General features: G+C 50.1%; 1 long non-coding RNA gene across 2 annotated transcripts; it reads left to right on the forward strand.

The window, feature by feature from the left end:
• The first annotated feature begins 5,249 nt into the window (after positions 1-5,249).
• LOC123110923 (uncharacterized) lies at positions 5,250-7,989 on the forward strand. 2 transcript variants are annotated; one of them, XR_006453832.1, is made up of 3 exons: positions 5,250-6,621; positions 7,036-7,218; positions 7,362-7,989. It is a non-coding gene; the product is annotated as an uncharacterized lncRNA (long non-coding RNA). The 2 variants fall into 2 exon arrangements; XR_006453831.1 differs by having other exon boundaries at positions 5,255-6,621; positions 7,382-7,989.
• The last annotated feature ends 136,190 nt before the right edge of the window (positions 7,990-144,179 follow it).

A 144,179-nucleotide genomic window follows, 5' to 3' on the forward strand; every position in this document is an offset into this window, starting at 1 on the left:
GCTTCAATGAGACAACCCACCATGTACTCCTACATGGCCTCTCACCGATACCTTTACCAAATCGTATTCACACACTTAGCTCACACACAGTAGGACATGTTCACCACCTCTGATTCATTCCCGATGAATCAGACCTGACTCAACTCTAAGTAGTAGCAGGCATGACAAACAAGCATGAATGAGTGGGCACAACAGGGCTCAAACAACTCCTACTCGTGCTAGTGGGTTTCATCTATTTACTGTGGAAATGACAGGTCATGCAGAGGATAAAGGGGTTCAGCTACCGCAGCAAGTAACAGTTGAATCGTTGTTGTCCTAATGCAGTAAAAGAGAGCAGGGCGAGAGAGTAGGATTGTATCGGAATGAACAAGGGGGTTTTGCTTGCCTGGCACTTCTGAAGATAACATTGAGTCTTTATCAGTGTCAACGATCACAACGTCGGAACATCGTCTACCGAGAGGGGACAAACATCGACAAACAAAGAAGAAACATAATCAATGCAATGCACAATATGATGCATGATCATGACATGGCAATATGAATGTGTTTTGAGCTAATGCAACTAGCAACAGATTAAATGAAGTTGGTTTGAATACAAGATTCAAATTCAAACTCCATATGTGATTATTCAAATGCCATTTAATTGATTTGACCTGATTAGCAGGTATAAGTTGTTCTAACATGCATGAAAACGGTACAGATGGTAGATTGGATTTTTCTGATCATTTTTCATATATAATTTATCTCATTTGGAGTTACGGTTGAATTACTATGAATTTTTGAAGTTTTGGGTATTCTCTGAAATTTATAAATCATTTCTGATTTATTTTAATTCCAGAAAATAAATACTGCGTTAGCATTGAGTAAGCATGACGTCAGCAGGGTCAAAGGGCTGGTCCAGGTCAAACCTGGCCAGTGGGGTCCACTGGTCAGTGTCACGGTGCTCGTTAGGGTCGCTGACGTGCGGGCCCAGTCAACGGCCACATCAGCACGGTCAAAACTGACGCGTGGGGCCACTGCAATTAGATTAAACTTAATCTATTTTAGTTAGCCGGTTAGTTAGGCGGTGGGGCCCGGCTGTCTGTGACACGGTGCGGTGGTTAGTGGCTAATTAAGCCAGCCACGTCAGCTTGGTCAAACCCGGGTCAACTCGCCGGAGTTGACCCGCGGCTCGTCGCCGGTGACGCCAGCAACGGCGGAGGGCGTCGGAAACGCTCCTCCGGCGACCAAATCGGCGACAGCGATCATCTACGCGTAGCTGGCGCTCAGCCGCATCCATCTAGGCAAGCGGGAGGGGCTGAGGTGGTCTACAGCACCGACGGCGTCGAGCTTTAGGACGGCCGGAGTTCGGCGGGGAGGGGAGAAGGAGCTATGGTGCACTAGAGGAGAAACCGGAGGGTGCTATGTGCTCCTGGGGGTTCGCTGAGCACGCTGACGTGCTCGTTTTCGAGCTTACGCATCTGTGGCCATGATGGCGACATGGCCGGCGGAGCCGAGCTCTCGGCCGTGATGGCCAACGGGGTTTGGGGGCAGCTCGAGCAACGTGACTAGGGGGAGAAGGAAGAGGAGCTCACGGGGAGTTGGCCGGTGCAGACGACGGGGCCGGGGAAGCGTCGGAGCGAGCGGGACGGCGAGGCGGATCTCCGGCGGCCGAGGAGGGGGAAAACGTCGGGGGCGGCGCTCCGGGGCTCTTCTGGTCGCGTGAGACGACGAGGAGGATGAGGGAGGACCGGCGGAGCTCGAGGGCGTGTCGGAGAGGCTTCGGGATGGCTGCGGCCGCGCGAGCGCTGGTCGGCGGCGACGGGCTCCGTTCGGTGGCGGGAGGTAGAGAGAGCAGAGGGCGATAGGGACGGAGGGAGAGACACGGGAGAGTGAGAGAGGGTCGAGGGGGCCGTGTGGCGTCTCCAGGGAGTAGCGGAGGCAAGCAGGGAGGAAGGAGGTGGCCGAGCGCGTGCCGGCGTGCGTCGGCCACGCGCGCTGCCTACTGGCGGAGGAAGACGACAGGGGGGAGTGGAGATGGGCTGGGCCGGCTTCTGCAGTAGGCCGCACAGGTAGGCACCAGGTAGGTCTTCTGCTCTTTTTTTTATATTTCTATTCTGTTTTTCTTTTATTTAATCTTTTGCCACTGTTTAAAAATCAAAACAGATTCAAAAACAGTACAAAATATCCTCTGGAGATTTTTTTTATGTTGTTGAATGGGCTGATCCAAATGCACATAAAATGTTCCAGGGTATTTGAAAGTATATTCTATACATATTATGAATATAATTCCAAATGCAACTAGAATAATGATTTAAATTCAGTGCTCAAAATATTCCTCAAAAAATGTTCATTATTTTTGGTTTGGTGCAAAACCCTTGCCAAAATATAACCAACATTATTTAAGGCCATTTTGGAAACATTGAATGCATTTTCCAGGGTTCTTTGCCCCTCTTTTATTTAAGTTTTTGAGGCTTCCAAAATTCCTCAGTTCAAGTTTAAAAAATTTAAACATGATGCAAGCAAGATGCAAACACTAGACAGCACCAGAAGCTAGGGATGTGACAGTGGTATCTTGTCATCATCTCGAAAATAGCGATACAAGCAAGTCTCAAATACTTGCAACTACAACGTCATCCATCTAAACAAAGGTATATGCGAGAAGAGCTATCACTACGAGTGAGAGCGGAACTATGCAGTACATGAAGCGGCGGTTACGGGTCCTCTCTCGCGCTAGCGTGAACCTCAAGTTACTAGCTTCTCCTTCTTGTCTGCTTTTGAAGCCTTTATGGCTGGCGCCCGAGAACCCATTCACTTGCGCCTGACACTCAGGCCACTCGTTGTACACCCCCGGAACCTTCCCTTTGTACACGGCATAGCACTGCCATCTTGCCATCAAGAAGCTAGGTACCTGTTAGAGATGCATCTTCATCAAGAGGATGTACAATCATATGCAACAAAATATACTAGAGCAACACGAAAAAGAAAGGGTTAGCAACTAGATGCAACATATAGTACGCAAACTAATTAACTAGAGGTACGCAGGTCATCGTACCCAAACTAACAAAGTAGCATTATGCAAGTTCGGCACGGACCATGGACATCAGAAAGTTTCATCGTTACAGAAAGTATACAAGTTCAACCGACACATATCATCATCATCGGCATCGTAAATCACTAGAAGTTCCATCCTTCCATATCATCGAGGATGGACCCTAGCATCTTGAACGGCATGAGGTCATGACGTTGCATGCCTATGCGAGTTCAGACGTCAGCTCGCGATATAGGGCCGTGATGGAACATTCCTTCTCATCGACGTCTTCTTTCATGATGATTGTCGTAATGTCCCTTTGGATGCGAAAGAAGTCATCTCTTCTGAGTATATAATCCGCTTGTCCATGAAATTCTACCCACTTGTGGATATGATCATCATTTCTGCCTATCATGCGAAGCTTTTGGTGATCCGTGCTGAACTCAATCATGAGATGGAGGATGTAGAATCCATCTTTCTTGCTTGGTTTTGGGATTTGGATGCAGCAGAAGTTAGTTTTATGCGCGAAACCCATCTTCTTGTTCCTTTGTTTCCTGATCTGCATGTGGCCACCTCTAATGTTGAAGCCTTGGAGAGCATCATCTAGAATATTCATTATGTGGGTGTAGTACTTCTTCTCGTAGTCTCTGGAAGGATCGAAATACACGGTGTGGGAGACTTGCAAGTAAAGAATGATAAGGACGGCGCACCCATTGCTGCGGGGAAAAGACACCTCAAATTATTCTCCATATGAGCGAGAAGGAATAATTGAAATGTACGAAAGGGTTGTACGGAATTGACTTACTTTGGATGATAAGGCAGGAGGACAATTTCCTGGTCCTTATTCTATACCATGAAGTTTTGGAGGTAGTCCCTAGCAGTTTCACGCTCAAAGTTGCCGAGACTCAAGAAAGACTCGTGCATGTAGTACAGATCCGCCACACAGATTTGTGAGACTTCTTCTCTGTTCATGACGGAGCTCATATGTAGCGCAAAAAGACGGACGATTGTATAATCGAGCCACCTTGTCAGAAACATCTCAAAGATATGGTCAAACCATAGGAAGAACACCTCCTCGGGCCGTGTGTCAATGTAGCACTTCCCCTCAGGCACATGAGCCACGTATGTCGGATATCCTGGATCCTTCGAGGCTAGTAGGCTTTTCTCAGTCGACAGCACATGGTCGTGCAGTCTCCTGAGATCCCCTGATAGTGCCTCCAGCGGTTTTGGCGGTAGCATCGGCTCGCCCGTGAGATGGAACATGGTCGTACCTTTCACGGGCACACGCTCTTCAGAATCCATCGTCTGGCTGTTATGTGCTCTGGCTTGTTTAGAGGCAGTTATCTTCCCCGATCTCTTCCTCTCCTTTTTCTTGGGCACACCTTCCAGATCCTTCCTTAACCCCTGCCCCGGTGTTCCCGGGCTAAGCACTTTATGAACCCCGGCTAGTTGAGCCTGTGTTGAGACGGCATCTTCAGGCGTGTCCTGTGAGGATCTCATGAAGAGAGACTTCTTGCAATCCCTGCTACAATCTTCCTGCCCGGGCAGATCATCCATATCCACATTAGCATGCTGATAGCCCGATTCGTCATATGGTTGACTCATCATATCTATGTCACAATCATACGCGTTTGTATTGAGGAAAGCCATTGGGTCGACCTCCGTCTCATCATCCATTCTCTGTTCCGCAGGACCAATTACATAAGCCAGTACTATTGCATCCCCTTCATCACGTCATCCCTCGCTCTCACCCGGCACTACAGGAGCTGGTAATTGCATAGGCGGGGTGGTGGTCTCCACACATGCTTGTTGATATGTGGTTATTTGTGTGCTCTCAGCCGGCTCTAGACGAATAAGATTCTTCGGCCATAGCAGCACCCAACCCTTGCAGCTTCCAATCCGCGGCGGGGTCTAGTTGTCCTCTCCCACATGCTGTACCGGAGGAGGCAAATCCTCGTGCCCCGATTTCACACTGGACAAGTTAACCCTGAAGTGCCCAGTGGGGATCGGTTGGTTGTGGAACGTGGGTTGCAAGGGGTTCATTATCACCCCCTTTCCCACATCCACCTTCTGGCCTTTGATCTAGTAGAGTATGGTGCACGGGGTTTCTTCGGCCTGCAAACACATGTCTGTCGCGTAAAACATCCGAAAGGCAACGGAAATGAAATATTCTATAGGGTGGGACTATTTAGGAACCCCTGTAGAGTTCCTAAATAAGGTTATTTAGTAACCCCTATTATGAAACTACAAATCAAAATCCCTGTCGGATCTCGATCCGCCCCCGCCCAAGACATACCTACCACCGGTGGCTACATCCTACAGGTAGTGAGCGACGGAGATGGCAACATTCCCCGGTTAACCTGTAGCTTCAAGGCCGCCTCGCGTGTGTGAGAGACGGCGGCAGCCGGAGCGAGGGCATGTGCGGCGACAGCAGCAACGATTACCCGCTTCTCTGTAGCTTTGGGGCCGCCTCGCGCGAGTGAGCGATGGCGATAACCGGAGCGAGGGAGTGCACGGCGGCAGCGGCGACGATTCCCCCCAGTTGTCCTGTTTCTTCTGAGGCCTCCTCGCGCTAGCTAGCTGCGGATTTCGAGCGACGAAGTCGAGCGACAAGACTACAGTAGCTCCTGGGCCCATGACGGGGATGAAGCCAGTGACGTCAACAGCAGACTTGGGTACGATTCCCTTAACATCGCGGCTTGGGGACGAACTCCGCCGCACCTACATCAGTCCTCGCCGGCGTCAAGCTGCCACGCAGACGCGGAGTGGAGGACCGCGAACCCAGATGGCCGCGACGTGGTCCTTCGGCCCTGCCTCACTGGGGCGTGGTCTTTCAGCGTCGAGCAACCTCAGCTGGGAGGCATTGAGGGGCGCGTGGCTCTGGTGCTGCGCACTGGCGGCGGTAGTCGGCATCGGCAGTAAGCTCGTGGTCTTCATCCCCTCCCTGTCTTCCCCTTTGACTCTCTCATACTCTGAACCGTCCGCCACATGGAAAGCAACGCACAGGCAGCAGTGCATCGAGGAAGCATGAGTTATAGACGGCCATTCGAGTTCCTCTACAAGCAGCAGTTGGACGACAGTTAATTGGTGCTCTCCCCATCCCCCATTGTTGCAGTTCTTCCGCAACAGCTAGTTGTCGTTCGTGTGGCAGTTAGTATTTTGTCATGGGGCAGTTAGAGAATAATAGTTAGCTGTGTTAAATTAAAGTGTTAACTGATGTATTGACCTTGTTAACTGCAGAATTTGGCCCCTGTTCTCTCTTCAGTCAAATTTATTTTAGTGATTTCTATTAGCTTGCTGATTTTCATCCGTTGGTGCGTTGAAAACAAAAGAAGTTAACTTTTTTTGCTTCTGTAATAGTTAACTATGGAATTTGCATAAGTTATTAAAAACAGGAAAAGTTAACACATCGGTCTGCTGTTGTGTTGTCACCACGGTGTCGGTGCCGCACAATCTGATGCTCTTGCTGTTAAAAATAAATGTAGCTAACTTCAGTTAATCTGATGCTCTTGCATAAGCGCCGGCAAGGACGTCTCATCATCGATGATGCTGTCTATCGCCAGAGTCAACCGGGTTTGTCGAATGCAGGCTCGTGCAAAAGCTTCTATCCGGTAAGTACGCACCACCACCAAGGCTAAGGTCGCCTCTCTTTTCCCTGGTAATTAAGAATTCAAATGCTAAGTACACCAGACACGATTCATATGTACTGCTGTGTTATACATGTATGTAATGGAGGTGTACTCCAAAAAACACTACTATGAGATTAGTTAAATTCAGTTGAAAATGAATAACCTGAAAGCCCCCTCTATTACCTAACTAAATTAAGTTGAGACGTGGAACCATTTTACTTGCTGCTCATCAAAAAAAGGCTACTACTACTACTGAATAAAGGAAACTTGTTCTCATATCCCTCTTGTGCTCAACTCCTACAGAAATTGTGGCAGTTACCAGTAGGTCACTTGCAGTTAGCTAGCAGCATGGCTCCCGGTTAATTGGATGTTCACAAGCAGTTCTTTTATATGCAGCGGGTAGCAACTAGCAAGCAGTTAATTGGAGTTTAACAAGCAGCAGTTATCCAACGGTTTCATTTGGAGCTTAACAGGCAGCATTCAGCAAGCAGTTTTTTTTCCTGATGCAGTTATCTACAGAAACAAAAATGATGCGGCTCGTTAGTAAATTTGATCTAAATCACTAAATGAGCTGAATAGGTAAGGTTCTGTTTATTCTGTGAAAAGAATGCGAGCGTACAGTGTGTTTTGGATCCTCCCAGGGGCTCTAATCCATGTTTTATGTATTAGAAATAGATATGTGTGCCTTATGTTATTTAGGCAGTATCTAAAATAGAAGTTAGATTTTGTGCTTCTATTGCAGATAACCAGGCCATCAGGGGCATTCCACACAACCCAAACTGCTCGCTCTGCTCGACAACGCCGAAAACGGCTGCTCACCTGCTGGCAGCCTACCCCTTCTCGGCAGAGGTTTGGAACTGCATCAACAACAAGCTGGGACACCCGTTCTCCATGCTACGGATGGCGACACTAGCAACCACCAGGGGCCGATCCCTCAAAGCATCATGGACATGATAGCTCTAGGCACTGCCGGCTCTGGTGCACAGGAAGACGACCATTTGCGTTGGTGCATAGATGTTGTGGAAGGAACGCAATGCCCGCATCTTCAACAACACTCGGTGCACGCCCAATCAGTCGTATCATGGGTGAAGCAAGGTGTTGGTTGGCGGCCGGGATTCACCAGCTGGACGGGATATTCGAGCCACCATCATTTCTATTACATGTTTGGTCTTGTACTGTAGGACGCTGCCCCAAATGAAATTCGGGCAGATTGTAATCTCGCTTTAATTGCCACTTCCCTTACTTTGTACTTTTTTCCCTCTCTGATCAATCAATGAAATGAGGCCCTAGGGCCATATTTTTGTCAAAAAAATCCTCATTCAGTTAATTGATCATGTTTCATGAAGTTAACAGTTCATTGTCAGGCAATTGTGCTACTGTGATTCCCTATGATATACTCCCTCCGTTCCAAATTACTCGTCGTGGTTTTAGTTCAAATGGGAACTAAAACCACGACGAGTAATTTGGAACGGAGGGAGTAACTATTACCGTAGAAATTAATTTCAGTTAACTTTGGCGCAGTTAATTTGATAGTTCCATTCAGTTAACTGTACCAGTTAAATTCGTGTTACTATGGTAGTTTGCTATTATATAGAAAAACGAAAAAATGGCAGTTAACACTGGTGAACAAATGGCAATTATACTTTGCAATCTGTGGCGGTTAGCGTGACTCAGCGGAAAAACAAAGGAAAATAATTAGTATCTACAGTTAACTTGCTCGTCTCCAGATAGTTAGCTATTTCACTCCCGACAGTTAGCATGACCCAAGCGAAAAAATCCAGTCGAAGTTAACCTCGGCAATCATCACAGTTAAGTTGATGTTAACTGATGCAGGCCCGACAGTGAGCTATTCCAGTCCAGACAATTAGCATCACCCATGAAAAAAAATTAGTCTCTTCAATCCGACAGTTAACTTGGTGCTAACTACCGCAGTCCCGTCAGTTAGTAGAATCAGTCCCAAGAGTTAGTGTGACCCAGGAAAAAGAATGAAAAAGAAAAAAAGTATTTTCAGTCCTGGCAGTTAAGTTGGTGCTAACTGCCGTGATTTCTAGCAGTTAGCTACTTCACTCCCGGCGGTTAACTTAACCCGACGATAAAAGTATAGAAGGAAAAAACAATTTCTTTAGTCTAGTAGTTAACTTGATCAGCATACACCAGTTAGCTATTCCTCTCAAGCAGTTAGCGTGTACTGTAGTTGTTCGGGCAAAAAATGTCGAAAATGATGTTAGTTTTTTGAAAACTGCTCTTAAACCGTAGCAAATCTGAAAATGCGTTATATATGCCAAAATTCAGGCTAATCAGTAGCTTTCTAATGGTATATAATACGCATCATTCCGACCAAAAGTTTGAAAATTCCTTTCACAAAAACATTGAAAACTCGTTTGATGAATTTTTAGTTTTTTGAATTTTGTTTACAAACCAAATCGATTTTGGGAAAAAGATCAACATGAGTTTTTTCCTCCTTCTCAATAGCTATCCAACGGTACATCATTTGCATCATTCCGATAAACGGTTCAAAAATTATGATAAAAAAATAGTGCGAAAAAAGGTGCCAGAAAAAGTCCGCCCCGACAATTAACTAGTATAGTTCGCACAGTTAGCTGTCTGTTGTCGTGCAGTTAGGAACGGTTCCTGAATAGCTTATTCAGTAATGGGTTGCAGAATAGCTGGAATATATATATATATATATATATATATATATATATATATATATATATATATATATATATATATATATATATATATTGGTGCAACATGTAATTACCGTGAGGGCGTCGAGCTCAGCCAAAGATGAAGGCCCACCTAGCGCGCTAGAGACTGAGGATGGGCTGCTATGAGCGGGAGTGAGTGCGAGAGGAGGCCCGGTTGCGTGAGCAAGTGATGGTGCGGTGGTGTTGATGTTCACGGAGTTGCTCCCAACAAAACTGGGCAACATGAAATCATGTACCATCTTGTCTGGATTTTCCTTCGCCCAGTTGATGATAGCTGGAACCAAGTTAGTAGCAAAATCATTTCTGGAGGCAGTTACAACTGCATTGACTGCCTGCTGTAGCAACTCATTTTTCTCCTCGGTTGTTTTTTTTGCGTCCTCAGCTGCTTTCTTCTCGACCGCAAGCTTCACCTTCTCGTTGATGTTCGCCTGACTAAACTTATTTTTCTGCTTCCTGGCCTCCGGGCCATCGTTGTAAAACACCTTCCACGTGGCGCCGTCTCCAGCGCCGTGCACACGACCATATTGCGGCTGCTGGCCCAAAGGGAGTCCCTTAAGTTCGTTCAAGGCCCGGTTGAGAGGGGTGTCCCACTTGGGCCTCATCAGAGAAGTAGGGCTTTTAGCTACAAGCTGGTGTTGCTTCTCCTGCAGAAGGAGCGTGAACCAGATAGGGATGTGTAGTCGACTAGATCTGGAGCTAAATGTAAGGTGGTAAAAGAATAATTACCAGTAAGCTGATCAATTTCCTTGTGATTTGGTCTGTGTAAAAAACCTTCTTTTCCTTGTCCCACTTGTAGCGGGCCCTGATGAAGTCACGCTCCAAGGGGTTGGTGAACTTCGTGAAGGGGTCTGGGAGAACCGCGGCTTCACGTTCCGCGTCCTCCTTATGCCATATGGGCCTTTTACCGAGGTAGCCACGGCTTTTGAGGTGATGCTTCCCCGTGTTCCTTTGCTGAAGGCTCTTGAATTTCGCAGCCTTGGCCTTGGCTGCCTCGGTAGCGCAAGTGTCCTTGAACTTTTCGAACTCCTCTTCCTTAAGTGTCGGATTTTCCTCCAGAATCTTGGACAGGGGTTTCTCAGCCTCAATAGCTCGTTTCACCCTCCATTTCCAGGAGGCCAAATCATTGCTGAACATGCCCATGGCATGATTGTTAATCTTTTTCATCTTCGAATCATCCCACGGTTGTTCTATGTTATCATCACGGTCGGGGAACTTGAATCTCTTGTGCAACTTCGTCAGGAGCAACTGCGTCAAATGTTCTTTACTCCTTAAGTCATTGTCGTTGATGCTCGCGCATTCCCGTAGGATGTATCCTACTTGGTTCCCATAGCACTTACGAGGTTCTTCCGGCTCTAATGGCTCAAACTTGCCAGGTGCCATTTTTGTGATCACCAATCGTCCAATCCCTAGTTTGTTAGGTTTTCATATCCTCTACTTCTTCTGCTTCTTCTTTTCGGTAGCGGCATCAGCGCCGACACCTTCCCTGCCGGTCTCGGCGCCGCCATCGGTGCCGGCGTCGTCGGTGTCGATGTTGGCGTCAGTACCATCATCGGGGCCGACCTGCAAACCTTTACTTTGCAATTGCTTATCAGTCAAATAGTCGAGGTACTCTTGTTCACACTCATAATCCATCTCGTCTGCATCTTGGTCAGAAGGCCCAGTTTCTTCGTTGTTCAACATGTTTCCTATGATTAAGTCTCCTCGTTTTGTTGGGAACGTAGCAGAAATTCAAAATTTTCCTACGTGTCACCAAGATCTATCTATGGAGAAACCAGCAACGAGGGGAAGGAGAGTGCATCTACATACCCTTGTAGATCGCTAAGCGGAAGCGTTCAAGAGAACGGGGTTGAAGGAGTCGTACTCGTCGTGATCCAAATCACCGAAGATCCTAGTGCCGAACGGACGGCACCTCCGCGTTCAACACACGTACAGCCCGGTGACGTCTCCCACGCCTTGATCCAACAAGGAGAGAGGGAGAGGTTGAGGAAGACTCCATCCAGCAGCAGCACAATGGCATGGTGGTGATGGAGGAGCGTGGCAATCCTGCAGGGCTTCGCCAAGCACCTGTGGGAGAGGAGGAGGTGTCACGGGAGGGAGGGAGGCGCCAGGGCTTCAGGTATGGATGCCCTCCCTCCCCTCCACTATATATAGGGGCAAGGGAGAGGGGGGAGGCGCAGCCTTGCCCCTTCCTCCAAGGAAGGGGTGCGGCCAAAGGGGGGAGGAGTGCCTCCCAAGTCAAGTGGAGGCCCTCCCCCTTAGGGTTTCCCCCTCCCATGCGCATGGGCCTTGGGGGGGCTGGTGCCCTTGGCCCATTAAGGCTAGGGAGCCCCCCTACAGCCCATGCTACTATATTGGACGTGGTGGAACAATTTCCGGACCTCCGGACCCCTCCGGAATCCTCCGGAACCTTCTGGAAGCTTCCCGGTACAATACCGAGAAAACCCGAACTTTTTCCGGAACCCGAACAACAACTTTCCATATATAAATCTTTACCTCCGGACCATTCCGGAACTCCTCGTGACGTCCGGGATCTCATCCGGGACTCCGAACAACATTCGGTAACCACATACAAACTTCCTTTATAACCCTAGCGTCATCGAACCTTAAGTGTGTAGACCCTACGGGTTCGGGAACCATGCAGACATGACCGAGACAACTCTCCGGCCAATAACCAACAGCGGGATCTGGATACCCATGTTGGCTCCCACATGTTCCACGATGATCTCATCGGATGAACCACGATGTCAAGGACTCAATGAATCCCGTATACAATTCCCTTTGTCTAGCGGTATTTTACTTGCCCGAGATTCGATCGTCGATATACCGATATCATGTTCAATCTCGTTACCGGCAAGTCTCTTTACTCGTTCCGTAACACATCATCCCGTGATCAACCCCTTGGTCACATTGTGCACATTATGATGATGTCCTACCGAGTGGGCCCAGAGATACCTCTCCGTTTACACGGAGTGACAAATCCCAGTCTCGATTCGTGCCAACCCAACAGACACTTTCGGAGATACCTGTAATGCACCTTTATAGCCACCCAGTTACGTTGTGACGTTTGGTACACCCAAAGCATTCCTACGGTATCCGGGAGTTGCACAATCTCATGGTCTAAGGAAAAGATACTTGACATTAGAAAAGCTTTAGCATACGAACTACACGATCTTTGTGCTAGGCTTAGGATTGGGTCTTGTCCATCACATCATTCTCCTAATGATGTGATCCCGTTATCAACGACATCCAATGTCCATAGCCAGGAAACCATGACTATCTGTTGATCACAACGAGCTAGTCAACTAGAGGCTCACTAGGGATATATTGTAGTCTATGTATTCACACGTGTATTACGATTTCCGGATAATACAGTTATAGCATGAATAAAAGACCATTATCATGAACAAAGAAATATAATAATAACACTTTTATTATTGCCTCTAGGGCATATTTCCAACAGTCTCCCACTTGCACTAGAGTCAATAATCTAGTTCACATCACCATGTGATTAACACTGACAGGTCACATCACCATGTGATCAACATCCAAAGAGTTTACTAGTGTCACTAAACTAGTTCACATCTTCATGTGATTAAGACTCAATGAGATCTGGGGTTTGATCATGTTCTGCTTGTGAGAGAGGTTTTAGTCAACGGATCTGTAATATTCAGATCCGTATGTACTTCGCAAATCTCTAGGTCATATTGTAAATGCTGCTTCCACGCTCCACTTGGAGCTATTCCAAATGGTTGCTCCACTATACGTATCCGGTTTGCTACTCAGAGTCATTCGGATAGGTGTTAAAGCTTGCATCGACGTAACCCTTTACGTCGAACTCTTTATCACCTCCATAATCAAGAAACAAATCCTTATTCCTCTAAGGATAACTTTGACCTCTATCTGGTGATCCACTCCTTGATCACCTTTGTACTCTCTTGCCAGACATGTGGCAAGGCACACATCAGGTGCGGTACTTAGCATAGCATACTGTAGAGCCTACGTCTAAAGCATAGGGGACGACCTTCGTCCTTTCTCTCTTTTATGCCGAGGTCGAGCTTTAAGTCTTAACTTCGTACCTTACAACTCAGGCAAGAACTCCTTCTTTAACTGATCCATCTTGAACACCTTCAAGATCATGTCAAGGTATGTGCTCATTTGAAAGTATTATTAAGCATTTTGATCTATCCTCATAGGTCTTGATGCTCAATGTTCAAGTAGCTTAATCCAGGTTTTCTATTGAAAAACACCTTTCAAATAACCCTATATGCTTTCTAGAAATTCTACATCATTTCTGATCAACAATATGTCAAGAACATATACTCATCAGAAATTCTATAGTGCTCCCACTCACTTCTTTGGAAATACAAGTTTCTCATAAACTTTGTACAAACCCAAAATCTTTGATCATCTCATCAAAGTGTACATTCCAACTCCGAGATGCTTACTCCAGTCCTTAGAAGGATCGCTGGAGCTAGCATACCTTTTAGCATCCTTAGGATCGACAAAACCTTTCTGATTGTATCGCATACAACCTTTCCATACGAAGACTGGTAAGGAAACTCGTTTTGTCATCCATCTGTCAGATTTCATAAATGCAGCTAATGCTAACACGAATCAGATGGACTTAAGCATCGCTACGGATGAGAAAATTTCATCGTAGTCAACTCCTTGAACTTGTGAAAAACTCTTCGCCACAAGTCGAGCTTCATAGATGGTGACATTACCATCCACGTCCGTCTTCTTCTTAAAGATCCATTTATCTCAATGGCTTGCCGATCATCGGGCAAGTCCACCAAAGTCCATGCTTTGTTCTGATACATGGATCCTATCTCGGATTTCATGGCTTCTAACCATTTGTCGGAATTTGGGCCCACCATTGCTTCTCCATAGCTCGTAGGTTCATTGTTGTCTAGCAACATGACCTTCAAGACAGGATTACTGTACCACTCTGAAGTAGTACATATCCTTGTCACCCTACGAGGTACGGTAGTGACTTGGTCCGAAACTTCATGATCACTATCATAAGCTTCTACTTCAATTGGTGTAGGTGCCACAGGAACAACTTCCTGTGCCCTGCTACACACTTGTTGAAGTGACGGTTCAATAACCTCATCAAGTCTCCACCATCCTCCCTCTCAATTCTTTCGAGAGAAACCTTTTTCTCGAGAAAGGACCCGATTTGAGAAACAATCCCTATTGCTTTCGGATCTGAATTAGGAGGTATACCCAACCGTTTTGGGTGTCCTATGAAGATGCATTTTATCCGCTTTGGGTTCGAGCTTATCAACCTGAAACCTTTTCACATAAGCGTCGCAGCCCCAGACCTTTAAGAAATGACAACTTAGATTTCTCCAAACCATAATTCAAATGTTGTCTTCTCAACGGAATTATGTGGTACCCTATTAAAGTGAGTGCGGTTGTCTCTAATGCCTAACCCATGAATAATAGTGGTAATTTCGATAAGAGACATCATGGTACGCACCATATCCAATAGGGTGCAACTATGATGTTCGGACACACCATCACACTATGGTGTTCCAGGCGGTATTAATTGTGAAACAATTTCCACAATGTCTTAATTGTGTGCCAAAGCTCGTAACTCAGATACTCGTCTCTATGATCATATCATAGATATTTTATCCTCTTGTCACGATGATCTTCAACTTCACTCTGAAATTACTTGAACCATTCAATAATTCAGACTTGTGTCTCATCAAGTAAATATACTCAGTATCTACTCAAATCATCTGTGAAGTAAGAACATAACGATATTCACTGCATGCCTCAGCACTCATTGGACTGCACACATCAAAATGTGTTGCTTCCAACAAGTTGCTATCTTGTTCCATTTTACTGAAAACGAGGCTTTCAGTCATCTTGCCCATGTGGTATAATTTGCATATCTCAAGTGATACAAAATCAAGTGAGTCCAAACGATCCATCTGCATGGAGTTTCTTCATGCGTATACACCAATAGACATGGTTCGCATGTCTCAAACTTTTCAAAAACGAGTGAGTCCAAAGATCCATCAACATGGAGCTTCTTCATGCGTTTTTATACCAATATGACTTACATGGAAGTGCCACAAGTAAGTGGTACTATCATTACTATCTTATATCTTTTGGCATGAAAATGTGTATCACTATGATCGAGATTCAATAAACCATTCCTTTAGGTGCAAGACCACCGAAGGTATTATTCAAATAAACAGAGTAACCATTATTCTCCTTAAATGAATAATCGTATTGCGATAGACATAATCCAATCATGTCTATGCTCAACGCAAACACCAAATGACAATTATTCAGGTTTAATACTAATCTTGATGGTAGAGGGAGCGTGCGATGTTTGATCACATCAAACTTGGAAACACTTCCAACACGTATCGTCAGCTCACCTTTAGCTAGTCTCCGTTTATTCCGTAGCTCTTTTATTTCGAGTTACTAACACTTAGCAACCAAACCGGTATCTTAATACCCTGGTGCTACTAGGAGTACTAGTAAAGTACACATTAACATAATGTATATCCAATATACTTCTATCGACTTTGCCAGCCTTCTCATCTACCAAGTATCTAGGGTAATTCTGCTCCAGTGGTTTTTCCCCTTATTACAGAAGCACTTAGTCTCGGGTTTGGGTTCAACCTTGGGTTTCTTCACTAGAGCAGCAGCTGATTTGCCGTTTCATGAAGTATTCCTTCTTGCCCTTGCCCTTCTTGAAACTAGTGGTTTCACCAACCATCAACAATTGATGCTCCTTCTTGATTTCTACTTTTGCGATGTCAAACAACGCGAATACCTCAAGGATCATCATATCTATCCCTGATATGTTATAGTTCATCACAAAGCTCTAGCAGGTTGGTGGCAATGACTTTGGAGAAACATCACTATCTCATATGGAAGATCAACTCCCACCCGATTCAAGTGATTGTTGCACTCAGACAATCTGAGCACAAGCTCAACGATTGAGCTTTTCTCCCTTAGTTTGCAGGTTAAGAAAATCGTTGGAGGTCTTATACCTCTTGACGTGGGCACGAGCCTGAAATCCCAATTTCAGCCCTTGAAACATCTCATATGTGCCGCGACGTTTTGAAAACGTCTTTGGTGCCTCTACTTAAACCATTTAACTGAACTATCACGTAGTTATCAAAACGTGTATGTCTGATGTTCGCAACATCCACAAATGACGTTTGGGGTTTAGCACACTGAGTGGTGCATTAAGGACATAAGCTTTCTACTGTCCGCATAATCGCTACTTTCAACTTTCAACTATATTTTCTCTAGGAACATATCTAAACAGTGGAACTAAAGCGCGAGCTTACGACATAATTTGCAAAAATCTTTTGACTATGTTCAGGATAATTAAGTTCATCTTATGAACTCCCACTCAAATAGACATCCCTCTGGTCATCTAAGTGATTACATGATCCGAGTCAACTAGGCCGTGTCCAATCATCACGTGAGACGGACTAGTCATCATCGGTGAACATCTTCATGTTGATCGTATCTACTATACGACTCATGCTCGACCTTTCGGTCTCCGTGTTCCGAGGCCATGTCTGTACATGCTAGGCTCGTCAAGTTAACCCTAAGTGTTTTCGCTGTGTAAAACTGTCTTACACCCGTTGTATGTGAACGTAAGAATCCATCACACCCGATCATCACGTGGTGCTTAGAAGCGACGAACTGTAGCAACAGTGCACAGTTAGGGGAGAACACTTCTTGAAATTTTGTAAGGGATCATCTTATTTACTACCGTCGTCCTAAGTAAACAAGATGCATAAACATGATAAACATCACATGCAATCAAATAGTGACATGATATGGCCAATATCATTTTGCTCCTTTTGATCTCCATCTTCGGGGCTCCATGATCATCATCGTCACCGGCATGACACCATGATCTCCATCATCGTGTCTTCATGAAGTTGTCTCGTCAACTATTACTTCTACTACTATGGCTACCGGTTAGCAATAAAGTAAAGTAATTACATGGCGTTGTTCAATGACACGCAGGTCATACAATAAATAAAGACAACTCCTATGGCTCCTGCCGGTTGTCATACTCATCGACATGCAAGTCGTGAATCCTATTACAAGAACATGATCAATCTCATACATCACATATCATTCATCACATTCTTCTTGGCCATATCACATCACAAAGCATACCCTGCAAAAACAAGTTAGACGTCCTCTAATTGTTGTTTGCATGTTTTACGTGGCTGCTATGGGTTTCTAGCAAGAACGTTTCTTACCTACGCAAAAACCACAACGTGATATGCCAATTGCTATTTACGCTTCATAAGGACCATTTTCATCGAATCCGTTCCGACTAAAGTGGGAGAGACTGGCACCCGCTAGCCACCTTATGCACCAAGTGCATGTCAATCGGTGGAACCTGTCTCACGTAAGAGTACGTGTAAGGTCGGTCTGGGCCGCTTCATCCCACAATACTGTCGAAACAAGATTGGACTAGTAACGGTAAGCATATTGAACAACATCAACGCCCACAACTACTTTGTGTTCTACTCGTGCAAAGAATCTACGCAATAGACCTAGCTCATGATGCCACTGTTGGGAACGTAGCAGAAATTCAAAATTTTCCTACGTGTTGCCAAGATCTATCTATGGAGAAACCAGCAACGAGGGGAAGGAGAGTGCATCTACATACCCTTGTAGATCGCTAAGCAGAAGTGTTCAAGAGAATAGGGTTGAAGGAGTCGTACTCGTCGTGATCCAAATCACCGGAGATCCTAGTGCCGAACGGACGGCACCTCCGCGTTCAACACACGTACAGCCCGGTGACGTCTCCCACGCCTTGATCCAGCAAGGAGAGAGGGAGAGGTTGAGGAAGACTCCATCCAGCAGCAGCACAACGGCATGGTGGTGATGGAGGAGCGTGGCAATCCTGCAGGGCTTCGCCAAGCACCTGTGGGAGAGGAGGAGGTGTCACGGGAGGGAGGGAGGCGCCAGGGCTTCAGGTATGGATGCCCTCCCTCCCCTCCACTATATATAGGGGAAAGGGAGAGGGGGGAGGCGCAGCGTTGCCCCTTCCTCCAAGGAAGGGGTGCGGCCAAAGGGGGAAGGAGTGCCTCCCAAGTCAAGTGGAGGCCCTCCCCCTTAGGGTTTCCCCCTCCCATGCGCATGGGACTTGGGGGGGCTGGTGCCCTTGTCCTATTAAGGCTAGGGAGCCCCCCTACAGCCCATGCTACTCTATTGGACGTGGTGGAACAATTTCCGGACCTCCGGACCCCTCCGGAATCCTCCGGAACCTTCTGGAAGCTTCCCGGTACAATACCGAGAAAACCCGAACTTTTTCCGGAACCCGAACAACAACTTTCCATATATAAATCTTTACCTCCGGACCATTCCGGAACTCCTCGTGACGTCCGGGATCTCATCCGGGACTCCGAACAACATTCGGTAACCACATACAAACTTCCTTTATAACCCTAGCGTCATCGAACCTTAAGTGTGTAGACCCTACGGGTTCGGGAACCATGCAGACATGACCGAGACAACTCTCCGGCCAATAACCAACAGCGGGATCTGGATACCCATGTTGGCTCCCACATGTTCCACGATGATCTCATCAGATGAACCACGATGTCAAGGACTCAATGAATCCCGTATACAATTCCCTTTGTCTAGCGGTATTTTACTTGCCCGAGATTCGATCGTCGATATACCGATACCTTGTTCAATCTCGTTACCGGCAAGTCTCTTTACTCGTTCCGTAACACATCATCCCGTGATCAACCCCTTGGTCACATTGTGCACATTATGATGATGTCCTACCGAGTGGGCCCAGAGATACCTCTCCGTTTACACGGAGTGACAAATCCCAGTCTCGATTCGTGCCAACCCAACAGACACTTTCGGAGATACCTGTAATGCACCTTTATAGCCACCCAGTTACGTTGTGACGTTTGGTACACCCAAAGCATTCCTACGGTATCCGGGAGTTGCACAATCTCATGGTCTAAGGAAAAGATACTTGACATTAGAAAAGCTTTAGCATACGAACTACGCGATCTTTGTGCTAGGCTTAGGATTGGGTCTTGTCCATCACATCATTCTCCTAATGATGTGATCCCGTTATCAACGACATCCAATGTCCATAGCCAGGAAACCATGACTATCTGTTGATCACAACGAGCTAGTCAACTAGAGGCTCACTAGGGATATATTGTCGTCTACGTATTCACACGTGTATTACGATTTCCAGATAATACAGTTATAGCATGAATAAAAGACTATTATCATGAACAAAGAAATATAATAATAACACTTTTATTATTGCCTCTAGGGCATATTTCCAACACGTTTAATTCTAAAACTATGAAAAAAGAGAAATGACATAAACAATAAATCTATATTTACCGGAATGTCATTTCCCCGCAACTCCCAGCACTCGATGTGCCTACTATCTAGCACAAATCATGCCAAAATTCACGGAAAATTTCGGCATGACCTTTGCACATATCGAGCGCCTGAAATTCACCGGAACGAAAACGAATCAACATTCCGGCGTAACATAGGCCACTCAGATCATTTACCCTACACGTAATCATCATGTCCAAATGACATGTCCAAATTCCAAATATGACATGTCCACATATCACATGTCCACTTCAAATTTGCATATAAAAGGAAGAAAAATATATAACTTGAAGAAAAAACCTAGCTAAATTCATAACTAAATATATAACCTAATTAACCATCTGCCCTAACTAAAACCTAAGTAAATTAACCAAAGAACCCTAGCTACCAGGGAGAGGAGGTGCGGTGGGGGGCTTACAAAGGGTGCAGGCTCGACGACGGCCGAGGTTGGGAGGGGTCGGGGTCGAGCACCGGGGCCGGAGCCGGGGTCGGGGTCGGGGTCGGTGCCGGGGCCGTGGGCGAGCGCCGGGGCCGGAGCCGGGGTTAGGGTTGGGGCTGGAGCCGGCGCCGGGGTCGGGGTCGGAGTTGGGGGCGAGCGCAGGGGCGCGGCGAGGGCAGCGGTGCGGCTAGGGTAGGGCTCCGGCGGAGCGACAGGGGAAGAGAGTGTGGGGATTTGTGGGAAAAGAGGCGGGATGAAGAGAGGAGTGGGGATTTGGGGGGTTAAGTGGGAATAGCAGTAGCGCGTTTAAGAGAAACACGCTACTGCTATCTTGACTAGCTGTAGCTCTTTTCTCACAAAAGCACTACTGCTATAACCAGTACCTATATAGCAGTTTTCCTGTTTGTTTCCTTCTATTTTCTTTTCCTTTATTTTCTGTCACTTTTCTTTTTCCTTTTTTCCGAGAGCAGTGGACAAAGGGAAGGCGATATATATTGCATCATTTGACGTTTAAGTATGTATACAAAATAGGAACATATATATTACATCATTGGACCCATACATAATAATGGCTAAGTAGATATACAAAATAGGAACATATATATTACATCGTTTGACCGATAACATACGGTTCCTCAGTGTTGACGTTTTTGTTTTTGAGTCAGCTTCTTTCCCTTCTTGTTCGTTGAAGAATAACTGAGCCCCTCATTGTGACTTTGCCTTTTCCATGGACTACGATTTTTCTTAGGTGATGTAGTATTGATTCTTCTTTTGACGTATACTTCAGCATCATCATCATCTTCCCTCATTGGGTTGCCGTACTGATCGTAGTCTTCCTTGTTAGCGACTCCATCCATTCCAATGATGTTCCTTTTGCCTCTCCTCACGACAACACGGCTGGGATTGCGCGGGTCAGTTATGAAGAAGCATTGCGTCATGTGCTTAGCGTGTACCCATGGCTCGTTTTTTGCGATAGCATTCACGGTAGCACTCTTGGCGTATGGTATAGTCATGGTAGTGAAATTCCGGTTTTCTCTTTCGACATTCTTAGCCCATCCGACACGGAACCTCGTCGTGTTGTGCATTCCAGAGTAGTCAAGCTCCTAGATCTCCTCGACCCTTCCATAAAATCTTCCAGTTGCACCGTTGTCGCTGCTGGTCATGCATTCCATCGTCACCCCTGAGTTCTGATCATCACTGTCCATATCTTTGGCCTCTGTGTGGAACGTGTATCCATTGATATCGTATGCCTGATAGGTTACGAGGTTGGGCGAGGGGCCATGTGCTAGGGCGTATATGAGCAATCCGTCATTAGAGCCCTCCTCCTGGGGATATGCTCTTTGAACCAATGCAGGAAAGTGGAGTTGTGCTCTCTAGTAACTTCGGTGTCCGTCCTGCATACCCCCCGGTCAGGATACTTCTTTGCGATAATTTCTTTGTGAAGTGCCACGAAAGGATCTACCTCGTCTAGGTGTTGTAGCATTACCAAGTTTGCTCTGTCAAAGTCGCTGCGTCGATCTGAGTATGCCACATGTAGTTCCCTGCGACCGTTGGAGTGACCTTCTCCTTTGAGCCTCCCATCGTGCTTGTTAACGGGCAAACCAACAATAACACCAGGCGGCTGGTCTGCGCCATATAGAAAATTCTCGCAGAAAGAGATGCACTCTTGTGTCAGATAGCCCTGGACGATGCTTCCATCCGGACGGGACATGTTACGAACGAATCCTTTGATGATCCCATTCATCCTCTCAAACGGCATCATGCTCTGCAGGAATGGTGGCCCTAGGTCTATTATGTCGTCCACAATATGGACACACAAATGCACTAATGTCTACTACACAATCTTCTTCTTGTAGGGCCTCCAAGTGCAGAGGTTTTTAGGACAGTAGCAAATTTCCTCAAATGGATGACCTAAGGTTTATCAATCCGTGGGAGGCGTAGGATGAAGATGGTCTCTCTCAAATAACCCTACAACCAAAGAACAAAGAGTCTCTTGTGTCCCCAACACACCCAATACAATGGTAAATTGTATAGGTGCACTAGTTCGGCAAAGAGATGGTGATACAAGTGCAATATGGATGGTAGATATAGGTTTTTGTAATCTGAAAATATAATAACAACAAGGTAACTAATGATAAAAGTGAGCACAAACGGTATTGCAATGCTAAGAAACAAGGCATAGGGTTCATACTTTCACTAGTACAAGTTCTCTCAACAATAATAACATAATTGGATCATATAATAATCCCTCAACATGCAACAAAGAGTCACTCCAAAGTCACTAATAGCGGAGAGCAAACGAAGAGATTATTGTAGGGTACGAAACCACCTCAAAGTTATCCTTTCTGATCGATCTATTCAAAAGTCCGTAGTAAAATAACATGAAGCTATTATTTTCGTTCGATCTATCATAGACTTCGTACTAGAATAGCACCTTAAGACACAAGTCAACCAAAACCCTAATGTCACCTAGATACTCCAATGTCACCTCAAGTATCCGTGGGTATGATTATACGATATGCATCACACAATCTTAGATTCATCTATTCAAACCAACACAAAGTACTTCAAAGAGTGCCCCAAAGTTTCTACCGGAGAGTCAAGACGAAAACGTGTGCCAACCCGTATGCATAAGTTCATTGATCCCGCAAGTTGATCACCCAAACGTACATCAAGTAGATCACGTGAATATCCCATTGTCACCACAGATAAGCACATCAAGACATACATCAAGTTTCCTCAAATCCTTAAAGACTCAATCCGACAAGACAACTTCCAGGGGAAAACTCAATTCATCACAAGAGAGTAGAGGGGGAGAAACGTCATAAGATCCAACTATAATATAAAAGCTCGCGATACATCAAGATCGTATCACCTCAAGAACATGAGAGAGAGAGAGAGAGATCAAACACATAGCTACTGGTACATACCCTCATCCCCGAGGGTGAACTACTCCCTCCTCGTCACGGAGAGCACCGGGATGATGAAGATGGCCACCGGTGATGGATTCCCCCTCCGGCAGGGTGCCGGAATGGGCTCCCGATTGGTGTTTGGTGGCTACAGAGGCTTGCGGCGGTGGAACTCTCGATCTATTGTGTTCCTCGATGTTTTTAGGGTATATGGACATGTATAGGCAAAAGAAGTCGGTCGGGGGAGTCACAAGGGGCCCACGAGGGTGGGGGTGTGCCCAGGGGGTAGGGCGCTTCCCTGCCTCGTTGCTTCCTCGTTGCTTCCCTGATGTACACTCCAAGTCTCCTGGATTGCTTTTGTTCCAAAAATAACTCTCCCGAAGGTTTCATTCCATTTGGACTCCGTTTGATATTCCTTTTCTTCGAAACACTGGAATAGGCAAGAAAACAACAATTTGGGCTGGGCCTCCGGTTAATAGGTTAGTCCCAAAAATGATATAAAAGTGTAAAGTAAAGCCCATAAACATCCAAAACAGGTAATATAATAGCATGGAGCAATCAAAAATTATAGATACGTTGGAGACGTATCAAGCATCCCCAAGCTTAATTCGTGCTCGTCCTCGAGTAGGTAAATGATAAAAATAGAATTTTTGATGTGGAATGCTACCTAGCATAATTCTCAATGTAATTTTCTTTATTGTGGCATGAATGTTCAGATCCAAATGATTCAAGATAAAAGTTCATATTGACATAAGAATAGTAATACTTCAAGCATACTAACAAAGCAATCATGTCTTCTCAAAATAATATGGCTAAAGAAAGTTATACCTACAAAATCATATAGTCTGGCTATGCTCTATCTTCATCACACAAAGTATTTAATCATGCACAACCCCGATGACAAGCTAAGCAATTGTTTCATACTTTAGTATTCTCAAACTTTTTCAACTTCCACGCAATACATGAGCGTGAGCCATGTACATAGCACTATATGTGGAATAGAATGGTGGTTGTGGAGAAGACAAAAAGGGAGAAGATAGTCTCACATCAACTAGGCGTATCAAGGGCTATGGAGATGCCCATTAATAGATATTAATGTGAGCGAGTAGGGATTGCCATGCAACAGATGCACTAGACCTATAAGTGTATGAAATCTCAACAAATGAAACTAAGTGGGTGTGCATCCAACTTGCTTGCTCACGAAAACCTAGGGCATTTTGAGGAAGCCCATCATTGGAATATATAAGACAAGTTCTATAATGAAAAATTCCCACTAGTATATGAAAGTGACAACATAGGAGACTCTCTATCATGAAGATCATGGTGCTACTTTGAAGCACAAGTGTGGTAAAAGGATAGTAGCATTGTCCCTTCTCTCTTTTTCTCTCATTTTTTTTGGGCCTTTCTCTTTTTTATGGCCTTTCTCTTTTTTTTTGGCCTATCTTTTTTGATGGCCTTTCTCTTTTTTTCATTTTTTTCATAAAGTCCGGAGTCTCACCCCGACTTGTGGGGGAATCATAGTCTCCATCATCCTTTCCTCACTTGGGACAATGCTCTAATAATGAAGATCATCACACTTTTATTTACTTACAACTCAATACTTAAAACAAAATATGACTCTATGTGGATGCCTCCGGCGGTGTACGGGGATATGCAATGAATCAAGAGTGACATGTATGAAAGAACTATCAAGGTGGCTTTGACACAAATACAATGTCAACTACATGATCATGCAAAAGCAACATGACAATGATGGAGCGTGTCATAATAAACAGAACGGTGGAAAGTTGCATGGCAATATATCTCGGAATGGCTATGGAAATGCCATAATAGGTAGGTATGGTGGCTGTTTTGAGGAAGGTATATGGTGGGTGTATGGTACCAGCGAAAGTTGCGCGGCACAAGAGAGAGTGCGTATAATCCATGGACTCAACATTAGTCATAAAGAACTCATATACTTATTGCAAAAATCTACAAGTCATTGAAACAAAGTACTACGCGCATGCTCCTAGGGGGATAGATTGGTAGGAAAAGACCATCGCTCGTCCCTGACCGCCACTCATAAGGAAGACAATCAATAAATAAATCGTGCTCCAACTTCATCACAAAGCGGTTCACCATACGTGCATGCTACGGGAATCACAAACTTCAACACAAGTATTCCTCAAATTCATAATTAATCCACTAGCATGACTCTAATATCACCATCCTCATATCTCAAAACAATTATCAATCATCAAATTGATCATAGCATCCAATTCACTTCTATGATAGTTTTTATTATACCCAACTTGGATGCCCATTATTATAGGACCAATTTTATAACCATAGCAAATACCATGCTGTTCTAAAAGACTCTCAAAATAATATAAGTGAAGCATGAGAGATCATATATTTCTTCAAAATAAAACCACCGCCATGCTCTAAAAAGATATAAGTGAAGTACTAGAGCAAATGACAAACTACTCAGAAAGATATAATTGAAGATCAATGAGTAGTCGAATAATTATGCAACTGTGTGAAGACTCTCTAACATTTAAGAATTTCAGATCTTGGTATTTTATTCAAACAGAAAGCAAAACAAAACAAAAGAAAATGATGCTCCAAGCAAAATACATATCATGTGGTGAATAAAAATATAGCTCCAAGTAAAGTTACCGATGAACGAAGACGAAGGAGGGGATGCCTTCCGGGGCATCCCCAAGCTTAGGCTTTTGGTTGTCCTTGAAGATTACCTTGGGGTGCCTTGGGTATGGGGTGCCTTGGGCATACCCAAGCTTAGGCTCTTGCCACTCCTTATTCCATAGTCCATCGAATCTTTACCCAAAACTTGAAAACTTCACAACACAAAACTCAACAGAAAACTCGTAAGCTCCGTTAGTTTAAGAAAATAAATCACCACTTAGATACCGTTATGAACTCATTCTAAATTCGTATTTGTGTAATATCTACTGTATTCCAACTTCTCTATGGTTCATACCTTCCGGTACTACTCATAGGTTCATCAAAATAAGCAAACAACACATAGAAAACAGAATCTGTCAAAAACAGAACAGTCTGTAGTAATCTATATCAATAGTATACTTCTGGATCACCAAAAATCCTACTGAATTAGGAAAACCTGAGAAATTTGTGTGCAAATCCAAAGAAAAAAGAATCAGATCAAAATCACGTTTCTGTGAATCACCAAAACTAATTTACTGGGTGCAAAAGTTTCAGATTTTCAGCAGGATCAACACAACTATCACCGTAATCTATCCTAAAGGTCTTACTTGGCACTTTATTGAAAGAAAAGCTATAAAACATGATTAGTACAGTAGCATAATCATGTGAACACACAAAAACATTAAGGGTAAATATTGGGTTGTCTCCCAACAAGCGCTTTTTAATGCCTTTCTAGCTGGGCATGATGATGACAATGATGCTCACATAAAAGATAAGAATTGAAACATAACGGGAGCATCATGAAGCATATGACTAGCACATTTAAGCCTAACACACTTCCTATGCATAGGGATTTTGTGAGCAAACAACCTATGGGAACAATAATCAACTAGCATAGAAAGGCAAAACAAGCATAGCTTCAAGATTTTCAACACATAGAGAGGAAACTTGATATTATTGCAATTCCTACAAGCATATATTCCTCCCTCATAATAATTTTCAGTAGCATCATGAGTGAATTCAACAATATAACCAACACCTAAAGCATTTTTTTCATGATCTACTCGAATAGAAATTTTCTACTCTCCATATAAGCAAAATTCTTCTTATTCGGAATAGTGGGAGTACTCATAAGAGACTCGAATACTAAAAATTGTTTCCACATTAAAAGAGTAATGTTCAAAAAAGGATAATCATAATCATGACAATTTTTATAAATATAATCATCACTACTTTTTATAGCATAAGTTTCATCACAATAATCATCATAAGTAGCAACTTTGTTCTCATCATAACCAATTAAAACCTCTTCCAAATTAGTGGATTCATCACTAAATAAAGTCATGATATCTCCAAATCCAATTTCATAAATATTATAAGATTCAACACCCTCAAAAATAGTGGGATCATTACTTCCTAAAGTTGACACTCTTCCAAACCCACTTTCATCAATATAATCATCATAAGTAGGAGGCATGCTATCATCATAACAAATTTGCATATCAAAACTTGGGAGGCTAAAAATATCATCTGCATTAAACATAGCATCCCCAAGCTTGGGACAAACATTAATTGCAGCAAATATATTCTCAAATATGTCATTCTCATCAAACATAGCTTCCCCAAGCTTGGGCCTTTTCATATCATAAGCATAATCACTCTCATCATTAATAGCATGGATAGCACCAATAGTATAGCAATTATCATCATCAGAATGAGTAATAGGAGAAACATCATTTGGGAGGGATACCTTTCTACCTTTGCTTCTCCGTCTTTTATTTTTCTTCTTCACATCGTGTGTGGGTTTAACCCTCTTCTTTGAGCTCCTTATTAATGAGATTGGTTGAATAGAATGCTCCTCCTCGTTACCTGATTCATCATAAGAAATAATAGGAGGATATTGGGAAGTTTCTTCCCTTTCTTTAGTATTCTCTTCATATTCTATGTGCTTTCTTTTCTTTATGCAATTGTCAATATAAGGATTTTCAATGCAATTCGCCGCACAATACATATAAATTTCCTCTAGATTAATATCAAGAAATTTCCCAAGGGCAAATTCTGGAAGATTCTTAGTTAAACGTTTCATTTCTTCATAACCCAAAAGCAAACTAAGTTCATTATGATGCCCAAGGGAAATCAAGTCATCACAATTTTTGGACACGATTCGAACATGAATCAATTTGCATTGGAGATGTAAATGACCACGTTCATTACAAAGTTCACAAGTACGGCAAAGAAATTTGAAATTTTCAGCACTCACATCTAGCCTTTCTTGCAACCATTTAGTTTCTAAATACTTATGCCTCTTGCAAAATCTATCTTCTCTATTTGTATGTACTTGCAAACTCTATGCACTCCACAAAAATTGACATGGTTATAAGAGACATTTTCATCATGACTAGTGCAATCATCATTAGTACTATGAATATTCAAGGAGTTCATACTAACAACATTGCAATCATGCTCATCATTCAAAGATTTAGTACCAAACATTTTATAGACTTCTTCTTCTAGCATTTGAGCACAATTTTCCTTTTCATCATACTTACGAAAGATATTAAAAAGATGAAGCGTATCAGGCAAACTCAATTCCATTTTTTGTAGTTTTCTTTTATAGACTAAACTAGTGATAAAACAAGAAACAAAAAGATTCGATTGCAAGATCTAAAGATATACCTTCAAGCACTCACCTCCCCGGCAACGACACCAGAAAAGAGCTTGACGCCTACTACACAACCTTCTTGTAGACGTTGTTGGGCCTCCAAGTGCAGAGGTTTGTAGGACAGTAGCAAATTTCCCTCAAATGATGACCTAAGGTTTATCAATCTGTGGGAGGCGTAGGATGAAGATGGTCTCTCTCAAACAACCCTGTAACCAAATAACAAAGAGTCTCTTATGTCCCCAACACACCTAATACAATGGTAAATTTTGTAGGTGCACTAGTTCGGCGAATAGATGGTGATACAAGTGCAATATGGATGGTAGATATAGGTTTTTGTAATCTGAAAATATAAAAACAGGGAGGTAACTAATGATAAAAGTGAGCACAAACGGTATTGCAATGCTAAGAAACAAGGCATAGGGTTCATACTTCACTAGTGCAAGTTCTCTCAACAATAATAACATAATTGGATCATATAATAATCCCCCAACATGCAACAAAGAGTCACTCCAAAGTCACTAATAGCGGAGAACAAACGAAGAGATTATTGTAGGGTATGAAACCACCTCAAAGTTATCCTTTCTGATTGATCTGTTCAAGAGTCCGTAGTAAAATAACATGAAGCTATTCTTTCCGTTCGATCTATCATAGAGTTCGTACTAGAATAACACCTTAAAACACAAATCAACCAAAACCCTAATGTCACCTAGATACTCCGATGTCACCTCAAGTATCCGTGGGTATGATTATACGATATGCATCACACAATCTCAGATTCATCTATTCAAACCAACACAAAGTACTTCAAAGAGTGCCCCAAAGTGTCTACCGGAGAGTCAAGACGAAAACGTGTGCCAACCCCTATGCATAAGTTCATTGAACCTGCAAGTTGATCACCAAAACATACATCAAGTAGATCACGTGAATATCCCATTGTCGCCACAGTTAAGCACGGCAAGACATACATCAAGTGTTCTCAAATCCTTAAAGACTCAATCTGACAAGACAACTTCAAGGGGAAAACTCAATTCATCACAAGAGAGTGGAGGGGGAGAAACATCATAAGATCCATCTGTAATAGCAAAGCTCGCAATACATCAAGATCGTATCACCTCAAGAACACGAGAGAGAGAGAGAGAGAGATCAAACACATAGCTACTGGTATATACCCTCAGCCCCGAGGGTGAACTACTCCCTCGTCATCATTGAGAGCACCGGGATGAATAAGATGGCCACTGGTGAGGGATTCCCCCTCTGGCAGGGTGCTGGAACGGGCTCTCGATTGGTCTTTGGTGGCTACAGAGGCTTGCGGCGGCGGAACTCCCGATCTATTGTGTTCCTCGATGTTTTTAGGGTATATGGATATATATAGGCGAAAGAAGTCGGTCGGGGGAGCCACGAGGGGCCCAGGAGGGTGGGGGCGCGCCCAGGGGGGGTAGGGCGCGCCTCCCTACCTCGTGGCTTCCTTGTTGCTTCCCTGACGTACACTCCAAGTCTCCTGGATTGCTTCTGTTCCAAAAATAACTCGCCTGAAGGTTTCATTCCATTTGGACTCCGTTTGATATTCCTTTTCTTCTAAACACTGAAATAGGCAAGAAAACATCAACTTGGGCTAGGCCTCCGGTTAATAGGTTAGTCCCAAAAATGATATAAAAGTGTAAAGTAAAGCCCATAAACATCCAAAACAGGTAATATAATAGCATGGAACAATAAAAAATCATAGATACATTGGAGACGTATCATGCACCATCACGTCAAAGAACGCGGGTGGGAAGTACATCTGAAGCTCATTCAGAATCACAACGATGTCTTCCTGTAGCCTTCGGAGCTGCTTCACACTGATCGACTTTTGAGAGATGGCGTCGAAAAAGTTGCAAAGACCAATAAGCATGTCACAGACATGCTTGTCCATTATCCCTCTAAGGGCAATAGGTAGTATCTACGTCATCATCACACGACAGTCATGGGACTTCATCCCGCTGAACCTTTTCTTGTTCGTGTCTAGATATCTGCTTATCTTGCCACAGTAACCGGAACTAACTTTGACTCCGGTAAGGCACTTAAAGAATAGATCGATCTCAACTTGACTTAAGGTGAAGCAAGAAGGGGGCAATAATCCTCTTTCTTTACTTTCTTGCCCTTCTTCTCCCGTGCCTCTGTCTCCGTCTCTGTCTCATCTGACTTTTTACGGGGCGGCATGTGCAGATCTTCCCTGATATTCAAATCTTGCAAGTCTTTTCTTGCCGTCGGCCCATCCTTGGTCTTATGCGGCATGTTCATCAGTGTCGCGAGCAAGCTCTCAAGGACATTCTTACAGATATGCATTTGATCAAGGCAATGAGTTGGATCGAGTTTGTGCCAGTAGTCCAAGTCATAGAACACAGACCTCGCCTTCCATACCTCCAGCAGCGGTTCCGACACCTTTTTCATTGTCTTTCTCGGCGCGGGGCACTCCTTCCAGTTTTTCAACAGCTCATCGATTTTGGCGCCACTCTGCTTATGTGGAGGTCCTCGATGCTCAGCGTGACCATTGAATATATCTCCACGGTTTGTCCACGGGTTGTCCTGTTCGAGCCATCTTCGATGCCCCATGTACACGATTTTCCCAGACCCGCCATCTTTCCTTGACTTTAGCCGCTGAGACGTCGTATCATCCATGCATCGCGTGTATCCGCAATATCCATGGCACACCTGGCCTACGACATATCCGTAACCGAGATAGTCGTGCACCATCGTGATCAGCGCGGCTCTCATGTAGAAATACTCGCCTTTGCTGGCGTGCCATGTCTTGGCCGGTGTTTTCCATAACGTGTCTAACTCCTCTTGAAGTAGCCCCAGATACGAATTAATATTATTTCCTAGTTGTTTTGGCCCTTGAATCAATATTCTCATGTGAATGTACTTCGACTTCATGCACAACTAGGGGGGAGGTTGTACATCCATACAAACACGAGCCATGTGCTATGGTTGGTGTTCTGGTTGCCAAACGGATTCATGCCATCGGTACACGTGCCGAGCACGATGTTCCTTGCATCACATTTGAAATACCGATAGAAGCTATTCAATGCTCTCCACTGGCTTCCATCCTTGACGTACCTCAGCTTCGGATCATGTCCATCGTCGGGCTTCTTCCTCTCCGAGTGCTAGCGCATTAGCTTTGCTTCCCTGGGATCTACAAAATACCTCTAGAGACGGGGAGTGATCGGTAAGTACCATACAACTTTCTGGGGACATTTCTTCCCAGCCTTCTTGTATCGAGAAGCATTGCACACCAGACAACTTGTTTTTTCCGCGTGCTCCTTTCGATAAATTATGCAATCGTTGATGCATGCATGGTATCTAACGTGTGCCAGATAAAGAGGGCACATGATCTTCTTGGCCTTATCAACACTAGTAGGACATAGATTCCCCGCGGGAAGAACATCCTTTAGGTACTTGAGATGCTCATCGAGGCTAGTGTCGGTCCATTTGTTTTTAGCCTTCATCTTTAGGAGTTGGAGCGTGATACTCAAGCGGGTCACCTCAGGATTGCAACCATCATACAATGGAGTGTTCGAGTCTACCACCAGTTGCTCCAACTTAGCCTCCTCTCTAGAAGCAGCTCTCTCAGTACTCATCTCCTTGTGAAGCAGTGCTTGAACATGAGGGTCCCGCACGATTGAACTTAGTACCGACAAACTCTGCTACGTGGAGTCCACGTTCTCTTTGCCGCCATGCCCGGCCCCTTCTCCTTTGCCATGTCCAGCCCCTTCTCCGCCGCCATGTCTGGCCTCTTCCCCGCCACCATTATCGATCATCTCTTCATCTTGCCCCGTGTTGTCATTGCCTGCCCCGTCGGCGTCCTCAACATTGTCATCCTCATCTTCAATTATCCACCGAGTATAGCCATCCATGAAACCAGTCATGAGCAAGTGCGCTTCGACACGACCATCATCATAGGGGTCAAGCCAAACTATTCCTTTGCATTTTCGACACAGACATAAAACCTCTATCCGGTTATTTTCTTTCATGTCCTGCACCGCCGACCGCAACCACCTATCCACCATCGTTCCACTGACCATCGTGAACGTCTGCATAGTAATAATAAACAAATTGATTATAAAAATGCATGCATGCATCAAAGTCATACAAAAATTCGGCATGACCTTCCCTAAAAATAGGACATATAGATCTAGAGTTTGCCTGGAATTCACCTAAACGGAAATAAATCGACATTTTGGCAAAAGATTGGCAACTCAAAAGCACAATTTGGTGTCAACTCATGCCACACACACAATTTCCATCATATCGCCCAATTATCATATCACACACACATAAACATATTTCCATTTTGCAAAAGCATGAAATTTTAATCACCTCTATCTCGAGATCGAGCACACGGTGGAGATGATGATGTAGGGAGATCAAAAGTGCACAAAGCTCTTCTTGACAAAGATAGATCTAGTTAGGGGGCAAATAGGTCACTTAACTAAATGCTACATCTACCTAGCTAGCAAATTTGGGACGAGACAACTTCAACTAGTGGAGGGGGAAGGAAAAAGAGAAAGGGGATGCATTAATGGAGGTGGTGTAGTTAGCTAGGAGTAATGAAGAGAGAGGAAGGTAGGTAGAAGAGGGAGAGTAATGGGGGGAGAAGTATTGAGGAAGAAGAAGAGTGAGAGAGGGAGGATGTGGGAGGTAGGGGAAAGGGAAGAGAGGAGTTGGGGGAGGGAAGGACGGGTGGGGAAAGGTGGTGGTGTGTTGCGTCTTAGCAGTAGCGCGGGAGGGAAAACATGCTACTGATAAGAGCGTAGCATCAATGCGCTTTCCCCATAGGCGCTGCTGCTAAGCAGGGCCAACCGTGTGCCCAATTTCAAAATTAGTAGCAGTGACCTGAGTAAAAAGCGCGCTACTACTATTGCATTAGCAGTAGCGCGTGTCGTGACACCGCGCTGCTACTAAACTTAGGTTGGTGGGTACTGTCGGTAGATATTTGTAGCGGCGTGGTTTATCCAGCAGGCGCTACTGCTAAATTTGTATCAGTAGCGAGTTTTGCTTACCCGCGCTACTGCTAATTAGCAGTAGCACTTCTTTTTGTGCCGCGCTGCTGCTAAGTTTCTGTGTATAAGGTTTTCCCTAGTAGTGTTGGGCTCATTTCCAGCATTCGGTTACTTACGGCCCGTTACTGTCATTATCTGCTTGTGGGCCAAATTCAGCCCATTGTACCAGTCGGCCCGTTTGTGGCCCGTTAATACGTTCGGCCGTTTTCATAGCGTCATCAAATATGGCCTATTAATGACGGCCCGTTATGGTCGGCCCATGAACAAACGATTCCAACTCTAGCCCGTTTATGGCCATAATGCGGTTTGTTGTTGGCCCACGTTTGGCCAATCGATCATATGACCCATATAAGGCCCATTGATGATACGGCCCGTAGAAGGCCCATTGTGTCTATGACCCGTAGAAGGCCCATTGTTTCTACGGCCCGTAGAAGGCCCATTGTTTCTACGGCCGGTAGGAGGCCCAGTGTCACTACAGTAAATATGTAGCCCATGGTTATTGTGGCCTAGTTTTAAAAAATAGGTTATTGCGGCCACTAGCAAACCGCGGAAAAAGAACTACACTGACTACAAGCAAACAAATAAACAAGATAACAAGAAAATAAATAAGAAAGCAACTTACGCTAGGCTATCACGGCTATTGAACATATTACATCCACTGGGCATTAAAGTTCGCCACCAGTGCAAATATAGGGAACAAAGCAACATATAAATGCCGCAACAAAACAAGTCCAGAACTGAAACCACTTTAGAAGAGCTCAAGAAACAATATCCTGGGTACCCATAATTGTCAGCGTTCTGGATATGGGGGTATCTAGCCCTGCCTGCGTGCGGCCCACCACGTGGCTCCATCGACGACCTAGTACGACCCAGCTTCAACATCAATAGCTCAAGACCCTCGCGAGGGGCCAAGCCTCGCGAGGCGGAGGATGCCAAGACCCCTGAGTGGATCGGCCTCCTCAGGCTGGCTCCCAAGGGGCGGAGAATTCTATGCAAGGTATATCTCATGAGGCTCAGCTGACGTGAGCCATGACGACCAAGGCCAGGCGGGCGCAGAGCACAGGCTTCCTCTTCGGTGCAAGGGAGGCAAGCCATAGGTGCGGAGTCCCGAGGAATCAGCCAAAGGTTTCCATTCTGGTGCAACAAGACCAAGACCGCCAAGACGGCAGGATGGAGGTCATCGCCGAGCCCACTGCAGCGTCACGACCAGAGGCTTTTCACAGGTGAAGACTACTTTTGTCATGATAAGCTGTACTACTTGGCCCCTTTCAAATCCGGCCGTTGTGGGATCCCTTCCCGCCAACATTTGGGAAGAGGACCAAGGCCACTATAAATAGTACTTAGCCACCACCGGAGAGGGGCATCTGATCTGGTTCACATCCCCTCAGCTCAATCGAGCTCAAGAACACCTCACCTCCTGAGGCCAGTTCATCCACTGTACTAGTTCATCATTAGTCCTCCGAGGCAATCCACCAAAACCCTGGAGTAGGGTATTACACCGCAAGGTGGCCCGAACCAGGATAAACTGCTATATCTCTTTGTCTCTTCGAGCTCGTCACGCTAGGCTTAGGAGGATCGCGAGTAGGCAGGCTGGGTAGGCTAAGATCTCCGCACGCACCCCAGAGTTCGAACCCTTCAAGGGTTTGCGGAACCTATGATCCAACATTTGGCGTGCCAGGTAGGGGTGCATCAGAAATCTTCCGCCCCAACCGCCAGATCGCGCCGCCAGCGCCGATGGTAGGTGCTCCTCCATCGACCCAGCCGACACGCGCTTCCGAAGAATCATCGGGGCTACGCTGTTTCACCCTCTCCCTGCGGTAGGTGCGTTGGCCTCCTAAGTTCTGACCGGAGATGCCGCCACGCTATGATGGCATGGCGGATCCGGCCGGCTTCCTCCATGCATACGAGGAGGCAGTCTGGGCGGCCGGCGGAGACAACAAGGTAAAGACCAACTGGCTCCCCATGGCCCTCATAGGCGCGCCGCGAACCTAGTTACTCAATCTGCCGACGTCCTCTATGGCCTCCTAGGAGGAGCTACGCGACCTCTTCCTCGCCAGCTACGCGGCACCGGCGCCCCCCGTCGTCGCAGCTCTCCTAGGTGGCTCATAGGCACCGCCCTTCGACCGCCACATCAAGTAGTTCTACCGACAAGTAAGCACCACCCACGCGGGCTCGGGGACTCCCCTGGGCTGGGCAGCGCCCAAGGCCGACCACACCTTCGGCCTCGATGATCATCCGGCCGCCACGACAGGAGCAGGCACGCTCCCGATGCTTTGCACCCCCACCATTTGCAACATGGCGGTCACCAGGACCCTCATCGACGGCGGAGCCGGCCTCAACATGCTCTCCACGGAGGCATTCGGCCTGCTGCACGTGCCACCCAGCCGGCTCCGCCCCTCCAAACCTTTCTCCATGGTCGGTGGTGGCTCCACCAGCCCCCTAGGGCAGATTCGCCTCCCTGTCACCTTTGGGACCCACGACAACTACAGCACCGAGCATGTCGACTTCGACATCGCCCAGATCGACCTGCCATACAACGCCATCTTGGGGTACCCGGTCTTGGCCCAGTTTATGGCAGCGACTCACCCTGCATACAACCTCATGAAGGTGCCTGGCAGCAACGGTGTCCTCACGGTGGCGGGTGACACCAAAGACGCACTGCAGGCCCTCAAGCTCGCCTTCAGGTCAGCGGCATCCACTACTAGGGAAAAGCCTATACACAGGATCTTACCAGCAGCGAGTTTTAAAATAAGGCGCTGCTACAATTTATCAGTAGTGCGCTCCACCAGAACTCGCTGCTGAAAGAAAAGTAGCAGTAGCGCGCCACCTCTAAGCCATGCTACTGCTATAATTCCCATGACCCCGCTGCGGAGCTAGTTATAGTCACAATGCGTTAACTAGAAGGGCGCTACTGCTAGGTAGTTTAGCAGTAGCGCCTTTTCGTACACCTGGCTACTGCTAAAACTAGCTGTCTCACCACCCACACGCTCTCCTCTCTCTATCTGATCCACACTCACACTCACACTCACACTCACTCGATCACCCCCTCAACCCCCCCCCCCCGTGTCAGTCCTCCCCCGCCTACCGCTGTCGCCTACCCCTCCTCCCTCTACGCCGCCATCATCTCCTCCTCCTTGCTGGACTCGGTACCGCCCTACTCCTCTGTCCTCCCTCGACTCGCCGTCGGCCGGCCCCTCCTTGCTTCGCCCTTCCTCCTCCGTCCTACTCTCTCCTTCCTCCTCCAGTCGCCCCTCCTTCTCCCTCCTCCCTCCTCCATCCACAACCCCTCCTCCCTACTATATTTTGATTTAGTAGGCTAGTTCATATGCAACATTTTGATTTAGTTCATATGATTTATTAGGCTAGTTGATTTAGAACATTTTGATTTTGTTGATTTAGTAGGCAAGTTGATCTAGTAGGCTAGTTGATTTAGTTGATTTATAGAACATTTTGATTTAGTTGATTTAGTAGGCAAGTTGATTTAATAGGCTAGTTTATTTAGTTGATTTATAGAACATTTTGATTTAGTTAATTTAGTATGATATTTGATAGCTCTGAAGATTTGGCACCACCTAGCTAGATCTTAGGATTATAATTGTCCATCAAATTGCTTCTCGCGGAAGAAGAATCAAATTGCTTCTCGTGGAAGATTTGGCATTTGGCTGTTGGTTCTATTCCAGAAGGTGTTAGTAAGCTATGAAAATATAAGTGAAGACGAAACAAAAAAATCACATGCTACTATTTTTCTTTCGTGTGAAGTGGATCGTTAATACTTTTCTCATATTGCTTTAAGAAAATGGCGCCACCACCACTACCACCATGTCGATTGTGCAAGTCAAGGTGCGCCAGCAGCCTTGCAACTGGCAAGCTATTCGGTATCTACTTCCAGCCGAGTTTTCGTCATGCGGTGGTAAGAAATTATATGAAATGTAACAACTATTTTATTTTTAGTGTTGGCATTACTGCATTGTGTCATTTTGCTTTTTTTACACAGATCGTCCCATGCAATGTGAGGTTGAAATTCAACAAGCTGACAAGAGACACTGTGACATTTGAGGCTCCTGGGGGGGCCGTACACTATGGAGGTCGAGAAAGGACGCAATATTTCGTAGATTGGAGGAGATGGATGGGACCGTTTCCTCGCTCGCATGCATCTTACTGGTGTTGAGTTAATCGGCTTCTCCTTTAGAGCAGAAAACCCAAGCTGACTTTCATTTATATCAACCTGGTGGAAGATGATGAATATGACGAAGATGATGAAGATGACGAAGATGATGAAGATAATGAGGACCCACTCGATGAAGATGATTAGGACCCACTTCATGAAGCCATCGTAGCTCAAAGAATGAGGCTGAGCGAGGAGGAGGTGTGCAACCTATGGGACATAATTCCGCCACGTGCTGACTTTGTCGGGGTGCCATTGGTGACCTGCCTGACAAGTACCATGGTAGATCGACATGATATGGTATGTTATACTTACAAATGCAAATTATCCAATGATATGCTTAGTGTAGAGTCCAATGATATGTTGTGTGGAATCTAGTCGATGATATGCTTTAGTGTAGAGTTTGTCACATGCTTATTAGTGTAGAATCTAAGGAACTGCTAATAGTGTAGATAATCCATATATACTTATTTGCAAGCAGCTCCCTAAAGGCCGGAAAGGAAAGCGACATTGCCCGAGCGAGGATGCGAAGGTCTTGGGATGGAGTCGTTAGGTTCATGCTGATATGCATGAGTGACTTATCTTAGTGAGCATGCGGTGATTCCCTTGCATGGTGTCCAGTCATGCCTTAGTGGTGGCGCCTCTAGGTAGGGCCTGTGATGGCCATCCCCTTTTCTTGCTCTTCTAGATGCTCTATGTCCTTGGGGTCCCAGCCCTCGAGCGAGGCTCAGCCGCCGCTGGTATGCCCGGTCGCGATGCCGTGGTCAAGGCCAGGGGGTGAGGGCTGGAGAGCCAGCAGGGGCTCCTGAGGTGTGATGCTCAGAAGCCCACCTTTAACATGTGAGCGACTTGCGTGAGTAGGGGACTGCCGTCGGGCCTGCCCGTAGTTAAGCTCCGGAGATTCCTGCCAGTTAGCCCGTGGAGGAGAATATGACCCTGAACCGTGCTTACTGCCTGTCCGTTGATCTTTCCGCAAGAAGATGAAGGCACTAAGAACCTGGTGAGGTGACGTGCGCGGGGCAAGCCGCGAGCCAGAGATCACAGAGCTTGATCTCTCTGATTTGTCAGCGTTGCAGGGACGGACCTGAGCACAAGCGTTGTGCCAGCATGCGTAGCCCCCATTGCAGGATGAGCAAGAGGCAGGCCAGCAACGCGGGGAGGCCGCGAGGGGTAATAAACTTGAAGCAAGCAGTTGATAATCATAAAGCAGCTCATAGAAGAAGGTAAAGCCAGTTCTGATGAATGGAAGAAGGATACATGCCGCAGGGACAGACCCACGTGACTTGGGGATAATGCAGCCCGAGGGCACCTCCAACTGGATGAACTAAATATGTTATCTGGTACCATTGCTGAATAGGTGTTGGAGAAGCTGAAGACGTGTACTGCAGAAGTCGCTGCTCAATAGTCGCCCTGGCCTTGAACCTCGGGAGGCTCTGGAGGTCCGAAGGGCTCGGGTGGATCCATCGCCATCTCCGCCTAGATCGCTTGGCTCCTGGCCTCCTGAGCCTCCACGACGCCTCGCATGTGGCGCTGGGATGCGACAGCAGCGTTCAGCAAACCGAAGGGCGTGCGAACTTAGCTGTGAGAGGGACCCTCACATCGGCCAACACAGGATGGCCAGAAGAGCTCCTGAGACGCAGCCCTGTTGAGACCTAGGATGTCGAGCAGACATGCAGCTCCCCGTCCTCGCCTGGGCAGGGAGCCGCGGCTGGTGGTGGGAGGCAATCGCCCCGCATAGCTCTCGCCTCCTGAATCTCCTTGGCTGCCTTGGTGATGAACCCCTGAGCGCCTGGTGCCTCGCACCATGCACTTTCTTCGCAGAAGCGTGCACTGAAGCACGCCTCAACATGGTACACGAGCGCCTCCCTCGTGACGTTGGCCAGGTCAGAGGCCCTCCAGAGGAGAGCCCCCGAGGCCAGCCTGAGAGGGGCACCGATCGTGCCTTCATATGCGAGAGGGGAAGGTGCCCCGTCCACGGATACAAGGCTTGAGGCGGCACCGCCGGATGCCCCACCCTCCTGAGATACTTGGTGGATCAGTTGCTTCTTCTTGGCAACGGCCTCTGGTGGTAGGGATCATCCTCGTCACCTGGTTTCTCGACCGCTGCAGCCTGGTAGGCGCGCTCAAGAGAGCACACTGCATCCTTTTCTTCGCACACGACCGTGATGATGCCATAGTTTCCTGGCATCTTGAGGATGTTGTAGTCGTGGTGTGTTGCCTCCATGAGCTTGGCGAGAGATGGGTACCTGAGGATGGCATTACACGGCAGGCGAATGTCGGTGACATTGAAGTCGATGAGCTTGGTGTGGTAGTTGTCACGCTTGCCGAAGGTGACGGGGAGGCGGACCTTCCCGATCGGATGTGTGGAGCCGTCAGTCATTCCTGAGAAGGGCTTGGTGGGCTAAAGCTGGTGATACATCACATGGAGCCTGTTGAACGTCTGGACAGAGAGAACATTGAGCCCTGCACCACCATCGATGAGTGTCTTGGTGACTAGTATGTTACTCATGATGGGCCGCACACTTGAGCTGGTCGTAGGAGTTGAAGGTGATGGTGTACTTGGACCACCTAAGCGGGCGCGTTGCCTCGAGCTTGGGTAGGGTTGTGTTCACCTCACACATGAACTGCTTGAAGATGCAATGAGAGGCTGGGGCCTGGGAGCCGCCCAGGATGCAGGCGATGGCACAAGGCTCCTGTAAGCCCCCAGCCCCCTCATCCCGATGGTGGTCTTCGTTCCTTCTTGGTAGTGACAACAGCGGGGGAAGGCCCGCATTGCCCTGAGGACGGTCCTCACGAGGCTGATCCCTCCAGGCACCCTCATGAGGCTAGCCCTGCCAGCGGTCCTCCCGAGGCTGGTTTCACCACTCCTACTAATGCTCACGGCCATCCCAGCGTCCTCCATCTCGGCCTCCTCCATGGTCGTAGCCTCGACCGTTGCGCTCGGGGCGACGACCGAGGCGCCCGTCATGGTTGTCCATGAGCTCCTGGCAGTCGTTGGTGTTGTGGATGTGCATATTGTGGAAGACGCAGAATGGGCGGCTTCCCTTGGATGACTCTGGGTGATCACAGTCGCGATTCGTCTCTGGCTCAGCTGTGAGTATGGCCGGTCCCTTGCGCTTCACGTCCTTGGCCTTGGCCTTCTTGTCTTCTGGGTCTGCGTCAGGGAGCTCGAGGAGGGAGAGGCATCCCTCCTCAGCTGTCATGCACTATGTTGAACATCTCCAGGGCCATGCACAGGTCTTCGTGTATGGTGAGCTCCTCCTTCATCTTGACGTCATGGACGCCATCAGTCAATGCAGAGATGATGGCTTTGTCCAACACCTTGGGGATCTTGAGGCGGATGTTATTGAAGTGCTGGATGTACTTCTACAGGGTCTATCCTGGTTGCTGCTTGATGCATCGCAGGTCACCCGAGGCGGGCCGGCGGTCACGAGTGCCATGGAAGTTGGTGATAAAGCGCTCCTGCATCTCATCCCGGGAAGAAATCGATCCCGCGGGGAGGTTCAGGAGCCAGGAGCGCGCGCCATCCTTGAGGGCCATGGGGAAGCAGTTCGCCATAACCTTCTCTTCACCGCTGGCCACCTCGATGCTCAGCTCGTAGAGTGGCAGGAACTTAGCAGGGTCGGCGGTGCCGTCGTAGCGTGGAGGTAGGTCGGGCTTGAACTTCTCCGGCCAGACAACACTGTGCAACTCAAGAGTGAACGCCCGGCACCCTGCTGTGGTCATGGGAGCCCACCGTGGAGGTGGAGCCTGGTCTTGGTGTTCGCGTGCTGCCATTACAGGTGGCGCGCGGTCTTGTTGGGATGGCGCCGGGAGCGCACGTGCATCTTCTTGTGGCGCTGCACCAACTGGCAGCTTGCTTCATCGTGCGCGGGCGCCTGACGCTGCGGATCACGCCGAGGTGCCACCCACCTTGGCTCGATGATGGCGTCCTACCTCGAAGGTGGAGGAGGCGCCCCGTGAGCTACATCTCCTGGAGGAGGCTATGGTTGAGGCAGCGAGCAAGACGGTGTAGCAGAATGTTCGGAAGCGCTGACGAGCTCGGCGATGCGGTCGAGCCAGTCCTCATAGAGGTCGTCGACCGGGCCATGAGCGGAGTGACCTGTGCGTTCGCCGGGCCACGACGAGCATGGGAGGACGAAGCAGCCGGAGTCAGCGACTGTCAGGACCCCGACTCAATGTCACATCGATCTAGCCTGTAACACCTCATATCACTTTGCGGCCTCACACACGGTATTCCCACAGGTGTCGCCTTACCTTTGCCCGGGTCCGTTTGCGCCTTTTGGCTCACGTATATGATAGTGTCGCTAGCATCCATATGATAAGGAGCCCGGGCTGACATGACTAGTCGTAAACCCAAAGTGGCATAGACTTACTGGGACAGGCATCCATGACCCAGCATCGAACGTGTCGGTCATCAGCAAGTGGGTCCGGGCTGTAGCACTGGGTTAGCAGGACTCCGGTAAACCGGGCTGTAGCGGGCTAACAGGACTCCGGTACTCAATGCGTGACATTTCCCCGAAGGGACAGACACATGAACGAAGAAGGACACATGCCGGCCAGCCTAAGTGTTCCGGAGCAGTAGCAAGCTACCATGGCTCAGTGGTAACACTAGGAGACATTTCCCGGTAAGAGAGGCTACTAAAGATAAACAACTAGATAGTCAGATCCCACACATACCAAGCATTTCAATCATACACACAATATGCTCGATATGTGCAAATACAACAAGGCATCACAACATGACTCTACGACACAAGTACTTTATTTAGAGGCTCAGAGAGCCATACATAGCATTCACACAAGCACGGGTCACACGGCCCACATTCAAGTCATACAAGCATACAAGACGACAGTGGAAGGTAACTTGTCTGAGTATAGACAACTAGTAAAATAAAAGAGGCTTGGGTAAGCCTAGCTATACTACATGGTCCTTCACGTGCTCAGGATCACCACCTGGGCCTTAGCCTACTCATCGATGTCAACATCTATGAAGAACCCGTCGGAAGGGGTTGTAGCATCTTCTGAAAATATAAATTAAGGCAACATGAGTACAAAGGTACTCAGCAAGACTTACATCAGACCCTACATACATGCTCATTATCAAGAAGGGTTCGTGGAGTTATTGCAGCAAGCCAGCTTTGACTCTTGGCTAAGCTATCCTACGAGACTCCAACTTGAAATGGTTTTGCGCACATGAGTCCACTACTCACCACTCAATACACTACCAAGGATCCACCTCCGTCTTCCTACGGAAGAGCCATCCTCGGCACTCACGCTTATCTTGAAGCTTTTAGTAGTTTCCAGTTTACTTGTCTATGAACTGTATAGGCAACCAAGTAGTCCTTTACCGCGGACGCGGCTATTCGAATAGATTATGTTAACCCTGCAGGGGTGTACTTCTTCATACATGCTCTCACCACTTATCGCCGTTTACACGTCATGTACTTGGCAACCTTCAAGCGGAAGCCCAACGTGGGTGTCGGCCACGACCTACCTAATCACCTAAGTCTCTAGTCCAGGTTTATCGCCTATCCGGGTTCCATCCATGAGGAGATCCGGCCGGGGTCTCGCTCACAGCTCCAAACGATGTGAACAGGGTTCCCGAGATGCCTAACGGGCAACCGGTACACCGTGCCACGTACCTACCGCATCACAGCCCACCCCTACGGTCAGCGCTGTCCACGGCCTCCAGTAGGCTACAAACACCAGAAACTACTTGCAACTCCTGGACAGAGGGCTAGGGTGAATAAGAAGTCGAGAGGGTCCATTGGTTTCGGGCCCAATGCATGGTAGTAGCTGATTCTTAAATCACACATACAGATCTCAGTGCTTAAGGACGGCTTCAATGAAACAACCCACCATGTACTCCTACATGGCCTCTCATCGATACCTTTACCAAATTGTGTTCAACACATCACTCTCATACTGACACGATCATTTCACTCTAGCCCATCACCCAGATGAACCAGACCTGACACTACTCTAAGCATAGCAGGCATAGCAAGGTAGGAACAACACACATGCTTGGCTCAATCAACTCCTACACATGCTAGTGGGTTTCATCTAGTTACTGTTTCAATGACATGTCATGCAGAGGAAATGGGTTCAACTACCGCAGCACACAGCAGTTTGAATCACGTTGTCTTAATGCAGTAAAAGAGAGCAGAAGCAAGAACATGGGATTGTATCGATATGATCAAATGGTTGGTTGCTTGCCTGATGGGTCGGTGCACTGATATTGCTCTTCGTTAGGGTAATCACGGTACTCCTCAGGGGCAGAACCTGCCACAGAGAACACCGATACACAACATCACCAAACAATATGCAACAATATGATGCATGCATGAGACATGGCATATATGAGTGTGTTGGGCTAATGCAACTAAGACCAGATGGGTTTGAACCATTTTGAACCAAAGATTCAATTTCCAAACTCATATATGATCATTTAGGGTGCTTTAACTTGTTCTGCCATAAATAGTAGGTTAGCTTGTTTAAACATGCATGAAACCAGTACAGATGGATAGGTTGGGTTTTTCTGATCATTTTTCATATATAACTTGTTTGATTTGGAGCTACGGTTGAATTTATATGAATTTTTGAAGTTTGCAACAATTTCTGGAATTTCCTGAATAAAATAAATCCAGAAATAATTACTGCGTCAGCATTGCGTCACGCTGACCTCAGCAGGTCAACAGACCCGGTCCAGGTCAAACCTGACGTGTGGGTCCAGGGTTTCAGTGTGATTAGTTTAGTTAGAATTTAATTAAAACTAAACCGGGTTAATTAACAGGGCCAGGCCCCACCTGCCAGTGACTCAACGGAGTCAACCTGGGCCCACCCGTGGTCAAAGTCAAAGTCAGCGGTGCCGGCGTTTAGCCGCCGGCGAGCCCGACGCGGCGGCGGAAGTGGTTTTGGCCGTTCCGGCCACCAAATGGGTCGCGGAGGGCATCGGGGTGGAGCTGAGGACGAGCCGCGGCTCTTGGTGGAGTCCGTTGGGGTCGGGGTGGCCGGAGTTGGCGCCAGCGGCGACCTTGGAGGCCACCGGAGTTAGGTTGGAGACGAACTCGGGCTAGGGGGTGCAGTGAGGTGCGGGGAGTGCACGGTTGGACCCAACGCAGCGTGGTGAGTGCGTTGGACACCATGAGTTGGCCGGAGGATGGCCGGAAGCACGTCGGCGACGAGATCCGCGGAAGTGCGTGCGGGTGATCTTCGTGCGGTGTCTACACGGCTCAGGAGTGAGAGAGGAAGGGTAGGAGGGGTAGCTAGGCTCACTGGGCACTTGTAGAGGCCACCAGCGGGGTCGGGGACGAGCTGATGCGGCGACGGCGTTGAAGGGGATCTTCGGCGATGGCGGACTCGGGCGAGGTCGGTGCGGTGGACTCGGGCCTCGCGAGCACACGGGGCTCAGTTAGCTCGACGAAGTGGACGGCGGCGGATCTCCTGGACACGACGAGGCGGAGCACGGGTGGCGGGGAGCACGGTTACGACGATGGAGCGGCGGCGGTGGCGTCGGCCATGGCTGGGGAGCGCGAGGGGGAGGAGCTGGAGAGGAGAGGGGGTGTCTGGGGTGTTCGGGGGAGAGAGGGGGAGTGATCCCTGACGTGGCGTGAAGAGGGGAGCGGCGAGGCGGCGAGCAGGATGCGTGGCACCCATGCAGTGCTCGCCGCCGAGCACCTTGCCTGCCTGCCTGCCGAGCCAAGCAGCTCGCTGGCGCGGCAGCTGGGCTGGGCCGGCAGGTGGGCCGGTTAGGTGGCGACAGGTAAGTCTTTCTGTTATTTTCCTTTTTCTATTTTTCTGCAACTTTGTTGATTTTTTAAAATACCTACAACGTTCCAAAATTCATCAAACTGCTCCTGGTCCAATGTTGGAATATTTCCAACATGAAACATTTCAGTTTAGGAATATTTGAGCATTTGAAATATTTTATATAATTTTAAATGCCCAAATTCAAATACTTATCATTTAATTCAAAGACCCTAAGATGACCTAGGAAATTGTGCATCACTTTTGGCAGAGGTTCTGAACCAAGACAAAAAGGATGGACATTTTAGAAGGGCATTTCAGGTTCATTGAAAAAGTTTTTAGTAAACCCTAGTTGGTTTCAGAGGGGGCTGGGGGTTCTGTCATCCCCATTTCAAGTTTTTGTTGAAGAAATAAACATGATGCAACACTCTAATGCATGAACTAGCTAGGGTGTGACAACTCACCCCCACTCAAAAGAATCTCGTCCCGAGATTTGGGTTCCTCCGGGAAGAAGGCGGGATACTCGAGTCGAAGACGATCCTCCCTTTCCCAAGTTGCTTCATCCTCAGAATGGTGCGACCATTGAACTTTGAGAAACTTGATATTATGACATCGAGTGGTACGCTCGGTCTGATCGAGGATACGAACGGGGTACTCTCGATACGTGAGATTATCTTGGAGATCAAGCATTTCATGGTCCACTCCACGGATAGGATCCGAGAAGCAACGCCTGAGTTGAGAAACGTGGAAGACATCGTGAACTCTGGAAAGATGTGGAGGTAGTTCCAATTGGTAGGCAACTTCTCCTCGTTTAGCGAGAATGCGAAAAGGTCCAATGTAACGAGGAGCCAATTTTCCTTTGATACTGAAACGATGGGTTCCCTTCAGAGGAGTAACCCAAAGGTAAGCCTTCTCGTCAACCTCAAAAGTTATAGCCTTATGTTTTCGGTCATATTGACTCTTTTGACGAGATTGGGCTGTTTTCAACTTTTCACGAATGATGCGAACTTGCTCTTCTGCTTCCTGGATCATATCCGGGCCAAAGAATTGTCTTTCCCCGGTTTCTGACCAATTAAGGGGTGCTCGACACCGTCGTCCATAGAGAACTTCAAAAGGGGCTTTACCCAAGCTAGATTGATAGCTGTTGTTATAAGCGAATTTAGCAAATGGAAGGCATTTCTCCCAATCCAATCCGAATGAGATAACAGAAGCTCGAAGCATGTCTTCTAGAATCTGGTTGACGCGTTCTACTTGACCACTTGATTGAGGGTGAAAAGCGGTGCTAAAGGAAAGGCGGGTTCCCATAGCATTTTGGAAACTTTCCCAAAATCGAGAGGTGAAAAGACTTCCTTGAGCCGAGTTAATTTCCAAAGGAACACCATGGAGAGACACTATTCGGGAGATGTACAAATCTGCTAACTGACTAGCAGTTATACTCTCACGAATAGGTAGGAAATGGGCCACTTTGGAAAGACGATCAATAACGACGAAGATAGCATTATTCCCTCTCTTGGTCCTGGGAAAACCGGTGATGAAGTCCATACCAATTTTAACCCATTTCCATTCAGGAATAGCTAGGGGTTGAAGGGTGCCAGCAGGCCGTTGATGCTCTGCTTTTACACGACGGCAGACGTCGCAATTAGCAATATACTGAGCAATTTCTCTCTTCATCCTAGTCCACCAGAACCTCTGGCGTAGGTCCTGATACATCTTAGTGCTACCGGGATGAATAGTGAGAGGAGATTCACGAGCTTCCTTAAGGATCAATCGCCTCAGGTTTCGCACCTTGGGAACCACTAGACGATTCCCGAAGTATACGACTCCTTGATCATCAATGGAGAAACAATTCGCAACTCCTTTCTTGAGGTTTCTCCTAATGCGGGAAATTCCCGGATCTACCTTCTGTGCTTTGATGATTTGATCCGTAAGGGTAGGTTTCGCCACCAAGGTGGAAAGGAATCCTTGAGGAACAATGTGGAGATTAAGTTTCCGAAATTCCTCATGGAGAAGTGGTTGACTTTGTTGCAACATCAGATTATTGCAATAAGATTTACGACTTAGCGCATCAGCCATGACATTGGCTTTCCCTGGGGTATAAGTTATTCCTAAGTCGAAATCTGTGATCAACTTGACCCAACGTCTTTGCCTGAGATTTAAGTCCGGTTGGGTGAATATGTACTTCAGACTTTGGTGATCAGTGTAGATTTCGCAATGATTACCAAGGAGGTAATGTCGCCATGTTTTGAGTGCATGGACTACAGCTGCAAGCTCTAGATCATGAGTGGGGTAGTTTTCCTCATGTGGGTGTAATTGCCGTGAAGCATAAGCAATTACGTGTCGATCTTGCATGAGAATACAGCCTAGTCCTTGTTTCGGCTACTTAGGGACGATTACTTCTTCATCAACCACCACCACCACCACTTCCACATAACCTTCCCACCATACACTTCCGATAACCCAACTTAACCCAATTGTTGTTTGAGCTTTTTCGAGTTGTGGCTTGTGTCTCCTAAGGTGTTTCGGCTACTTAGGGACGGCAACTTCAACTCCGACTCGTGTATAGCCCATCATTCCACTTCCGCATTGCCTAGTGCAAACCCACCACTGCTTTCCGCTACCATCATTTTGACATTTGACATGTGAGATTTTGAGTTCGCGGTTTTTCCGTTTCCTAAGGTGTTTCGGCTACTTAGGGACGAGACTCCATCATCTTGGTATCTACATCAAGAACACTGCTACTCATCATCGCCGGAAGGTAACCTCCATATCATCTTGGTATCGTGGTATCCCTCCATTGTATATTCCCTCGCTATTGCATTGTTAACCCCTAGCCTTACTTTTGCGTTACTTGCCTATCGAGACTAGCCATTTGAGTATTGTCGGCAACGTTACTTGTGCACATTAGTGATCATACTTCCCATAGAATACATACCATATCATCGTGGTGCATATATTGCTATCATATCTTGTGTCACAAGTTTGTTCCCGCGTATACACAATTGCTATCTTGGTTTGTGCATTGTGCAAAAGTGGCCATAGAAAAAAAGAGAAATAAAGCTTTTAAGCAAAAGAGAAAGAGAGCAAAGAAGCTTGTAAGCAAGTGCCATAGCATCATATCACATTGCACATAAGATTGTCATAACCGATCATCTTGGATCATCTTGAGAGAAACACCGGGAACCATACATAATAGCATACTTGGGATAGAAGTTTATCCATTTTGCATCTTATAGGTTGTGCACAAGTGTCGTATCCGCCTATTAAGCAATCATGCTAGCGTCTCTCTTGAGTTGTGCAACACGAGCGTTTTCCGTGGATTCCACATTTTGTGCTCATTCCTTGGTTGCACGACCCCATTTATCTATCCATGTGTGCGTTTCCATGTGCCTTCCATATTGCTATTGGTCTACTTGTTTCGCTTGCGAATTTGTGAATCTCTTTCAACATTATTGACTCTTGCTAACATTTTGCATTAAATTTTTGTGCCACTATCCTCACCGAGCTCCATTATAAGCTTTACTTGTGTAGGTGTGAGAACCGACAAGGATTGGTACCAATAGTGCTATTTCATTGTCCGCATTTGAGTGAACTTGATTCATTGTCAACATCGGTCAAGGTACATTGGTATAAGTTCTTCTATCTTTCTCCCACTCATATTTGCTCGAGTCTTGTGATGGATAGGCAAGGCATTTCCTCTCCGGTCCTCGACAACAACGATGGCGTGAACAACTATATCACCAAAGCATCTATCTTCGATCTACAACGACAAGTGCAAGGCGCACAATCAAGATTGTGAGAGCGCATCGAGAACATCTCCATCGACATTCGTCACTCCGAAGAAAGTAGAAGGGACTACATCGACAACAAGCTTGCCGCACATAAAGAGGAGCAAGATGCGAGGATGGAAGAGATTCGGGCCTTGATCAAGTCTTCCTCCACTTCATCATCCATATGACAAAGAACCTCGGCTGACATGGCTAGTCGTAAACCCAAAGTGGCACTAACTTACAGGGACAGGCATACATGACCCAGCAACAAACGTGTTGGTCATCAGCGAGTGAATCCGGGATGTAGCAACTGGGCTAGCAGGACTCCGGAGAATCCAGGCTGTAGCAGGCTAACAGGACTCCGGTAGACACCACGTGACATTTCCTTGAAGGGACAGACACAGGAACGAAGAAGGACACATGCCGGCTAGCCTAAGTGTTCCGGAGCAGTAGCAAGCTACCAAGGCTCAGTGGAAGCACTAGGAGACATTTCCCGGTAAGAGAGGCTACCAAGGATAAACAACTAGATAGTCAGATCCCACACATACCAAGCATTTCAGTAACATACACACAATATGCTCGATATGCGCAAATACAACATGACATCACAACATGACTCTACAACTCAAGTATTTTATTCAATATGCTCCGAGGAGCGAGATATTACAGACATGGGTCTCTCGACCCAGCATTCAGAGCATAAAAGTCAAAGCACAAGTGGAAGCTTAACATGTCTGAGTACAGACATCTACAACTGAAAAAGGCTAAGAAGCCTAACTATCTAATCGATCCTGCCGAGGGCACAAGATCGTAACTGAGGTAACAAGCTAAACGTCAAAGTCCACACGGAACTACTAGCGAGACTGAAGTCTCTCTACAAAACATAAAATAGGCAAACGTGAGTACAAATGTACCCAGCAAGACTTACATCAGAACTATCTACATATGCATCATTATCAACAAAGGGATGGTGGGGTTTAACTACAGCAAGCCAGCTTTGACTCAGTGGCTTTCCTGAACTATGACTGCAAGTAACTCCTTGAGGTGGCGCACACGAGTCCACATATTCACCATATCAATACATCACTATGGATCCGCTCCCGTCTCCCTACGTGAACGCCATCCATAGCACTCACGCTTATCTTGCGTATTTCAGAGTATCCACTTTCACTTGTCTATGAACTGTATAGGCAACCCAGAAGTCCTTTACCGCGGACACGGCTATTCGAATAGATGATGTTAACCCTGTAGGGGTGTACTTCTTCACACATGCTCTCACCACTTACCGCCGTTTACACGACATGTACTCGGCAACCTTCAAGCAGAAGCCCAACGAGGGTGTCGGCCACGACCTACCTAAACACTCAAGTCTCTAGTCCAGGTTTATCGCCTATTCAGGTTCCATCTGCAGGGAGTCCGGCCGAGGTTTCCACATACGGCCCCGAACGATGTGTGCAGGGTTCCCGAGACACCAAACGGGCGCCCGGTACACCGAGCCACGTGCCTACCGTATAATAGTCCACCCCTCGGGTCAGCGCTGCGCATGGCCTCCAGCATACTACAAACACCAGAAACTACTTGCAACTCTTGGACAAAGGACAAGGGTGATTAAGAAGCCGAGAGGGTCCATTGGTTTCGGGCCCAATGCGTGGTAGTAATTGTTTCACAAACACAGAACTCAGTTCCTGAGGACGGCTTAAATGAGACAACCCACCATGTACTCCTACATGGCCTCTCACCGCTACCTTTACCAAATCGTATTCACACACTTAGCTCACACACAGTAGGACATGTTCAACACCATTCCAATTCATCCCTGATGAATCAGACCTGACTCAACTCTAAGCAGTAGCAGGCATGACAAACAAGCATGAATGAGTAGGCACATCAGGGCTCAAACAACTCCTACTCATGCTAGTGGGTTTCATCTATTTACTGTGGCAATGACAGGTCATGCAAAGGATAAGGGGTTCAGCTACCGCAGCAAATAGCAGATGAATCGTTGTTGTCCTAATGTAGTAAAAGAGAGCAGAAGCGAGAGAGTGGGATTGTATCAGAATGAACAAGGGGGTTTTGCTTGCCTGACAGAGTGGTAGTGGGATACTGCCCTTTAGTTGGATACTCATGAATATCCTCGGAGACAGAACCTACCACGAAGAACACATCGACACACAATCATACATGGCAATATGCAACATTATGATGCATGCAAATGACATGGCAAATGAGTGTGTTTGGCTAATGCAACTTAGAAGAGATTGGTTTGAGTTCATTTGAATCAAGGATTCAAATGCAAACCCAAAATAAGAGGTCATATTAGTGCATTAACTCTTTTCACCTAAACAGCAAGTTTAGGTTGCTCTAACATGCATGAAACTAGTACAAATGAACAGGTTGGATTTTTCTGATCATTTTTCATATATAACTTATTTCATTTGGAGTTATGGTTGAATTACTATGAATTTTTGAAGTTTTGGATATTTTTTGAAAAAAATAAATCATTTCTGATTTATTTAAAATCCCAGAAAAGCTATTATGACGTCAGCCTTAGGTCAGCACCGCATCAGCAGTCAACGAAGTCAAATCTGACTTTTGGGTCCTACATGTCAGCGTTACAGTAGCTAAGCGGGTTTTAAACCCCGCGTTGACTAGGATTTGACCAGCCGCAGGGGCCCGCTATCAGTGAATGCGGTGTGTAATTAGCAGTGTGGTTAGGCCCTAATGGCGTGGTTAGCCGGCGGCTTAACGAAGGCGACCACACAGTGCGGCAGCGGCTCGCCGGAGTGGCGCTAGGGGTGGCGGCTGAGCGCACTGAGACTACCAGGGTGTAGCCCGTGCTCGCCCGCATCCAGGGGAGCAGATGGGAAGCCACGGGGTGACCGGAGCCAACGCCAACGATGACCGCAGCGGCGGCCGGAGCTCGGGCGAGCTCCTAGTCGAGGCTACGGTGTGCCAACGTACGAAACAAAGATCGAGAGAGGCTCTACGTGGTGTGGTGAAGCGTTTGGACGCACTCGCACAACCAAAAGGTCACCGGAGCTACGCCAGCGACAAGCTCGGGCGGCGGTGGTTCTCGGTCTTGATGAAAGCGACGGCTAGAGATCGAATTAGAGAACGGGAATAGGGGAAACGAATCGGGGGCTCACAGCGATCTCGAGGGTGTCGTTAGTGAGCTCGGGGGAGGTTTGGTGCGGCCAGAACGACGACGGCGATCTCGGGCGGGCGACGATGAAGACGACGACGAGGATGACGATACGGGGCTTCCAGGGTCGCATGGCTCGACGAGGAGAAGTAGGGCGGCAGGCCGGTTGTTCTGGACACGACGGAGAGACGGGACAATGGCTCTGGCCACGGCAAACGGCGTCGGCGGCGTCGACTGCGCTCGGTGGTGCTGCGGGGAGGGACTAATGAGGAGGAGAGAGGCCAGGGAGCGAGGGAGAGGAGAGAGGGGTCACGGGGCGTCCCCGTGGCATCGCTAGAAGGGTCGAGGAGGGGGGAAGCAGGCAGGGAGGAGGCCACGGCGACAACAGCGCTCGCCACCGAGCAGCTTTGGGGCGAGGGGGAGGAAGACGACAGGAGGGGGTGGCTTGGTGGCCTGGGCTGTCGGCTGGGCCAGCCAGCTGCAGTGCTGGGCCGAACAGGTAAGTTAGCCAGGTAATTCTCTCTCTCTCTCTTTTATTTCCTATTTTGTATTTTTTATTTTGTTCTGGGCTTTATTAAAAATGCCAGGGTGTTTAGAATATATCCAACAGTAAACATTTTAGTTTATGATTATTTGAGCATTTAAAATATTTACTATTATTTAAATGCCCAAATTCAAATATCATATAATTTAATCCAGTGACCTTAGGATGTCCTAGAAATTTGTGCACCATTTTTGTCAGAGGTTTAAGACCAAAGCAAAGATGATGAACATTTTAGAAGGGCATTTCAGGTTCATTGGAAATGATTTTAGTAAACCCTAGTTGGTTTAAAAGGGTGCTGGGGGTTCTGTCTTCCCCATTTCAAGTTTCTGCGAAAATTTAAATATGATGCAACAACAGATACTAGCTCTAGAGAGACCAGAGCTAGGGATGTGACAACTCACCCCCACTAAACAAGAATCTCATCCCGAGATTCAAGACGTGAGGTAAGAAGACAAAGGGGACACTAAGTATCACAAACTTCATGATCCAACTGTCTTCTCTAGGGTGTTGCTCTGTTGACTCAAATCGATCTTGATGTCTTTGCTTGCTAGGTCTTCATCCAACACGATGACGACAGAAGGAGACTCTACAGAAACGATCTCCTCGAAGATCGAGTATTCAAGATCAACTCATGGAGTGAGTGGTAAGAACATCTCTCGAGCTGAGATACGAAGCATTCATCCAAAGGGATGGAGTGGAACAGATGTCGAAGGTTCACTAGGTAGACAACAATTCCACACTTAAGAAGGTGGTAATCAGTTGTCAACGCAGCGAGGAGTTGAGTTGCCATGATACCACAACGAGACACCTTAGGGATGGTGACTCATAGATATATCCCCTTAAGTGGCAAAAAGAATTACCTTTGATTCAGAGATCAATGAAACTCTTTATACTAGCCTAGGGCAAATCACAATCGATCATTTGAAGGAGTCCGAAAGAATGACATTCTCGGGCCAGAATGGATGATGTGGACTACCTTGTTGAAGACAACACAAGGAATGATTTTTCTTATCATCGGAAATGGATGGGACCCAAGGTAGGATGGCACAATGACGGTGAAAGCTGGGAACCAAAACACAAATGCTGGGAATGATTCTAGTAACTCAGAAGAAACTCAACAGCAGAGAGTGATTCCACTATTGGAATGGTTATAGCATAATCGGGGAAGCTGGGAGCAATCCCGGTTAGTAACTATGATAGCACCTAGTGCTTGTGCGTGCTTTCAAGAACTTGAGCATTTCCATAATCATCAAGGTTTTACCAACATCCGTGTCAAGGGTGCTGACAACACTACATACTACCATGATGAATATCGATGGACGATGCAGATGCAAAGGAAGATAACACTTTCTCAAATTCACCTTAGCGAGACGAAGGGGACAAAATCTGGATGATCGACCGAGAGACATTTAGCACTCCTCTTCTAATGTTCTCTTTGATGTGCTAGCATAATCCATTCACAGATATGGTTTGTTATCTAGAACATCAAGTAAAAGGTCATACTTCAGGAACACAAAAAATCATAAGGCACAACTAGGGAGTAAATCCTACGAAGTCCTTATGGGGAGGTGGCCAACTTCTTCAATCAAGATATTACAATAACAAGTCTTCCGGCTGGGTGTGTTGTCCATGACATCCACTTTATCGGGTTACAGAGAGGCCAATATTATAGTTCTTGGGAAACGTTCCAACCATCATATCTGCCTGAGATTCAGATCTGGTTGGTGTCAGAATAATCCAGACTCATCAAGTCTAGAAAGAAAAATGAAAGTTTGCAACACAAATCGACGAGATAACGTTGTGAGATTCTTGGGAAATGGACTACGGTAGTAAGCTCCAAAACATGAGCTGGTTCTGCTACAAACATGTGAACACGTTGTCCCAGACAAGCATGGCCACGTAGTAGTCTTATAGTTAAACACTACCAAGTTCAGGTGGGGAACCATCATCGAGGATATCAATGTCCTTGATTAAGCCCAGGTTAGCTCTTATAAGGAACTCCTTCTCCTGGAACAAATCAGCCAGTGGCTTGGTGTGCTAGGGAATACATATGGAGTGGAGGTAATTAATCTATCAAACCATAGAATAAATTCACACATGCATAACTGACTTGGGATGGTACCGGAGAAAACAAAACAATCTTTCTCGAACTCACGGCGGCAACTTGCACCAAATGCACGTGAATCAGAGGAAGTCACTTCTTTCATCCAACACATGCTTCATGAACAGAGCATGAAGATAATGCTTATAGAAGTTTCCAACACTAGCTGGATGCTCAACATGGATCATGGAGGAGACAAAATGCTACTGATGGGCTCAACAACAAGTCATCGAAATTTCCAAATAGATGGAATTCAACAATTATGTGAACATGTAATAGCATTAGTCAGATCAAAGGATATAATGATGTATGCTCGAGGAATCAACCATGAGTTAGACAACATTAAGAGCATCATTGGGTCTGATTTGATTTGATGATATCCCACACTCAAATCAACGATTGGATGAGATGATAGGTTCAATAACTGATCACAAGGGTCAATCGATGAAAATACCATCTTTCTTCAACACACATACAAGATATCCCTTAAAATGAACTAAACTAGGCAAGCTTTTATCTTCCAACTCTCCAAGTTGTTGTTTAGCTTAACCAACTAGCTCAGGGGTATCCAACACAGGTTCTTGGAGAATGGATGGTTAATAATAAAACCAACTTGATCACGAGCTCAACATAACAGTCAGGGGACAACTTGGTAATACTTCCGAGAAGATATTCGGGAAAACACGAACCACCGATATGCTACTAAGCTCTAGAACAATCTTGCTTTTCAGGCAAGATGATACGATCCAATGAGCGAGGGTTGACAAAATCCTAACTCATTGATCGAAGAGTGCACCGGAAATAAGGACTAGGTAGCACAATCAATCTTAGAATGGTGATGATTCAATAATCAACATGGTAAGAATGAGGTTATCGTCCATTTAACTACCAAGCAACGGAGTTGCTAGGTGTATAGATTTCACACATCACGATTCACTTGTCAGCATTCCGGTTGCGATAACACGAAACCGAGGAATGATTAATGATGGAGAGAAGTATCACTATGTCAAGAGTTCATACGATGGTGTGCAATTCCCATGACATTCTTGATATAAAGATGGTAATACTCCAAGGTAGAGCAGAACAAGAGCTAGATTAGCATTTTGATCTGCGGAACACAACGGCTTTGACCCAATCCTGGATAAGGATGAGGTACTGGAGATTGTTTCTCCTAGTCATTCTGGAATAGAATGGCTTGACGGACCACAAGAATAATAGGCATCGATGAACACGGGTGCACGACTGACTATCAATTGATAGACGGGGGTCAGGATACAGCTAAATAGGGATAACCCAAAACAACATACAATTTTTTGAGCTATGGATGCACAGATTAGTATGTCGAGCAAGGCTCAACATTTTTCTTCCGGATAACCCATGCGGAGAAGGTAGGACTGGCAGAGTCACGATATAGAATGGGGAACTCTTCGAGAGCACTCTTGTTGTGATGTCTTGGTTCACAAGAACTTCTGCCAAGAATGGTTCATGGTATTTGGGAGAAGGAAATACCACGAACCTCGAGGACTAATGCAAAGGTTACTAATAACCTAAGGGAACTAGCAAACACTATAAACATGAAGTAAGTAGGGTGAATCTCGTGTTCAAAACCCAAGGAGTGGAATACCTACTAACTAAATGGCATCACGGGATGCTTTCGAGAATAATGGCCAGAATCATCACACTGGGAATGCAAAACATGGTTCGATTACTAGGTGGCACTCTAAGACACCTAGGGTCATAATAATAACTCTGACATATATGTCAAGGCAACATAGTACCTCAACTCACCAATTAGTGTGGTTAATCTGGCCCAAACGGCCATCGGAACGGGAGTAAGGGATTTTGCAAATGCTTCAGACTATTTAGAAACCTGGGATGACTCGGACATCATAACGGCTGTAAATGCTCAAAATAATTTGAGACATGCTACAAAAATGGTGGCATAACCACTCAGAAGTACAATATCAAGGTTTCGAGATCAACAGTTAACATACGGAGGTAGAAACTGAACTGAGGCTTAAATCCAACAATCTTATGAGTCTACTGATTAGTAACACGTGATCCTGATAGAAAGAAGAGAAAGCCTAGTTCCTTAACCCCGTAGGAAAGATAAGATGACTCAGATCAGAAGGGCATAAGGTATAAGGAGTAAAAAGAGCCCTACGTTCCATACAATCAATTCCCCTACATATAACTAAAGCATTTCTAGACTCAACTTCGACCAGTTTGGCTTGGTAATCCTACAGGCAGTCAGGCTCTGATACCGAAGCTGTCAGGACCCTGATCCTATGCCACACCGATCTAGCATGTAACACCTCATATCACTTTGCGGCCTCACACACGGTATTCCCACGGGTGTCACCTTACCAGTCCCGGGACCGTTTGCGCCTTTTGGCTCACGTATATGATAGTGTCGCTAGCATCCATATGACAAAGAACCCAGGATGACATGGCTAGTCGTAAACCTAAAGTGGCATTAACTTACAGGGATAGGCATACATGACCAGCAACAAACGTGTCGGTCATCAGCGAGTGAATCCAGGCTGTAGCAACTGGGCTAGCAGGACTCTGGAGAATCTGGGCTATAGCAGGCTAACAGGACTCCGGTAGACACCGCGTGACATTTCCTTGAAGGGACAGACACAGGAACGAAGAAGGACACATGCCGGCTAGCCTAAGTGTTCCAGAGCAGTAGCAAGCTACCAAGGCTCAGTGGAAGCACTAGGAGACATTTCCCGGTAAGAGAGGCTACCAAGGATAAACAACTAGATAGTCAGATCCCACACATACCAAGCATTTCAATAACATACACACAATATGCTCGATATGTGCAAATACAAAATGGCATCACAACATGACTCTATAAATCAAGTATTTTATTCAATATGCTCCGAGGAGCGAGATATGACAGACATGGGTCTCTCGACCCAGCATTCAGAGCATAAAAGTCAAAGCACAAGCGGAAGCTTAACATGTCTGAGTACAGACATCTACAACTGAAAAAGGCTAAGAAGCCTAACTATCTAATCGATCCTGCCGAGGGCACAAGATCGTAGCTGAGGTAACAAGCTAAACATCGAAGTCCACGCGGAACTACTAGCGAGACCGAAGTCTCTCTGCAAAACATAAAATAGGCAAACATGAGTACAAATGTACCCTGCAAGACTTACATCAAAACTATCTACATATGCATCATTATCAACAAAGGGATGGTGGGGTTTAACTGCAGCAAGCCAACTTTGGCTCAGTGTCTATCCTAAACTATAACTGCAGGTAACTCTTTGAGGTGGCTCACACGAGTCCACATATTCACCATATCAATACACCACTATGGATCCGCTCCCGTCTCCCTACGTGAACGCCATCCATAGCACTCACACTTATCTTGCGTATTTTAGAGTATCCACTTTCACTTGTCTATGAACTCTATAGGCAACCCAGAAGTCCTTTACCACGGACACGGCTATTCAAATAGATGATGTTAACCCTGCAGGGGTGTACTTCTTCACACACGCTCTCACCACTTACCGCCGTTTACATGACATGTACTCCGCAACCTTCAAGCAGAAGCCCAACGAGGGTGTCGGCCACGACCTACCTAAACAGTCAAGTCTCTAGTTCAAGTTTATCGCCTATTCAGGTTCCATCCGTAGGGAGTCCGGCCGAGGTTTCCACATACGGCCCCGAACAATGTGTGCAGGGTTCCCGAGACACCAAACGGGCGCTCGGTACACCGTGCCACGTGCCTACCGCATAACAGCCCACCCCTCGGGTCAGCGCTGCGCACGGCCTCCAGCATACTACAAACACCAGAAACTACTTGCAACTCCTGGACAGAGGACAAGGGTGATTAAGAAGCCGGGAGGTTCCATTGGTTTCGGGCCCAATGCATGGTAGTAAATGTTTCACAAACATAGAACTCAGTTCCTGAGGATGGCTTCAATGAGACAACCCACCATGTACTCCTACATGGCCTCTCACCGCTACCTTTACCAAATCGTATTCACACACTTAGCTCACACACAATAGGACATGTTCAACACCATTCCAATTCATCCCCGATGAATCAGACCTGACTCAACTCTAAGCAGTAGCAGGCATGACAAACAAGCATGAATGAGTAGGCACATCAGGGCTCAAACAACTCCTACTCATGCTAGTGGGTTTCATCTATTTACTATGGCAATGACAGGTCATGCAGAGGATAAGGGGTTGAGCTACCGCAACAAATAGCAGATTAATCGTTGTTGTCCTAATGTAGTAAAAGAGAGCAGAAGCGAGAGAGTGGGATTGTATCGGAATGAACAAGGGGGTTTTGCTTGCCTGACAGAGTGGTAGTGGGATACTGCCCTTCAGTTGGATACTCGTGAATATCCTCAGAGACAGAACCTACCACGAAGAACACATCGACACACAATCATACATGGCAATATGCAACATTATGATGCATGCAAATGACATGGCAAAATGAGTGTGTATGGATAATGCAACTTAGAACAGATTGGTTTGAGTTCATTTGAATCAAGGATTCAAACGCAAACCCAAAATAAGAGGTCATATTAGTGCATTAACTTGTTTCACCTAAACAGCAAGGTTAGGTTGCTCTAACATGCATGCAACTATTAGAGATGAATAGATTGGATTTTTCTAATCATTTTTCATATATAACTTATTTCATTTGGAGTTACGGTTGAATTACTATGAATTTTAGAAGTTTTGGATATTTTCTAAAATAAATAAATCATTTCTGATTTATTTAAAATCCCAGAAAAGCTATTATGACGTCAGCCTTAGGTTAGCACTGCGTCAGTAGTCAATGAAGTCAAATCTGACTTTTGGTTCCCACATGTCAGCGTTACAATAGCTAAGCGGGTTTTAAACCCCACGTTGACTAGGATTTGACCAGCTGTAGGGGCCCGGTGTCAGTGAATGCGGTTTGTAATTAGCAGTGTGGTTTGGCCCTAATGGCATGGTTAGCCCGCGGCTTAACGATGGCGACCACGCAGTGCAGTGGCGGCCCGCCGGAGTGGCGCTAGGGGCGGCGGCTGGGCGCGCTGAGACTACAGGGGTGTAGCCTGTGCTCGCCCGTGTCCAGGGGAGCAGATGGGAGGCCACGAGGTGACCGGAGCCAACGCCAGCAACAACCGCAGCAGCGGCCGGAGCTCGGGTGAGCTCGTGGTTGAGGCTACGGTGTGCCAACGGACGAAACGAAGATCGAGAGAGCCTCTACGTGGTGTGGTGAAGCGTTTGGACGCACTCGCACGACCAAAAGGTCACCGGAGCTACGCCGACGACAAGCTCGGGCGGCGGCGGTTCTCGGTCTTGATGAAAGCGATGGCTAGAGATCAAATTAGAGCATGGGAGTAGGGGGAAACGAATCAGGGGCTCAGTGTGATCTCGAGGGCGTCGTCAAAGAGCTCGGGGGAGGTCAGGTGCGGCCGGAACAACGACGGCGATCTTGGGCGGTCGACGATGAAGACGACATCGAGGACGACGATACGGGGCTTCCAGGGTCACATGGCTCGACGAGGAGAAGTAGGGTGGTGAGGCGGTTGTTCTAGACACGACGGAGAGACGGGGGTGGCTCTGGCCGCGGAAAACGGCATTGGCGGTGTCGGCTGCACTCGGTGGTGCTACGGGGAGGGACTAGAGAGGAGGCGAGAGGCTAGGGAGCGAGGGAGAGGAGAGAGGGGTCACGGGACATGCCCGTGGCATCGCTAGAAGGGTCAGGGAGGGGGGAAGAAGGCAGGGAGGAGGCCACGGCGACGACAGTGCTCGCCACCGAGCTGCTTTGGGGCGAGGGGAGGAAGACGACAGGAGGGGGTGGCTTGGTGGGCTGGGCCGTCGGCTGGGCCAGCCATCTGCAGTGCTGGGGCCGAACAGGTAAGTTAGCGAGGTAATTCTCTCTCTCTCTTTTATTTCCTGTTTTCTATTTTTTTATTTTGTTCTGGGCTTTATTAACAATGCCACGGCATTTCCAAAAATCAGAAACTAATCATGGCTACTTCTTAGAATATATCCAACAGTAAACATTTCAGTTTATGATTATTTGAGCATTTAAAATATTTACTATTATTTAAATGCCCAAATTCAAATATCATATAATTTAATCCAGTGACCTTAGGATGTCCTAGAAATTTGTGCACCATTTTTATCAGAGGTTTAAGACCAAAGCAAAGATGATGAACATTTTAGAAGGGCATTTCAGGTTCATTGGAAATGATTTTAGTAAACCCTAGTTGGTTTAAAGGGGTGCTGGGGTTCTGTCTTCCCCATTTCAAGTTTTTGAGAAAATTTAAACATGACGCAACAACAGATGCTAGCTCTAGAGAGACCAGAGCTAGGGATGTGACAACAGCGAACTGCCGCTGCGCGGTGCTCTACTGCTCTCTGGTACCCTATCGACATCACAATGCTGGAGGACATCGAGCTGGACGACGGTGGGGCGGCGCCGCCCCCGTCGCCTCCCCCATCCCCGCCTATGAGTGACGACGGTCATAGCTTTCGTCCTGCTAGCAGGGGAAGCCGGGGAGGCCACGACCACTGCACTGACGGTGCTGGTGGAGGCTCGGCGAGCACGACAGAATCTTCAATGGAGGCGGCACCGCAGGCGGGCACGCGCGCGTGATTTCAATCTAGGTGCGCACCGAGAAGTCATGTGGTCAGCAACAGCTTCGTGGCCAATGTTAGTGGATTCCCTACGGACCCCATGGATCAGCTGCTCAGTGGTGATTGGCTGGGTGGCGCTTGCGGTTCCCGTACGCTGGCCCAGGATGTTACCAAGGTGACTGTCGATTCCCCTCCATCGGTGCACCTGGCAAGATGGCGACAGGTGGAAGATTCAGGACCAGTAGTTTGCGGGTGGAGGGACCCCGCTGTCAGATTTCGGGTTCCAGCAGACCCTTAAGGTTCGAACTCTGGGGTGCATGCGGATATCACACCTCCTGCCTACCCGCGTTTCGTCGCCTCGCAAGGATCTAAACTACACGAAGAATAGCACAAGGGACATGAGGTTTATACTGGTTCGGGCCACCATTGTGGTGTAATACCCTACTCCAGTGTGGTGTGGTGGATTGCCTCAGGGGGCTGATGATGAATGATACAGGGGAAGAACAGCCTCGCAAGGGTCTGTTCTTGGCTAGTGCGATGAACTGCTAGGGTGAGTTCGGTCGCTTCTCTCTCTCTCTCTCTCTCTCTCTCTCTCTCTCTCTCTCTCTCTCTTCCTGATCGGTCACTTCTCGATGCCTCTCCCGATCTCTCAATGCCCTACCCCATGGGTGTCTAGTCCTATTTATAGATGGAGGCCCTGGGCCTCTTCCCAAATATTGAGCGGGAAGGGCGCCAACAATTGGCCATTTTGAAGGGGAACATCTAGTACACTTATCCTGACTAAAGTTGGTCCTCGCCTGCCAAAGACCCTGACGGTGACGCCGGCTTGGGCTCCACGATGACCTCAATCCTGCCGTCCTGCTGGTCTTGGTCTTGTTGCACCGAAATGGTTGCCTTTGCTTGATACACTTGCCTGCGCTTGCCCCCTTTGCACCAAAGAGGAAACAAGGACTCTGCACAAGCCGGCGCCCGCCTGGCCTCGGTCGTCATGGCTTGCGTCATGGGCACCCCGTGATGTACACCGCCTTGATCTCTCCGCCTCCTCGCGAGCCAGCCTGATGAGGCTGTGCCCGAGGAAGCCTCCTGTCGTCCGCCCTGCGAGGCTTGGCCCTTCGTGAGGGTCTTGAGCATGTGTTGATGAAGATGGGCCGCACTGGGCCACTCCCTGAGCCACGCCTTAGGCCGCAGGCAGGCAAGTCTGGGTACCCCCGTTCCCAGAACACCGACAGTAGCCCCCAGGCCCAAGGCGCGCCTGGACTTGGCTTAGCAGAGAAGCAAAGGGGCATGTGCGAAGCACTATGGGCCCCATCAGCCTGCGGCCTTGGGCGTCGCGTGGCGGTTGATTGGACGTGGGCGTCCTGGCCCCCCCACGACGCCTCGACAATTGCATGAATTGACAAGTCCCTACATGCAAAATTAGTCATGATTACCTGTGATCATGGAGGCTGGTGGTTGGCCTCCCCCGGCTATATGTACGGAACGACGCGGGCCTTTCTAGTCCATCTCTTCCTGCTACTCTCCGTCTTCTTCTTTTTCCTCGCTCCTCCCTAAGCCAATGGCACCGATCCGTCGGTTTTCTGCCGAAGAGAAGGGGAAGGCCCCCCGAGAGGGTCCTGTCCCGCTTCCTCCGAAGAAACGGCTCGCCTCTTGCCGCGGAGAAGGGGGTGCTTGGCAGGAGGTGTCGAGGCCATGGTTTGAGCGACCGCCGCCTGGATTCCCATTGCCCTTGTACGCCCGGATCGAGGGTCCTGAAGGCGCAGGCACCGAGCGGCGCCGCCAGAGGCGTTGTCACCGCCGACGGATCACGGCGGTATGCGTCGTTCCTCCTCGAGTTCACGCTGAGGGCTCCTCTCACGAGCTCGTGCTTCACGCCACCATGCCTCCTCGGTCTTGGATTCGCCTCCCTCCTTCCTTCGCCTTCGAGATCCCGCCGAGGGGGCCTATCAAGATTTGGCTGCAGCATGCTGACTGCAGTACCCCTGCGACTGGAGCGGAGGTCGAGGTCGTCGCTCCGAACAAGGTCTACATGACCCATGGCTGGGGCGAGATCGCCCGGGTCTGCAGGACGGGTGGTGCCCTCGTAATCCACCTCGAGTACGATGGCGCCTCCCTGATGTTCTTCAAGGTCTTCGACACGGAGGGACGTCGGCTGGAATGCTGCCCTGAGAAAGGCGGCCGGGACCCGACCATGGCGAGGAGTAGGCTCGCCAATCGCTCCCCCATCAGCTCCTCAGGCGGCGAAGGCGCTGGAGGATCCAGCGACTCCGCCGAGCTCTTCGGGACCCCGTAGACAAGCGACGACAGCTACGAGCCCCCGAGCTTGCGTTGCTCTCGGAGCAGGGCGGGCTTGTCAGGCCGCCGTCGCCACTGACCTGTATGGGGTTGGCGCCAGTGCCTGACGGCCCACTGTTAATGATGGCGTCTCTTGCGGAGGCACGTGTAGTTAGCGCTCTTTAGGATTTGCTCCTTTTGTTCCCTGCGAGGAAACGAAGAACACACCCCATGGGGGGTTGTAAGGTGCCTGCGGTTCCATTTGTTAATATGATCCTTATCGTGAAGCGGTGTGAGATGCTTGTCCCGTCTTAGCTTAGTTTCTCCTTTCGAACCTCGCGAGGACTTCACGCTCTACGCTGACAGGTCCCGGTCCCAAGGCAAGCTTCAGCCGTCACTGGTATGCCAGGTCACGATGCCGTGGTCAAGGCAAGGAGGTGAGCGGCCCAGGGTCCAGTAAGAGCCCCTGAGTCGCGATGCTCAGGAGGTCTCCTTTAGCGCTCAAGCAGCCATCGTTCGGTGAGAAAGGAGGGCGACGTTGCCAAAACGGGACTGCATTAGGTGCGAGGTCGGTGCTGCGATAGCTAGTATTTCCGGAGGATGACTTATCTCGGGGGTCAGAAGCCACTCCTTGGCGCGGCACCAGGCCCGCGCTTCGGCAGCTGAGGAGTTACCTCGCGAGGTCCCCACGTGCCTCTTCCCTCTCGCTGGTATGCCAGGTCGCGATGCCGTGGACAAGGACAGGAGGTGAGGGCTGGAGAGCCAGTAAGAGTCCATGAGTCGCGATGCTCAGGTACCCCCCCTTTAACGTGCAAGCGGTTCGTGCGGATGAGAACAAAGGAGATGCTGTGAAGGTCTCGCCCGACGCTGCTCCTTAAAGTGATCCTGCGAGTTCATCACGAGAAAAGCGAGAGTTTGTCGTTACAATTGCCGGCCAGCTGCTGGTTGCTCTTGGAGGGTGACGAGGCACTGAAGGCTTGGTGAGGGGGCGCCCTGTGGGGTTGCCGCAGCTAGAGCTCAGCCATTCAGGTTTGTCGACGTTGCAGGGACGGACCCATGCGCAAGCATCATGCCGTTAGGGAGCAGCTCCATCAGTTGGTGTCAATCGAGCGGGCGATTAAGTCAAGCACGTTAACCATGGAGGAGCAAATCTATTTAGATAGGCCCAGAAAAGGCGAACACCACTGGGTCGGGCCCGAGCGACTTTGGGGATGATGCAGCCCGAGAGGCGCCCCCGATAAAGTAAACCAACAACATGAACCAAAGGGATACATGTCGCAGGGACAGACCCACGCGGCTTGGGAATGATGCAGCCCTGGGGGGCGCTCCCAACTGAAAATGAAACTTGAAGGATGTCACTTGATGATGTTGAAGATGAAGGGATGCTGAAGTAGCTGACGGTGTGCGCTACAGAAGCTGATCTTCACGAGCCCCCAGGCCCGGGAGCCACGGGAGGCTCTGGAGGCGCTGGCGGCTCCTCGCAGACCATCTCCATCTCCGCCAGGACAGTGGAATGCCTGGCCGCTTGAGCCTCCAAGATGCTCCTCATGAGGCGCTGACGCACAACAGCCACGTTCGGAAGGCCGTAAGGCATGCGAACATAGCTGTGGGGTGGACCTTCGCAGCGTCCCACGCGTGAGAGCCAGAGGCGCTCTTGAGAGGCGGCTCGGTTGAGTCCTGGTATGTCGATGCAGACCCACAGCCCACCATCCTCGCCTGGATGGGGAGCTACAGCGGGTAAGCGGCGGCTGCCACTCATGACTCTTGACTCCTGCAGCTCCTGAATGATCTCGCTGACGAACTCCTGAGGGTCTGGCCCCCCTTGCCTTGCTCCTTCCTAAGGGAAACGTGCTCTGAAGCACGCCTCCAAGTGGTGCCTGAGTGCCTCCCTCGTGATCCTAGCAAAGTCGATGGACCTCCGGGAGAGAGCCCCCAGCCTTGCTCGAGGAGGGCACCGGGCGCGCCTTCCTATGCGATAGAAGGAGGCGCCCCCTGAACAGGCGCGGACCCTGAGGGGCCTGCCTCCCGAGGGGCCAGACCAGGCGATGTCTTCTTCTTCTTAGGGGCAGCCTCGGGAAGCCTCCCGCCCCTGTGATCTGGGTCTTCAATTAACGCGGCTTGGAAAGCACGTTCCAGAGAACGCACAGCGTCTCTCTCTTCACAAGGCACCGTGATGACTCCACCTCTTCCTGGCATCTTGAGGACATTGTAGCCGTGATGAGTCACGACCATGAATTTGGCCAGGGCTGGGTACCCGAGGATGGAATTGTACGGCAGGCAAATGTGAGCGACGTTGAAGTCAATGAGCTCAGTGCGGTAGTTGTCGCGCTTCCCGAAGGAGATAGGAAGGCGGACCTGCCCTACCGGAACCGTGGAACCATCAATGACTCCTGAGAAAGGCTTGGTTGGCTGAAGCTGATTGTACGGCACTTGGAGATTGTTGAACGTCTCGACAGATAGGACATTGAGCCCTACTCCGCCATTGATGAGGGTCCTGGTGACTTGCACATTGCTGATGATTGGGGAACAAAGCATCGGGAGGACTCCGGCTGTGGCCGCGCACTTGAGCTGATCCGCTGAGCTGAACGTGATGGCACACGCTGACCACCTAAGAGGGCGTGTGGCCTCAAGCTTGGGGAGGACTGCATTCACTTCATGAGCAAACTTCTTGAAGATGCGCTGAGAGGCCGGGGCTTGAGCGCCGCCCAAGATGCAAGCGATTGCGCGCGGCTCCTGGAAGCCTCCAGCCCCCTCGTCCTGATGATGGTCTTCATTCCTCCTCGGCTATGGTGGCAGAGGAGGAAGGCCCGCGTTGCCTTTTGGGCGATCCTCGCGAGGCTGATCCCTCCAACCTCCCTCGCGAGGCGGGTCCCTCCAACCTCCCTCACGAGGCTGGTCCTGCCAGCGGTCCTCGCGAGGTCGGTCATGCCACCCTTGGTGAGGGCCACGGTCTTCCCATCGTCCTCCACCTCTTCCTCCTCCTCGGCCATAGCCCCGGTCGCTACGCTCGGGGCGTCGGCCGGCACGCACGTCCCGCACGGCCCTGAGCTCTTGTCAGTCGTTGGTGTTGTGGGTGTGGAGGTCCTGGTACACGCAGTACCCGCTGCCCTTGGACGACTCAGGCTGATCCCTGCCTCGCTTGGTGTTCGGCTCTGCTGCAAGCACGGTAGCCCCCTTGCACTTCACGTCCTTGACCTTGGGCTTCTTTTCTTCTGGGTCAGCAGCTGGCAGCTCAAGGACGGAAAGGCGCCCTTCCTCAGCCCTAGCGCACTTGGTTGCCAAATTGAACAGCTCCAGGGAGGTGCACAGGTCCTCATGGATCGTGAGCTCCTCCTTCATCTTGACATCACGCACGCCGTCAGAGAAGGCTGAGATGATGGCCTCCTCAGACACCCTGGGGATCTTAAGGCGAGCGCTGTTGAAACGCTGGATGAACTTCTGCAAGGTCTCTCCCGACTGCTGCTTGATGCGGCGCAAGTCGCTCATGGCCGGGGGCCGGTCGCGGGTGCCTTGGAAGTTGGCGATGAATCGGGTGCGCATCTCGTCCCAGGAGGAGATGGTGCCAGGAGCCAGGTTCAGGAGCCAGGTGCGGGCATCGTCCTTGAGCGCCATGGGGAACTAGTTCGCCATGACCTTCTCGTCCCTGTTGGCGGCTTCAATGTCCAGCTCATAGAGCTACAGGAACTCAGCAGGGTTAGCCGTGCCATCGTAGCGCGGGGGCAGATCTGGCTTGAACTTGCCCGGCCAGGCCACGCTGCGCAGCTCGGCGGAGAAGGCACGGCAGCCTGCAGTGGCCGCGGGAGGCCTTTGGTGACGGTGAGCTTGATGTTGGAAGTCTCCGTGCGCTGCCGCTAGGAGCAGCGCGGGGTGTTGACGCGCTGGAGCAGGAGCACGTTCGTGCTGGGCCGGTGCGGGGATCACACGGGCAGCTTCTTGGGGGCGAGGGATCTCTTGGCAGCTCTTCTCTTGCTGTGTTGGCACCGAACGGAGTGGGTTCCGCCCAGGGGCGACGCACTTTGTTGCCAAGGCACCTTCTTGAGGGGAAGGCGGCTGAGGTGCCCCCGGAGCTTCGTCGCCCGCGCAGGGCGGGGCGCGGTGCAGCGAGAGGGATGGCGCAGGGGAGCCCCCAGCGGCGCTGACGAGCTCGGTGATGTGGGCGAGCCACTCGTCGTAGAGGTCGTCGATGGGACGGTAGTGCAGGATCTCCCGCCCCAGAAGCAGCGCGACGTGTGCGTCTGCAGGAGCGCAACGGGCGTGGGATGAGGAACCGACTGGAGTTAGCGACAGGGTGGTGGTGCGGCCTTCTCGCCGCATCGAAGGATGCAGGGATGACGCCTGCTGCTCGTTCCCCGCTGGGCCGGTGGCGGCGTTGACGGCAGGCGACGGGGAACGGCGGGGGCGCCCGCCGATGGGGGCCGTCTGGGCGACGCGAGTGGCGAGAGCGGCCCGGCGCTCAGCGCGGGCTCGACGAGCGTCTGACATGGATGCGACGGGCGGCAGAACGCGAGACGATGGAAGGCGGATTCCGGCGCACCCCTACCTGGTGCACTAAATATCGGATTTCGGGTTGCGACAGACCCTTAAGGTTCAAACTCTGGGGTGCACGCGGAGATCACACCTCCTGCCTACCTGCGTTTCGTCGCCTCACAAGGATCTAAACTACACGAAGAACAACACAAGGGACACGAGTTTTATACTGGTTCGGGCCACCATTGTGGTGTAATACCCTACTCCAGTGTGGTGTGGTGGATTGCCTCAGGGGGCTGATGATGAATGATACAGGGGAAGAACAGCCTCGCGAGGGTCTATTCTTGGCTAGTGCGATGAACTGCTAGGGTGAGTTCGGTCGCTTCTCTCTCTCTCTCTCTCTCTTCCTGATCACCAAATCTCTTGATGCCTCTCCCGATCTCTCAATGCCCTACCCCATGGGTGGATAGTCCTATTTATAGATGGAGGCCCTAAGCCTCTTCCCAAATATTGAGCGGGAAGGGCGCCAACAATTGGCCATTTTGAAGGGGAACATCTAGGACACTTATCCTGACTAAAGTTGGTCCTCGCCTGCCAAAGACCCTGACGGTGACGCCGGCTTGGGCTCCACGATGACCTCCATCCTGCCGTCCTGCTGGTCTTGGTCTTGTTGCACCAAAATGGTTGCCTTTGCTTGATACTCTTGCCTGCGCTTGCCCCCCTTGCACCAAAGAGGAAACAAGGACTCTGCACAGGCCGGCGCCCGCCTGGCCTCGGTCGTCATGGCTTGCGTGATGGCCACCTCATGAGGTGCCCCGCCTTGATCTCTCCGCCTCCTCGTGAGCCAGCCTGACGAGGCTGTGCCCGAGGAAGCCTCTTGTCGTCCGCCCCGCGAGGCTTAGCCCCTCGCGAGGGTCTTGAGCATGTGTTGATGAAGATGGGCCGCACTGGGCCACTCCCTGAGCCACGCCGCAGGCCGCAGGCAGGCAAGTCTGGGTACCCCCGTTCCCAGAACGTCGACACCCGCGCTTTGGAGCTGGTTCCATGCGATGAACAGAGGCGGGGTGATTCGGTTCAAATTTGCTCCATGCATATCCCTCTGTTGGACCTGCCCAAGGTGGATTTGGCCAGCACTAGGATTGGCGCAGAGATGGAACTGTTGTCGCCATCCGACGGTGGGATCGTGGGGAACACAGAAGTGGAGGCCTGGGATACCTTCCAGGTTAGTCTATCTGGTGGGGACTGCAGCCCGCCGCCAACTCCAAGGGCGGGCGCGCCTTTGCTGGGTATGGTTTCGACCTCACTGGAGGAGGAGGCCGACCGGGCACCTGATCCCATGACATGCACGCCTATTCATGGGGTGCAGGTGGCCCCGCTGGTCATCGATGGTGCAGACCAAGAGCGGGATCCGAGGCCATGCACGCCCGTGCAGGCTGGGGACGCGGGCGAGTTTCACGTGGAGGTGGTGGCTTTTTGCGCGGATCCGCGTAGGCCCCTTTCCTCTATCTTGCCGAGACCTGCTGCCCGTGTTGTTGCCAACCCAAGTAGGCAGACAAGAAAGAAGCCAAGGCTGGATACCACGCCAAGGCGTAGTGCTAGGATCGCCAAGCATGCAGCATCCAAGCCACAGCAAGTGCTCATAAGAAAATTGTGTTTAGCACACGAGGGCGAGGCAATCTCGGATGAAGCGCTAAGGATGTATGTGAACTTGTTCTCCCGCCCCCTCTCGGATGCTCACATCACATCGGTGTTGGCCCTGTTCGGTTGGGATCGCCTCCGGTGCCACTGGTGTATGGACCTTGTGTGGTCTAGCTACTTGGACAGCTTGGTGGTTGTGTGGACTATCTCAAATGAATATGCAACCATTGAAAGTATTAGTGTGGAACATTCATGGTCTCAATGCTCGGGCAAGGAGGAACGCACTTTTCCAGGTAGTGGTGGTGGCCAATCCGGCGATCATTTGTCTCCAAGAAACTAAGCTACAAGATGTATTGGTGAACATCGTTCGACAATGCCTCGGAAATAAATATGATAATTTCTTTTACTTGCCGGTCGCGGGTACTCGTGGTGGGATTTTGGTAGCTTGGGATGAGTCCGTCACCCATCTATCTAACCCACATTACACTAATCACACGCTGACCGCACTTGTTAAGTGCCCAGAGGACGAGCAGGCATGGTGGTTTACATGTGTTTATGGCCCACAAGATGAAGCGGACAAGATAGAGTTCATGTAGGACTTGGTGGATGTCCGGGACCTGCATGCAGGGCCTTGGTTGGTAGCTGGAGACTTCAACCTCTTGGCTAGGCAGGAGGACAAGAGCAATGCATTGATCAACCGGAGGATGTTGGGAAGATTTATAACAAAGTTAAATTTGCTGGAGCTCAAAACCTCAATGGGAGGCAATATACGTGGTCCAATGAGAGGCAAAATGCTATGTTGGAGAGAACTAATCATGTTCTCGTCTCAAACGAGTGGGATGAAGCATTCCCATCCTGTTTTCTCTCCTCTCTTGGGACAGAAATTTCTGATCACTGCCCGCTCATGTTGGACATGAACATTGAGATTAGCATGCAGAAGAGATTCAAGTTTGAAACATTTTGGACCAAAGCGGAGGGCTTCATGGACACGGTGCAGTTGGCTTGCGAATCGACACCTGAGGCGTCTAATGATTACCTCACGCTCCATAACAAGCTACGAGCCACGGCGGTTAGTCTTCAGCGGTGGAGTGCTCGATGGATTGGGAATGTGAAACTTCAATTTGCAATTGCCATGGAAGTGATAAAGCAGCTGGACGTTGCTATGGAAACTAGAACCCTATCGGATGGGGAGAGGGATTTGAGGAGTTGTTTGAAGAAGAAGCTACTAGGGCTGTGTTCTCTCAAGAGAATCATCACGAGGCAACGGTCTCGTATGCTACAGCCGCGGGAGGGTGACGAAAGTACAAGGCTGTTTCATTAGCAAGCAAGCCATAGATTAAGAAAAAAAATTACTCTGATCGATGAAGTATAATGGAGCCATTTACATCAGACAGGAGGAGGTGGCGTCAGCGGTGGATGCCTACTATGGTGCGGCTTTCGGCACAGCGGAATCAAGGAACTACACTCTTAATCTACATGATCTGGACTTGCCGCATCTTGATCTATTACAGCTAGAAGAGCCCTTCTCCTTTGAGGTGGAAAAAGTTATCAAGGATATGCCCCGGATAAGGCACCGGGGCCGGATGGGTTTATAAGCCGGTTCTATGCAACATGCTGGAACATCATTAAGGGAGATTTTATGAAGGCCATGAACTATTTCAACAAAGGGGATGTCCGAGGTTTGGCTGCGATCAACAAATCCCATGTAACACTTTTGCCCAAGAAGGACGGAGCCTTGGAGGTGGCTGACTTTAGGCTGATTAACCTCGTCCATGGGGCAATAATTGTTTTCAGAAGGTGCTCGCTTGTAGGTTGGTGATACAACTTCCGAAACAGGTGGGGAGTCACCAAAGTGCTTTCGTGAAGGGTAGATCTATGCATGATAAATTCATGTTGGTCCAAAGCACGACTCTAAGACTAAATGCCCTACGAATGCCTGCGGTGCTACCCAAGCGAGATATTTCAGAGGAATTCAACCCTGTACAATGGCCCTTCTTCACTGAGGTGTTGCAACAGCTTGGCTTCGGTCCTAGGTGGAGATCATGGATATGTGGAATCCTTGCAACATCCACCACCAAGATCATGGTGAATGGGGACCCCGGGGACACCATTTACAAGTGCAAGGGGTTGAGGAAAGGTGACCCGATTTCGCCAATGCTCTTTAGTATTACGATGGAGCCCTTGCGAAGGTTGTTTTGAACAGGCCACGAGCAGAGGTATCTTGGAGCCCTTGTCTTGTAGGGTGGAACCCTATGGGGAGATCTTTCATGAATTGGAGGGGGAATCCCCAAGAACAAGATGAACATAAGAGGGAAAACAAGAGGAACACTCAAGAACAAGTCCAACCACACATCCACTAGACAATCAAACACACAAGATCCACAAGGTACATGAACAACAAAAGGAAATATACAAGGTAAAGTTCATCCCAAATCCAAAGGAGGTGGGGGCTTGAATCCTAGAAGGATCTTCCCACGAAGGGGGCTTGAATCCCTCGGGATCTTCTCTCATGGAGGTCTTGAACTCCGTGGGAGTGGTCTTTCTCTCTCAAGAGGAGGAGGTAGGAGCAAAGCTCAGCTAAGAATGAGCTATCATTTTGCTTCGTCTAAATGGAGGAGGAAGGGGAGTATATATAGTTCCAAGGGATGAAGGGGTAAGTAGGGACGAGATGGGGATACAAGGGCCAAGCCCAACAGCCACGCACAGGTGGCCCCGTGTGCACGGGGTAAGTGGAGCCCGTGTGCATGGGGTATATCCACAGACCTAACGCATGAGCCCATGCGTACAGGGTTCGTGAGGCCCGTGGACACGGGGGTCCGTGGGCACGATACGCGCCCATGCGCACGGCGTCTTCAGGACCGCCAGCCTAGGAGGCCCGTGGGCACGGGGTCGGAGGGGCCCGTGCGCACGGGGTCGCATGGGAGATGCTGCCTTCTTCTTGGCGCTTCCTTCTCCGCTTCCAGGCTTCCCTCTTGGATGGTGTAGATGTTCTCTTCTTCTTGGACTCCTCCTCGATGAATGTGTAGCTCCGCTCACACCTATGTATGCACACCTGAGAGGGGTCAAGTAGTATACCATCCTCGAAAGGTACAAGTGAACACGTGTAAAGGAGATGATTCACCTTTGTATGCATGAAGTAGATGTGGCACGTGTCACTTGCCAAATGGACTCTTGACATGGTGATGACCATAGGATGCTCCGCATCATCCCCTCCCCCTTGGGAAAGATCCGACCGCAGACCAAAATCCAAATCACCATGGGAAAGAGATGATGTCGTCGTGTAGAAGTGGACGATCACCAAGCATTCATCATCTTGTAGTTCCAAATGGGCACTCTCTTATGTCGCACCGTCTTGTAATTCCTTCAAAAGGAGCAAAGATAACAAGCACTTGGAAAAACAAATGTGGTCGGCGTAAGACCAAAACCAAGCATTCAAGAGGTGATTCACCCAACAAGTGTTGTCATCAAGCATAGCATATGGTTTGACAAAGAAGTGTGGCATGGCATTTAAGCATATAAATTGAGCACAATCACGTACATCATGGGAACAAGCATGCAAATGGTAGGTAGAGATGCGAATATGTTTGAGAGGTGAACAAGCATCTACCTCAATGTCATAGCAAGAATGCACAAAGTGCTCAACAAAAGGTCTATGGTATGCATAAGTATCATCCACAACACCAAATATAATGATATGTCTAAACACATGGGGCAAGTTCAAGACAATCCAAGCATAATGTGCATAGGGTGTAGTGAAGATATCGTGGCACTCAACATAGTGGAAAGAGCAATTGTTCAACATGTGTGAGGCAATCAAGTCAAGCATGTGATAAGCAAAGGGACATGGCATATTTTGAGAACTAGATGCAACACACAAGTCATACATGTCATGGCGCATGGCAATGTGGTAATGATAAGTCGAAGCAAGATCGCTAGCATGTGTGCAAAGTGTCATGGAGCAAGCAACAGATGAAGTATGATCCACAATATGCATGCTCATGGTTTGTGTGTTCTCGAGATAGAATGATATCACCTCGAAAGAATGTCCTTGTGTGTTCTTCACAATGTCGAAGTGGTAGGAAATGTGGTGTAGAAGCGAGTCATGGTCGAATGTATGGGGCTTGCTCTCAAGAGCTCGAATGGTCAACTCACGTGAAGTGGAAGTCGACACGAAGTCCAAGTATCCTACACATGCACACAACAAAACAAAGAGCGTATGCGCATGGTAGATAAACACATCAACCATCATGATGATTCTCTTCTCTTGCACATAACCATTAGAAGTACAAGTGCATGAATAATATGATGCAACAATGGAGATATTCATGGCACTAGGTATATGGTGCAAAGAGGTAACACAAGCATGCTTCACAAGGAATATGTCAAAAATCTCCAAACATATGTGAGAATGCTATGGGGGCAATCTCATGAGCAAGACTATAAGCATTGTTGCACTCAATACATGGCAAGTCATCTAGCATGAGAGAGGCAACATATGGAGATATGTGACAAGAAGCAATAACAATCATGTGCAAAGCATGTAGATGGTTGTCATCAACCGCATGAAATGAGCAAGTATGAGTCATTGGTGATGCAACATAAGCAAGCATATCAATCAAGTCATGCAAACTAGTGGAGCGAAGATGCAACACACTAGAGTAAATCATGGCAATCATGTCATGTAAGCAAATAGTGGATATAGGCAATGCACATGACATATCGCAAGCATGAACACAAAGCAAGATCATAGTATCATCATAGGAATGGGTCATAGATGGAATATGGCAATAACAAGCAATATCTCCACCAAGCTTGCAAATACACATACAAGTATGAGAATCAATCATCATGTGTAATGCAAAGCATGGGTCACAAATGCATGGCAAAGGCATAGGTATAAGCATATCATGCAAATTGAACATGGCAAGATGGGCATATAATATGTAATGGACAACAACCCATAGCCAAGTGAGGGCCATGTAGAAGAAATGCTCTTAGTCTTTGCACGAAGAGAGCGGTGGGAAGACAATCCATGGGATCCCAAATCATCGTTGCTCTCTAGAGCTCGTTTTATCAACTCATGGGATTGCGAGGTTGACAAGTATTCATCGGTACCTACACAAAATAGACACGAACCAAAGAAAGTGTGTGCATGGTAAATGTACACATCATCCATCATGATGTGTATGTGCACGTGTGAGTTAGCACAAGATAAGCAATGCTCAAAGAAATTTGAGGCATGGTATATGAACATGTCATCCATCATGAAAGAATAGTTGTTATCTATGACACGATGGGGACACAAATTGAGCAAACAAGTATATGACACATCAATAGCATGTTTATTCATGGGGAGCATATGGTGCACACAATCATGGAAATCATGCAAATCATAGGACGCATCAAAATCTTCTGATAGGTATGAGGAAACTATGGGTGTCTCCTCATGAGCAATATTGGAAGCATAATATGGAGAAAATGGACAACATGGCAAACAATGCATGTTCGAAGCTAGGTGGTCATGGCATGGCATATTAGTTGAATGATGCAAAGGGAGCATATCAATATCATCACAAGAAAAACAAATGCCAATCACCATGGGTTTGTCATCTATGCCATATGTGCAAATTGGGTTTATTTTAATGGCATATGCATAGTCACTACGATGAGATTGCAAATAAGACATATGATTGATCTCATGCATAGCATATGACAAGTCAAGCGGATTATCAAACATGATGTGACCAAGAGAATTGTCACAAGAAATCCTATGTAACATGGCATCACTACTAATAGACTCCACATGAGAATCATCATACTCATCATAATTGGGCAAATTATCGCATGGGAAAATCATACTAGCATGAAGCATGGTAATAGGTGGATCAACATCATGCAAGCAATCAAAATCAAGAATGTCCACTAGTGAGACAAGAGCATCACCTTCACCTATGTTACCTTTGTCGTTTCACTCAAGTGGTGTAGGTGAGGTGGGAAATACCAAATCGAGGTCATCTTCATCGTGATGGAACCATGTGGGGGTGCATCATATTCCACCGTGGCCATCGTCTTGTCCAAAGGGAGGACGAAGTCGTCGAGGATCAGCGCGTCATCATATATGTGACCTAGCACCAAATGAGAAGACACAATAGAGGTAGAGGTTAAGTTGTTAGAAATCGAAATGGCCTCATATGCCTCATCAATTATCTCACTCTCTCTTTGTGGCGGTGGCTCACTCACTTCCTTAAGGTAGGTGCACTTAATGTCGCACATGGTGGAGTCACTCAAATCACTCAAGTGGTTGTGGTGGTGGCTCTCCTCACATGGGAATTGGGGAAACTCATCATATATGGGGCTAGTGGTGAAGTCACTCTCACGCTCAATATGGTGGCTAAAGTCACTCAAGTCATCGGACGTCGCCGTGGTCGTAGGGAAAATCCCATGCTCAACCATCTCGTAATCATCGCCGTGGATGAAGGCTGAAGATGGCACATCACCACTATCGCCGTGGATGAAGGCCAAAGATGGCACATCATCGCTCTCGCCTCCAAAGATGGAACATCATCCTTGCTCGCCACCTTGTCGCTCGCCTCCAAAGCTTGGTCCTTGAGGGTCTCCGTAGTCGTACTCGTCGCCGCACCGTCTTGAAAAAGAGTCGAAGTAGACTCGGCATCATCAATGCCACAAAGAGGGATGGCGGTGAAGTCGAACTTGGGAGCATCGTCTTGGAGCTCGTCGGGTTTGGACATCGTGGTGGTACTAGACTCATGCCTGTCGTAGAGCTTGGTCGCCGTGAAGTGTGCTTGGGGTGGAGAAGCCTTGGCCTTCATGAGTTCTTGTTCCGCCTTGAGAGCACCAATGTAGTAGTCGTTGAGGGACTTGTAGTTCTCGTGGAAGATCGTCTTGGAGATGTCATTGTTCAAACCCATCATTAAGTGGAACTTCATCGAACTGGGGTCGCCCATGCTGGCTCGTCGCAAGGCAATCTTCATCTCCTTGAAGTACTTGTCGATGGACTTGGATCCTTGGATGGTGTTCTCCAATTGGCGTCGAAGTTGTTCCGTGTAGGTTGGAGGCACGAACTCTCACTGCAAAGCTTCTTCGTCTTGGGCCAACTCATGTCGAAGCTCCTCGAAGGTGAGTGAAGCCACCAAATCAACGCGTAGTCGTGGAAGGTACTTGTGGCGCACTTCACTTGAACTTTGGAGGGTACTTGATGTAGCTTGAGGTAGTTGGTCCATCTTGCACTCCCACTCGAGGTATTTGTCGGGGTAATTAGTCCCAAAGAATGGAAGCTCATCGGCGATGTCGAAGTCGTCGTAGCTCGAGGGAGTAGTGGAATTGAGCTCGTGGAGTAGGCGAAGATGCCGTACGTCCAAAGGCAAAGATGCCTTGAAGTCACTTGGTGAAGATGCCAAAGGTGTTGAAGAAGCCATAGCCTTGTAGTTGATGTCGCGGTTCTATAGAGCCGGTGTGCATGGGGGTGCAGGAATCCATGTGCACAAGGTCTTGTGTGCATGGGGGTAAAGGGCCCGTGGGCACGGGGTTGGTAGAGAAGCCAACTCTCGTCCAGAAGGTCGCTCTTCATGGTCCTGTCGATGTCGATGCTTGTGTGTACTTGCCGAAGATGGTAGCTCGGGAGTCTTTGCACTTGAGCGTCTTCTCGAAGATGAGGAAGACCGCTTGCGGTTCTTGATGAGGGCCTTGAGCTTCTCCATGCGCTTGTCCATCTTGGCGTCCATGAAGTTCTTCATAGCATCGAACTCGTCGTCGTTGTTGTAGACCAGAGATGATGTGCTTTGCCTATCCATCACAAGACTTGAGCAAAGGTGAGGCGGAAATGAGATAAACAATACCAAGCTACCGTTTCCCAAAGTTGAGGATGTATCTTATATCACTCAATGTGAAATGAAAGAATAGTGGAATTGGTACTGGACTTGTTCACTCACACCTACAAAGTAAAGCTTATCGAGTGGCTTGGTTAGGACAAGTGGCACAAATTTCATGCAAATTGAAGTCCAAGATATTGTAAATGTTGAAATAAATCCAAAGGACTCAAAATGCAAAGCAAGTGATCACAAATATAGAGGAGGGCAATAAAGAAACACACACGGTGGGATAATGGGGCTTGTGCAACTATAGGGATGAGCAATACAAAATTGCCTAACAGAGACTAAGCTCGTGTTGCACAAACACTAGGAGAGCACTAGCTTGATTGCACACTTGGGCACGATTCACTACTTGGCACCAACCTATATGTATGCAACAAGAATGTTTCCTATTCCATGTATCCTCATGCACAAGTATCTCTTTTCATGCTCAACTCTTTGCTGATAAGCTTATGATCATTCTCTTTCTTGCTTAAAAGCTTTTTTTTGCTCTTGTCTTCCTTTCCACTATGCTTAATGAGCCTCAACCACAAATATGGGACAAGTATCACAAGATATGCACGGGAGTAAACAATGGCACAATATGATATATCTAATGATGCAACAATATGATATCGTATCACTATGGTGCACAAGTTTTCGCGAAGCCTGACTCGGATAGCTAGTCTCAATAGGTATGAAGGTATGCGCAAAGATGGTGGGGCTATCAAGATGTAATGGCAAGGAAGGAAAAGTTCATCACACTTAACCTTTCACGAAGTCGGGGGTAACCGGCCTTGCTTCCAGTTGAAGATTGTCTCGAAGGATGGATGGTCATCGTCGATGTGGAAGCTCGTGGTGGATGTAGTTGATGGACCGATACAAGTCACTGGTGGTGGATGAAGATGCAACCATCCCTAAGTAGCCGAAACAACTTAGGAGACTCAAATCACAACTCAAACAACCATCAATACCAAAGGAACCAAAATGGGTTAGTTTGTGGAAGTTTTATGTGGTGGTGCGAAAGTTATGGCGGAGGGCCGATGCAAAAGATGCAAAATGGAAAAAATTTGATGGAGTCAAATGGTGGTAAAACCAAGATGAGCAGATCGGGCACGTCGCTAGCTTTTCAACGAGCCAAAGAACACCTAAATCGGAGTTCGGATGCGAAAGTTACGGCCAAAACGGTGAAGTCCGGATGGCTGCTATAGGGGTCCTGTGCACACGATACACGTACCGAGGACACGGGGTCACCAGAGACTTCGCGGGGGGCCGTGGGCACGGGGTGGGGATCCCGTGGGCACGGGGTAGGCAGAAATTTCGCGATTTTCTTGTCAAATTCGATGGGGGAAAGAAAAATTGGGGTATGGGGATGCAAGAGGGGGTAGATATACTTGCTATACATCAGATCCATGGATCAAAATCAACAAAAACTCACAAAAACTTCAAATCACAAAATTTTTGGTATGTCTCTTTTTGTGGGGAATTTTCGAAATTGGGCAAGAACAAGCAAAATTAGGCTAGCAAACAAAGAGGGGGGCTCCAATTTCGTGAGAAACCATGGCTCATGATACAAAGATATTGTAGGGTGGAACCCTATGGGGAGGTCTTTCACGAATTGGAGGGGGAATGCCCAAGAACAAGATGAACATAAGAGGGAAAACAAGAGGAACACTCAAGAACAAGTCCAATCACACATCCACTAGACAATCAAACACACAAGATCCACAAGGTACATGAACAACAAAAGGAAAGATACAAGGTAAAGTTCATCCCAAATCCAAAGGAGGTGGGGGCTTGAATCCTAGAAGGATCTTCCCACGAAGGGGGGGCTTGAATCCCTCGGGATCTTCTCACATGGAGGTCTTGAACTCCATGGGAGTGGTCTCTCTCTCTCAAGAGGAGGAGGTAGGAGCAAAGCTCACCTAAGAATGAGCTATCACTTTGCTTCGTCTAAATGGAGGAGGAAGGGGAGTATATATAGGTCCATGGGATGAAGGGGTAAGTAGGGACGAGATGGGGATACAAGGGCCAAGCACAACAGCCACGCACAGGTGGCCCCGTGTGCACGGGGTAAGTGGAGCCCGTTCCCATGGGGTATCGAGAGACCTGACGCATGAGCCCGTGCGCATGGGGTTCGTGAGGCCCGTGGACACGGGGGTCCTGTGGGCACGGTATGTGCCCGTGCACACGGGGTCTTCAGGACCGCCAGCCTGGGAGGCCCGTGGGCACGGGGTCGGAGGGGCCCGTGCACACATTGTCGCCTGGGAGATGCTGCCTTCTTCTTGGCGCTTCCTTCTTTGGTTCCAGGCTTCCCTCTTGGATGGTGTAGATGTTCTCTTCTTCTTGGATGCCTCCTCGATGAATTGTAGCTCCACTCACACCTATGTATGCACACAAGAGAGGGGTCAAGTAGTATACCATCCTTGAAAGGTACAAGTGAACACGTGTAAAGGAGATGATTCACCTTTGTATGCATGAAGTAGATGTGGCACGTGTCACTTGCCAAATGGACTCTTGACATGGTGATGACCATAGGATGCTCCGCATCACCTTGGACCGGAGAGGATTGACGCAACGTTTGTCCATCTTTGAGGATGATGTGGTGGTGTTCATCAAACCTACACCGGTGAAGCTTGAGGCTAGCAAGCATATCTTCGACATGTTTGGGGAGGCGTCAGGCTTGCGGATAAATATAACAAAATCAATTGCCCTCCAAATTAGATGCAATGATCAGCAAATCAATATGGCAAGTCAGGAGTTGGGTTGCCCAAGAGGGTCTTTCCCAATCAAGTACTTGGGATTACCTCTGGCTTTGAGAAAGCAAACACCAGCGTAGTTGCAGTACCTGGTTGATCAGATGGCTAACTGCTTACTGAAGTGGAAGGCGGCCCTAATGCCGAAGAGTGGACGGCTTACCTTGGTACAGTCAGTGCTATGCGCCATGCCGATACATGCAATGATGGCCTTGGACCTACCGATGAAGACAATTGCAGCAATGAACAAGGTGTGCAGGGGTTTCCTTTGGTGTAGGAGGGCCACTGCGAATGGAGGTAATTGTGCAGTCGCATGGAATCGGCATGTACACCAAAATGGGCTGGTGGATTGGGGCTGCTGAACCTCAGATGGCTTAATGTGGCCATGCAGGCTAGATGGCCTTGGCTTCAAAGGGTGGACTCGAGCAGACCATGGAGCGACTTCAAGATTACGGTTCCACCATAAGCAAAACTTTTGTTCCAGGCAGGGACTAGGAATAAGGCGAATTGTGGGCTCACTATGCTCTTTTGGGAGGACCGTTGGATAGACGGCATGAGGGTGCAAGACCTTGCGCCAACTTTATATGGCAGGATACCGCATCGCGCAAGATCGACGAGGCTTGTTGCCCCGACAATGGAGGATGGATCCTGGGCTTTAGACGTCGTCCTGGAGATGGGGGAGGATGTACTGATGGAATTCCTTTCGTTATGGCTAAGAGTAAGCACGTGGGAGCCGGTGGTGGATGTGCCGGATAAGATCTCTTGTGCCTGGGAGATAGACTTGTGAGGAGAGGGCTACCGCATCAGGACGCATGCCCCCTATGTGACCAGGAGGATGAATCATTTAACCATGTGCTTCTATCTTGCGTGTTTGCTAGATCTACATGGGCTGTGGTATGTGAGGCTCTGGGAAAGCCAGAGTGGACACCGGCGGCACAAGACTCCCTACACGCATGGCTTCGGGATAAGCAAGGGCCCAACAACCTACGACGGAAGGATCTTTATACCATCTTTATTCTTACACTTTGGGAGTTGTGGAAGCATCGAAATGCCATTGTGTTCGACGGAGCACCCCCTTCGATGGAGGTGTTTCTAGGTAGAGTGTGGACCGAAAGCATGATTTGGTCGGTAGCTGGGAAGTTTAAAGGAAATGTAGACCCCTTCTTCCGTAGTTTGCATAGGTGGGCGAGTAGGGAGGAGTAAGTGTAACAAACTTGTGTAAACATTGGTGGAGGATTTTCTTTTGCCTTTCCTCTTTAATATATGCATATTCGAGAAAAAAAGAAAATAAATATAACATGGATAATACAATGAAAAAGTCTGAACATCGACAACTGGAATGAAATGTGTGAACATGAATGTAATGTCGGTGGAAATACGTACTCCCCCAAGCTTAGGCTTTTGGCCTAACTTGGTAATCACTTGTCGTAGAAGTCATGGGGTCTATGTTTAAGTGCCGAGGAGCGGGCACCTGAGGGTCCCACTGCTGAGGATCCTTGTTGGTGTCAAAACCGGCGGATCTCGGGTAGGGGGTCCCGAACTGTGCGCCTAGGCGGATGGTAACAGGAGACAAGGGACATGATGTTTTTACCCAGGTTCGGCCCTCTCTATGGAGGTAAAACTCTACTCCTGCTTGATTGATATTGATGATATGGGTAGTACAAGAGTAGATCTACCACGAGATCAGAGAGGCTAAACCCTAGAAGCTAGCCTATGGTATGATTGTTGTTCGTCCTACGGACTAATAACCCTCCGGTTTATATAGGCACCAAAGAGGGTTAGGGTTACACAGAGTCGGTTACAATGGTAGGAGATCTACATATCCATGTCGCCAAGCTTGCCTTCCACGCTAAGGAAAGTCCCATCCGGACACGGGATGGAGGCTTCAATCTTGTATCTTCATAGTCCAGGAGTCCGGCCGAAGATGATAGTTCGGCTATCTGGACACCCCCTAGTCCGGGATTCCCTCAGTAGCCCCCGAACCAGGCTTCAATGGCGATGAGTCCGGCGCGTAGATTGTCTTCGGCATTGCAAGCCGGGTTCTTCTCCAAATCCTGTGTACCTGCTGAATAGTGTCCGGCTTCTTGTAAATATTGCACTCCTTGGCTTCCACGCCCAATAATGGCCATCTTCCACGTGTTGAGCGAATGCGAATATCCAGGGTATTTTTACATTTACCCCCCTAGCTGCGTAGATGAGCTGCCTATAAAAGAGGCGAGGATCTAGATCCGAATCACACCATCCTCCCTCCGTGAGCATTCGCCAAAGCGCATCTGACCAAAATCCATTCCATCATGGACAGTCGTCTCGGCTCCTCCTCTCACCCTCCAAGCCCCCAGCCTGGAGATTTGGGAGAGATGCTCCGTCCCGCACAGTGTGCTAGTGGCGCTCCAAACCAAGGGATTTCTTCCCTCGGCCTTCATGGTCCAGGTTCGAGCCGGACTCGCGACCTATAAGGGCGGAAAGCAAGCGGAGAGCGTCCCCAGCCCCTCCAAAGGAGAGCGGGTATGCCTTGTCTCTTATTTGATAAGAGGGCTCGGCTTTCCAATTCATCCATTTCTTTGGGGGCTCCTGGAGTTCTATGGCCTCCAATTGCACAACCTTACGCCTACCTCCATTTTGCATATCGCGGGCTTCGTGGCCCTTTGCGAGCTGTTTTTGGGCATCGAGCCTCATTGTGCGTTGTGTAAGAAGTTGTTCTGTCTTGTGCCCCGCTCTCAAGAGGGGTCGATATATCAAGTGGGCGGAGCCGAAATATGGCGCATCGCCGGGACCGGATATCTATCCGGAACCCCGAAGAAGGCGTCCGAAGACTGGCCTTCGGCGTGGTTTTATATAGAAGATGTCCCCCTGCTGGACCCTGTTTGGGTCGGCCTCCCTGAGTTTAATAACGCTCCTTTGAGGAAACGCCTAAGCTGGCGTCCACGGAGCCCTCAGAGGGAAAACGATAGGGACGTTATTTACCTGATGAGCCGGATAAGGTTGTTAGGTCATTCTGGACTGACCATGATCGGAGTCATGGCCATATGCATTATGCGGGGGGTGCAGCCGCTCCAGTATAGAGGCCACCCCATGTGGGACTTCAACGGGGAGGATGATGCCACCCGTTGCGGCCATAAGGGGCCGGGATTGGTCGCCGATCTGACGAAGATCTTGTCCGCATTGTACAAGGGAGAAGAGGAGGAATTCCTCCGCATCAATCCACAGGGCGGATTTTCTATGAACAATCCTCCAAGCTGGGTAAGTGGACATTCATTCTTGCCTATCCGATCCGTACTCCCATAGTCAAGTATCTCATTTTGTGATTTTGGCGCAGGAACTGCGCCGGGCCGTAAAGGATATAAACAGCCCGCCTCCACAACCCGAGGATCCGGAACGGTTCCTCGATCCAACCTCCCAAGAGGATCCGGACATATCGGTGGAGCTGATCGACGGGGTTTTCCATCAACTGAGCATCGATAATGCCTTGGTCGCCATTACGGCCGATTACCCCGGAATACTTCCCGCCTCGCAGGTAATTGAGACCGAAGTCCCGATACTTTGAAAATGACCTATCCATGCGTGTTTTTGATCACTGTATACCGATGGTGTTTTGCAGGGGGCGCCCTTGAGGCAGAAGGTCGAGCCCGCGGCGGCTGGCCCACAAGGGGCAGCACGGCCTAGCAGGCTAAAAAGAAGTGCGGTCTGGATCGAAACTCTGGTGCAATGGTATGGCGCATCACCTTACTCCCTGGCTTTATTCCCGGGAGGCATACTAACGCTCGTGCCTTTTCAGGAAGAAGAGCGCTCGCCGGACTACATCCGGAGGGGTTGCCAATCAGTCCTCCGCTCGCCAGGCAAAAAAGCCAGGTCCAGAAGCGGAGGCAAACACGGGGCGTGCGTCGGATGTTCCTCCAATAGAGGATGCTGACAGGTTATCTGCCACCAATTCTGAGGTGGAGAGTGCCATGAATCACAGGCTCCGCCGGACAGCTCTTCGTGATGCGTGTTTCTCCCCAGAGGCATTGGATGCCTTTAATTCAGGAGATGCGCACCTCCGTGCCGCTCAAAATGGTCTAGCCAGAGCCACGGAGCGGTATGTAAAAGACATACGGGTGAGAAGATTTGACAGTTATATATGCCAGTAGCCCCCGAGAATTGAAATAGTTAGAATAACTGATTTAAGGATCATTTGTTGTGCAGGATCTTACCGAAAAGAATACCCAACTGTCCCAGGAGCTGGAGGAGTGCAAAGCCCAACTTGAGGCCGCACTAGCCGCAGCGGGGGAAGCCAAAGAGACCCCCTCTGGTAATATATGCTTCAAAATAAAGTAATTTGTGAAGTGCGGCGTGTGTATAAGTCTGACAATAATATTGCAGATGGCGCCGGGATAGATCCGGACAAGCAACAGCTCATGCGCCGGTTAAAGGCCGGCGAGAATGTGCTTACAAGGGTGAGGCAGGAGAAAAATAATCTCCAAGATGCCAACACCCAGCTGGGTGAGGAACTAAAGGATGTTCGTGCCCAGCTATCTGACTCCGTTAAGGAGAATCAGCGGCTTCGACGCGGCATTTTTAGTAAGTGCTTGAACGAACTTTGAAAAAGAGTTCGGCGAGGAAGTCGACTAACAGAGTTATGTCTGTAGGTATGCTCACAGGCCGTCCTGCAGAGGAAATGCCCGGTTCTACGGGTGACCTTCTTCCCGAGCTCTTGCAACTGCACGAACGAGTTCGGCAGGTGATGAAAGGCGTCGCCCAGGCCTTGTGGCCATCTGTCTCCCTGCCCGAAGGCCTTGGAGAGCTTGCAGAGAGGCTTCAGGGAGCGCGGCAGCGCTTCCGCTTATGGAAGATATCGGCCTGCCGTCAAGGCGCCAGGGAGGCCTGGGCCATGGTGAAGACGCGGTACACGAAGGCTGACCCAAACCACATGGCCGAGGTCGGACCTGCGGGGCCCGATGGGAAGGAGATCCCTGTGAGCTTAGTGTACGGCCAAGTAGAATTGGCCGCAAAGTATTCCCAACAGGACTGTAAACTAGACAGCCTGCTGGATGGCATTGAAGAGGAATATGCCCAGTCAAGTTGACTATGTAATTTAAGATGACATGTAAAATGCCTTCTAGCCGGATTGTAGATCGTTTGTCATAGCGGACCTTTTCGCTTCAACCTCGGGACCCAATAGTCCGGAGTGTGTCCGAATACCCTCGCGGTTATATAAGAACCGGGGCATGCGTGGAGACCAGGCGTAGGGGTCATTAGTGCTTTATCAGACAAGTGCCCAACTAGTTATGTTATATTACATGGTTAGTAAGAAACATCTTCCAGGGAGAATAGTTCCGTTAGGGGTTCCTTTCCCTGGGAGGCATGCCCTAAAGTGCATGTCCGGACTGCGAAAAAAGCAGAAAAACATCTGGGGGCAGATAAATAAATAGGTAAGAAATCGTCTTTTAGTTCACCGACCGAATATTCCCTTAAGAACGCTAGCTTTCGGCTTCACCCAGTCTGAGGTACACATCCGGCTGACCCGGCAGTAACAATCGCAGAGGTGCTCCCTTTACCGCCTAGCCGAACAATCGGGAACGTAGGGGTAAGCACAGGAGCCAGGCAACCCAGCTTGGCCAAAACTTAAGTCATATCGATGCATATAATGGTGAATAAAAGGTACATGCGGAAGTGTGACACATGTGTTGGGCATGAAGCCCGTATAAATAAGCTTCTGTTAAAGAAGCCCCCAGGTATAATGAGCGCGGATAGCGCGTCAAGTGTGTGCGAACAATGCGCAAACAAGCTTTCAAAGGCTGTAATAGAAAGGGGGAGAAGGAGAGAAACAGAAGACAGCTAATATGTAAAATATAGACGGAGGAAGGAGACGAACTCAGAATCCGGCGCTAGGCGTAGAATCTTCGGAGACGGGCTGCGTTCCATGGGTTCGGCTCGAGTCGGTTATCCGATGCATCTCGCAGACGGTACGCTCCACCGGTCAGGACTTGGTCGATGATAAAGGGACCTTCCCATTTGGGCTTGAGTTTGTCCTTTTTCTTGTCCGGCAAGCGTAGAACTAACTCGCCAACGTTGTAAGTTTTGGCCCGTACTTCTCTGCTTTGATATCTTCGAGCTTGCTGTTGATAGAATGCGGAACGGGCTTTTGCCACGTCACGCTCCTCCTCCAATGCGTCCAAACTGTCCTGCCGATCGAGCTCGGCTTCTCTTTCTTCGTACATGCGCACGCGAGGTGAGTCATGAATTATGTCACAGGGCAGAACTGCCTCTGCGCCGTATACCATAAAGAATGGTGTAAATCCGGTGGTGCGATTCGGAGTGGTCCGCAGCCCCCAGAGTACGGAGTCGAGCTCCTCTACCCAGTGCGTGTTAGATTCCTTGAGGGACCGCACTAATCTGGGTTTGATGCCGCTCATGATTAGACCATTTGCTCGCTCGACTTGACCGTTAGTTTGAGGGTGATAGACTGAAGCATAGTCGAGCTTGATGCCCATGTTTTTGCACCAGAGTTTAACCTCGTCGGCCGTAAAGTTCGTGCCGTTATCAGTGATGATGCTATGGGGGACGCCGTAACGGTGTACGACCCCTGATATGAAGTCTATCACCGGTCCGGATTCGGCCGTCTTAACAGGTTTGGCCTCTATCCATTTGGTGAATTTATCCACCATGACCAGTAGGTATTTTTGCTTGTGGGTTCCTCCTTTAAGGGGTCCAACCATGTCAAGCCCCCAGACCGCGAAGGGCCAGGTTATGGGTATAGTTTTGAGGGCGGTGGGTGGCATGTGGCTTTGATTAGCAAAGAGCTGGCAACCGACGCATCGTTGGACTAAGTCCTGAGCATCTGCCCGGGCCGTCGGCCAATAAAATCCTGTACGGAAGGCCTTGCCTACAAGGGCCCGGGCTGCGGCGTGGTGCCCGCCGAGTCCGGCATGAATTTCAGCCAGAAGATTCCGCCCTTCCTCTTCGGAGATACACCTTTGAAGGACTCCGGTTGTGCTTTTCTTGTAAAGCTCTCCCTCATGGACCTTATAGGCTTTAGATCGCCGCACTATGCAGCGGGCCTCGTTTTGGTCCTCGGGAAGTTCCTGCCTGGTTAGGTAGGCTAGGAATGGTTCCGTCCACGGGGCAATGACTGCCATTATTACGTGGGCTGAGGATGTTACTTCGTTGGCAGAACCGCCAATTGTGTCAGAATGTTCGGTGTCGGGCAGTGCGGTTGGGTCCGGGTTGTTATTTCCGGATTCCCCCTCCCATAGTACGGATGGCTTGAACAGCCTCTCTAGGAAGATGTTGGGAGGGACGGCATCGCGCTTTGCGCCAATGCGTGCCAATACGTCTGCTGCCTGGTTGTTATCCCGGGCTATATGGTGAAATTCGAGCCCCTCAAACCGAGCTGACATTTTTAGGACGGCGTTGCGATAAGCTGCCATTTTCGGATCCTTGGCATCGAAGTCTCCATTTATTTGGGATATCGCGAGGTTCGAATCCCCGCGCACCTCTAGGCGTTGAATGCCCATGGAGACTGCCATCCGGAGGCCATGTAGAAGGGCCTCGTATTCGGCTGCGTTGTTGGAGTCCGTATACATTATCTGGAGTACGTATTGAACCGTATCTCCTGTTGAGGACGTCAGAACGACGCCAGCCCCCAGACCAGCCAACATTTTGGAGCCGTCGAAGTGCATGATCCAGTTGGAATATGCGCCGTACTCTTTAGGGAGTTCGGCTTCAGTCCATTCGGCGACGAAGTCGGCCAAAACTTGCGACTTAATAGCTTGCCATGGCTTATAGGTTATGTCGAACGGGAGGAGCTCAATGGCCCATTTGGCAATCCGGCCCGTCGCGTCGCGGTTGTTTATAATGTCATTAAGAGGTACTTCGGAGGCTACTGTTATCGAACACTCTTGAAAGTAGTGTCGCAGCTTCCGGGATGCCATGAACACCGCGTACGCTATCTTCTGATAATGCGGGTACCGTGACTTGCATGGAGTTAGGACAGTAGACACGTAGTAAACTGGTTTTTGAAGGGGGAACTTGTGTCCGTCCGTTTCTCGTTCGACAACGAGCACCGCGCTCACCACTTGATGAGTTGCCGCGATATATAATAGCATTGGTTCGCCTATGTTGGGCGCGGCCAGGACCGGGTTTGTTGCCAATATGGCTTTTATTTCTTCGAGTCCGGCCGTGGCGGCATCCGTCCACTCGAAGTGTTCGGTGCGTCGGAGGAGGCGATAAAGGGGTAATGCCTTTTCTCCTAAACGGGAGATAAAGCGGCTTAAAGCCTCCACGCATCCCGTCAATTTTTGTATTTGTTTGAGGTCCTTTGGGATATCCAATTGTGACAGAGCTCGGATCTTGGCTGGGTTTGCTTCAATTCCTCTACCGGATACAATGAAGCCCAAGAGCTTTCCGGCTGGTACGCCGAAAACACATTTTTCCGGGTTAAGCTTAATGTCATATGTTCGGAGATTATCGAACGTGAGCCTCAAATCGTCTACTAGAGTTTCGACGTGCTTGGTTTTGACGACCACATCGTCTACGTATGCCTCCACTGTTTTGCCGATCTGGTTTGCCAGACATGTCTGAATCATGCGCTGATATGTTGCGCCGGCGTTTTTGAGCCCAAAGGGCATTGTGTTGAAGCAGAATGGGCCGTATGGGGTGATGAATGCCGTTGCGGCCTGGTCGGGCTCTGCCATCTTAATTTGGTGGTAGCCGGAGTATGCGTCGAGGAAACACAATGAATCGTGTCCTGCGGTAGCGTCGATAATTTGATCGATGCGGGGGAGGGGGAAGGGATCCTTTGGGCAAGCCTTGTTGAGGTCCTTAAAATCGACGCATAGGCGCCAGGATTTGTCCTTCTTTGGTACCATCACCAGGTTTGCTAGCCAGTCCGGATGTTTTATATCTCTGATGAATCCGGCCTCCAATAATTTGGCTAGCTCCTCTCCCATGGCCTGTCTCTTGGGTTCGGAGAAACGCCGAAGAGCCTGTTTGACTGGCTTGAATCCTTTTAGGATGTTTAGGCTGTGCTCGGCCAGCCGGCGTGGGATTCCTGGCATGTCTGAAGGGTGCCAGGCAAAAATGTCCCAATTTTCGCGTAGGAATTCTCGTAGTGCGGCGTCTACATCAGGGTTTAATTGTGCCCCAATGGAGGCCGTTTTTGTAGGGTCCGTTGGATGGACTTGGAATTTGACTATTTCGTCCGCTGGTTTAAAGGAGGTGGACTTGGATCTCTTATCGAGTATCACATCGTCCCTATTCACCGTGGAGCGCAGCGCAGTGAGTTCCTCGGCCGCTAGGGCTTCGGATAGTGCCTCAAGGGCCAGTGCGGCTGTCTTATTTTCGGCGCGGAGTGCTATGTCCGGGTCACTAGCAAGAGTGATGATTCCGTTGGGCCCGGGCATTTTGAGCTTCATGTACCCGTAATGGGGTATAGCTTGAAAAATTGTGAATGCCTCTCGCCCTAATAGAGCGTGATATCCGCTGCTGAACGGGGCCACTTGGAACGTGACCTCCTCGGACCTGTAATTATCCGGCGTGCCGAACACCACATCCAGTGTGATTTTTCCTGTACAGCATGCTTCCCGACTGGGGATTATTCCTCTAAAGGTTGTGCTGCTTCGCTCAATGCGGCTCCAGTCTATTTCCATTTTTCGGAGGGTTTCCTCGTAAATGAGGTTCAATCCGCTGCCACCGTCCATGAGTACCTTGGTAAGGCGAAAGCCGTCCACTATTGGACTGAGGACCAATGCGGCTGGTGCTCGGGCTGTTCGGAATTTAGGTTCGTCACTGGCATTAAAGGTAATAGCCGTGTCACTCCATGGGTTTATTGTTGCTACTTGGTAGACTTCGGCAAGGCTGCGGAGTGTTCGTTTCCGCATATTATTTGATGCGAAAGTCTCGAAGACTGTTAATACCGTACTGGTATCCTTGGGCTGGTGCTCTGGAGTTAGAAGCTCTTCGCCACTTTTGGCCACCTGCCGTAGTATCCAACATGCTCTAAGGCTATGAGTTGGAGTGGCGCCCTCTGTACTATGAATTTTGCAGGGTCCATTGAGCCATCCTTCCAATACGGTTCCATGCCCTATAGAGGGTTTTTGCTTTTTGGTATTTAACCCAGGTGCCTGGCGATGATGCACCCTTTTATTTCGGACTGGGGTTGTATTCAGGGCCGGATTGTCCCAAAAATTGATTTCGGTTTTCCAGGCGCTTTCCATCGCACAGTACTTTCGTACTATGGACGCCAAGTCAGCGAAGCGTGTAATTTCACGACGACTTACGATGTTGAGGATTCCCTTGTCCGTGCAATTATTGCAGAAGAATGAAATTGCGTCCTCCTCACGGCAATCCTTTATCCTGTTTATGACCAGGAGGAATCTGGCCCAGTAATGGTGTACTGTTTCTGCCGGCTCTTGCCGGATTTGGGATAGATCGCTTGTGTTTGGGTGGGCGGGTGGAATTAAATTCGGAACCCCGTCCAATCTAAAACTCAGGGGCCAAGAAGTTTCTGAACTTGGAAGCTTGGGTTCTTGGATGTTGTCCAATGAATCTAGCCCACTGCATGACTTTCGGTTCAGGGCTTGAGTGACGTCCTCCCCTCCGCGGGAATCCGGCATGGAGGGATCAGGAATCCGGACATAGCTAGTCCTTAAGATAGAAGAAGGGTCGCCGCATTGTTCCTCTACCACAGCAACGTGGTGGGTAACCTGGGGAGAGTTAATCTCTCTCAGATCGGGTTTAAGCCCAATCTGATCGTAGTCTGTAGCGACTCCCAGGGCGGCGATGCAATCCAAGAGCTCATTTAAGGAAGAGAGCTCCATCGGATCTAACTGCTCGGCGAGTTCCGAGTTAACGTGAAGATTGCTTTCGATGACCCGAGAAGTCATCGTCGGCGCGGCGGCCGAACAGGCGGTCATAAGGAAACCGCCTAGCCGGAGAGTTTGGCCGATAGCCAAAGCTCCTTTAGCCACAGTGCCGTCTTTAAAGACGGGATGAGGCATCCTTCCTGATGGCGACGGCACAGAGGAACTCTCAATGAAAGCACCAATGTCGGTGTCAAAACCGGCGGATCTCGGGTAGGGGGTCCCGAACTGTGCGTCTAGGCGGATGGTAACAGGAGACAAGGGACACGATGTTTTTACCCAGGTTCGGGCCCTCTCGATGGAGGTAAAACCCTACTCCTGCTTGATTAATATTGATGATATGGGTAGTACAAGAGTAGATCTACCACGAGATCAGAGAGGCTAAACCCTAGAAGCTAGCCTATGGTATGATTGTTGTTCGTCCTACGGACTAAAAACCCTCCGGTTTATATAGGCACCGAAGAGGGTTAGGGTTACACAGAGTCAGTTACAATGGTAGGAGATCTACATATCCGTATCGCCAAGCTTGCCTTCCACGCCAAGGAAAGTCCCTTCCGGACACGGGACAGAGTCTTCAATCTTGTATCTTCATAGTCCAGGAGTCCGGCCGAAGATGATAGTTCGGCTATCTGGACACTCCCTAGTCCGGGACTCCCTCAATCCTCCTGTGCCACAGCCAGGTTGTTCCGGTAGGTAACAATATCCTCAAGCATAATCCTATATCCGTGCTTGGCAATAGGTTCAAACAAAGCAGGTGCAGGCAATGGAATAATATCACGAGTGTTATCATTGAAAACTCAGTTATAAGGGATAGGAATATCAGTAATCGGTAGCAATAAACTGGTGGTGTTCCATAGCCACACGATCTAGGTAAACCATGGGCAAAGGATAATCATGCTGGCGTATCTGAACGTCAAAGTGATTCGCTAAGCGAGTAGCATAAATACCACCATGTATTTTACCCTTGGATTTGTTAAGGTGGAGGCAACGTGCCACAATAGCTCCCATGCTATAAGTGTTGTCGCCATAAAGTGCACGACGTAAAATAGCAAATTCTGGAGTGCTAAGTGCACCTACCTTCTCTCTAGCAAGTAAACACTTTGCAATGAATGGAGCAAAATAATGTACAGCAGGAAAATGTAAGCTAGTAGCGGTGACACCTGATACACCTCTCTCATCCCCCACTGTCAAAGTGCGGTAAAAACCATCAAACTCTGCAGGCCTAGGCTCAGCTAAAGTACCATCAGAAGGAAGCATGCATATGTCACAAAAGTTAGTAAGCAGTATCTAATGGGTTTCAGCATATAAATTAAATTGCACCTCAGGGGGATTATTCCTAGAATGGAAATGAAAATTTTGCACAAAGGAATTTGTGAGGAGATGATACTGTTCGCATTCAGCCTCGATGAAGTCGGTGAGGCCGGCATTAGAAGTCTATTGTGCAAACTCCTGAAGGATTCCGGCCCCTTCCATGAACGGGTTATGCGGCCATTCGCACGGCCGTAACTGTGCCAATACCCGGGTATGGAGATTTGTCAGATGACTCCCCAATAACTCCCCTGGAGTTCTTCTTGGAAGCAAACTTCCTAAAGATACTCATCTTTTTCCTATGAACAAAATTCTGAAAATTTTTAGTCCACAAATTTTTTTTCTCAAGAAAACTTCACAATATTGTAAGCAACTACTCATAGGGATGTATAGAGGCCATAGCAAGCATTGAAACTACTTATAACTCGAAGAATTCAACAAGCAAGTGCAGGCGTTCTGGGAATGGGGTACCCACACTTGCCTGCTTGCGGTCCATGGCGTGGCTCCATCAACGGCCTAGTATGGCCCAGCTTCGACATCGACAACTCAAGACCCTCATGAGGGGCCAAGCCTCGCGAGGCAGTCGACACCAAGACCGCCAAAAGGAGCAGCCTCCTCAGGCTGGCTCCTGAGAGCGGAGATTTCCATGCAAGCCTCACCTCGCGAGGTTCGGGTGACATGAGCCATGACGACCAAGGCCAGGCAGGTGCCATCAGGCGCAGTGTACCAGTTTCCTCTTTGGTGCCAAGGAGGCAAGCGTAGGCACGGAGTCCCGAGGAATCAGCCAAAGGTTTCCATTCCCATGCAACAAGACCAAGACCGCTAGGACGGCAGGATAGAGGTCATCACCGTGCCCTATGCAGCGTCACGGCCAGAGGCCTTTGCAGGTGAAGACTACATTCGAATTTGGCCGTTGTGGGATCCCTTCCCGCCTTCATCTGGGAAGAGTACCAAGGCCACTATAAATAGGACCTAGCCACCACCATAGGATGGGATGGGATCGGATCAGATCCATTCCACCCTCACCAGCTCACCAGATCACTTGAGGTCAACAACACACCTCCTGAGGTGGTTCTCCACTATACTAGTTTATCCTCAGCCACTCGAGGCCAATCCACCAGAAAGCAGGAGTATGGTTTTACACCGCAAGGTGGCCCCAACCTAGGTAAAATGATGTGTCCCCTTTCCCTTGAGTTCGATGAGCTAGGCTATGAGATTGGCGAGTAGGAAGACTGGGGAGGTTGAGTTCTTTGCACGCACACCAGATTTTGAACCTCTCAAGGGTTTGTGGAACCCGAAATCTGACATTTGGCGTGCCTGGTAGGGGTGTGTCGGAGCCTCTCTTCGCCGGTCGATTCGCCACCGCTCCACCGCTTCCATGGTTGATGCACATCGAGCCCGTGCTGAGCGTAGGGCCGCTCTCGCTGCCCGCGTCGCTCAGACAACACTGGTGGGCGACGGCTACCCTCGCCGTCCCCTGTCGCCAGTGGTGAATGCTGCCACGGACCCCGCGGGCCACGAGAAACAGGCCTCATTGCTGCATCCTTTCATGCGCCGTGATGGATGCACCGCCACCTCGTTGCTGAATCCGGCTGCTTCGTCCTCCTATGCTCATCGTGGCCCGGCGAACGCGCAAGCCGCGCTGCTCATGGCACGTGAGCTCCTGCGCTACCGCCCGGTCGACGACTTCTACGAGGACTCGCTCAACCGCATCACCGAGCTCGTCAGTGCCGCCGGAGATTCTAGTGCGTCGTCTTGCTCACTGCGTCTACCGCTGCCTGATACGGGAGACGTAGCTCACGGAGCGCGTCCTCCACCTCCCAGGCAGGAAGCCATCATCGAGCCAAGGCGGGAGGCTCCTTGGCGTGATCCGCAGCGTCGGGTGCCCGCGTGTGATGAGGCAAGCTGCCAGGTGGTGCAGAGGCCACAAGAAGATGTGTGTGCGCTCGCGGCACCGCCACGCCAAGACCGCGTGTCGCTTGTGGTGGTGGCGCGCGAGTGCCAAGACCAGGCTCCACCTCCATGGCGGGCTCCCATGACCACAGCAGGGTGTTGCGCGTTCACTCCGGAGCTATGCAGCATCGTCTGGCCGGGGAAGTTCAAGCCTGACCTGCCTCCATGCTACGACGACACCCCCAACCCTGTTGAGTTCCTGTAGCTCTACGAGCTGAGCATTGAGCCGTCCAACGGCGACGAGAAGGTCATGGCGAACTGGTTCCCCATGGCCCTCAAGGACGGCGTGCGCTCGTGGCTCCTGAACCTCCCCGTGGGATCCATCTCCTCCTGGGACGAGATGCGAGAGCGTTTCATCGCCAACTTCCAGGGCACTCGCGACCGCCCGCCGGCCATGGTGATCTACGACGCATGAAGCAGCTGCCAGGAGAGACCCTGCAGAAGTACATCCAGCGCTTCAACAACGTTCGCCTCAAGATCCCCAAGGTGTCGGACGAAGCCATCATCTCGGCATTCACTGATGGGGTCCATGACGTCAAGATGAAGGAGGAGCTCGCCATGCACGGGGACCTGTGCACGGCCCTAGATATGTTGGACATGGCAACCAAGTGTGCGAGAGCTGAGGAGGGATGCCTCTCCCTCCTCGAGCTCCCTGACGCGGACCTAGAAAACAAGAAGACCAAGGCCAAGGACGTGAAGCGCAAGGGACCAGCTGTACTCGCGGCCGAGCCAGAGATAAAGCGATCACCCAGAGTCATCCAAGGCAACTGCCCGTTCTGCGTCTTCCACAACATGCACAGTCACAACATCAACGACTGTCGGGAGCTCAGGGCTATCCGCGACAGGCGCCTTGGTCATCGCCCCGAGCGCAACGATCGAGGCTACGGTCGCGGAGGAGGCCGAGGTGGAGGACACTGGGACGGCCATGACCATCGTCAGGAGTGGCGCATCCAGCCTCGGGAGGACCGCTGGCAGATCCAGCCTCGTAGGGGCGCCTGGAGGGATCAGCCTCGCGGGGACCATCCTCAGGGCAACGCTGGCCTTCCCCCGCTGTCGTCGCCACCATGAAGGAATAAAGACCACCACTTGGACGAGGGGGATGGGGGATTCCAGGAGCGTCGTGCCATCGCTTGCATCCTAGGCGGCTCCCAAGCCACAGCCTCCCATCACATCCTCAAGCAGTTCGCGCGTGAGGTGAACGCAGCCCTCCCCAAGCTTGAGGCAACACGCACGCTCAGGTGGTCCAAATACGCCATCACCTTCGACTCCTCTGACCAGCTCAAGCATGCGGCCACAGCCGGCACCCTCCCAATGCTCTGCTCACCCATCATCAGCAACGTACTCGTCACCAAGACACTGATCGATGGCGGTGCGGGGCTCAATGTTCTATCCATCCAGACGTTCAACAGACCCTACGTGCCATACCACCAGCTTTAGCCTAACAAGCCCTTCTCAGGAGTGACCGACGGCTCCACCACCCCATTAGGGCAGATCCGCCTCCCTGTCACCTTCGGCAAGCATGACAACTACACAGAGCTCATCGACTTTGACATCGCCAACATACGTCTCCCATACAACGCAATCCTCGGGTACCCGGCCCCAGCCAAGTTCATGGCGGTCACGAACCATGGCTATAACATCCTCAAGATGCCAGGAAGTTGCGGCATCATCATGGTCGCTTGTGAGGAGAAGGACGCGGTGTGCTCTCTCGAGCGCACCTACCACGTTGCGGTGGTCGAGAACCCAGACGACGAGGGCGCTGCCTACCCTCCTGAGGCCATCCCCAAGATGAAGAAGCAGCTGCTCCACCAAGGATCTCAGGGGCGTGGGGTGCCTGGCGGTGCTGCCTCAAGCCCTGTGCCCACAGACGAGGCGTCTTCCCCGCTCGGATAGGAAGGCGTGCCCGGCGCCGCTCTCATGCTAAGCAGGGGGGATCTCCTATGGAGGGCCTCTAACCTGGCCAACGCATTGAGGGAGGCACTCGGGCACCATGTGTAGGCGTGCTTCAATGCGCGCTTCCATGAAGAAATCACAGGGCGCGAGGCACCAGGCGCTCAGGAGTTCTTCACCAAGGAAATCAAGGAGATTCAGAGCTATGCAGGGTGATCCCCGCCCACCACCAGGCGCATCTCCCTGCCCCGGCAAGGACAGGGAGCTGCGCATCTGCATCGACATTCCTGGGCTCAACAGGGCCACGTCTCAAGAGCTCTTCTGGCCGTCCCGTGTTGGCCGATGCGAGGGCCCCCCTCACAGCTACGTTCGGACACCCTTCGGTTTGCTGGGCATGGCTGCCAGATTCCAGCACCACATGCGGGGCGCGCTGGCAGCTCAGGAGGCCAGGCGCCGGGCGATCCAGGCGGAGATGGCGATTGATCCTCACAAGCCCCCCGAACCTCCAGAGCCTCCCGAGGTTGAGGACCAGGGTGGCTCATGAGGAGTGACCTCTGCAGCGCGCGTCTTCAACTACTCCAACATCTCTTCAGTAACATTACCAGGTGACATCTTTTAGTTCGTTCAGTTGGGGGCGCCCCTCGGGCTGCATTATCCCCAAGCCACATGGGTCTGTCCCTGCAACATGTATCCTTATTGCATCCATCTGAACTGGCTTTACCTTCTTCCATGAGTTGCTTTATGATTATCATCTCTTTTTTTGGTGCTTTGTCGCCGTGAACGTCACACGCCATTACAAGCCCACCCACGACCGCCTCATGATTAAGGACTCGCATGGCATGCTCGGGTCCGTCCTGCAGCATCGCTAAACCCAAGAGGGTGAGCTCTAGCTCGCGGGCTAGCTCCCATGCACGTCACCTCCCATGGCCCTTGGTGCCTTGTTCTCGCATGAGCTAATCGCGGGCAGATGAGTGAGGGCGTGCGACCCGGTGCCTCGTTACCACGGGAGCAGCGCGCCGGTTGTGTTTCTTGAGGACCTTCGCATGAGAAGACTAGGCACGGTGTATGTGCTTGGGGCCGTCCCTGCAGCGTCGATAAACCCAACGACTGAGCTTTGTCTGGCGGGCTGGTCCCGTTCACGTCACCTCCTGGGGTCGTTGGTATTTGGTCTTCTCATGCGATGACCACAGGAGATTCACTCAGCGCAGGTTGCTTAACCATCTCACAGGACTATCACAAGTGTTCCCAATCAAGTTCAGGTGCAACCCGCCTTGAGGTAGGGCCTCGTGAGTCCCACACTGGCTCATGAGTGCCTAGACACACCTCCTCTAGCCCTGCCGTGCAAGCCACATGTTAGGGCGGGGCTGTACACGCCCCGAGATCTCTCCTCAGAGGGAGCCCCCACCCATGTACCAGTGGAAGCACCATGCTCCGTGCTGGCAGTCGACACGGTCGAGGAGCGGCTATGCCCGTGCAAGAGCGGAAGCACCATGCTTCGCGCTGGTGATAAACAACTAATGGTAGCTTCACAACTGCAGCAATCTCGGTGAGCCACTAGGCTCAATCCTTAGCCTCACCACACTTCTTACCCTCGGGAGAGTAGCGCGAGGGGGCTGGGCATGGGGGGCTATGCTCAAGTCACGCCTGGCGTATGCCACCTCGCGAGGTCCCACAAACCTGGTCTTCGCGCACCCCTCCCGAGCAAGACACCGGCAAGGAAAGGTATGATGGTCTGTTCGTACGTCAAGGGGGACTCCTGAGCATCGCGACTCAGGAGCCTAACTGGTCACGTAGCCCCTCACCCCTTGGTCTCATCCTGGCAATCTAGACGACCCAACGGCAACTGAGGTATGCGCGGTGCCGGGCCCTGCTGACGTAGAACGCCAAGACCTGCTCCCGTATCTCCCTTCCGAGGGCTGTTTGTACATCAAGGGGGACTCCTGAGCATCGTGACTCAGGAGCCTAACTGGTCACGTAGCCCCTCACCCCTTGGTCTCGCCCTGGCGATCTGGACGCGCTAACGACGGCTGAGGTATGCACGGGGCCGGGCCCTGTCGATGCAGAACGCCAAGACCTGCTCCTGTATCTCCTTTCCGAGGGCTATTTGTACGTCAAGCGGGACTCCTGAGCATCGCGGTTCAGGAGCCTAACTAGTCACGTAGCCCCTCACTCCCTAGCCTCGTCTTGGTGATCCAGATGATCCAATGGCGGCTGAGGTATGCGTGGGGCCGGGCCCTGCCGATGCAAAACACTAAAGCAAACAGAAGGGAGATCACGGAGCCCTAGAAAATTATTACAAAGCATATTGTCTCTTAAAGGTACAAAGCACAAGTTTTTATGCCTCCCCGAGGCATGATACATGTTGCAGGGCTGAAACAGGGGGAAGCACCGCCATCAAGCCTCTTCTGCAGCCTTGGGCGCCGCCGTCACTCGCCTGGGGAGCCCCATCATCGATGATGTTGCCGTTGTCCTTGCCATCAGCCTTAGCCACGGGGTCGACGGCGAGGAACTTCTCGAGCAGGGCCTCCACCTGATCTTTCATGGCCTCAGTAGTGGCGGTACAAGACTTGGGATCCACAGGCTCGAGCAAAGCACCAAAGTCGAAGCTAGTGTCCCGTAGATAGAGGTGGCTAAAGACGCACGTCATGGCCGAGGAAGAAAGGGTGCGGGCCTCTCCCTCCACCATGGGGCCTACTCTGATGACGATGCCCTCGAGTGTCGCGATGAGCTTAGGGAGCAGCATGACGGGATCCTACTCTGGAGTCGCCATCGGCTCCTTGTGCTCACCCCTGAAGAGATCCTACAACGCCTTGCGGGATCTCATCTCGAGGGAGACAAAGTCATCGTGCCCCACGGGGGCCGCCTCCTCGACCCTAGCAAGGAGCTTCTCCCTAGCCTCCAGCTGAGCCTTCTCGTCGGAGACAAGCTCGGCATGGGACAGCTGGGCCGCCTCCACCTCCTCCCTCAACTTCTCAAGGCGGCCACATTCCATGTCCTGCTCCCGGGTTGCCTGTGCCAGCTCGGCATCACGATTGGCAACCGCAGCTTCCCGGGCCTTCAGCTCCTCCTCCTGCACCTCGAGCTGACGGACCTGGGTGGTATGCTTATCGCAGAGGGTCTTCAGTTTGGCCTCCGCCGCACGGCAGCGCTCCTCGGCGACCTTGGCTTCCTTCAGCGCCACGTCGTGGGCGGCTGCAGCTAGGCCGGTCACCTTCCGACCCTCCTCTGTGGATGTCGCGGCTTGGCCCCAGGCCTCCCTGACAGACACATCGGCTACCCCGAGACCAGCTATGGCGCCCCGACGCCCTGCGCTAGTCCAGATCCTAAAGATCGTCCCGGAGCCGGTCCAACGTGAAGACGGCCTTCTCCAGAGCATCGGGCGCGGCAGAAGAACCACGGCCCGTCGGCGTGATGGACGGAGAGGAGACGGCGCCAGCGTCAAGACTGGTGAAGCAGCAGTAGTAAAGAGGGCCGAGGGCTCCGGAGCCATCCGGCCCCCAGCAGGCGAGCTAAGGGAGAGCGCTTCCGAAGTCAGCTCGGCCACAGGGATTGTGTCCTCCTAAGGCTGGGCCCCAGAGCCTCGGTGTTGTAGGGTGGAACCCTAGATGGAGATCTTTGACGAATTGAAGGGGAAATCCCCAAGAACAAGAAGAACACAAAGGGGGGAAACAAGAGGAACACTCAAATTGACTTGATCCAGTCAGACATGTGCTAGATCCAATCACACAAAGAGAGATACAAAGGTCCAAATCCAACACAAGATGATACAAGAGGTAACTAGTTCTCCCAATCCTATGAGGAAAGAGGTCTTGATGATTCTATGATGGGGATCCTTCTCCAAGAGGAGGCCTTGATATCCACAAGAGGATCTTCTCCCTTAGGAGGTCATGTTCTCCAAGAGGACGAAGATGCCCAAAGCCCTATCAATATCTCACATATACATTGCTATCCTCTCAAATGAGCTAGGGGAATAGGTTATATAGACTAGAGATGAAACTGGGGAAGAAGAGGGGTACAAGGGTCCACAACACAAAGTACACACAGGCACTCTCAGAGGGGTCCGGCACCCGGGGTAAAGGGACCGGGCACCCGAAGTCGTCGGGGAGTAGAAGACCGGGCACCTGGGGCTGAGGGCCAGGCACTTGTGGTGGCGCCTGTCGGCGTTCTAGATATGGGGGTATCCAGCCCTGCCTGCCTGCGGCCCACCGCGTGGCTCCATCGACGGCCTGGTACGGCCCAGCTTTAGCATCAACAACTCAAGACCCTCATGAGGGGCCAAGCCTCGCAAGGCGGACGATGCCATGACCCCCGAGGGGATCAGCCTCTTAAGGCTGGCTCCCGAGGGGCGCAGAGTTCCATGCAAGGTTTACCTCGCAAGGCTGACGTGAGCCATGATGACCAAGGCCAGGCGGGCGCCAGGCGAGCATAGAGTGCAGGTTTCCTCTTCGGTGCAAAGGAGGCAAGCCGTAGGCATGGAGTCCCAAGGAATTAGCCAAAGGTTTCCATTCTGGTGCAATGAGACCAAGACCGCCAGGACGGCAGGACGGAGGTCATCACCGAGCCCACGGCAGCGTCACGACCAGAGTCTTTTCGCAGGCGAAGACTACCGTCACCCTCAGGAGACTCATTCTGCGCAGGTTGCCTAACCATCTCACAGGACTAATACAAGCCCCCCCAATCAAGACCAGGCGCAACCCGCCTTGAGGTAGGGCCTCTTGAGTCCTGCACCGGCTCACGGGTGCCCATATACACCTCCTCCAGCCTTGCCGTGCAAGACACATGTCGGGGCGGGGCTGTACACGCCCCGGTGGCTCTCCTCAGAGGGATCCCCCTCCCACGCACTAGTGGAAGCACCATGATCCACGCCGGCCGTCGACACTGCCGAGGAGCGGCTATGCCTGTGCAAGAGCGGAAATGCTATGCTCAACACTGGTGGTAAACAACTTGGGGCATCCTCGCGACCGCATTAACCTCAGGGAGCCTCCGGGCTCAGTGACCAGCCTCACCGCACTTCTCTCCCTCGGGAGGGTAGAGCGAGGGGGCTGGGCACGGGGGCTACGCTCAGGTCACACCTGGCGTACCCCACCTCGCCAGGCCTCACGGGCCTGGTCTTCGCGCACCCCACCTCGCTAGGCCTCATGGGCCTGGTCTTCGCGCACCCCTCCCAAGCGAGAGCTCGGCGAGGAAAAGGTATGATGGTCGGTTCGTACGTCAATGGGGACTCCTGAGCATCGTGTCTCAGGAGCCTAACTGGTCACATAGCCCCTCACCCCTTGGTCTCGTCATGGCGATCCGGACGACACAACGGCAGATTAGGCATGCGCGGGGCCGGGCCCTGCGGACGCAGAACATCAAGGCTTGCCTCCGCGCCTTCTCCTAAGTTGTTCGCACGTCAAGGAGGACTCATGAGCATCGCGTCTCAGGAGCCTAACTGGTCACATAGCCCCTCACCCCTTGGGCTCGTCCTGGCGATCCGGACGACCCAACGGCGGCTGAGGTATGCGCGGGGCCGGGCTGTGCCGACGCAAAGCAACAAAGCAAATGGAAAAGTCGAGGGACCATAATAAAATTAGTACAAAACATATTGTCCAAGAAAACAGTCTTAAATGCCTCCCCGAGGCATGCTACATGACACAGGACAAACAGGGAAGAGTAGTGTCGCCAAAGCCACCTCTTCAGACCTGGGTGCCGCCGTCACCCGCCAAAGGATCCCCGTCGCCAGGCGCATTGGACGTTCCCTTGGCCTCGGTTGGAGGACTGACGACCAGGAACTTACTCAGCATGGCGTCCACGGTGCTCTTCACGACGGCAGCAGGAGCATCCTAGGAGTCGGAGTCCACGGGAGCAAGGCAGGAGGAGAAGTCGAAGCCGGCGTCCTAGAGATAGAGATGACTGAAGACGCACGTAAGGGCTGAGGAAAAAAGCGAGCGCGCCTTTCTTTCCACCAAAGAGCCAAACCCGTTGACAACATCCTTGAGCACTGCCAAGACTTCAGGGAGCAGGGTAGCAAGGCTCTCCCTCGGGGTCGTCGCCATCGCCTTCTTCAAGGGATCGTCCCGAAAGAGTGACTGCTGAGCCTTGTGGAACCTTGCCTCGAGGGACGCAAGGGTGCTGCGCTCCATGGCGGCCGCCTTCTTGTCCTCGTCAAGGGATGCCTGGGCCACCTCTACCTCATCCTTCAGCTTCGTCAGGTGGCCGCGCTCCACAGCCTGCTCCAAGCCGCCTTCTTCAGCTTGGTGTCAAGATCGGCAGCGGCAGCTTCCTGGGCCTTCAGCTTCTCCTCACGCTCCTGGAGCTGGCCGACCTAGGCGGCCTGCTGATCCTGAAGAGCCTTCAATTCAGCCTCCACCATGCGGCACCGATCCTTGGCTTCCGTGGCCTCCTTCCGCACCAGGTCGCGCTTGATGGCAACCACCCCGAGCACCTTCTGAGCTTCCTCCGCAGAGCCCCAGGCCGCGCAGACAGACACGTCGGCCTGGAGCCAACCAGAAATCAGCCCCGGGCGTCCCAACACCGAGCGTTGGTCCGGGCCCCGAAGTTCACCCTGATGGGGGCTCAGCGCCGCCCTTGCCTCCTCCAGGGCCCCGGGAGTGGCAAGAGCTTCATGGCTCGGCTGCACGCCGGGCAGGGGAGAAGACGTCATCGGCACCAAGTCAGAAGAAGCCTCAGCCTCAGGAAGGACCGGGGCTCCGGAGGTTGGGCAATCTCAGCAGCCACAGCGAGGATGGGTGCCGGTGGGGTCAGCCCCGCCGAAGGCGTTGGCACCTCCTGTGGACGGGCTTCCACACCCTAGGGACATGGCATCACCACCGGAAGTGCAGGGGCCGCGACATTCTCCGTCGCAAGGGTCACGGTGGCCACTTCTGCGCCTTCGACCACGGTGACTTCCGCGCCCTCCTTCTGCTTCTTTGACGACTGCTGCCTAATGATAGACGAAGACGCTAAGCGTCACTTCAAGAATCAACGAACAAGGCCAAGGAGAAGACTTACTGCTTGGCGAGGACATAGCTCCTCTTCAGGCCCAGCAGCGGGCGCCGAGAGGGGGCAGCTGGAGCTGAGGGAGCAGGAGAACTCGCGGTTGGCGCCACTCAGGACACCGCGACGAAGGCGAAACACTGCCCGAAGGAATCAGCGCGGTCGTGCCCTTTTTCGTGGCCGTTCGCTTGGGCTACTTCGAAGAGGACACCCCGGATCTCGTGGTGACTCCAGAAGGGCGAGGCACCTCCACCACCGGAGGCGCATCATCATCATCATCATCATCATCAGGAGCAGAGGAGCTCCCTCTGCCGTGGGGCAGAAGATTCCTCCACAACCTTGTCCTCGGTGGCCTCGGAGGATTGATTGCTGGAGTACAGGTCTGCCAAGGAGGTAGGCAGTGGGGGAGTCCCCGCCCGCACGAGCCCAAACTCGTCGAAGGCCGGCATGGCAGCGGCGACCTCCTCCCCGTCGACCCGACAGTACAACGGGAGCCAATCCTCCGGAGGATTGCTCGGGTCCTTCCCTGTCAAGTAAAGCAACACCTTACTCCGCTCCTCCTTGGGAAGGGCACAGGCGAATCTTGTCGTCGGCGCCCCCAAGCTTCCACAGGGGGCGGGAGCGATCTTGGAGCGGCGCTATGCGCTGCATCAAGAACTCCTTGATGAACATGGCCCCCGTTAGGTTCTCGCTCTTCAGGTCCTCCTCCATCTTCTTCACCAATGCCTTCAGGGAAGGGTCAGTGATCTCCTCAGAGTACCACCCCTTCCCGGAGGAGGGGAGCTCAGTCGGCAGCTCCAGCAATTCATGGGAGCACTTGGCATCCATCAGAACCCACCTCTTCAGGGCATCCTCCACCTTCTTCCCGGCGGGGGAGATCACGTTACCGCCCCGCACTGCGACAAAGCTGATGCACCCAACGGGATGGTTGCCAGTCATGCGGAGGAAGAAGAAGTGGCGGAGCATGGCGACAAAGGGCATCACCCCCACGAACACCTCGCAGTAGAAGGAGAAAATGGACTGGAGCAGGATGGAGTTGGGATGAATGTGGAGCGCGTGGAGGCCATAATGGTGAGGAACAACGTAGAAGAAGCGGGAGAATGGGGGCACCGGCACCGAGTAGACGCTGTGCAGGATGATAGGGAAGAAAATGCTATTCGCGGGCTCCGGCGCAGCGGTGGCGACCCGGAGCGTTGTCCCCTTCCATTCGTTGTCCTCGATCGCCGTCAGGAGGAGCGCAGTCTGGAGCTTCTCCCCAGCCATGGAGGGCACACACAGCGCCGTCTCATACCAGGCGGAGCCGGCAGCTGAGGCTGAGACCGTGGTCTTCTCAGCGGCCATTGAGCGAAGGATTGAGGGGGAAATCGGTAGATCTTGTGAGTTCTTCCGCTGTTGGGAGAAGGGGATCCGGAGCAAGGCGAAGAAGAGGCAATGAAAGACTGGCGGCATATGGCACCCCTTTTGTCAGATGAGAACAGTTGCCGAGGTAGAGTGGGATAGCGGAGTCGCCGATGTCCCATCAATCGCCATGCGTCATCAAGGCCACAGGCGGTTAGGGCCCGCAGCGTTTTGTGCCCTTTGGCTTCGCCTGGAAGCCATGTCCGAGCACGCCTTGGGGCCGGGGGCTACTGTCGGCATTCTGGATATGGGGCTATCCATCCATGCCTGCCTGCGGCCCATCGCGTGGCTCCATCGACGGCCTGGTATGGCCCAGCTCCAGTATCAACAACTCAAGACCCTCCCGAGGGGCCAAGCCTCGAGAGGCGGACGACGCCAAGACCCCCGAGGGGATCAGCCTCTTCAGGCTGGCTCCCGAGGGGCGGAGAGTTCCATGCAAGGTTTACCTCACGAGGCTCAGCTAACGTGAGCCATGACGACCAAGGCCAGGCAGGCGCAGAGGGAAGGCTTCCTATTTGGTGCAAATGAGGCAAGCCATAGGCGCAGAGTCCAAAGGAATCAACCAAAGGTTTCCATTCTGGTGCAACAAGACCAAGACCACCAGGACGGAGGTCATCGCCGAGCCCACCACAGCGTCACGACCAGAGGCTTTTCAATGGAGAAGACTACTTTTGTCAGGATAAGTTGTACTACTTGTGCCCTTTCAAATCCGGCCGTTGTGGGATCCCATCCCGCCAACATTTGGGAAGAGGACTAAGGCCAATATAAATAGGACTTAGCCACCACCATAGAGGGCAATTGATCTGATCTGGTTCACATCCCCACAGCTGTATCGAGCTCAAGAACACCTCACCTCCTGAGGCCAGTTCATCCACTGTACTAGTTCATCCTCAGCCCTCCGAGGCAATCCACCAAAACGCTGGAGTAGGGTATTACACCGCAAGGTGACCCGAACTAGGATAAACTGATGTGTCTCTTTGTCTCTTAGAGCTTGTCGTGCTAGGCTTAGGAGGATCGCGAGTAGGCAGGCTGGGTAGGTTGAGATCTCCACATGCACGCCAGAGTTCAAACCTCTCAAGGGTTTGCGGAACCTGTAATCCAACACCGCCTGGGAGGGGGGCTGGGCACCCGGTGGTCGGTGTGTGGGCACCCCGGGGTGCGGGCACCCGGGGGTGCGGGTACCCGGTGGTTGGGGTGCGGGCACCCGAGATGGACAGAGGGGCCGCGCCCTTTGGCGCCGTGGTCCATGCACCCAGGGCATAGGAGGTCGGTCACTTGGGATGGTCCGAGGACTCCGGTGTTTTGCATCTTGGGGTCCCTCTTCCTCTTTTGTCTCCCTTCTTCGATGGTGTAGATGTTCTCTTGCACTTGAACTCCTCCTTGTCATCAATGAGGCTCCGGTAATACCTATGCATGTACGTGAGAGGGATGTCAAGTAGTATACCATCCTCGAAGGGGTCAGGTGAACACGTGTAAAGGAAATGATTAACCTTTATGTATGTGAAGTAGATGTCGCATGTGTCACTTGCCGAACGGACTCTTGACATGGTGATTTCCGCAGGATACTCCGCATCATCCCCCCCCCCCCCTTGGGAAAGATCCGACCTCGGATCGAAAACCAAATAACCATGGGAAAGAGATGGCGTCGCCTTGTAGGAGTCAACATTCACCAAGTACTCATAGTCTTGAAGCTCAAAGTTGGAACTCTTCAATGTCGCACCGGCTCGTGATTCCTTCATAAGGAGCAAGAACAACAAACACTTGGTAAAACAAATGTGGTTAGCATTAGTGCAAAACCAAGCATTCAAGTGGTGATTCACCGAACAGGTGTTGTCATCATGCATATCATACGGTGCAACAAAGGATTGTGACATGGCATGTAAACACACAAATTGAGCGCAATCAACGGCATCATGGAAACAATCATGTAAATGTGAGGTAGCGATGCAAATATGTGTGTCAAGAGAATAAGCATCTACCTCAAGCTCATAGCAAGTATGCATAAGGCGCTCAACAAATGGTCTATTGTATGCATATAATGCATTCACAACACTGAAATAAATGAAGTGTCTAAAGTGCAAGACAATTCAAGCGTAACGTGCATGGGGTGTAGTGAATATATTGTGGCACTCAACACAATAGAAAGATCAATTGTTCATCATGTGTGAGGTAATCAAATCATTCAAGCTAGTAGTGCAAAGATGCAACATAATATAGGTAATCATGGCAATCATGTCATGTGTGCAAATAGTAGGCATAGGCAATGCACATGGCATATCGGAAACATGGCAATAACAAGCAATATCTCCACCAAGCTTGCAAATACACATACAAGTACTAGAATCAATCGTCATGTGTAATGCAAAGCATGGGTCACAATTGCATGTCAAAATCATGCAAAGAGGCATAACATGCAAAGTGAACATGATAGTATGGGCATAGGGTGCAAGTGGTAAATAGCTCATAGCCGTGTGACAACCAAGTAAAAGGAATGTGTGAAGTCGTTGCACAAAGAGATCGGTGGTAAGGACAATCCACAGGTTCCCAAGGCACCGTTGCTCTCTAGAGCTCGTTTGGTCAACTCATGGTCTTGCGAGGTTGACAAGCAAGTATGGGTACCTACACAAAATAGACACAAGCCAAACAAAGTGTGTGCGTGGTATATGTACACATCATCCATTTTGATGCGCACATGCGTGTGGTCGTTAGCACAAAATATCCAATTCTCAAATAAATGAGATGCATGATATAGAAACATGTCATCCATCATGATGAGTTTTTTGTTATATATAGCACAATGGAGACTCCAATTGTGTAATGCATCATGAGAAATATGTATAGCATTGCTATTCATGGAATGCATATGGTGCACACAATCATGGGAATCATGCAATGTATGGAATGCATCAAAATTTCCTAATATGTATGGGGAAACTATTGGGGTCTCCTCATGAGCATTAATGGAAACATCACACGGAGAATATTGACAACATCCAAAACAAAGCATATTTTGTTCTATGTGATGATGGCATGGTATAGTAGATGAATTGTGCAAATCATGTAAAGAAAGTATGGCAATATCATTGCATGAAAAACAAAATCCAATGACCATCATCTCGTCATCTATGCCGTAAGTGCAAATGGGATTTATTTTAATGGGGCATGCATAGTTACTATGTTGAGATTGAAATGATGCAATATGGGAGATCTCACTAATATCATATGACAAGTTTAAAGGGTTGTCGAACATGATGTAACCAAAAGAATTTTCACATGATATCCTATGGAGCATAACATCACAACTAGGCAACTCATGACATGAGGAGGTCGCACTAGCATGAATCATGGTAATAGGTGTGTCAACATCATGCAAGCAATCATTGGTAAGATAGTCCAGTAGTGGGACAAGAGAGGCATCATCACCAATGTTACCTTTGGAGCATCGCTCATGTGTTGTAGGTGAGGTGTCGAAGACCAAGTTGTGGTCATCTTCATCATGATGCAACCATGTTGGGGTGCATTATCGTCAACCATGGCCATCGTCATCTCCGTTCACTACAAGAAATACATCAACTTGCGAGCATCACTATTGATCACTGAATGGTCATTGTTTTCCATTTGCGACCTTTTTTGACCAAAAACAGATGGTCAAAAGCTGGCCGTCGTAAACTGAAATTAACGACCTTCTTCGGGATAAGGTCGTAGACGTTTACGACCAAAACAAAAGGTCGTTGAACCAATGACCTTTTGTTTTGTTCACTGGCTGTCTGCCCAAGCCACGTCGGATCCGACGTGGCAAAATTGCGACCAATTGAATAGGTCATTGATAAGATTCAGCCCGGTCCAATTTGGTGTCTTAGATGGGCCGAGCCCAACAATTCGGCCTTTTTTATATTTTTCCATCAATTTTTTGTCGGGATCATGGGCCAAGCCCAATATGGCAGCCTTTTTTATTGTTCGGCCGCGGCCATTTTGTCTAAACAATTTCATTTTCTTTTTTTATTAAATGGGTCCACTAGTTAGATGGGTCCCAAATTTCAGGTTCTGGTAACAGGTTTCCATTTGTCATGTTGTGGTAAGTGGGTCCCATCTATCAGACTCATATTCTTCATATTTCAAGTAGTATTTAGATTGGCAGAGACAAAGAACACACATAATACTTAAACAAGAGCAACCAGGTCACATAATACAAGCTCTATCCGTGCCACTATAAAGGGCCATGTGTAATACAATACTTTACAAGCTCTACAAGTGTAATATAGTACTACTTCACAAGCTCCTATCATGAACAACACACTGGACTCGCTGGACTCGCTCATATTTCTAAGCAACTTCAACATGACAATAACTTCGGTAGTCAGGGCTGGGACCATAGTCAGATGAACAACACGCCGGACTCGCTCGACGGCGATAGTCAGGGCTGAGACCAAACAAAACAACAACACCTCTGTCATCCTGTTACATGAATCAGAGAAGAATGAGAAAAACTGGGGCAAATATATTACGAACATGCCATTCAAGAAAAGGACATTTATTTAGAATTATAACACAAATTCAGCTAGTACCATGCTTTTTGTTGTTGAGCTAGTTAAAATGAGATACTAGTTCATATACGAAACAGACACACAATATGAATATGCATGGCACAGGTGCAGGTTGTGGAAAAAACTACACTACAACACATTGCACCTAAAACAAAATACCATTCTACTATCACGACCATACATTCAACTGGCAAGATCTAACAATACTCGTCAGCACATGCATACTAACATCACAAAGGCAGGAGAGAATAAAGGGTACCAAGGAAGATACCTGTGGATGATAGTGTTGATGATGATCTGGATTGAGTTAGCATTGATGAGGAAGTGGATGGTGTCCATGGTGTGCTTTAGATGCACAGAGCCATGAGCTTCTTGCTGATGTTGCATCCGTTCGCTCGATGGTGGGTACCAATGCATCCAAGTAGAATAAAACCACCAACATTAACCCACAGCTTCAAGTACAAGCAAGTATATATCAAGTGACAGTGAAAACAAGTTGAGAAAAACACTGTAAATATCTATTTCATGTCATGCAGAATTCAAACTGAATAAGCCTATGCATACGAAGGTGAAATATCACAAAGAAAGCACTCATCAGGTAGCATGCATACAAAATCTCTGTGTTGGCAGTAGTAAATACTCTCTGTGTTAGTAGTAGTAAAACTCATGCAGTACCAAGTTAACAACTTTGAGTCAGAAAAGCTAGAAGTGTCTCTTAAGAGAGACCAGAACTTAGAATTAAGGCACATATCATATTCTGAACAGCATCAGCACCATGGTAGTAACAATTAACAGTAGTAGGACATCAATGGGGCACAACTTAGTTAACTGCAGACGGACTAAACTGAACCAACACCACAAATCTGCATACAATGAAGTTACTAGGTAGGGATCATATAACATGAGGCAAATGGATGATTAGCAAACATGCTGGGTGGCCAAGAAATGAACATCATATAAAATACTCCTACTACTGTCGTAGTTAAGATGACGAGTCAAAGGACAGCAGCATGCAGAGTTTCTGATGCACTAGTGTGGCCCAACTCAGCTGCACCACACCGAGGCACTGTTGTTCCATCGAGCTCGACCATGTGCAGGCTTCATCATCGTCGTGGAGGTCCCGGTGGTCATCCTGGTCCATGGAGTGTGAATCTTATTATTTCATTTTAGAGAACGTTAAACACAAATGGCATCTATATGGATCACTGTGGACAAGCAAACTTTAGTAATAAATATGAACAAGGCCTACTATAGCATAGCAAGTAAAGAGTTAGATTAACTCAAGTATTGGTGACTAATAGACCTATTATTTCATTTCAGAGAAAGCCTAAAACACAAATGGTATGCATATAGTTCCCAAGGACAAGCAAACTTAGCTAATAAATATGAACAAGGTCTACTATAGCATAGCAGGCAAGTATTGGTGACAAATAGACCTATATTAAGAGTAAAAAGAACTAGCTCAGAAAACAACTCTATTAAGAGTATCATGTGTGAATGTGATACATTAAAAATTTGCATGCTATGTATGTCAAGTTAAAAGGCACAAGTTATACAGTAGCCTCAAGCAGAGCAACTGTATGGCAAGTTGATAAAAGAATGCTCAGTCATGGCATTTAATTTCACAAGAGAAGAATGTGTAAGGTGCAATGTTGTGTACACTTTGTAATTGTCAGGGGTTGGGTGTGACATATACCAATGGATGGCTTATCATGGTGGGAGCGAGTAGAACGTCACTGGTGCCTAGAAGCGGGATAAGGCGTAGACACGAACGCCGACGTACTTTACCCAGGTTCGGGGCTCTCCTAGGAGATAACACCCCTAGTCTTGCTCTGCGGGGTCTCCGCGTGATCACTAAGGCACAAGTGATACAATGGTGCTCCTGGAGCTGTGTGCTAGAGGCAGAAGGAGGCAAGGCTAGCTCTCTTCCTGCTCTAGAGGAGTGGCTAGTTCTAATGGAGTGGGAACCGTTTGCATGGGTGGCATGGGGGGTTTATATAGGCCTACCCCCCAGGGGTACAATGGTAATTCGTCCGGGTGCTGGGCCCGGCTGTCAGTGTCTCCAGCCTCCGGCATCTCTGCCGACCGTTGGGGCCCGCTGTCTGGTGGGCCCCGCCGACTGGTTGGTGGTTGCTTACTGTAGCCGTGTCGTTGGTGACGGGGGCTTGGTCATCTTAGTGTGGCTACAGTCCCACCGCCTAGTGGGAGGCCACTGTAGCCACACATGGTCTTATCAGCCTAATGGCGTGCTTGTCTGGTTGAGCTTCCGCCGTCTTTCATGGGGTCACTGCCAGATAGGGCCCGTCACCGGCAGGCCGTACCGACAGGCCGTCATGGGGAACAGGGCTCCGCCTGCCCGGAGTGACGTTAGGGGAGACATGGCACAGTGCCCCGTCGTGCGGAGATCTCCGTCTGTATGGAGCACTGTAGCCATGCCCGTCCCGAGCGTTGGAGGCGACGTGCTTCACTGTAGCCATGCTTTGACTTGTACCCGTCGTGCGGAGATCTCCGTCTGTATGGAGCACTGTAGCCATGCCGGACGCTGAGCCAGCCGGCACCAGAGGGCGGAACTTCAGCTTGGGGTCCAGCTAGGCGGAGCCGGACCAAAGTCTTGATAAATCCAGGGACTCGGGTGAGCCTACCCGTGGCCCATTACTCCGATAGTAGTCCCCGAAGCCGGTGAGGCACCGTGGTCGAGGGGCTGCGAAGTCTCAGCGGCTTCCTCCTTCACCGGCTCCGGGAAGACGCCGGTCCGCCGTGCGGCCGGCCGACTGCTAAGGCCGACCTCTTCCAGGCGGAGTTTGGGCGGTTGGTTTTGAACTTCGAGGCGGGAAATAGATGGCGTGCCTGCTAAGCTTCCCAGGCCGCCGCCCGCCACAGACGCGCCACGCGGCGCACATTAGCCTGGTCAGCCTGCCACCCCACGCCTTAGACAGGACGTGACACTAGGCCAGGCCTGGCACTACTGTGCCTCGGCAACTGGGCGGATCCGCTGTGCCAAAGGAGACAGTTGCCATTCCCACTACCATTTACGGCATGGTGCATGCGCGCGAGAAACGGGGGCCGTGGGGGCGTGGGCGCAGTTAATCCCACGACCCACGTCCCGCCCCCTTGGCTTCGTAGCCCGAGGGCTATAAGTAGGGAGGGGGAGGGGTGCGGAAAAGCTCTCGCGCCCCCTCCCACTCTTCTTCTCCTGCTTGCTCGTCCTCTGCTGTTGCTGCTGCTCTGTGCTGCCGTAGCACCGCTGCCGTCGCCCGCCGCCGATGCACTTCTCCTCTCCATGCCGCCAGCCGTAAGCCATGGTGCGCGAGAGGGGCGGCGACTGGGATGGATCGACCATGATCGAAGATGACATTTCCTTCCTCCGTGATACGCGCCGGATGCCCAGCGCAGCCTTCGTCAAGGCACGGGTGCCGCCGGAGACAGAGATTTTGCCGGCACCACAGAGAGACGAGCGGGTCGTCTTCCGCTCGCACTTCCTCCGTGGCTTCGGCCTTCCGGTGTGCGGCTTCTTGTGCTCCTTCCTCGACTTCTACCATCTTCAGCCTCACCACCTCACGCCCAACGCCGTGACTCTACTCTCCGCCTTCGTCACGGCGTGCGAGGGCTACCTCAGCGTCCTCCCCACAATTGAGCTGTGGGGAGCGTTCTTTTACGGGAAGCTCGGCACCTCCGCCAGGGAGACAGCGGCCGAGTGTGGGGGCTTCATCGCCGTGCGCCGACCGACGAAGCGGAACGCCTTCCCCGTCATCAAGCTGGCGTAGTCGGTGAAGATGTGGCAGCAGTCCTACTTCTACGTCGAGAACATGGACCCGGCTGCCAACTTCCTCAACCTGCCGGCCTACGAGGCCGGCTCCCCCACCGGGGCTCGGCCCACCTGGGGGTACAAACCGAAACCGGTGTCGGCGGACGCGGCGGCCGCCATTGGTGACTACAGGTGCTCCAGGAGTCGGAGGGCCTCGTGGCCTCCGACCTCCTCGTCGCCTTCGTCGAGCGCCAGGTCCTCCCGCTCCAGAGCCGCCCTCATCCGATCTTTCGGATGGGCGGACACCGCGATCCGTGCCGGCTGTGCACGAAAGGGATGCCGCCCGCAGAAGTTGCGCGGATGGTAAACGAGATCTCCGACCTCAAAGTGTCGGAGGCGGAGTGGCGGTACGGGAAGCGGCCGTACTCTCGCCACAATCCGCCGCCCGCTGTAAGTTTTCTTCATTTTGTCCTTTGAACTGTTTCCTTCAGCTTCGCTTCTCTTCATGACGCACCTCTTTCTTGGTTGCAGATTTACATGTCCGAGGCAACGGCCGCCCTCCTGGGGCTAGGTGATGACCTCCAGCCGGACAGGGCGGAGAGCGACTTGGACGACCCCGACTTGGGGGCGGCCGCCCTGGCTGACGACGCGACAGGCGGCGTGTCACACCCTGCATTTTGTAACATTTCATTTGCATTAGTAAAGCATGAAAATTTGGGCCAACAAAAACTTTTGCATCATTTGGCTTTTATTTGGAGTTGGTTTTCTCTCATTGATTTTTTTAAGTGCTCTTTGAAGTCAACTACTCCACCTTCTGTACTTCTCTCCTTGCCCCAAACTTCTGTCCAATGATCATGCCATGTGTATAGAGCAGAATAGTATTTTCTTACAAAAATAATTTGGCCAAAAAGCATTTTCTAAAATTAGTTTTCCAAAAACCCTTGAATTGAGATTTGCACTGCAAGTACTTGATTTAAGGTGTGAAAAATATTTCAAAAGGTATATTTGAATCCTATTAGATGTAGGACTCCCATAAACCACAAAAATATAATTTTAAAAACTATTTTCCTATTTTATTTAAAAGCTTTTTCTTAAGGCCAGAAATGGTCTTTAATAGGGAAAAATTATTTTATTGTTTCAAAAATATTTTACAAAAATCAGGGAAACTCAGTGGACATATATTTTCCATATATAAGAGTTTCAACACATGGTCATGTTCAAAATATTGGACAAAACCTCCCAAAACCATTTCTGCCCATTTCAAGGATTTGAAATATTTCTACAGGAAATATTTTCATAAAAATCCAAGAAAAATCCAGCAAGTCACAAATGCATATTGTGATCACCTTGCAAAGCCTCACTTCAATCAAGGTCATTTTAGTCCACAAAAATGCCCCAAAACCCTCTCTGACCAGAATCATATTTGAACAACTTTGCACTACCAACTTTCTCTTCTTGATCCCAACCTTGGTGAGCATGTTCACATGACCAAATGAGGCCACTATAGCAAGTGGTGCATCAAGGAGAAGTGATTTGCTCAGTTAGATCTACACAAGTCTATTTCTGCTCCTTTCTAGGGTTTACAAAAGTTGCATTGGCAACTTTGCCCAAATAAGCTCCAAATTGGTGGAAGGCCATATTTATATGTGGCATTTCACCCTGTGGAGTCTCATGGCATTTGGAGTTCATTTGCTTAACCAAACAAGCATCAAACACCTTCTGCCACTTTACCAAAATTCCATTTTTGACCACTTCCACTAATCTCCATGACCTCCACTTTTTACCACAGCTCCTCCAAGACCCCTTTCACCTCTAGTAACAATGGCAAGACCACAGCTCACTTATTGGAGGGGTAAAATCTCTCTCTCCCTCTCTGGACAGCCCCTTTCTCTCTCTTCCTCACCTCTCTCCTCACCCCAGAGGCCATCCAGAGCATCCAATGCCTCCCCCTACTTCTTTACTCCACCCTTGAGCTACTGGACACAGTTGGCCGCGCCCACAAGGCATAGAAAATGCCATGCCGGCCATTTGGGCGCTCTGGAGCGCGCTACAGTGCGCTCCCGCACTGTAGCCGCCCCCTGTCAAGCAGCTCCGGCCACCTCGGGCCTCCCCCGCGCGCCTGCCGATGCGCCTCGGCGTCCACGACACGCCACGGTGCTGTCCCCCTTCTCTCTCCTCCTCCCCGCGCCTCCGCGCTAGCGAACAGAGGCCGCCCAAGCGCGCTAATGGAGCGGCTCGCACGCACGCTGCCCTGACGCTTCCCCATTCCTTCTCTCTCTCCCTCTGGGCGTAGACCACCCCTACAAACACCCCAGACACGGCGCCAGCTCCCCCCAAGCCTTACAGCGACGGCAAAAGCCTCGCCGGCGCACGGGTCTGCTGGACCTCTCCGTCTGCCTATATAAAGGCCTCCCCGAGCTCCCCTCTCCTCACCACTCGCCCTCTCACCCCCCTAGTCGCTCCCCTACACCCCCTGTTCCTCCCCAGAGCCGCCCGAGCTCGAGATCAAGCTCGAACTCCGCCGCCTCGGGTCGCCGTCGATCTCAGGGTACGGGCTCCTTCCGCCCCTTCTCTCTCTCGATCTGGACTCTCCTCACCTCCCTGATCATTTCCCCTCCGTTTCCCCTCTCTTTTGCAGCCGGAAACGACCGGAGCCGTCGACACCTGAAGCTCCTCCGCCGCAAACATCGTCGCCGGCGAACCCCTGCACCCCGGCGACCAACTCCGGCACCACCCGAACGGCGACACGACGAGGAGTCCAGCGGTGCCGTCATCTCACCTCGCCGTGCCCGGAAACGTCGCCGGTGAGCTCGCAGCCCCACTGACCCAGGGTTGACGACGACGGCCATGGGGCCCGTTCATCAGCCCCTCGCCCTGACGCCTGGGCCCCGCCCGTCAGGTTTGAACCTGGCGCGCGCGTGCATCGGTGCGCTGGGCCGCCTCTCTGCCGGGCCTGCTGCCCTGCGGCTGTTCTGGCCCAGCAGGCACAGTGCCCCTTTTCCTTTTCTTTTTCCGTCTCTATTCCAAAAATTCCACAGGATTAAATAATAGTCCAAATAAATTAATTCCAATTCCTAAATTCCTAGAATACCACAACCTATTTAATGGTGCAACTTTCATTCAAATCCAACAACCTTTCCTTCACTGTAAATATTTAAATGTGATTTTTAACATTTAAATATACCTTTGTAAATCCATTTCTCCTATTCTGCTACTCAAAATCCAAAACTAGGAATTCTCCCCTTCTTAGTTTTCACCCTAGTATTTTACAAAATCAAGTTGACATTTTTCTGAGCACTTTGACTTTTCTGTTTTTATTATTGCCTTATTTTTCTCGTTATTATTTTGCGACGATAGATTGCGTTGCTGACGAAGGAGTTGGACCAGAAGACTTTGAAGACCCAGGAGACTTTGTTGAGCCAGGCAAGCAGCCCTTTGACCATGTTTATGAAACCCTTTTTATGCATGTCATATAGCACCATGTTGTTGTTGCAACGGAGTGATGATGAGGTGGTACCCACTTTGATGGTTTGCCACCGTACTTCCTCGTTGATACTTGCATTGTGCATGACCCTACCTTCTTATAAGGGTTATGCCGGTGGGAGTAGATAGGATGCTAAAATAGTGCTACGCAAAAAGGGACGGGATTATGCATGGTGATGGAGACAAAGTATTTTCAAAAGACTTTTCGAAATCCCCGTCGGGTGCCACTTATGCCCGAGGGAGATGATGAGTTGGGTAACCACTTGATGACAAAGTGGTGTACCGAGGCAAGTGTGTGTGTTGTTTTCGAAAACGGATTAGATTTAAGATTTGATGACTGTCCCAACCTTACATGCGCAACCACTCTACCCTTATATGGGAAAGGGCATTATTGATTACCTAGGCCGATACTAGCTTGGAGCCCGCATTACTAGTGACGGGGGAGAGTTGGTGCTCTCTCTCGGGACGGGGTCGTGCCAGGTAGGGCGGCCATGACTGTTTTCACAGGGCACCGGATACACCGTTGTGTCCCCTCTCGGATGTTACAATCTCGAGAGAGTGTCATATGATGTACATAGTGAGGATACGGAACAACGAGTGGACTCCTTGTTAGTGTCGTCTAGGGAAAGGTAGTGATCGGGTGCTTACCCCGGGTACTTGAGGTATCGCGGGTCGTGGATGACACGGAAGTTCCCCGGATCTTGTGGGTAAAGTGTGCAACCTCTGCAGAGTGTAAAACTATTCGAATAGCCGTGTCCACGGTCAAGGACAGTTGGGCGGTGCTGCTTAAACTATGTCCAGAGTTTTACAAATGTGTGTGTGTGTGTTGATAAAACTACTTGGGTCAAGTCAAAGGACTTGACGTGGTTGAGTTGGGTTGGTGCCCACTCTATTTATGTTGATATCTGTAACCTGTCCTCATGGTTACGTGAATTCTCTTGATGCATGTCTTACTAGTTGTTGAACATGTCATTGCACTCAAAACTAGCTTTCTACAAAAATTTACCAATATCATGTATTGTTATATCTTGAACCAAAACATGGGTTGCTTGCGAGTACATTCAAAGTACTCATTGGCTTGCCACTGGTTATTTAATTGACCAGGCATGGAAGAACCGGAGTTCGAAGAAGAGTTCTTTGGAGACGAACATGCGAACTAGGACGTTTCCCAGTCAGAATGCCTGTAGGGTTAAGGCAGATGGCATGGGTTCTACTTATCGACGAAGATTTCCGCTGCTTGTGTTTCATTTGATGTTCAGCCCTTAAGGCTTTATCTATGTAAGACTTGACCATAATGGTCATAATTTGTGTAAGATGGTATGTATGGATGTAAGACTCTTGTTATTCAGCTTCTGTGTGTTCAGTGAGCATTGATCTCTGGGATCACTGTACACGTGCATTCGGTGATCTCGACTTATGAGTCGGGGTCCCCACAGAGCTGGTATCAGAGCCATCCTGACTGTAGGAAGCCTTAGTTAGCATGGACGTTAGTTAGCTTGAGACCATCTAAACTTCTCTTCTTTTCTAAAGCTTACCCAACCCAAGATATATTTCCCTTATTGACCTCTCCCATTCAACCTTTGTAGATGGCTGCCGTACCCGAAGACTTCCTGACCACCGGATTTCCCGTGCTTCTCGAGGATAGCCTCAAGAAGTGCCAGTTTCACCGAGCCCCCATTTTCACCTACCATGAGCATTGGATCAATGACACCGAGACGGAGTATCATGTGGAAGTGATCGTGAAGGCCAATGACTCTCCAACAAGCTGGTTCTTCGAGGGACCCCAGATGGCAACACTAGTTCTTGCCGTCGAGACGGCAACCCTCAAGGCACTCACCCGCCTCCGAGACCTTCTTCCAGAGATGGCAGACGAGTTGGCAACCCGCTTCTTGCCTTATCGGAAGGAAGGTGAGGATGAGAGCAGTGCACCAGCTCCACCATTAGAAGAAGGACTTCCACTCCGATTCCAGACCTACTTCAGCCTTTGTGCCGATAGTTTGGCACAACACTTGGCCTCGGAATCAATGGAGCTCCGAAAGGAACTTCATGAGACCAAGGCACTTCTTCTCCAAGCTCAAGTGAAGACGGATAGGATCAAGAAAGAAGGTGCTCCCCCTGGACAGCCCGCAATCGCATACAGAGGCGGAAGACCCCCAAAGGATGGAGAACCACCACAGCAACACCGCATGAGCGCAAGGGATTACCGCAAGCTCTTCACCCCACCAGCAAAGCAACGCCGTGTTGAGCTCCTCCACTCCCCCACCCCTTCAAGCAATGAAGGAAGCCATGCTACTGATGATGAGGAGGAAGACCCAGAAGAGCCAGACTACGCGACCGAGCATTCCACCACTTAGGCATCGTTCGCAACCCGGATATGCCCGTTAGCAACCCCTACGGTAGGATAGGTCGTGTACCCCTATGCGAAGTCGAGTCCCTGTAATGGTTCATATGAAACCATGTAGTGTTGTGTTTGCTTTTGATGTCTTTGATGGACGTCGTGTTTTCCTTCGGGAACTTGTAAGCGACTACATCACCCATTTGGACTTTAATGAATGTGTTTGGCCCTTTTGGCCCTTGCATGAAAACAATTAGTGTCATACCAACCCCCTTACTAGGCGTCCCATCTATATTGCTTTCCCCATCTTCCCCCAATCATGAGACCTTGACCACTCCAACAGGATGCCTGTTGTAACACGTACTGGTACCTCTACCCAGCAGCAAGAAGCCGGAGGTTCTGCTGAAGCAGGAGTCAGCCAGGACCAAGCCCAAGGACAGACTCCACCCCCACCACCTCCTCCAATCATGGACATGGCTCAGCTTCTCCAAGCCTTCCGAGAGGAACGCCAAGCCAACACTGCAGCCCTCCAGGTGATTGCTCAAGCTGTCAATCGCCAGCCGGCGGGACACGGCAATGGACGGTCCATGTTGGTGGAGTTCAAGAAGCATGCACCACCCACCTTCATCGAGACTGCTGAACCCTTGGATGCAGACGACGGGGTCCACACCATTGAGGACTTGTTGGAACTAGTCGGCTGCACTGAAGACCGTGAGAGGGTGGCATATGCTGCCCACTGTCTCGGGGGAACTGCCAGAGCTTGGTGGGATGGATTCAAGGCCATGCATGCTGAGCAAAACATCACTTGGAATGACTTCAAGGCAGAATTCCGCAAGGCCCACATTCCTTCTGGAATCATGGCCATCAAGAAGCGTGAGTTCCGAGCCCTGAAGCAAGGAAGTAGCACTGTCAAGGAGTACATGCAGAAGTTCAGTGTTCTCTCAAGGTATGCTCCTGAGGATGTCAGCACTGATGCTGCCAAAAAGGAGCGCTTCATGGAAGGCCTTAACCAGACTCTGCAGTACTCGCTTGTTGTGTGTGACTGCCCGACCTTTCCTGATCTGGTGAACAAGGCACTCATGCTTGAGGACAAGCGACGTGCTTTGGATGATACCCGTAAGCGCAAGATGATCAGCAAGGGTAGCTCCAGCAACCAGAAGCCTCGCCCGTGGCAGCCAGCCCCGGTCAAGCCAACCTATCAGCAGCCAAGAGCTCCTGCACCCCGCACCAACTATCCACCTCAGCAGTATGCCAACCCCAGGCCAGCTTACAACAACCCCAATAACAATGCTGGCAAGAGCAGCAACCCCAACCAAGTCACTTGCTTTGGATGTGGTCAGCCAGGACACTACTCCAAGAATTGCCCCAACAAGAAGCCCGACGCCCCGCGCCCCAATGCGCAGAACCCAGGACAAGGCCGTGGAATGCCACCAAGGAACCAAGCTCCCCGCAACCTGCCCAACAACGGCAAGGGTCGTGTGAATCATGTCACTGCAGAAGAAGCCCAGGAAGACCCGGACGTCGTGCTGGGTACGTTCCTTGTCAATTCAGCACCTGCAACTGTCTTGTTTGATTCTGGAGCCACGCATTCATTTGTCACCCAAAAGTTTGCATTAAAAAGTGGCATGACCCCTACACCCCTGAATAACCCTATGGTGGTACAAACCCCCGGAGCAGAGATGAGAGCCAAGATAGGATGTAAAGGAGTCGGGATTGTCATTAATGGGGTAGACTTCCTAGCAGACCTTATCATCTTAAGATCGCAAGGCTTGGATGTGATCTTAGGAATGGATTGGCTCATCAAGCACCAAGGCTTGTTAGATTGTGCCAACCGGACTGTCACTGTGACCAATGACCAAGGAGTCGAAGTTAAATTTGCCTCCAACCCCTCCTCTGCTCAAGCCAACCAAGTCAACTGTCTGACTGAAGTTGGATTGGAGCAAGTGCCGGTAGTATGCGAATACCCCGATGTTTTCCTGATGAGCTACCGGGAATGCCTCCTGACCGAGACATTGAGTTCATCATCGAGCTCATGCCCGGAGCAGGACCCATCTATAAGAAGCCTTATAGAATGGGATCGGAAGAGTTAGCAGAATTGAAGAAGCAACTGGAAGAGCAGTTGAGGAAGGGATTTATCCGCCCTAGTGCCTCCCCTTGGGGATCACCTGTTCTGTTTGTGGCAAAGAAGGACGGTACCATCCGCTTGTGCATTGACTACCGCTCCCTCAATGAAGTTACAATCAAGAACAAGTATCCACTTCCCAAGATTGAAGATCTGTTTGATCAACTCAATGGGGCCAAGGTGTTCTCCAAGATCGACCTCAGATCTGGGTACTACCAGCTAAAAATCAGACCCCAAGATATTCCGAAGACGGCATTTGTAACCAGATATGGCCTGTATGAGTGCACGGTCATGTCCTTTGGATTGACCAATGCCCCAGCTTACTTCATGTATCTCATGAATAAGGTCTTCATGGAATATTTGGACAAGTTTGTCGTTGTCTTCATTGATGACATTCTTGTCTTCTCGAAGACGGAAGAAGAGCACGAGCAACACTTGAGGATGGTCCTAGACAAGCTTCGAGAGCACCAACTGTATGCCAAGTTCAGTAAGTGCGAATTTTGGCTGCGTGAAGTTGGATTCTTGGGTCATGTTTTGACCGAAGAAGGATTGTCAGTCGATCCCGCTAAGATTGAAGCCGTGACTGAATGGCAATCCCCAAGCAATGTGAAGGAAGTCAGAAGCTTCCTCGGACTCGCGGGATATTACCGTAAGTTCGTTGAAGGATTCTCAAGCATTGCCCGACCCATGACTCAGCTCTTGAAGAAGGACAAGAAGTTTGAATGGACGCCGAAGTGCGAAGAGAGCTTCCAGGAGCTGAAGAAGAGACTGACCACCGCCCCAGTTCTGGCCACACCAGATATACACAAGGAGTTTGTGATATATTGTGATGCGTCAAGAACCGGACTGGGAGGTGTTCTGATGCAAGAAGGCAGAGTCGTAGCTTACCTTTCAAGGCAACTACGGCCTCATGAAGAGAACTATGCTACTCATGATCTTGAGTTAGCAGCAGTGGTTCATGCCCTGAAGACATGGCGACATTACCTCCTAGGGAAGCGGTGTGAGATATACACGGATCACAAAAGTCTGAAGTATATTTTCACTCAAAAGGAATTGAACATGAGGCAAAGAAGATGGCTAGAGTTGATCAAGGATTATGACCTCAGTGTTCAATACCACCCTGGGAAGGCTAATGTGGTAGCAGATGCATTAAGCAGGAAGGCTTGTTCCTTGAATGCTATGCTTAAGGACAAGCTACCCGCCTTGTATGAAGAACTTGAAAGCTTCGGGTTGGAACTGGTTGCACCAGGATTCTTGGCCAACCTCGAAGTTAGGCCTACCTTGATGGATGATATTAAGGAAGCTCAGAAGGGACACGAAAGTATTGAAGGCATCAAGAGGAAGTTCAAGGCAGGCAAGGCCCCAGGATTCTCAGAGGATGAACAAGGAATTGTGTGGTTTGGGAATCACATTTGCGTACCCAACAAGGTGGAGCTCAAGAATCTGATCTTGCAAGAAGCTCATGACACCCCGTATTCCATCCATCCTGGAGGAACCAAGATGTATCAAGATCTGAAGGAAAGATTTTGGTGGCACGGGATGAAGAGGGAGATTGCCACCTATGTTGCAAAGTGTGATGTATGCCAAAGAGTCAAGGCTGAATATCAGCGACCTGCTGGATTGCTCCAACCACTCAAGGTTCCCGAGTGGAAATGGGATAAAGTCGGAATGGATTTCATCACTGGACTACCTAGGTCAAACAAGGGACATGACTCCATCTGGGTCATAGTCGATCATTTGACCAAAGTAGCCCATTTCATTCCTGTTAAGACTACCATGATGGCAACCAGCTAGCAACTCTATACATCAACAGAATCGTAAGCCTTCATGGTGTTCCCAAGGAGATTGTGTCAGATCGAGGAACCCAGTTTACCTCAAGGTTCTGGAAGAAGTTCCAAGAGGCCATGGGGACCAAGTTGTCCTTCAGCACTGCTTTCCACCCACAGACCGGAGGTCAGACGGAATGAGTGAATCAGATACTCGAATACATGCTCCCAGCCTGTGTCTTAGCATATGGAGCTAAGTGGGAAGATTGCCTCCCTTTTGCCGAGTTCTCCTACAACAACAGTTATCAGTCAAGCCTTCAGATGGCACCATTTGAGGTGTTATACGGACGGAAGTGCCGCACACCCCTCAATTGGTCAGAGACCGGAGAAGGACTTGTCTTTGGGCCCGATATCCTCCGTGAAGCAGAAGAGCAAGTCCAGCTTGTCAGAGAGCGTTTGAAGACTGCCAAGTCAAGGCAGAAGAGCTACGCTGACTCACGTCGTAGAGACGTAAACTTCCGAGTTGGAGACCATGTCTATCTCCGGGTCACACCTCTCAAGGGAACCCAGCGCTTCCATGTCAAAGGAAAGCTCGCCCCAAGATACATCGGCCCCTTCAAGATCACTGAACGACGAGGAGAAGTGGCTTACCAGTTGGAACTGCCACCTGAACTATCCGATGTGCACAACGTATTCCACGTGTCACAACTCCGGAAGTGTCTCCAAGTTCCAGACAAGCCTGATCTTTACAAGGACGTCAATCACCAAGCCATTGACCTTCAGCCTGATTTGACTTACCGTGAGAGGCCCATCTGCATTCTGGATGAGGCTGAGCGACACACTCGAAGCCGCACCATCAAGTACTTCAAGGTCCAGTGGAGCAACCACACTGAAGCAGAAGCCACCTGGGAACGTGAAGACTACCTTAGATCTGAGTTTCCGTATCTCTTTAAAGCCTAGTTTAGGAATCTCGGGGACGAGATTCTTGTAAGGGGGTAGGTCTGTCACACCCTGCATTTTGTAACACTTCATTTGCATTAATAAAGCATGAAAATTTGGACCAACAAAAACTTTTGCATTATTTGGCTTTTATTTGGAGTTGGTTTTCTCTCTGTGATTTTTTCAAGTGCTCTTAAAGTCAACTACTCCACCTTCTATACTTCATCTCCTTGCCCCAAACTTCTGTCCAATGATCATGCCATGTGTATAGAGCAATATAGTATTTTCTTACAAAAATAATTTGGCCAAAAAGTATTTTCTAAAATTAGTTTTCCAAAAACCCCTGAATTGAGATTTGCACTGCAAGTACTTGATTTGAGGTGTGAAAAATATTTCAAAAGGTATATTTGAAACCTATTAGATATAGGACTCCCATAAACCACAAAAATATAATTTTAAAAGCTATTTTCCTATTTTATTTAAAAGCTTTTTCTTAAGGCCAGAAATGGTCTTTAATAGGGAAAAATTATTTTATTGTTTCAAAAATATTTGACAAAAATCAGGGAAACTCAGTGGACATATATTTTCCATATATAAGAGTTTCAACACATGGTCATGTTCAAAATATTGGACAAAACCTCCCAAAACCATTTCTGCCCATTTCAAGGATTTGAAATATTTCTACAGGAAATATTTTCACAAAAATCCAAGAAAAATCCAGCAAGTCACAAATGCATATTGTGATCACCTTGCAAAGCCTCATGTCAATTAAAGTCACTTTGGTTCCCCAAAATGCCCCAAAACCCTCTCTGACCAGAATCAATTTGAACAACTTTGTACTACCAACTTTCTCTCCTTGACCCCAACTTTGGTGAGCATGTTCACATGACCAAATGAGGCCACTACAGGAAGTGGTGCATCAAGGAGAAGTGATTTGCTCAACTAGATCTACACAAGTCTATTTCTGCTCATTTCTAGGGTTTACAAAAGTTGCATTGGCAACTTTGCCCAAATAAGCTCCAAATTGGTGGAAGGCCATATTTATATGTGGCATTTCACCCTGTGGAGTCTCATGGCATTTGGAGTTCATTTGCTTAACCAAACAAGCATCAAACACCTTCTGCCACTTTACCAAAATTCCATTTTTGACCACTTCCACTAATCTCCATGACCTCCACTTTTTACCACAGCTCCTCCGAGACCCCTTTCACCTCTAGTAACAATGGCAAGACCACAACTCACTTATTGGAGGGGTAAAATCTCTCTCTCCCTCTCTGGACAGCCCCTTTCTCTCTTCCTCACCCCAGAGGCCATCCAGAGCATCCAATGCCTCCCCTTACTTCTTTACTCCACCCTTGAGCTACTGGACACAGTTGGCCGCACCCACAAGGCATAGAAAATGCCATGCCGGCCATTTGGGCGCTCTAGAGCGCGCTACAGTGCGCTCCCGCACTGTAGCCGCCCCCTGTCAAGCAGCTCCGGCCACCTCGGGCCTCCCCCGCACGCCTGCCGATGCGCCTCGGCGTCCACGACACGCCACGGCGCTGTCCCCCTTCTCTCTCCTCCTCCCCGCGCCTCCGCGCTAGCGAACAGAGGCTGCCTGAGCGCGCCAATGGAGCGGCTCGCATGCGCGCTGCCCTGACAATTCCACGTTCCTTCTCTCTCTCCCTCTGGGCGTAGACCACCCCTACAAACACCCCAGACACGGCGCCAGCTCCCCCCGAGCCTTACAGCGACGGCAACAGCCTCGCCGGCGCACGGGTCTGCTGGACCTCTCCGTCTGTCTATTAAAGGCCTCCCCGAGCTCCCTCTCCTCACCACTCGCCCCTCTCACCCCCCTAGTCGCTCCCCTACACCCCCTGTTCCTCCCCAGAAGCCGCCGAGCTCGAGATCGAGCTCGAGCTCTGCGCCTCGGGTCGCCGTCGATCTCAGGGTACAGGCTCCCTCCGCCCCTTCTCTCTCTCGATCTGGACTCTCCTCACCTCCCTGATCATTTCCCCTCCGTTTCCCCTCTCTTTTGGCAGCCGGAAACGACCGAAGCCGTCGACACCCCGAAGCTCCTCCACCGCAAACATCGTCGCCGGCGAACCCCTGCACCCGACGACCAACTCCGGCACCACCGAACGGCGACACGACGAGGAGTCCAGCGGTGCCGTATCTCACCTCGCCGTGCCCGGAAACGTCGCCGTGAGCTCGCCGCCCCACTGACCCAGGGTTGACTACGATGGCTATGGGGCCCGTTCGTCAGCCCCTCACTCCTGACGCCTGGGCCCCGCCCGTTAGGTTTGAACCTGGCGCGCGCGCGTGCACCAGTGCGCTGGGCCGCCTCTCTGGCTGGGCCTGCTGCCCTGCGGCTGTTCTGGCCCAGCAGGCACAGGCCCTTTTTCTTTTCTTTTTCTGTCACTTTTCCAAAATTCCACAGGATAAAATATATGTCCAAACAAATTAATTCCAATTCCTAAATTCCTAAAATATTGCAACCTATTTAATGGTGCAACTTTCATTCAAATCCAACAACCTTTTCTTCACTGTAAATATTTAAATGTGATTTTAAGCATTTAAATATACCTTTGTAAATCCATTTCTCCTATTCTGCTACTCCAAATCCAAAACTAGGAATTTCCCCTTCTTAGTTTTCACCCTAGTATTTAACAAAAATGAGTTGACATTTTCTGAGCACTTTGGTTTTTCTGTTTTATTATTGCCTTATTTTTCTCGTTATTATTTTGCGACGATAGATTGCGTTGCTGACGAAGGAGTTGGACCAGAAGACTTTGAAGACCCAGAAGACTTTGTTGAGCCAGGCAAGCAGCCCTTTGACCATGTCTATGAAACCCTTTTTATGCATGTCATATAGCACTTATTATTGTTGCATCGGAATCATGATGAGGTGGTAACCACTTGATGGTTTGCCACCGTTACTTCCTCGTTGATACTTGCATTGTGCATGACCCTACCTTCTTATGAGGGTTATGCCGGTGGGAGTAGATAGGATGCTAAAGTAGTGCTACGCAAAAAGGGACGGGTATATGCATGGTGATGGAGACAAAGTATTTTCAAAAGACTTTTCGAAAACCCCGTCGGGTGCCACTTATGCCCGAGGGAGATGATGAGATGGGTAACCACTTGATGACGAAGTGGTGTACCGAGGCAAGTGTGTGTGTTGTTTTCGAAAACGGATTAGATTTAAGATTTGTCGACTGTCCCAACCTTACATGCGCAACCACTCTACCCTTATATGGGAAAGGGCATTATTGATTACCTAGGTCGATACTAGCTTGGAGCCCGCATTACTAGTGACGGGGGAGAGTTGGTGCTCTCTCTCGGGACGGGGTCGTGCCAGGTAGGGCGGCCATGACTGTCTTTACAGGGCACCGGATACACCGTTGTGTCCCCTCTCGGATGTTACGATCTCGAGAGAGTCTCGTATGATGTACATCGTGAGGATACGGAACAACGAGTGGACTCCTTGTTAGTGTCGTCTAGGGAAAGGTAGTGATCGGGTGCTTACCCCGGGTACTTGAGGTATCGCGGGTCGTGGATGACACGGAAGTTCCCCGGATCTTGTGGGTAAAGTGTGCAACCTCTGCAGAGTGTAAAACTATTCGAATAGCCGTGTCCACGGTCAAGGACAGTTGGGCGGTGCTGCTTAAACTATGTCCAGAGTTTACAAACAGTGTGTGTGTGTGTTGAAAACTACTTGGGTCAAGTCAAAGGACTTGACATGATTGAGTTGGGTTGGTGCCCACTCTATTTATGTTGATATCTGTAACCTGTCCTCATGGTTACTTGAATTCTCTGATGCATGTCTTACAAGTTGTTGAACATGTCATTGCACTCAAAACTAGCTTTCTGCAAAAATTTACCTATATCATGCATTGTTGTATCTTGAACCAAAACATGGGTTGCTTGCGAGTACATTCAAAGTACTCATTGGCTTGCCACTGGTTATTTAATTGACCAGGCATGGAAGAACCGGAGTTCGAAGAAGAGTTCTTTCGAGACGAACATGCGAACTAGGACGTTTCCCAGTCAGAATGCCTGTAGGGTTAAGGCAGATGGCATGGGTTCTACTTATCGACGAAGATTTCCGCTGCTTGTGTTTCATTTGATGTTCAGCCCTTAAGGCTTTATCTATGTAAGACTTGACCATAATGGTCATAATTTGTGTAAGACGGTTTGTATGGATGTAAGACTCTTGTTATTTAGCTTTTGTGTGTTCAGTGAGCATTGATCTCTGGGATCACTGTACATGTGCATTCGGTGATCTCGACTTATGAGTCGGGGTCCCCACACGGCGGTAGCAGAGCGGACGACAGCGGTGGAGCAGGCGGCTCCGAGGAAGGTGGCGGCTTGGCCTGACGATGACAAAGACGAAGACGGACCGCGCCCTGCCCGGAGCTCTGCCACCACCGCCGCCGGCCCCTCTTCTGGACCGCCCGCCCGTGGCAGGAAGCACAAGCGGAAACAGGGCGCGGCCCTGTTGGTCAGCGTCCCGAAGAAGTCCAAGAACCCAGCCGCGGCGACCAGGCAGAAAGAAGCCGCAGCCAAGGTGGCCCAATATCAGAGGCAAATGAAGGTGCCTATTATGGTGTCGGCGTAAGTATCCTTCCCTCACTTCTTGTCTCCTCATCAAGCTAGCGTGAGAGCCTTCCAACTTGTCTTCTCGTTTCAGGACCCCGCTAACCCTCGAGAAGTTAGGCGCCGCCTCGGTCCTCAGGTCAGCAACGACCTCCTCGACCAGCCGGCGGATCAACCCGGCCGTCGACCTCCGGGAGGCAACAGAGCAGAATGCACGGGAGGCGCGCGAGGAAGAGGCTGACCACCTGGCCAAGGAGCAGGCGGACAAGGCCGCCGCATCCTCTAAGAGAGCGCTGGCGCAGGCGGAAGCCCAAGCCGCGGAGAGGGAGCGGCTCGCGGAGGCCGCACGCTGCCAAGAGCCGCTGCTCGTGGTGCCTCTGAACACCGCGCCGCCTCTGCCTGAATTCCAGGCGACAGTCGGAGGAGCCGGCGACAACCACCCGATCCGGGAGCGGGTGGGCGGCGACGTAGCCATGCCAGACGTCTTCATGCCCCCGCCCCCGCCACCTCCGCCAGCCAGCGAGCCACGGGACGAGCAGCCGGCTGCGTCGCTGGTGCCGCCTGTCAAAAATACAGTGATGATGGACCTGATTCCTACAGTCCGCACACCCATGCACCGCCGTCTGGAGAAGGCGGCCTCAGCACCATGGCCGCAGGAGGTCCGCACCGCAAGCTCGTCGGCCCCCGACACCGAAGCGACCAGCGCCGCACCCGTGGGTTGGATACACGGGGGCGGGACCGGCGTCCTGAACCAGGCGTCTCTTGACGTCCAGGCCAAGCTCCGAACAGAAGCGGAGGCCCTCAAGCGCTGCAACGAGGCTTTCTTGGAGTCGCGCAACGCCATCCGCGTAAGTTGTCTTTGGCTTTCTTCTTCGGATGATCCTCTTGCTTCTCTCGTGTGGGCATGCAAGCACACCCACTGGGTGTAGTCCCCAAGTTCCGGGCCGGCTGCTAAGCGGGCGGGTCGGAACTTTATCTTGCAATTGTCGACTACTGTCTTCATCTGATATCTCTTCTGTAGGACTATCACAATCTCCGCGCGACAGCCTACAACTCTAGGGTTCAGGAGCTGGAGAAGCAGACGGCCCATCTGGCCAAGAGCCGGCGTAAGTTTCTATCTTCTTTTCGTCGCGGGGGCGCGCTGGCGCACCCACGGGCTGTAGTCCCCGAAGTTCGGGCCGACTGCTGAGCAGTCGGGCCGAATCTCCTCGGTTATTTCTTTCCTTTGTCAACTACTTCTTTTCCGCGGGGGGGATGGCGCGCCCGCGGGCTTTAGTCCCCGAGGTTCGGGCCGACTGCTGAGCAGCCGGGCCGAATCTCCTTGGTTGTTTCTTTCCTTTGTCTTGTCCGTTTGACTGATGCCCTCTCTTTCTTTCTTCAGAGGCCAATGCCGCCCTGCAGCAGTAGCTGGGCGAAGCCAACACCGCCCTGCGTGGCAAGGAGGCGGAGTGCAGCAAGCTGGCGGAGGAGCGGGACCACCTGGTCGCCCAACTTGCCGAGCAGGCGGAAACCCTCAAGGCGCCCCAGCTGAAGGTGACGGTGACGGAGACCAACCTCCTCACCGAGTTTGAGATCGAGCACTCTGCCTGGGCCGATAAGGAGGCCCAGATGACGGCATGTTTCAGCAGCATCGAAGACTTGGTTGATGGTAAGCCTCCTTCTCTTGGTTTCTTGTTTTGAACTGTCGGCCCTTGCTTATAGCCTTGGCCTTATTCTTCTTCCGCTCGGACAGACTTCTTCCCGGGCCATTCTGTGGCCAGAATCCAAATGATTGAGGCCCAGCGCGAGGAGCGAAGGGCGGAGGGTGCACAAATCGCCGCTGATGCTCCCTGGACTCTTGGCGAACAGGTCCTCAGCATTCAGGCCCGGCTTCGGTCTGCTCATCGCACGCTACACCGCCTCCAGCACATCGGAGCCCAGGCGGTCTCCACCCTCTGTCTAGGCTTGCAGGCTCCGCGCACCCCAAGTCGGACTGCCGACTGGCTAGAGGTGGCGGCCAGCCGCCTGGAAGCCTGGAAAGGCTCAACAGCCCGGGCAAGGGCGCGCCGGGCCTTGGAATTCGTCAAGGCGTGGTACCCTGGGTTAGATCTAGCCGAGTTGGCCACGTTCCGGCTGGAGGCGCAGGAGGAGCTGGCGGCGGTGGAAGCTGAGCTCGTCAACAGGGCGGAGGTGGTCGAGGAAGGCGGCGAAGCTCCGCAAGAGTGGCTCGGGTTAAACCCAGAGGACGGCGAAGATTCAGCTAAAGTCATCGACTCTAGCGACGAAGGGGAAGACGAGGAGGAGGAAGAGGTGGAGGAGGAGGAGGAAGATGAGGAGAGCGACGTCGACCTGCCGGAGGTCGGGGCGGACTGTCAGCCTCAGCCTGACCGGGCCTCAAGCAATGAGCCACGCACCGAGGTGCCGCCCGCTACTGGAGGCGTCCAGGTGGGGGCTGGCCAACCGCCCGTTCCTCCGACGGACGCCATCGACTCCGTCCTCCAGCACTCCAACGCCCCCGCCTGCTGCTGGTGATTCCTCCATTCGGATGGAGTCACCTGCAGCGCTAGGTGGTGTGGCTGACTCCAGTGTCCAGCCAGAGTCTTTGGCCACGCCATCCGGCACTGTCCAGTCGGATCCTTCTGCTGCGGCAACCGGCACCGCTTAGCCGGAGTCTTCTGCTGCGCCTTAGGGTTTTATCTGCTTTCTGCTTTCTGCTCTGAACATTTTGTTAAATTCGCGCAACTCCACCCGTGGGGTGTATATCAAAACTCTGTTTGAATACCGACCAGAGGCCTTTATTCATGTAAATATTTATTATTGCTTATGCTTGCTGTGCCGACCTCCAGCCTTTTTTTCCCTTTCTCTCCTTGGTTTTTTCTTTGCCGCCAACCCTTGGCTATGCTCTTACCAGCCGATCAGCCGCTCTGCGGATCTCGGCTGATTTGAGCACTCTAGCCATTTGTGAAGGGGGCTAGGACTTAGCCATTTGGAGTTTTTGGTAATAAAAGTGGAGGCTGGCCGTCCGGCTGCCAAGCAGCCAGACGGCTAGGTGCGATGCCGCCCTCTACTATATGCATTTTCTTCCTTAGTCAATTTTTCGTGTGGGTCACTGCTTTGCAACCTTTGCCCGCCATACAGTCGCTTTGCGAGCTATGACTTCTGACAAAGGAAGTTTTTTGATGCCGGCACACTACTTGTCCGGCTGCAGGAGGCGGCATATTGTAGAAGGAGGCGAGGCTCCAGGCCGACTGGTCGAACCCGGTGCCAGGCGGAAGAAATAAAACTACACATTCTCATAGGCATGACGCTTATCTTATAGATAAAAGAGGGCAGTCCCCGAGCTCTTCTCGGGGGACCCGGAGTCTTTATACATAGTACAAAAGGTAGCGTGATACATACTGCTTTCAACTGTAAAACCTTCGGAGGAGGTTTGTGTTCCATGGCCTCTCCGTATCTTTGCCCGAATCATCTCTCTTGCGTGCTCTGGGCTTCTGGGAATCGATCAGATAATAGACATCGTTGCCCAACACCTTACTGATGATGAAAGGGCCTTCCCAAGGTGCCGAGAGCTTGTGCTGTCCAGCTGTTTGCTGGATCAGCCGGAGCACAAGGTCTCCCTCTAGGAAGGATCTTGCCTTGACCTTGCGGTTGTAGTATCGGCGCAGACTCTGCTGGTAGATGGCCGACCGGCTGAGTGCCAACAGCCAGCCTTCCTCCAGCAAGTCGACATCGTCTTCTCGCGCCTCCTTGGCGTCCGCCTCGGTGTACATGGTGACTCTTGGGGAGTCGAACTCAATATCTGTCGGGATGATGGCTTCGGCACCGTAGACAAGGAAGAAGGGCGTGAAGCCTGTTGACTTGTTTGGAGTTGTGCACAGGCTCCAGAGGACGGCTGGCAGCTCGACGAGCCAGCAGCCGGCTGACCGCTCCAGAGGCTCGGCCAGTCGGGGCTTGATGCCGGACAAAATGAGGCCGTTTGCACGCTCCACTTGGCCATTTGACTGTGGGTGGGCAACGGCCACTAAGTTCAAGTGGATGCCCTGTGTTGCACAGAAACAAGCTAAGGCTCCTTTGGCGAAGTTGGTGCCGTTGTCGGTGATGATGCTGTGCAGCATGCCATATCGCGTGGTGATGTCGGCGATGAAGGTCACGATAGTCGGCCCATTCAGCTTCTTGATTGGTTTTGCCTCTATTCACTTGGTGAACTTGTCCACAGCAACAAGCAAGTGAGTCATGCCACCGCGGGCCGTCTTGAATGGTCCTAGCATATCCAGACCCCAAACAGCAAAGGGCCAGACTATGGGAATGGTCTTGAGTGCAGAAGCCGGCATGTGTGGCTTGGAGCAGAACCTCTGACACGCTTGACACTTTTGAACTAGCTCTTTGGCCTCTTCCAGGGTAGTCGGCCAGAAGAACCCATGGTGGAAAGCCTTGGCCACAAGTGATCTTGAAGTCGCGTGGTGGCCGCACTCGCCCTGGTGGATATCCCTGAGTATTGCTTGGCCTTGGTACGACTCCACGCAACGCTGATAAACTCCTGTGACGCTTCGTCGCACCAGCTCTTTGTTGACTATGGTGTAGGCTGCCCGCTTGCCTCTGCACTTGTCGGGCTGAGACCTCATTAGTCGGCAGCTCTTTATTCACCAAGAACTTGAGGATTGGCTGAGCCCATGAAGGCGCCGCAACTTCTTCGACTGCGACTACTGCAACCTGTATGAGGGCGGTTGGGCCGGGAGGCGGCAGGCTGGCAGCTGCTTCCGCCTGCTGTGTTGAAGAAGTCCCCGCGCCGACCGCTGAAGTCCCCGGGCCGTCTGCTGAAGTCCCCGGGCCGGGCTCTGAAGTCCCCGGGCTGGGTGTGACTGTAGCAGTCCCCGGGCCGCCAGTCGAAGTCCCCGTGCCGGCTTCTGGGATCGTCAAGTCGGATCCGACTGCTTCAGGGGCGGGGGGCGGCACAAAGATGGAGTCTGAATCAAGAGACGGCTTGACAGACGGCTTCAGAAGGCGGCGTAGGGCGGCGCCCGCTGGTATTGCTTGTCGGGTGGAGCCAATTCGTGTCAAGCCATCTACTTGCTCGTTGTCATTTCTTGGTACGTGAAGGAACTCGCACCCATCAAAGTATCCGCTGAGTTGCTGTACGAGGAAGCGGTAGCTTGCCATGTTTGCATCCTTGGCGTCCCAGTCGCTTGACGACTGCTGGACCACCAAGTCGGAGTCACCATAACACAGGATCCGGCGAATGCCGAGTTCCTTGGCAAGCCGGAGCCCGTGTATGAGTGCCTGATATTCTGCTACGTTGTTGGAGGCGGCAAAGTTGACCTGCAACATGTATTTGAGCTTGTCGCCTTTGGGAGGTGAGGACGACACCGGCTCCCAGACCAGTGCACATTTTTTAACCATCAAAATGCATCCGCCAATGAGTGGAGTCTGGTGCAGGCGGCAAATATTGGGTCTCGGCCCAATCGACGAGGAAGTCGGCCAGCACTTGTGATTTGATGGCGGTGCGAGGCTAGTAGTAGATGGTGTAAGGGGCCAGATCAATAGCCCGTTTGGCCACTCGGCCAGAGGCGTCTCGGCTCCCAATGATCTCAGCAAGTGGAGCTGTGCAGACGACGGTTATTGGGTGCTCTTGGAAGTAGGGCTTCAGCTTCTTGGCGGCAAAATGCACGCCATAACACATCTTTTGGTAATGGGGGTAGTTTTGCTTGGAGGCGGACAATACTTCGCTCAAGTAATACACCAGTCTCTAGACCGGCACTGCTCTATCCGCCTCCTTGTGCTCTACTACCATGACTACGCTGACAACCCGACTGGTGGCTGCAATGTAGAGGAGCATGGGCTCCTTCTCAGTCGGAGCCGTCAGGATAGGTGGGGTTGCCAACATCTTCTTTAGTTGGAGAAACGCTTCGTCCGCCTTGTCGTTCCACTCGAAAAAGTGGTCTTCTTCACGACTTGGTACAGGGGAAGAGCCTTCTCGCCCAGCTGACTGATGAAACGGGTGACTGACGCCAGGCAGCCGGTGAATTTCTGCACGTCCAGCAGTCGGGTGGGTACTTTCATCATCTCAATTGCCTTGATCTTCACGGGGTTGCACTCTATGCCGTGCTCTGAGACAAGGAAGTCGAGAAGCTGGCCGGCTAGCACTCCAAAAACACATTTCTCTGGGTTGAGCTTGATCTGGAATCGGCGTAGTTCTCAAAAGTTTCCTTGAGATCTTCTAGCAAAGTGCCACGCTTCTCCGTCTTCACCACCACATCATCCACATAGACATGGGCATTTCTGCCGAGCTGCTTGAGGAGACACTTCTGCATGCAATGCTGAAAGGTGGCGCCGGCATTGCGCAAGCCGAACGTCATCGTCAGGTAGCAGAAGGCTCCAAATGGCGTGATGAAGGCGGTCTTCAGCCGATCGGCCGGGTTCAGCTTTATCTGGTGGTAACCTGAGTATGCATCCAAAAAACTCAACAGCTCGCATCCGGCTGTGGAGTCTATCACTAGGTCAATCCTTGGTAGAGCAAATGGATCTTTGGGGCAGGCCTTGTTGAGGCTTGTATAGTCAATACACATATGCCACTGCTTGTTCTTCTTCAGCTCTAGGACTGGGTTGGCTAGCCATACTGGGAAAAACACCTCCATGATAAAATCCGGCTGCCAGGAGCCGGGCTATCTCTTCTCCAACAACTCTTCTCTTCTCCTACGACAGATGGTGCAAGGGCTGCCTGACCAGCTTGACGTCAGGTCGGACATGTAGCTTGTGCTCGGCGAAATCCGCCGGAACACCCGGCATGTCTTTGGGAGACCACGTGAAGATGTCCCGATTCTCACAGAGGAAATCAACAAGCTCGCTTTCCTATTTGTTGTCAAGGCCTGTGCCTATGACAGCGTGCCTCTCCGGGTGCTCCGGGTCCAAGGGTATTTTCTTTGTTTCCTTGGCCGGCTTGAATGAGCCCTCAACCTCCGACTCCTCGGGGGTGGGTGACATTTCCGGCTTCTTGCCTACCAACGCCACTACCCGGTCAAGGAGCCGCTTCTCGGCTACAATCACAAGGGACTCGGCCAGCCGGCTGCTATCTGCGATGCAAGCGACCGACTTCTTGTAGTCTCCGACTACTGTCAGGATCCCCTTGGTACTCGGCATCTTCATCTTGAGGTAGGCATAGTGGAGGACTGCCATGAACTTGGCCAGAGCAGGCTGGCCAAGCAGTGCATGGTAGGGGCTCTCGAGGTCCACCACTTCAAACCAAACTGGCTCTCGGCAGAAATGATTCTTGTCTCCGATTGGCGAGCAGGAAAGGCCAGGAACTATGCCATGGAATACAGTCCGACTGGGGGTGAGTTGCTTCTGCTTGATTTCCAACTTCTCCATTGTGTCACGGTACATGATATTGATGCTGCTGCCGCCATCTATCAAGACACTGGAAAATGGGCTGCCCGCCTCTCCGTTGCAAGGGTTGCTTCTAGGACCAGGGCATATGAACCAGGGGAGGACATCACTTCTGGGTGGTCAGCCCTGCCCCAGCTGATGGGCTTCTCGGTCCAATGCATGAACTCTGGAGTGCTGGAGGCCACTGCTTGCACTTCTTGTTGTTGTTGCCGTCGGCTGCGTCTGTCATCGGCCACACTGGTGAACACAACATAGGCTCCATGTTCCTCTGGGTACTCGTCTTGTATGGCGCCGACTGGCCAGGCCACCGGCTGTTGGGGATGAGGAGGCGGCGGTCCGGCAGGCGGAGGAGGCAGGAGTCCATCTCCCTTGGCAATTTTTATGAGCTAGTGACACTTCCGAGTGGTGTGCTTGGAGGGCTTCACGCCACTATGGAACTTGTAGGGTGCGTCTAAAGTTTGCTCGTAAGAGAAAGCAGGCAACCAATTGGTCTTGCCACCCTTCTGCTGCTTGGGGGCCGGCTGCCCTTCTGGCTGCTGATCCTCGACCATTGCCACCTGTCGGCTGGTGGAAGCCGGCTGGGTGGCCTTTCGCTTGTTGTCGCTTGGCTGCTGTCGCCTACTGGTGTCACCAGCCGGAGTCCGAGGGGCCTGGGATGCCACCTTGCCGAACGCATCAACCAGAATTTCCGCCTTCATGGAGGAGTCAGCCGTGGCATGCTTGTCGGCGATGACAAGCAGCTCATCGAGGGTGTCGGGTTCGTCGCAGAGGAGTTGATGCTTGAGGAGGGTGCCCTCTCGGCACCCGGCAGTGAAGTACTCGATTGCCTGCACCTCGTGTACGCCCTCGCAGGAATTGCGCAGCTCGGTCCAGCGCGTGAGGTAGTCGCGAGTTGACTCCGTGGGCCCTTGGACGCACAAGGAGAGTTGTCGGGGCTTGGGAGCCCGCTTGTAGGTGCTGGTGAAGTTGCGGATGAAGACCTCAGTGAAATCAACCCAGCTGTTGATGCTGTGGGGCTTCAGGCTGTTGAGCCACGTCCGGGTAGTGCCTTGAAGCATGAGCAGGACGTATTTCACGGCAACGCGCTTGTTGCCGTTTGCTATACTGACAGCCATGGAGTAATCGACCAGCCAGTCCTCCGGCTTCATGGAGCCGGTGTACTTGGGAGTGTCTCGCGGGAGGGTGGACCCCTTGGGGGAGGGCTCATCTCGGATTCAAGGGCCGAAATAGGGCGGGCCCAGTGCATCTTCTTCTTCAAGTGCCAGGGATCGGTTGAGACGATCGATCCGATGGCGAGCATCATTCTCTCCGACTCCCTCTCGGCGGCCAAGGAGGTCGCCGAGTGTCGGATGCGTGACGGGAGGCGGAGTGGGGTACCTCGCTCCACGAGGCGGGGGAGGCGGCGGGTCGCTTCGCCACTCTACTGCACGGGGGTGGCCGTCCTCCTCCCGCTAGATGGAGAGGCGCGTCCGGCTGCGGCTGGCAGCCGGCTCATTGCCCTTTCCTCCGTGGGCGCCACCAGTCGGCATCCGGGAAGTTACCCCATGATCTTGGCATGGGGGCGGCTCGTTGTTTCGTCGGGCTGGGACTTCAACGCGGCAGGCGGCCTCGTGCTGCGCGGCAGCCGCGTCTAGGAGCTGTTGGACTCGCTCCGTCATGTGGCGGCGCTCGTCGCCATCGTATTTGTCCAGTTCATCCGTTACCGCCTGGGCGGCCCGGATGTTCTCTGCAGGCATGGCGTAGACGGGGCGCTTTGCCCCGAACATGCTGGCGATGGTCGCGCCACGCTGCCGAACTGTGTCGAGGCGGCTAGGCCCCTCAGGAGCCGGCGTGCCGCCTACGGCCCGGTCCATCTCGCGCGGGTAGACGTTCGAAAGCCGGCGCATGCTGTCTAGGCGGCCAACATTTTTGAGAAGCTGGAGGCGGCGTGCCTCCAGCGCCCCAGCGTCTGCACCCTCAGGAATGGGCGCCATGAGGTTGCGCAGAGCGGCGTCGAGGGGATCTTGAGCACGCCCGTCCGAGTGCTCTTCACTATTGATGACGAGTACCTCCATGACGGTGCTCCCACCAATGTGCTCATGAGGAGGAGGCTCGTCATAGACCACCACGTTGGTGGGGAACGCGTCGAGCGACGCCGTGTCGAAGTCGACGATCATCAGATCGGTTGAGCCGACGGACTCCAGGTCCACAATAGGCTCGCTGGTGACATGGAGCTGGTCGAGGAGGCTGACGAGGCGGCTCCCAGGGAAGCTAGTGCCCGCATCGGAGGCTGGCTCGTCAGAGAGGTCAATCTCGCCGACGAGGTCGGCGAGCCAGCTCGCCGCGCAGGCTATCTCCACGCCGTGCAGCGCGTCAGGGCTCACGCCGTCGGGCGTGCTGGGCTGGCTTCGCTCGCCAGGAAGGAACAGGGTTCCCATCCAGAGTAGATATCCGGGAGACGGTGCACCTCGCCCCATGGTGGGCGCCAAATGTCGGGGGTTGGGTGCGACATATGCCAATGGATGGCTTATCATGGTGGGAGCGAGTAGAACATCATCGGTGCCTGGAAGCGGGATAAGGCGTAGACACGAACGCCGGCGTACTTTACCCAGGTTCGGGGATCTCCTAGGAGATAACACCCCTAGTCCTGCTCTGCGGGGTCTCCGCATGATCACTAAGGCACAAATGATACAATGGTGCTGCTGGAGCTATGTGCTAGAGGCAGAAGGAGGCAAGGCTAGCTCTCTTCCTGCTCTATGGAGTGGCTAGTTCTAATGGAGTGGGAACCGTTTGCATCGGTGGCCTGGGGGGTTTATATAGGCCTACCCCTAGGTGTACAATGGTAATTCGTCCGGGTGATGGGCCCGGCTGTCAGTCTTTCCAGCCTCCGGCTTCTCCGCTGACCATTGGGGCCTGCCGCCTGGTGGGCCCCGTCGACTGGTTGGTGGCTGCTTACTGTAGCCGTGTCATTGTTGACGGGGGATTGGTCATCTTAGTGTGGCTACAGTCCCACCGCCTGGTGGGAGGCCACTGTAGCCACACCTGGTCTTATCAGCTTAATGGCGTGCTTGCCTCGGGGCAAGGGACGGCCGCCTGCTGGAGGCCGGCCCCTTCCGAATCCATCTGGTTGAGCTTCCGCCGTTTTCATGGGGTCACTGCCCGATAGGGCCATACCGACAGGCCGTCGTGGGGAACAGGGCTCCGCCTGCCCTGAGCGACGTCAGGGGAGACATGGCACACTGCCCCATCGTGTGGAGATCTCCGTCTGTACAGAGCACTGTAGCCATGCCCGTCCCGAGCGTTGGAGGCCACGTGCTTCACTGTAGCCATGCTCTGACATGTACTCTCGATGGGGGCTCGGCCGCACCTTAGCCGTGAGGTGGCCGCCTGCCCGTTGCCGCCCTCTCTGGAGGAAGGCCGCCATGAGTCGGTCACTCGGAGCACCTAGACTTGGGTCGGCTGCCCTCTAGCAGCCGACCGCCGAGCCAGCCGGCACCAGAGGGCGGAGCTTCAGCTTGGGGTCCAGCTAGGCGGAGCTGGCCCAAAGTCTTGATAAATCCAGGGACTCGGGTGAGCCTACCCATGGCCCATTACTCCGACAGTAATTCTATAATAATTTGTAGTGCACTGTGGCTAGAAGCCAGAGTACACTTAGCTACGAACTATGCAACAAGCCTGAAACTCCAACAACAAGAAGCAGAGTTGAGGTCCTAGCGATCAGACAAGACTGGAACTCCCAGCATTTGCCTCTCAAATTTTTATATAAAGTGAAAATTCCCAGCAGTGTAGATAGACATATGCTATTGTCTAGAATTGCCTGATAAATTGCGAGAAGTCTTCGAATACAGAGTCTTATGCAAAGTTATTACAATTAGTGTGATGTTGTCAAGGTCATCCAAGTACTTGCCCTTTTAGATGCATATATAGCTATATGTAGGAGAGTAATAGAGTACTGGCCGGTGGCCGCACCTACTAGATGTATTTCAGAATGAGAGGTCAAAATAGGTAAAAATACTGATGCAAGCTATGCTCTACAATAAGTGCAGAGCAGCTACACAAGAAAAATACAAGCCCACTGATACTAGTTGTGCACTTGTTTCTTTCGTTCACCACTGATCTGATCTGTAGTGTAAGCGAAAGCACGACCAAAGAAGTTAAAAAATGTTATTAGTTGTAAGAGGATCGAGATGCCACTGGAACTCAGAATAATATCAGATCAGGTTGTTGAAGACGTTGATGATGATGTTGTCGTTGGTGATGGCGTCGATCTGCGGCACCAGGAACTGCATGTTGATCAGGATCTCCTGCACTGCCGCCAGCATCAGCCCAAGAACAGAGCAAGAGGAAGAGTGCAATGCGAACGTGTGCTGCCCACCGTCGTACATAGAGGTCTTGAAGTGGAGGAGGGATTCATACCATAGAACCGACCGCCGTTGAGGTCTTGAAGGCTGCATTGGGTTTCCATGGCCGGGCTTCATCTCGTCGCTTGTCGTTGTTCCTCCTTTCCTACCTATAGAGACAGAGACGGGGGTGAGAGGGAGGGTGAGATTGATCCACCTATAGTACTAGGGAGTACACAGCAACTAGTAGCAGAACTACCAAGAAATAACCAAATTGAGTGTACACCAATATCATATGAATACACAACACAATCAAGCAATAGATTGGTAGAAGAACAGCTGCTGCATAAACCGTGAACTACAGGTGGAGAAATAACCCTTTTCATGAGTATACTAAGCACTAATATGGGTTACAACTAGTTGACAACTAACACCGTGTAGACCATGATGTGAGTATACTAAGCACTCATATGAGTATTACCAAGGACTTCCATGACATTATTACCCCAAAGACATACTGGAAAATTAAAACTACATTGTTTATTCCTCTGATCACATAAAAGCAGCTACCTCCCTTAACAAATTCACATCACCGTCAGATTTGTGATATTGTTGCATAAATAGCTCTAAGATCAAGTTAGTAAATCTACTTATAATGTAGTGTGTGCAGCTAGAAACTTGATTGAGAAACCATGCTCTGTCTAGGCATAATACTCTTGAATGAGGTAGAAAAAACTTTGGTCTTCTAAGTTGACTTCAACGCCAACCAGATACAGTAGTACATACGCATATAGAGTAGTCAATGTAAGTATAATGCACTCCTATCTATATCTAGTAGCTGAATTAGTACATACATAGACTAATCCTGCCTGCCTAGGAGCTCAAGTGACATCTCTATCTTCCTATTTGGATATAAACTTCTGCTCAAACAGGGATGTCTCTTTGGTATAAGCTAGAAAAGACTATGTCGTAAGAGATGACAAATATCTTGTTGAATCGAAGGAATCGAAGCAACGAGAACTGAATTGTTGGAGAGACAAGATCAAGGGATCACTCACGTGGCGGAGGAGGGCCCTCATATACGGTGCGGGCGCCATGGGCGCCAGGTCGGCCTTGAGGGGCGCTGCGGCCTCCGGGGATGACGAGGCCGCCATCGTCACCGCAGAGGTAGTCACCCGCGAGGGCGTCCAGCAGGCTTGGACTGGACGTGCTTGACCTTGGGATCTCCCGCGGCCGCCATCGCTGCTGCTGCTGCTGGATCCGAGCTTTGGGGATTGGGGATCGGGGAGACGAAACCCTAGCTGCAGCGGAGGAGGAAGAAGAGCTAGGAGCGGGAGCGAGGTTCGGGTGCAGCGCGAGGGAAGGAGGGCGCCGCTGGTGATAGGAAGGAAGGAGGGCGCCGCCGGTGACAGCGGGAGGGAAGGAGGGCGCAGCATGAGGGGTGAGGGAGAGGCTGATCTGGATCGGGGACACAGAGAGGGAGGCGGCGGGCGGAAGGAAGGGAGGAGAGGTGAGAGAGAGGTAGGGTTTGGTGCGGTGCTTTTTTCCTTTTCTTCACATGGACAGATGGATGGAGTTGGATTGCTAGCAATGGATTGTAGGATGTCTGCCATCTCATCGATTCGTGCCACAAACGGTTCCACCAATCACAATGTAGTACGCACTTTGATGATTTTATAACCATCTAAATTGGTCGTAATCGATTAAATAATATGCTAAATCATGTCAGCTATTTTATAACATCATAGAATTAGAAAGAAATAAGAACAATAGAAAATCTTCGCATCGTGTCACAAGTGAGACTTGTTTTTCAGAAAAATAACAAACCTGGAATAATACAAATATCTTTAAAAATTGATCTCATAAATGAGTTTTTTTTGCAGAAAAAACATTTTCTATCTTTGGAGTGTCAAAAATGGTATATATTTTTTGAAGCACCTACCAATATTTGTTGCAAAATGGCACCACTCTATTTTTCAATAATATTAGCTCATATTTTAAGTACAATTGACCAAATGCTTGTGTCTCAATAGCTGTCTATCCACCTCTCGTCAAATTGACAAAATTTCAACGATTCAGCTGGAAGTGGGTCAAATTTGTTCAAATGGTCTCATATTGTGCAGAAGGCTGCATCTTGGAATGGCAAAAACTGTTGCATAAGAAAGTTTTCATATTCATTGGACAAAAATATTATTTTCAATTTTTCGAATGCCCAAAATGAGTTTTTTTTGTGAAGGACCTACCAAATATTTGTTGCAAAATTGGACTCCATCAATTTTCTCAAATACTAGGTCATATTTAATGCACAATTGACCAAATGGTTGGGTGTCAAAAGTTTTGATCCACCTCTCGTGAAAAAGACAAATTTCCGCCGATTTAGTAGGAAGCAGGTCAAATTTGAACTGCAACTGCCTCATAGTTTGCTCTTTATTTTTTCCAAAAATCATTTTTAGGTACATAAGTATCTCTTTAATTAGAGAAACACCAAAAAAATTCCAAGATTCAACCACTAGCTAGGAACGGTCATTCCCGCCGTTTCGACCACAATTTGAAACAGGCATGAAAAATTAAAAAAAATTAAGAAAATGGAATACCTTCGCATTGTGTCATTATATGTGGCCAAGTTACCAGGAAAAATAATAAACTTGTAATATGATAATTATTTTGAAAAAGTGTTCTCAGAAACGAGCTATCATGTGTGGAGATTAATTGCTTTCAAGCCAAATGATCAATCTTACGACCACATTCATGGCATAGTTTGTTCAGTGATCTCATATTGTGCACAAGGGTGCATATTGGAATAGCAAACAATGTTGCCTAAGGAAGTTTTCATTTTCTCTGGACGAAAAAGTCATTTTCCATTTTTTGAGTGCCCAAAATGAGGTATTTTGTGAAGGGCCTATCAAATATTTGTTGCAAAATTAGACCAAATCATTTTTATAAAATACGAGGCCATATTTAATGGACAATTGACCAAATGGTTGGGTGTGAAAAGCTTTGATCCACCTCTCGTGAAAAAGACAAATTTCTGCCGATTTAGTAGGAAGCGGGTCAAATTTGCACTACAGCTGCCTCATAGTTTGCTCTTTATTTTTTCCAAAAATCATTGCTAGGTACATACGTATCTATTTAATCAGAGAAACACCAAAAAAATTTCCAAGATTTAACCATTAGCTAGGAACAGTCATTCCCGCCGTTTTGACCGCATTTTGAAACAGGCATGAAAAAATCAAAAAAAAACAAAAAATTGGAAAACCTTCGCATTGTGTCATTATATGTGGCCAAGTTACCAGGAAAAATAATTAACTTGTAATACGATAGTTATTTAAAAAAAGTGTTCTCAGAAATGAGCTATCATGTGTGGAGATCAATGGCTTTCAAGCCAAATGATCAATCTTATGACCACATTCATGGCATAGTTTGTTCAAATGATCTCATATTGTGCACAAGGGTACATATTGGAACGTCAAACAATGTTGCCTAAGGAAGTTTTCATTTTCTTTTGACAAAAAAATCATTTTCCATTTTTTGAGTGCCCAAAATGAGGTTTTTTTTGTGAAGAACCTACCAAATATTTGTTGCAAAATTGTACCAAATCAATTTTCAAAAATACTATGACATATTTAATGCACAAAGACCAAATGGTTGGGTGTGAAAAGCTTTGATCCACCTCTCATGAAAAAGACAAATTTCCACCGATTCAGTAGGAAGCGGGTCAAATTTGAACTGCAGCTGCCTCATAGCTTGCTCTTGATTTTTTACACAAATCATTTCTAGGTACACAAGTATTTAATCAGAAATACATGGTTTGGGGGCGATACATTGAGGATTGGACAGTGGCCGAGGGCCCCAACTCTAGAGCTTGTAAACTCACATGCCCGCTGTCGATGTACTAGAGTAGGGGTACCCTAGTATCCCGAACTTGTGCACGGGCAGTCGCAGCGCCCCGCGGCAAGGCTTGTCGTGCGACCGCCAAGGTCCTCCGTGGTTCCTTTGAAGCCGTTCAAGAACAAAGTATTTAAGCCAAGGAGACAAGGCCCCGGCAAGAGGAGCTTGCCGGGAAGGCCAACCAAGGCATCTCAAGGAACTTGCCGCGTC

The sequence above is a fragment of the Triticum aestivum genome, chromosome 5B (assembly GCF_018294505.1).
Source record: "Triticum aestivum cultivar Chinese Spring chromosome 5B, IWGSC CS RefSeq v2.1, whole genome shotgun sequence".
NCBI lineage: Eukaryota > Viridiplantae > Streptophyta > Magnoliopsida > Poales > Poaceae > Triticum > Triticum aestivum.